A 144,179-nucleotide genomic window follows, 5' to 3' on the forward strand; every position below is an offset into this window, starting at 1 on the left:
TGCCCGGTGGCTTTGGCGAATAAGGCGGGCCCCACGGTTCGCAGCTGCTTCTCCCTCTGGCTGCCCAGTGAGCAGCTCATGGCAGACAATGGCCCCAATGACTTCACTCTCCAGCAATGTGAGGAGCCGCTGCCACTGCCTAAGCCCTCTCCGTACCTGGGAGCTCCTAAAGCAAAACGTCCCTCCTTTCCAGCACCACTGCCCATTGGCCCGATGCAATTCGCAGAGCCACGTTTCAGGTAGCGGCCAGTTTCCCTCCAATGTTCTTTGGTGAACCAGCAAGGAAAGCATTTTCAGGTGGCAGCGCCAGCCGCACTTTTTGGATTTGGGGAGGAAAGCGCTTTCCATAGCGTAGCAGGGTGGGGTGGTTGAAGGGGAGGGGAAGCTTTCCTTTGCAACCCTAACCCTGTCCCCATTCCCTGCTATGCTATGCAAAGGAAAGAGCTTCGGGGAACCAGGGAGGAAAGCATTTTCAGGTCCTTTGAAGAGGAGGGGGAAGATGCAAGCTCTTAACTGCACGCGTCATGGTCAGTGTTGGAGGAGGAGAGGTGGAGGAGCTGGAGATGCTGATGCTTTGGCCCTCTGCCCCCCACCCCCAAGCTGCTCCAGATAAGATCTCCACCATCAAGCTGTTTTGAGGAGGTTGCAGACGGCTTTGTAGTACTCGCTAAGCTGGCTCTTCACCCGGCACCTCTCCACCATGCAGTCCTTGTAGAGAGGTTTCTCTTGTAAAAGTAGTCAGCCACGTCCTCCGCGGCCCACTTGACAGTGGAGATTTTATCCGGGTGCAGCTTCCCCCTCCCCTTCAAACGACTGATCAACCCCCCCACCCTCATTCCCTGCTACACTATGGAAAGCTTTCCTTCCCGAATCCAAAAAGTGTGGCTGGCGCTGCCACCTGAAAATGTTTTCCTTGCTGGTTCACCAACTCATAAGTTACTAAGCATTTACTTCAGGAGATTTATTCAAGGCTATCTACTTGCTTCTTATTTTGTCCTTTATTAACCACACTTCCTTCACTGGAGGAAGCAATTGAGAACCATATTTTTCAGAATTACCTGTGCTATATAGTTTGGCATATTAGCTAACATTTCCACAGTAGAGCTAAACATAATTTTAAGCGCAAGTTGATAAATGACATTTTAGCATTCACGGTACAATTCTTAATACTATGATAGACAACTATGGTGTATGTGAAATAATAACATGTATGTGATGACATCATTGCACAAGTTCTGCAACTTACATACTTGTATCGAACAGGAATGAGCAGAGAATGATCTTTCCCTCAAAACACTAGCAGTGACCATTGTCTTAATAATAATAATAACAATAACAACAGTTATAACAATAATAATAATGCCACCCTTTCAAATACCACTTTTGCAAAGAAACTGAAGAAACAATGGACTACCTAGTTAGCTGCTGTAAGACAACTGCACAGACTGATTACAAATAACAGCATGGCAAAATTAGCAACAAAGCTGCATTGGAATAGCTGCAAGAAACATCATTTACCTGCAAGCAAAAACTGGTAGGACCACAAAATAGGCAAAGTAATAGAAAATGAAGAAGTCAAAGTGCTCTGGGAGTTTAGAATTCAAGCAGACAAGCATCTGCCACACAACAATTTAAGACTTAACAACTGTTGATAAGACCAAAAAAAAAAAGGATAATGGGCACTGCAGTACCTGGAGACAGCAGAGGACAGGAGAAAGAACTCGAGAAAATCACAAAATACAAAGAACTGTAGATAGAAGTCGAAGAAAACATAGTACCAATAATAATATATCAACAAAATCATCACCCGTTAATTGTAGAGGGCAACTTTATTTGGAACAGTTTACTTCTTGCAATGATACCTTTAGCAACTCCAAACAACATCTGTCTATTCAAGGTCCTTGGGAAGGACTTGATGGGTAAATAAAAATGCCAACTCCTATCTAAACATCTGGCTAGTTGTGTCATCAATCGCAATAATAATTTTATTAAACTTGTATTCTGCCACTATATACATACCTATATTGGATGAATCGTTTATAGGGTAATTATTCCGCTGGCAATTTCATCCAAATAAGTGGCCGCACTAGAAAAAAAATTGTAAGAGAAATGGAGCTGCATGCAAGAAATGTAGGTTGTTTCAAAGGTATCAAGATCGCTACTGCGGCAAATTAAGAATAAATAGAGCCAAGCAATTGAAAAGAATGTTCAAGGTTATATATGCATACTTACAGTTAATCAACAAGAATGGATGCTTTTAAAACAACAAAAACAGAAAGAGAACAGCCAAAGGGAAATGACTTCATGTCATAATACTTAAGAAGCGTGGGAAAGTTAATATTCAAAGACCACTATAACTCAGGATAGTGCCGACACACTGACATTTGATTATTATTTTTTCTATCCTTCTATTTTTTTTCCTCCAAACTTTGTAGACTATGTTGGGTTATACAGTCCTCAGCAGTTTGCTTAGTGATCATTTGAAGTTTCAATGGAACTGAAGAAAGTGATTTATGACCATTTTTCACACTTATGACCATTGCAGCATCCCCATGGTCATATGATTTATAGTACTATGCTGACCCACATTTATGATGGTTGCAATGTCCTGGGGTCATATGATCACCTTTTGCAACCTTCAGACAAGCAAAGTCAATGGGGAAATCAGATTCACTTAACAATCATATTACTATTTTAACAACTGCAGGGATTCATTTAACAAATGAAAAGAAAAGTTGTAACATGGGACAAATGTCTATGGAGATTCTCGGTCATCCAGTCATGGTTGTCCCAAAGATGCTTTTTCCAGAGGCAACTGGACTTTCTGGTTTTTCTTTGAAGACATTTAGCTTCTCATCCAAGAAGTTTGTTCTTGAGCTGAAATGTCTTCAAAGAAAAAAAAAACTCACAAAGTCCAGTTGCCTCTTGAAAAAGCACCTTTGGGACAAAAACAGGGCAAGATTCACTTAACAAATTTCTCACTTAACAACATAAATTTTGGTCTCAGTTGTGGTCATACGTTGAAGACTACATGTAGTGAAAATCTGTCCCAGATTTATCCAATGTGCTTCTATGACTAAAGTTTTCACAGTACTAAACAATCTGGAGTTTGAGGCCATTGTCTCAAAATATCTTTGAAGCTTTTCTGCATCCCAGAAGGATGACTCCTTTTTAGGTAAATGCCATGCTGAAAATTCTTTCAATGAAGCTTGAACTGTTGATGGTTCAGTTCTACCATTTCACAATGTTTTATTTATCTGAGATTTCATTCAGGTAAAGCTTTCACCCTAAGGCCCTAAAAGCCCACAGTTGTTTGGAATACTTGAAAGCTGAAGAGATACCTTCTACTTCAGATGATTGGAAGATCAATGAAATGATGGAACTGCCTTTATTAAAAAAAAAAAAAGCAAAAGGAGAAGGAGGAAAGAGGGATAAAAACAATAATACAAAGCAATTGTCTGCTGGGTTTGGATCCAGAAAAGTGTGAGTAAAAAGAATGAATTTAACTTACTATAGTATTGTAATAGTCAGAGGTTAATGTAGGTCAAAAAACCCTGAGAAACAAATATGTAGTAAGAAAGGACTGGGGAAAAAGATTTTAATTATGTCTGCAATGTACTTTAGGCATCTTACATTTGATGTTTCAATATCTTTATGTTATGGAAACATTTGATGTTTCAATATCTTTATGTTATGGAATCATGGCATATTCTTTTATGTGCAGCCCATTTAACATTCAGCAGTCATTGCAACTAATGCATAAAAGTGCCAGAAAACTTCTGCTCAAGATTTACATTCTATATACCATTTAACCTTGAAAATGTTTGGCTTTGCTGTCTCTGTGCTGAAAACAAATTTTCCTGTTTTTTCCCCCCAAGAGAACAGAAATGATTGATGATTTCCTAAAATACAGCTAGCTTATGAAAACTCACAAATGTTTCTGATAATGGGCTTTGATGCAATGAATCCACCTTTTTTAATTTGGCTCAACTTGATCCTAGCTCTCTTAAAATGGATTTATCTATCTATGCTGTTCATTTCCAAAATAAAGCTAAGAATTCTATGTATAAAGTATATATAGATTATGAACATTAACCATAAGCTTAAAACTGCAGTTTATTAATATATTGCTCTGGCCAAAACCTGGCTCTGTTAAAACAACAAAATGTGTTTGAAAATACAACATAAATTTATTAAGCATGCAAACAAGAATGAGCAAACTGTTCTGACCCAGCCTTCGCAAGTAGTGATAAGACATTTACTAGCAAGTAAAACAACTCCTTTTTTATAACCAGGCAGTTACAGTCTTTTATTCACATGGATAAACAAAAAATCAAACCTAATTAGTCCCAACAAGCCTGGGTTTAGCCAAGAAAGTTTAATTGCTTGGTGTATAGTAGAAACGAATGGTTGTCTGGGACAACCGGCCACTCCCAAACCCCTCCTATTTATTTTCCAGGCAGGGAGGGGCTCGCTATCCTCTGTGTCTGCCTCTCCATGAGATCCAGCTTATTGTTTTCTTTAGCTCTCCTCTCTTTTTCTCTCTGTGCACATGTGCAGCTGGGATGGGCCCCATCTGTTCCTCTCCCTCACTCAGCTCAGGCCCCAAAGACAGTTGCATCTCCACCTGTGGGAGGATGGAAGGCCCCGGTTCTGCCTCTGTCTCTGATGCTGTTTCCTTATCAGAGCTTTCCAAAGGCTCTGAAGCTGGCCCAAGCTCTCCCTCCATCTCCACCTCCTCCTCATCTTACTCTGCTGGCAGCTAACGGGCCAGAACACATACATTGAGCTCCCAGCAAAGCATTGGCAGCCCTGAGCAAAAGCAAAACTACCATTTATATAACTATTTGTCTGTTACATTTCAAGACAAGAAAATGAAAAAGTCAGTCATAGCAGAAATTACAGCATGGCATTAGAACATTTTTGATAAACCCATCTGGGTGACATTATTATTTAATCCTTTCTAGGAGATCAGCATGTTAACTATACCTATTGAAGAGCTGTGGTGGCGCAGTGGTTAGAATGCAGTATTGCAGGCTAATTCTGCCCACTGCCAGTTCAATCCTGACCAGCTCAAGGTTGATTCAGCCTTCCATCTTTCCAAGATCAGTAAAATGAGGAGCCAGATTGTTGGGAGCAATATGCTGACTCTGTAAACCACCTAGAGAGTCGAGTTAAGCACTATGAAGCAGTATATTTTATTATTTCATTTCTTCCTTCCTTCCTTCCTTTCCCTCCCTCCTTCCTTCAGTTAACCATGACTGTCCCTCACTATATTACATTATCATACTACTCTAACTAGCACTGATTAAAATTATAATGCAATAGCATCTAGAGAGCTCTCATCCCGATTATAGATTATAAGACTGTAGATTTAAATTCACAGCAATGAATTTAATTAGTTTATGCTATGTAATATTAATAATGATTGCATTAGTTAAAAAAGTAACCTATGTAGAAATTAAAGAAATTAGAAATTAAATTAAATTAGAACAGCAATATTAATAATGTAATGACTTATCTAGTACTAGGAAACAGAAACTGTCCTTGGAAAACTAATAAATGGAACTTTATGAAGGTATTTGCAAATATTGCCAAGAATTATGATGAATCTGCATTAAGTAGGGGTTTTTTTCTTCTTATTTTAAGGTAGCAAATATATTGGCATTCAGAAAAATATGAATCCATTTTGAGGAAAATCCAGAAATCACAATCTTTTCAGCTGAAGGATTCCTCAAAGATGTAATTTTGTTAAAATCCTTTTTTAAAAAATGAAAAGCCCTATGTAACCGCTACTGAAAAGTTAATCAGAATATGAAGTAGTAGCTGGATATCAGGATTTTGTCCAGTAGTTGCTAATCTAAAAAGAAGGCACTTTACAAACTAAGACCAGGACCCACAAAAAGCTCAAAAGAAAAAAAACCTAGTAATCAGCATTTAACCTAATGTAAGAACATGAAAGGATCTGCATATAGTAAAAGCAGCTTATACAGTAATTCTCACTAAGCACCCGTTCCTAATATCCTTAGTAAAGTAGTGCTTAAACAGATTGCAATAGTATCCTTGTCAGCAACTAAAATTACAGCAGGCATATACTTTATCATCATTCAATCTTCTTTGTACAGTTGATTTACACTAAATCAATGGATTTCTGAAAAATTGTGGTGGAGTGAATAGAGGTATATACTTTCTAATTGTCTAATTAATTGTCACAGTTGATTTACGAAACCAATTGCCAGATCTTAAGTTTATCTTGCCTCACTAACCTCTTCTTTTTCTTAATTAATGATGCAGTATTAATTGTCTCATTTGAAAGGTGCAAATTATTCACTTTTAAATAGATAGTAATTTATAATCCAAACATAACAGAAATATATATTAATTCAAGTACTACCAGTGAAATATAGAGATATTTTATTGGACAACTGTTTGGATGTGTAAGATAAGATGAGTTGGAATTAAAAGGGTGATATATGAATGTATAGATTGTTTTAATATGAATATTAGTAAATTGCTGAAAGAAAACATCAGACTATTATGTATATTCCAACTATCCATCATTTTCTGTGATTCCTATAACTATAGCTAATAATGAAATAAGTAGGTTTTATATTTCATTCAGAGTATTCAACATACTGTATCTACAGTAAAATAAAAAGAAAATTTATAGAAATATAAATTTATAGATTGCCTGTCTAGAACCCATACCTCATTTCGGACATTAATACAATTGAGCGTGCCCAGAAATATTTTACAAGAAGAGTTCTCCACTCCTCTGATTACAACAAAATACTTTATGCCACCAGACTTAAAATCCTGGGTTTAGAAAATTTAGAACTCCGTCGCCTTCGACATGACCTGAGTTTAACTCATAGAATCATCTGTTACAATACCCTCCTGTTGAAGACTACTTCAGCTTCAATCGCAACAATACACGAGCACACAATAGATTTAAGCTTAATGTAAACCGCTCCAATCTTGATTGCAGAAAATATGACTTCAGTAACAGAGTTGTTAATGCCTGGAATGCACTACCAGACTCTGTGGTCTCTTCCCAAAATCCCCAAAACTTTAACCAAAAACTGTCTACCATTGACCTCACCCCATTCCTAAGAGGTCTGTAAGGGGTGTGCATAAGAGCACCAATGTGCCTACCGTTCCTGTCCTAATGTTCCCTTTAATTGTATCCAATTCGTATAGTTATTACATACTTATGCTTATATATATGCTTATATATTGTATAGTTATTTTATGCTTATGCTTATATATACTGTTGTGACAAATAAATAAAATAAAATAAAATAAAATAAGTTTATCAAGATCTGCTAAGCTTGTTCTGATTTATTTAGGAGAAATCTTCCTTGTCTGTCTTCCTGAAGAATCTTGATGCTTTCCAATTCTTGTGATAGCTGTTATAAACTGTTAGCACATATGTTACCCAGGCAAATTAGCTGTCACAGACCACACATTGCATAACTCACTTGTCTTCAGCTTTATAAAGTTGCTTCAGAGAACTCTCTTTTCTCAAAGTTATTTATTAAACTTTCTGGGGGGGAAAGTACTTTTGTAAAATATATAAAACTAACAGTTCTGTTTCCAAGAATGTGTTTACAACAAAATACAAAATGCAGTGGAAACCTTCAGTCACTGTGAATTTTCTCTGGCTATGCTGCTAAAAAAGCATTATTTTTACAGGAAAGACAAGAGTTATCCTAACCAGAAGCCATTTCTCTTATGTTAAATTGCTTTAGTAGCTTGAGTTACTAAGTTTGCCAACCGTAAGGTAAAAACAGCTTCAGGAAAAGTTCTGCAAAGCTCTGCATATGTAGCCAAGTTTCATCTCCATCTCTCAGCAGGAGTCTCAGTGCTACCATATATACATAGAAATGGATGTTTGTTCCCCCCAAAAAAACAAGCAAGCGAAAAATAGTTCACTGTTTATCTTTTACATTATTATACAATAATACAATATATTAGCTATATTAATGTATGTGCTGTTTCCTCCCAGGACTCTTATGTAGCTGATAATTGATTCTCTTTGATTCTCAACCTGAACATTGTAATAAATATTTGGAAGCAAGTCCCCCAAAATAACTGTACCTGGAATATACTGTTGCAGGTTGGGGTTGGAGAAGAAAGCTGTGGGAGACAGCAGAAGGTAACAAAGAGGAACCTAGAGAAAAGGAACCTGAGTTACAGTGGCGCAGTGGTTAGAGTGTAGTACTACAGGCTACTTCTGCTGACGGCTGGTTGACTGCAGTCTTGCAATTCAAATCTCACCAGACTCAAAATTGACTCAGCATTCCCATCCTTCCAAGGTGGATAAAATGAGGACCCAGATTGTTCGAGGCAATATGCTGACTCTGTTAACCACTTAGAGATGGCTGTAAAGCTCTGTGAAGCAGTATATAAGTCTAAGCGCTATTGCTTTTGGTATTGCTAACTATGTTTCATGCAAACGTGCCCCTATACATATATGTTCTCCTACCATTAGGTTTTCAAATTGGGTTCCGTGCAGCCCTGTGAAAATTTCATAGGGTTGTATAAGAGACTTAAGGGACATAAAATACACAATCATTGAAATGCAGCCAATTTTCCATCTCCAGGTATTTGCCTCTTGATTAGGGGTTCTAGGAATTTATTATTACTATTTTTTAATGAGCCTGTTTGGTGGCCTGAAAATATTTGAAAGCCCTTGATCTACACAGTCTTTCTTTCTTTCTTTCTTTCTTTCTTTCTTTCTTTCTTCCTTCCTTCCTTCCTTCCTCCCTCCCTCCCTCCCTCCCTCCCTCCCTCCCTCCCTCCTTCCTTCCTTTCTTCCTTCCTTCCTTCCTTCCTTCCTTCCTTCCTTCCTTCCTTTCTGGGACACACTGTCACACAACAGTCATCTGTAATCTGAATGTTAGCCCAAAATGTGAGTTTGTAAAATAAAAAACTAATGAAAAGATGGGAACCTGGAACACGAGAGGAAAACTCATTGCAGCCAAAGATGAAACGAAATGACATGACAGTTCTTAATATAAAAGGAAAATGAACTGTAAGGTCAGGTGCTGTTCACCTTGCTAGTAGATAACTTTATCAGGCATCTATGACAATTCTCAACCATCCAGGTCATAGTTGTGCCAAAGATGCTTTTCCAACAGGCAACTGAACTTTCTTGGTTTTTTTTTTCCCTTGAAAATGTTTCACTTCTCATCCAAGAAGCTTCTTCAGTTCTAACTGAATGGTGGGGAATGGAAGAATTTGTATTGTTTGTAATCATCTGATTGTTAGCCTCTGAAAGTCCTTGAGGTTACTTAGGGGTTTATCTGTATTTTCAGTCATTTGAATTAGAGTCCAACAAGGTGTGGTACTTTCTTGGAACTTCAGTCCTTTCAACAATTCCAAGAAAGTTCCACACCCATTTGCACTCTTGAATGAAAAGCAAAATGTTTTCAAGGAAAAAAACACCAAGAAAGTTCAGTTGCCTTTTGAAAAAGCACCTTTGGGACAACTTTATCACCTATACAAACAAATCCACCCACTCTTCTTTGCTACCTGATCTTGATTCAACACAATATCCAGGCAGAGAGTAGAACTAACTCCTCAAGCTGGAAAGAAAAGAAACCAGAGACTGCACAAGCTACACAATGCAACAGCTGGGACTGAAAGCTTCCTGAGACTTTTGGTGATAAAGAAGACGACCAAGCTTCACATTGCTACTTTAAAACAATTAACTTCTTCGGTCAGATGTTTTCTTTTGAACATTAGTTTGATTTCTTAGTATGAACTGCTTAGCCTCCAAAAAATGTTTTTGTTTTTAAATCCCTGGATAATGTTGTTTTTAAATTCCTGGATACTCAAGGGGATGGGGGAAATAAACTTCAGCAGGTTCTTTTGGAGAGTACTAGTATTGGAGATTAGTATAAATTTAGTATTAGTATAAATTTATTAGATTAGTATAAATTTATTAGTCAGCTAATAATTTATTAGTCAGCTCCTCAGCTCTCAGTCTACAATGGTCATTGCACTCACCATGCCTTAACAACCTCACATATGAAATGCATTCTAAAAGGAAACCTTTGTGCTGTCTTTGGCAGTTCAATTTACACTTTAGATATTCTGCAGATATTCATTATTTATCCACCTACAGAACCTGGGTTCTGGGTAAGAAGGATGCAGTTGGATAAGTATACTTATTATTACTAATAATAATTACTATAACCAATTTGTAGATTATAGATTTTTCCCATCCTTTTTTCATTCTTTAAATGTGGGCAAAAAAAGCAGGGGGGGGGGAGCTTTATTCCTTGCTGCACTATTATACTTCCTCAGTTACTCTTTAGAACAGTAAAACTATTGCTTTGTCAATATTTAACGTTATTGAAGCCATTTCTCATTGAATCCCAGAGCAGAGATTGTACCTTCTTTAGTGATGTTAAAGCACAATAATATATACTGTATTGCCTTTTCTGGTACAATGTCCTTTTTATCAATATCACTTTTGCTACTTTTTAAATTTAAAAACATAGTAAAACAACTGGATTTTTTTCCAACTGATATAATTAAAACACATATTGACTTGAAATGTAAATGAAATCACACACATACACAATATTATTGTTGTTATTGTTAGCTGCGAAGTCATGTCTGACCCATCGTGACCCCATGGACAATGTTCCTCCAGGCCTTCCTACCCTCTACCATTCTCTGGAGTCCATTTAAGCTCACACCTACTGCTTCAGTGACTCCATCCAGCCACCTCATTCTCTGTCGTCTCCTTCTTCTTTTTCCCTCAATCTTTCCCAGCATTAGGAAAGTCCCTCCTTCTCATTAAGTGGCCAAAGTATTTCAGTTTCATCTTCAGGATCTGACCTTCTAAGGAGCAGTCAGGGTTGATTTCCTCTAGGACTGACTTGTTTGTTTGCCTTGCATTCCATGGGACTCTCAGGAATCTTCTCCAGCACCATAGTTCAAAGACCTCAATTCTTTGGTGCTCAGCTTTTTTTATGATTTCTTATTGACATTGGAACTCAAAGATAAGACTGAAACAGAATAGTTTGAAATCTGGAATAAATTATACTATTGCTTGGAGAGGAGGAAGATTGCCAGGATAAAGGATTATTGATGAGTGGAAAGTTTAAAAATCTATATGTTAGTTTCTTGAAGGAGATAGGAATGAAATTGTTATGGATGTAAGTTCTGTAGACGTAAGAAGTTTTGTGTTTGAATTGTGAAACAAGGTATGTATTATTTCAGAAATGTGATGGAAATGTCTAAACCGGAAATGACAAACCATGCCCAATGTTTTTAATTGTATTATTAATAAAAAAAACTTTTTTTAAAAAAAATAAAATCTGTCACTACCTCCATTTCTTCAACATCTGTCTGCCAGGAATTGAGAGGGCCGGATGCCATGATTTTAGTTTTCTTAATGTTGCGTTTCAAGCCAACTTTTGCACTCTCCTCCTTCATCCGCATCAAGAGGCTCTTTAGTTCCTCTTCTCTTTCTGCCATTAGAGTGGTATCATCTGCATATCTGAGGTAGTTGATATTTCTTCTGGTAATCTTAATTCCAATTTTTGATTCATCTAGCCCCGCCTTTCTCATGAAGTGTTCTGCATATAAGTTAAATAGGCAGGGTGATAGTATACAGCCTTGCCAGATTCCTTTCCCAATTTTGAACCAATCAGTGGTTCCATGTCCTGTTCTCACTGTTGCTTCTTGACCCGCATATAGGTTTCTCAAGAGACAAATAAAATGGTCCATCTCTTTAAGCACTTGCCACAATTTGTTGCGATCCACACAATCAAAGGCTTTAGCATAGTCAATGAAGCAGAAGTAGATGTTGTTCTGGAACTCCCTAGCTTTCTCCATGATCCAGCGTATGTTGGCAGTTTGATCTCTAATTCCTCTGCCTCTTCGAAATCCTGCCAGTACTTCCGGTAATTCTCGATCCACATACTGCTGGAGCCTAGCTTGTAGGATTTTAAGCATAACTTCACTAGCATGTGAAATGGGGCAATAGTTTGAACTTCATTTGGCATTGCCTTTCTTTGGAATTGGAATGTAAACTGACTTTTCCAATCCTGTGGCCACTGTTGAGTTTTCCAAATTTGCTGACAAATTGAGTGTAGCAGTTTTACTGCACCATCTTTTAAGATTTTGAACAGCTCAGCTGGAATACTGTCTCCTCCACTAACTTTGTTGTTACTCAGATTTCCAAAGGCCCATTTGACTTCACATTCTAGGATGTATGGTTCAAGGTCAATGACCATCCCATCGTAGTTATCAAAGATATTAAGCTTGTTCTTGTATCTATACCAGGGGTGGGTTCTACTTACCTTTACTAACAGTTTGCAATGGGGCTATGCGTGCTTGCTCAGAAGCTTCCTGATGATATCTGGGTCAATGGGCAGAGCCTCCCATCGGTTTTACTACCAGTTCTTGTGAACCACTCCGAACCGGGACAACCTACCACTGCTATTATGCATATATATACATACATCTCTCTCTCTCTCTCTCTTTCTCTCTGTAGAGAAATATGCAGATATATATGTAGAGATATGTAGAGATAAATATGTAAAGATATGTAGAGATAGATATGTAGAGATATATGTATACGCTTTTGAATATGCATTCTTAAATGTATTTCTCCTACAAAATGTCTATTTTGGAATGCATTTGGATATCTCAGTATGCCATCAAGGATATGTCTGACATAACCTTAATTATAAAATAAAACAAAGGTGCCAAACTGAACATCAATTGGGAAGTAAAAATTAGGTAACTGCATAATATGTTGCAAAAGTCAGATGCCTGCTTTGGAGCTTTCTCTAGATTTCTCTCTCTGTATAAAATTTCTGTCCCAGTAATGTTGAGCTTGTTCTTTCACACACACAACTAATAAATTGACTTCAATTGGAAGGATATGTGAGTAATCATCTTTGATATCTAATATAAGTAGGTTTCTCCACAATGCACAACAGTGGGCAACCTCCACGTGTCATTGAATGACAGGATTATCTTCGATCACCAGCCCTGTTGGGTTTGATTTCAGAACAATTGGAAAACCATAGGTTGCCAACTAGTGCTTACAACACTCCATATCAATTTCCCAGGATTATCTAGACTTAACTTACGTTCAGTTGACTTTTTTTTTTGTTTGCTTGAAAAATAAAACAGTCTATCCAGTGTTCATGAAATTGCACCTTGTTCTGTGGTAATGATTTGTGGCTGAATATCACAAGCTTTTTTGGTATTCTCAGAAAAAACTAAGTGTTCCTGTACCCTTAACCAAGATGTTTTGTAACTCATATATGATCTGACTCATCCAACATTAGATAGAGATAGTCACTTATTTTTCATTTTGAGCAATTTGCTATCACTCATTTTTTGGGGGGGGAAAATCTTGTTACAATTTATAATAGGAGTTATTGAATTGCTCTTTGTCATTCAATTTTTTTCCTTAGTCTTACAAACTTAAAAGTCACACTGTAAATTATCAAAATTTGATATGCTTCCTACTGTGAAGCTACCAAGGGCTCAATTACCACTATCAATAAAGGGGAATGTTTGTAGCTCAGGGTTGAAATGAGGGGTCCTTGATACTCTCTGACATCTCTAACATCATCAGTGATGCCATCAGTGATGATGGTATCCAGTTTGCATAATAAAATGTCTGCAAGAAAACAACCAAGCTCAGAGAGCACTAAGAACACCTCAAGCACCATTTGCTGGACTTATCCACTGAGGGTTTTAAAAAATGATGAACCCAATTTCCAACCACTGCATATGGACAGAAGAAGACCATGGTCAGTGGTACCAAATGCCATTAAAAAGTCTAAGTGGATCAAAATAAGTATTGCTTCCTCAGACAGATCCCAGGAAAGATCATCTAACAGAACAGTTAGTGTTGTTTCTCTCCCATGACCAGTCTCAATCTTGACTAGAAAGGATCCAAATCTGCTTCTTCTAGAATCCTTTAATTTGAAGTCTATGTTGTTTTCTTGGCCATAGTGCAGAAATATGCTACTACATCTTTCAGGATCTTTTAAAAAAATCCAGTTTAATGTAGGGCTCTGGGATTACTGGATAGTTTCCCATTCAAGTTCAAATCAAGTCGCTACTTAGTTTTGAGAGATTAAAACTGGCCAAACATTGCAACCTACTGTGATTATGTGATGTTAGCCAATTGATTTATATGGCATGCTGTATTTGATGCCTACTTCCAAAGACAGACAAATGGCATAGAACCATTAACAACCTTTCACAAATTTTTAATCCTGTAATTTTATGAATTTACAGAACTTTTTTGATTTTTATTGTTGTTGAAGCTAAGGATTCACTCTTTTTTCCTTGCACATGGACCAATAATTGTAGGGATTGTTTAAAGAAATATATACTTCTCCAAGAGAATTTTGGCTTTCTATATATTCAGTCTAACATTTATATTACATTTTGTAACTTTTTTCTTCTGTCTAAGGCATTGTAACATATTCTTATCACTGAGAAATATTAAAATGCTGTTGATCTCCTTGTTCAAAGCATTATTATAGTTGAAAAAAATGTGAATTCTGTTTTGCATTGGTAGTTTGTCAAAGGCTACTTTTTTCCTTTATAGCTATGGAACAATTGATATTCAAAAGTCAAACTATATATAATAAGACAGGCAGCTGCCTACTTTTTTAATAATTGAAGACCTTGCATTACAGTCATTCTCATGTTTATTGTTCTGCAATTTTTAATGGAGATTCTATTAAGAGTAGGACTTCACTATCCCACCAGATGTCCTTGGGCCAGAAAAGCTACTTTTGTGACAGGAAAGGATCATATTAATTTGCCAAGTTGATGTTACTCTAAAGAAATCAAGTTCCTGTAGCTTTTTGTGAATCTAGAGTTCAGGTTTTGCATTTTTGAATCACATTATTCTGGCACTGTGGCAAAGCTATCTATTGTTTCTACAGAAGCCAGTAATTGCAAGACACTTGAAATATGCTAAGAGTGGGAGAAAACCTTAAATGGAGCAAGAAATAATATTTTTGTCTATCTGTTTTGTCTATCTATCATTCTTGGTCGAATTAACAAAAACCCCAGGGGAAATGCAAATGTCCATCTAGTCATTAAGTCTACAAAAGTAATTTGTACATTGTCATGATGCTGTACCGCCACTGAATCTTAACCTATGAGGTATATGGTATTTCTAATTGGCTCCAGTTCAGTCAATAAACTAAGAAGAATTTTCCTCACATTTTTCTCACATTTCCAGAATCAGACTATTGTGATCCCCTTTAATTTGCTCTTATTGAAGTCCAATTAATTTCCATTGAAATCTTTTTGTGGTTACTTTTCATCTTGCAAATTGACAATATTATTTCAATCTGATATTGTAGGAGCCTATTTTAATAAAGGTTCTAGAACAAGATAGATAAAGTCATCAAGTGCTTGCTTAGCTACAAATCTGATCTTCACAATTCTTTCCTACAAATTTCTCTATTAATAACTTCTGTATGAAAAAAAATTATTTTTAATACTATATTTTTTAAAAAAAATAAAAGTTTAACAGAAACAGGATAGAAAACACCTATAAATATACAAGCATACAATATGTAACACAGACCAGAAAGAGAGTGGATGGGTGATCCGTATATGCAAAGGGCTTGTTGATTCCGCCTTCTGAGTATCTTAATACAAGTATTAAGCAATAGTGACGTTGATGATTGGAAACTTTTTGTCTAAGTACCAAAGGAGATTTTCAGAGAAGAGCAACTAGGATGATTAAAGGCCCGAAGACTAAAACATATGAAGAAAAGAAGGACTAAGGGTGATATAATAGCTGTATTTAAGTATTTGAGGAGCTGCCTCAAAGAAGAGGGGGTCAACTTATTTTCTTAAAGCACCAGAAGGAAAGACAAGAAACGATGGATGGAAACTCATCAAGGAGAGAAGCAACATGGAATTAAGGAGTAACTTCCTAACAGTGAGGACAACCAACCAGTGGATCAGCTTGCCTTCAGAAGTTGTAGGTGCTTCATCACTGGAGATTTTTAAGAAAAGACTGGACAGCCACTTGTCTGAAATGGTTTTTAGGGTCTACTATTTAAGCAAAGGGTTGGGCTAGAAAACCTCCAAGGTCCCTTCCAGCTCTATTCTATTACATTGAGATCCTTAAGTAGATACGTCCTTGTAAGGGGAAAGAAAAAATGATATCAAAGCTATGGTACAGGTAAGAGAAACCTAATTATTTTCCATTATGCCACAATCCAAATAGAAATTTTCTTTTGAGAGCTATTAAAAGCTATAGAGAGCTATATGGTTCTAGTAGAAGGACACCCTTTTATTTATCACAGAAGCTTTATAAGATAAATAATCGAAAAAAGTCAAAGTGCCCTGAGAAATGCTTTAGGGATTTGGACAAAAGTAATTGGTGGTTTCTAAATGTGTAATGTACAGGTGAACCCTGGACAGTAAATCATTAGATAAATATTGGATATAACAATATGGAGGTTTTCAATAAAACTGTGATTTCTCTTAGATATTGTTTTTGTGTAACAAATTCGTTTACTTTAGATTTTATGCTCTGCAGTCCAGAGACTTTGAGTGGCTCAGAAGAACCAAATACAGAACAAGAACTAAAACATCACAGATCAACAATAACAATGTTGCTATGCCTTGAAAAGAGTAATTCACGTAAAAAAGAAAAGGGAGGATTGAAGGAAATGAATAATAAGTTACTCTTTTATAAAGTATAATGTATTAAAAAGCTATGATGTTCTTACTGTCGTAAAATGACCACAAATTGTATTCAGTGAAATAGTACATGATGACTTGCTAAAAATCTTTCTTGGAAGATAGGAACATACGTCCAAGGCAAGGCCACAATTCAGTTATAAAGGAACATCCGCCCAGGACGAAGCTTCTAGCAAACAAGATAAGATATCTGTTCCTCCAGAGAAATTGTCATGATGACACTTTAGAAGATGAAATGACTTAAAGAAATGACTTAGTAGAATAAAGAGGCTGGGGGAGGGAGTTTCTTAGGCGTGGCATGCATTGTGTAGGAGTATGAAATGTGTAGCTTGAAAACTGCTTCTTATGCTCTTTGAACTCAATCCATTTGGGAAGGGTCTAAGAGGCTGTGCTTGCAACCATTTTTTTTTATTCAAAAAGTTTTACAGAAAATTTTTTCCCTCCTTTCCCCCACCTCCCCTCCCCCCTCCCTTCACAACCCCCCCCCCCGACTTCCCGGAACGAGCACAAGGTATAGTTAAAAATAAAACAAACATATGCTAAAAAATTTTCGTCCCAACTTAATTATACCCCTACAATCATCAATTCCTAACTTCCCCCATGCTTGCAACCATTTTTTATTTTTCTTCATTTTATCTCCAATAAACCTTTGATTTTGTGAACCAGACTTGTTTATGAATTGTGAGGTTTAAAATATTTGGGTCTTACATCTCACAGTAGTGAGATATAATAACCTCACCCCAAATAACCTCATAAAGAGCCATATTTTAACTTAAGAAGGGTGTGTGTGTGAGATCTGAATATCCTGAATACTCAGTTCCAGATGAGGGAAGCATTACTGAGAAGAATCAGTTCTAGGAACCCTGCAGATGGTCCTACAGTGGTGAAGCCCTATACCAGCGGTAGTCAACCTGGTCCCTACCACCCACTAGTGGGCATTCCAGCTTTCATGGTGGGCGGTAGGGGTTTTGTCCGATATTGAAGCACTTTTTTTTTTTTTAATTTAATTGACTTTTTTTAAAAAAATCATAGCATTATTTAAAAACATTTTCATTAGGTTTTCATAAAATTCCCCGTGACAATTTAAATTTCTGAAAATATACTATTTGTATAGCCTGTGCATAAGTTTAGTTCACGTTATGTAAATGAAACTAAATGGCGCTATAGTGCGACTGCAAACAAAAGAGCCTCGTCCCAGAATAGTTCACGCATCTCCCCCCCAAACTGGTGGGCAGTTAGAAAATTTTACTACTAACAGAGATACAAAAGTGGGCGGTAGGTATAAAAAGGTTGATTACCCCCGCCCTATACAGACCTTTTCTCCCTGATCTTGCTGGATGTGCAGATTCATGCCAAAAAAGGCAAATTCAGAGTTATCCGTTATTATTTTTTTAAAGATGATGGCCATTGTCTTGAATTCCACCAAGATGCTGACAACAACCATCCAACTTCCATTAAACGAACCAAGGGGTGCTATTGTACTTCAGCTGTTGCCTGCTGAACCAGCTTTCAAATTTGTTTATCAATTTTCTATAACATCACACTTACATGACTGACGTATGACTCATTTACCTAGACCCATGTAGATTAACATTCAATAATCCAGATATAAAATGACAAAGGAATGAATGATCATGAGTAAAGACTCTTGGTTACAAGTAACAGAGGGAACAAAGTGTAATTGTGAAAATAGTTTTTGCCTCATATTATCCGCTTGCTTTTAAACTAATTCTATGAGCTCTACAAAAACCTCAGATTGCAGGCTAGCTTCATTTGCAGAATATAACCCATTCAGAGCAAGATGATTTCTGGAATCAGGCGGCTTCCAAGTTTTCAGCAGCTCCAACTTTCTGGGGCTAAAGCCAAGTCTCTTTTTCCATATCCAATCCCTAACAGCTCTTGTGCTGAGCTAGGACCACATCATCTGTACAACCAGGCATGTAGATGTACAACATTAACAATATCTTATTGCAAGGTAATGGGTGATATTTTTTACTGGGTCTATGTAAGATGGAAAGGCCTGAGCCCTGCAATACCCCAAACAAAATGTCCAAGTGTTTAATCTTGCCCTTCCCCACCAACTGGAACTGACCACTTGGGAAAGAGAAGTATAATGCTTCTCAATCAATTCTCCTGCCAGTCCAGAAGAATTCCATGATTGAAGCCATTTGAGACATCCAAGAGGATCAGGAGAATTGCACATTTGCTTTTCCATTCTTGCATCACTTACCTTTTACTTGGAGAAAGGGGAAAAAAAGGTTGGTTGACTTTCCTTATTCCAATGCCAGTTTTAGATTTTGGTGTTATATGATGCTGTGGCTATGAAACATGCACTGAATAAAAACAAGGTAAATAAAGATGTACAAGCTTTTCTCACTGGATTTGTTTGAATGAACTGATGGTTTTTAAATTGTCTTAACTTAAAATTGGGTTGACACGTTCTGTGTTAATCATCCATTAAAAAATGGAAAAACCATTACAGATTTAGGAACTTTTTCAGTTTCCCAATCTAAATTATAGTATAATAACAGAGAATAATAGTTTGAAGCCAATTTTATTCTGTCTAGAGACTGTGCAAACAAACAATACTATAGGAACATTTAATTTAATTTTGGAGAGATGTAATGGATGGGATCCTTTTACTAAAGAGCTAGATTAACATTAATGCCTCGTATTAGCATTTTAACTAATTTTATACGTAAAATTTTATGTCAGCATTTTAGAAGGTTTTTTAATATTCTGATAATAAAAATGATTGCTGAAGCTAATTTTATATTCTATAGTAAAAATAAAATAACTGACTGGGAAGTCAATCATTTTTTAAGAAGGGAAGAGCTACAGTATATGTGAATAGCCCTTGTTTTTATATACTGTAACACAAGCTAGTTAGTGCAATTAAAGTGAATACTGCTTTATTCTTGAAATTGCTCAATTTTAACTTTTTCAGATTTCTACCAGTGAGAAATCAATACATTTCTAAATGAATTTTGAAAACTAACAATTGTGAATACAAGTTGACTATGAAGGTTTTGCAGAACTTTGAAAGGATCTTCAAGTTCATGAGTTTATATCAGATTTTGCCTTCAAATGAAATCTCTCTGAGACATTGAACTGAATCAGATGATTTCAATTGTTTCAGAGTTCAAAGAAGATTTGGGAATCAGCATGTGTTCCATGCTTAAACATTGTTGCAGAATGACCTCATGGGACCTGAATGATGTCATGGAATCCAATATTGATTTGAGCCATTGAGGTTTATCTCCTTTATCAACCCTGCTTATCAGAATACTTGGGGGAATATTATTTTGTTATTTGTTTCTTACTTTTCAGTTAGATTTTTTTTATGTAGGTCTGCCTGGAAGGACAAAAGACATCCTTGAGTTTATTTTGATTGGTTTGTGCTCTCTTTCTCTCTCTCTCTCTCTCTCATCACCTCTTCCTCAAATTCATATCAAATAACTGAATGGTAAGACAGTCTCTATTCTTTCAGTTTCCCTTATATCCTTTTGCATTCTCCCTACCATCCCTTCAAAATATTAAACAGGACAAAAAGGCTGTTTTTCTTTTTCTTTTTGCCTGAGAGTGAGTTTTCAGCAAATAAATGAATGCTTGGTTTTTAGTCTATTGCATATTGAGTATTTCTTTATATAGTATTGTATCGTATACAAAGAAGTCTTAATGCACTTGCTTCTCACACATGCTTTTAAATTGCTCCATAAACAAGTATGGCTAACCTTGACAATAAGGCAAGCCAATAAACTTGTAGATTCTAACTCCAGATGGTAAACTCTTTAATCTTTAACAAAAGCTTTCTTTCTCTTTCTTTCTTTCTTTCTTTCTTTCTTTCTTTCTTTCTTTCTTTCTTTCTTTCTTTCTTTCTTTCTTTCTTTCTCTTTCTTTCTCTCTTCCTTCCTTCCTTCTCTCTCTTTCTCTCTTTCTCTTTCTTTCTCTCTCTCTCTCTCTCTCCCCCATTTCTTCCTTCCTTCCTTCCTTCCTTCCTTCCTTCCTTCCTTCCTTCCTTCCTTCCTTCCTTCCTTTCTTTTATTTTCTTCAGTGGTTCAGTACAGTTCATTGTAGGCTATTCGCTAACAATCTAAAGACTGTTTTAGTCTCTTTTTGTCTAAACCTATTGCTGCCTTAAATACAGAGAATATTTTAAAATTTGATTGTGGTGGAATTCTTGAAGCTATGTAAATAACATTTTGGTTAATATCCTATATACATTTTTGCTATTTTCATCCCATTTTCCCAAGACTAGCAGTCACAAATATGTTAATATTTTCCCATAATATTCCATGGTCAATGTTTTAAAATTTAATCAAATATTGAAACTTGAATAACTTTTTAAAACTGATTCTTGAATCACAAATTCAAATAATATCTTGCAACTATTGAATCTCAAATTTCAGTACAGTGATTCCATAAAATTTATTAACAAACCATGCTTTTATTCTAGTGTGTTTTAGAAAAATAAAATAATTTATATACTAAAGAATATGTAGAGACATAAGCAATAATCAAATGCTAAGTTATGTATAATAGCAAACTGGTTAATTTATCTGGGGGAAAAAAGCTGTGAGACTTAAGACAACTGTAGGAAAATATAGGTTTGATCTGGGGATTTACCTATACCTGAAAATGGAAAACACATATTATTTTGATCTTCCGCCAGGTTTCCAGTTCACCCACATTATTTTTCATGTTTCTAAATTCATTCATATATAATTCCATATAATTGCATTTATCTTTTAAAACAAAGTGTGTGTGCATATATTAATTTACTATGATGATAATTCAACTGTAATCAATATATCTACAGTTTTGTAAATAGTTCAAAAATTAAAATTCTGCACTCTAGTGTCTTTCTTTTGCTGAAAACTTTCTTAGAAAATACAGTTTCTGCTCATGAATTTAATATGACTTTTGCAAAATAAAATATCCCTGTGCCTACTAAGACCCAAAAGTTAATCTGAGAGTAGCCCAATTTGTTATTTATTTCAGAATCTTTTTAAGAATGTGCATGGCTGATCTCTTATTCCCATGTGCTGATGTATTTTTTCCAGTTGTGATAGTGTATATTAGAAAAGGCTGTGTCAGCAATAAGATTTGTGCTGAGTAACAGTGCTTGGCAGAACCATCGATTTCTCTGTCTTCTGATTTTTTCAGATTATCCTAATCACCCTTCCAATTCTTTCCCACTCTTTTGATATTAGCACTTCTTAACACTTCACCATTCTGCTGAACTGTGGTCATTCATGCTTCCGGAACTTTTGACTTGAGATCTTAGTTCAACAAGGTAATCATAATGGTCATCCATAAGTGATCCCACTGAGTTTGATTCCAATGAACTAAGGGACCCAGCCAATGAACCTGTTCCTTCAAAAGCAAAAATCTGGAGGGAATCATAAGGAGGAACATCTGGATCACAATTGGCTTCTTCTAGCTTTTGATTAATGAATTCCCGGAATATTGCACTTTCAGGACCAACTTGGAGAGATTGCCTGTAAAGGCTCTGGATTTCTGTTGTAATATTTCTTCGTGGCTTGTGTTGTCGCAGAACAGTTTGTGGTCTCAGTGCAGAAATATCAAAAGCCTCGGTGTCTTGTTCTCCACCTCCTTCATCATCATACTTGAAAATATTCTCTCTGAATATTTCTCCTTTCTCATGAAATGCTGCTGGCTTTGTTTGGTGCTTCAAAGCCACAACTGCTAAAACAAATACTGGCAAGCAAGCAAACAAAACAGGGGGGAAAAAAAAGATTAACAAATATTTGAGAAGTCTGCAAAGAACAAACATGCAAATCCTAGCCAGCTATGTGGTTAGTTAAATTGTGTCTGTATGGAATGAGGTCATATTTTTAGGTGTCAACTGATAATCTAAGTAATGTGCAAACAGATGTTTAGATTAAATAGTGTGACTGATGAAAATGTCTAAACATAATTGATACATTATGTTGGAACTAGATATCCTTCTGTAGAACAGAGGTGGTTAAAATTGACTTTCCGTTTCTTTTTCCCTCCCTTCTGACCAGCCTCCAGTGTCCACTGAAATGAGCTTTAATGAACTGTGGACAGTGGTGAACATTATGAGTTAGCTTGGGAAAGAGATGAGCAAAGAGGTCACATTGGAAAATCAAACCAAGGTCATTGTGGAGTGTTTTGGACAAAAATTATTTTTCTCCACCAGTTTTCAACATTTTTTCCTTCTATCTTCATTCCAGTGCCTTAGCTACCAAGTTATTCTCCACATAAGGAGGGGTTGAAGTTGGGGTTGGGAGGGGATCACTGGAGGCTGGTAAGAAAAAGGGGCAGAAGAGCTCAGATGTTTCATTCATTTTATCATGTTCTGGATCCAAGCCATAATGTTGTCAGCTACCAAAATAAGCAGCATGATCTAATCCAGGAGTGTCAAACTGGATTACTTTGAGGGCTGGATCACCATTGTAGTTCTTCTCTGCGGGTTGGCCTGAGGGGCAGAGATGAGAAGGACGCCTCCTGTAGCACTTTGCTGGCCAAAAGAGGCACAGGGGGCTGCATGCAGCCCCAAGTGCCCCATTTTTGGCTTGGATGGCCTCCTGCAGCACCCCTGGTGTCCTGTTTTAGCTGGTAAAGTGCTGCAGAAGGCCATCCAGGCCAAAAATGGGGCAGCTGTACTTTAGAATTCTTGATGAACATTTCTTTTATGCACGCTGAAAGCAAATGCACCAAGACAAATTCCTTGTGTGTCCAGTCACACTTAGCCAATAAAAAAATTCTATTCTATTCTATGGGGAGGGGCTGCACATGTCCCCCCCACCCCATTTTGGTTTCCAGAGGCACTGCGGACTGGTCCTTTACTATTTCCAGGCCAGCCCCATGGGCCAGATTTAAGCATATTTAAGGCCTTGAGTTTGACACCCCTGGTCTAATCAATGAAAAGGTGGCAGAGATGTATTTTGCATAAAACAGAAGAAAAAAAATTACCTATTATTATGAGCAGGCAAGCCATAATAGCAACTAAAGCTTGTACACTAATCCCCATCGAAATCAGGAATGCTCCGTATCTACAGGACAAAAGGCTAATTTCTTCATTACAATCACACACAGTGACTGTTAAAGTGTTGGTGCCAGTGAGAGCAGGGATTCCATTGTCCACAATTAGTATGGGCAAGGGATAAAGAAATTGTTCAGAATGATGGAACCGACTTCTTGCAGTAAGGATCCTGGCAGTGTTATCTGTAAAATAATAATTAAAAAGAAACTATTTATGGACAAATCAGTTTCAATGCAAAATTCTCAAATTGAATTTTAAAAAATGCAAATTTGTATTCTTGTAAATTCTACCAATATTACAATAGCAAAAAATTAAAATGTACAGTAAAACAAAAACCTGACTTTCAGTTCTGCAGTATCTAGTAGTTCTTCACTTTCTCTGGAAAGAGGGAGTTGTTGTATAAAATATTTCTTTTTGCCACTATTGCATCATTTTTCACAATTCCTGACTCTGTCATTGGTGTCCCCATTGTTTTTAATGAATACATAGAATTTCACACAGACATTTTTAAACAGATGATATCTTTGCTTAGCCTGAACTCCTGAGCTTAAAATATATTTTATTGTTGTTGTTAGTTGTGAAGTCGTGTCCGACCCATCACGACCCCATGGACAACGTTCCTCAAGGCCTTCCTGTCGTCTACCATCCTCTGGAGTCCATTTAAACTTATGCCTACTGCTTCAGTGACTCCATCCAGCCACCTCGTTCTCTGTCGTCCCATTCTTCTTTTGCCCTCAATCTTTCCCAGCATTAGGCTCTTCTCCAGTAAGTCCTTCCTTCTCATTAAGTGGCCAAAGTATTTCAATTTCAGCTTCAGGATCTGGCCTTCTAAAGAGCAGTAAGGGTTGATCTCCTCTAGAACTGACTTGTTGTTCGCCTTGCAGTCCAAGGGACTCGCAGGAGTCTTCTCCAGCACCAGAGTTCAAAGGCCTCAATTCTTTGGCGCTCAGCCTTTCTTATAGTCCAACCTTCACAGCCATACATTGCAACTGGGAAAACCATAGCCTTGACTATACACACTTTTGTTGGCAAGGTAATGTCTCTGCTTTTTAGTACACTGTCTAGATTTGCCATAGCTTTCCTCCCCAGGAACAAGCATCTTTTAATTTCTTGGCTGCAGTCCCCATCTGCGGTGAACTTGGAGCCCAGGAAAATAAAATCTGTCACTACCTCCATTTCTTCTCCATCTATCTGCCAGGAATTGAGAGGGCCAGATGCCATGATTTTAGTTTTCTTAATGTTGAGTTTCAAGCCAACTTTTGCACTCTCCTACTTCACCCGCATCAAGAGGCTCTTTAATTCCTCTTCGCTTTCTGCCATTAGAGTGGTATCATCTGCATATCTGAGGTAGTTGATATTTCTTCTGGTAATCTTAATTCCAATTTTTGATTCATCTAGCCACGTCTTTCTCATGATGTGTTCTGCATATAAGTTAAATAGGCAGGGTGATAGTATACAGCCTTGTCGGACTCCTTTCCCAATTTTGAACCAATCAGTGGTTCCGTGTCTAGTTCTCACTGTTGCTTCTTGACCCACATACAGGTTTCTCAAGAGACAAATAAGATGGTCTGGTACTCCCATCTCTTTAAGAACTTGCCACAATTTGTTGTGATCCACACAATCAAAGGCTTTGGCTTTGGTCAATGAAAGAAGTAGATGTTTTTCTGGAACTCCCTAGCTTTCTCCATGATCCAGCGTATGTTGGCAATTTGATCTCTAGTTCCTCTGCCTCTACGAAATCCTGCCTGTATTTCTGGTAGTTCTCGATCCACATACTGCTGGAATCTAGCTTGTAGGATTTTAAGCATAACCTTACTAGCATGTGAAATGAGTGCAATGGTGCGATAGTTTGAACATTCTTTGGCATTGCCTTTCTTTGGAATTGTAATTCTCTATGACCTTTTCCAATCCTGTGGCCATTGTTGAGTTTTCCAAATTTGCTGACAAATTGGGTGTAGCACTTTTACTGCGTTGTCTTTTAAGATTTTGAATAGCTCAGCTGGAATACTGTCTCCTCCACTAGCTTTGTTGTTGCTCAGATTTCCTAAGGCTCATTTGACTTCACATTCTAGGATGTTTGGCTCAAAGTTAGTGATCACCCCATCGTGGTTATCAGGGATGTTAAGCTCATTCTTGTATAGTTCCTCTGTGTAATTTTGCCATGTCTTCTTAATCTCTTCTGCCTCTGTTAGGTCCCTGCCATTTTGGTCCTTTATCATGCCCATCTTTGCATGAAACGTTCCCTTCATATCTCCAATTTTTTTGAATAGATCTCTGGTCCTCCCTATTCTATTGTTTTCTTCTATTTCTTTGCACTGTTCATTTAAGAATGCATTCTTATCTCTTCTAGCTATTCTCTGGAATTCTGCATTCAACTGGGTGTATCTTTCTCTTTCTCCCTTTCCTCAGCTATTTGCAGAGCTTCCTCAGACATTTTGTTTTCTTGCATTTCTTTTTCTTTGGAATGGTTTTAGTTGCTACCTCTTGTACAATGTTGCGAACCTCCATCCATAGTTTATCAGGCACTCTGTCTATCAGATCTAATTCTTTAAATCTATTTGTCACCTCTACTGTATATTCATCAGGGATATGATTTAGTTCATACCTGAGTGGGCTAGTGCTTTTCCCTACTTTCTTTAGTTTAAGCCTAAATTTTGCAAGAAGAAACTCATGATGTGAGCCACAGTCAACTCCTTGTCTTGTTTTTACTGACTGTATAGAGCTTCTCCATCTTTGGCTGCAGAGCACATAGTCAATTTGATTTCTGTGTTGACCATCTGGTGATGTCCATGTGTAGAGTCGTCTCTTAGGTTGTTGGAAAAGAGTGTTTGCTATGACTGTTGTATTATCTTGACAGAATTCTATCAGCCTATGCCTTGCTTCATTTTGTACTCCAAGGCCATACTTGCCTGTTATTCCGGTTATCTTTTAGCTTCCTACTTTAGCATTCCAATCTCCCAGGATGATAAGGACATCATTTTTTGGTGTTAATTCTATCAGGTGCTGTAGGGCTTTGTAGAACTGGTCAATTTCATCTTCTTCAGCACCAGTGGTTGGGGCATAGACTTGAACTACTGTGATATTGAATGGTTTGCCTTGGATTCAGACTGACATCATTCTGTTATTTTGGGGATTCTATCCCAGTATTGCTTTTCCTACTTTTTTATTGATTATGAAGGCTGCTCCATTTCTTCTGAGGGATTCTACCACAGTAGTATACCTGATAGTCATCTGGATTAAATTCACCCATTCCTGGCCACTTTAGTTCGCTGATTCCTAAGATGTCGATGTTCAGTCTTGTCATCTTTCGTTTGACCACATCCAGCTTGCCTTGATTCATGGATCTTACATTCCAGGTTCCTATGGAGAAAAAATCTTTACAACATCGGACTTTCCTTTCATACCAGATACATCCACAGCTGAGCGTCCTTTCGGCTTTGGCCCAGTCGCTTCATTCTTTCTGGCGCTACTAGTACTAGCCCTCTGCTCTTCCCCAGTAGCACATTGGACACCTTCCGACCTGAGGGGCTCATCTTCCGGTGTCATATCTTTTTTCCTTTTTGTACTGTCCATGGGGTTTTCATGGCAAAGATACTGGAGTGGGTTGCCATTTCTTTCTCCAGTGGATCACGTTTTGTTAAAACTCTCTGTTATGACCTGTCCATCTTGGGTGTCCCTACCCGGCATAGCTCATAGCTTCATTGAGCTACGCAAGTCCCTTCACCATGACAAGGCAGTAATCTATGAAAGGGCTGTGTTTTATTACTATTTTAAAAATGTGCTTTTGAAAATGCTTTAAACTGGACTTGAATATTATATTTATTTATGAGTAGCTGGGGTAACTTATAAAATGGTATAACACTAATAAAGCTGTGCAGACTTTCAAAGACAGTACTTAGAGCAAAATACTCCTTCAAAGCTGCTTTGTTCAACAACACAATTGTGTCCCGCTTCTAAAGAACAAAGTGAATCATGCATTCCGTTTCCATAACTTTGTCTGCCTCATCTGGCTTCTAGACATGATGGAGGAGGCCCCAGAACAACATGAAGTGCCTTGATAAATCATAATATTGCTGCACCACTGTGAAGTGATATTTGAGCATGTACTATATATAGGTTACGAGTAATGAAATGCCTTGATGTAGGGTACTATCATTGACAGTTAATCATGGAATACTAACCTCTGAACTTAGAGGATTTACTGATGTGCTTATTCCTGAGGTGTATATTAACTTAAAGCCCAAATCAGGGCCACATATAAATTACAAAATACACATTTTACCCATATAATATCAATAGTCCTTTAGGAAATTATACTTAAATACGATGGGTGTGGGATTCAGGATACCATATTTTGCTATGGGACATTTTAATCAAGTCCAAAAATGAACAAGTCACTTCTTATTTATATCACCGTGAACTTTCCAGAAGTTAGCTTTATTGATTTATTCAGTTAGCCAGAACATTTATATAATTAGCAAAGTAAATATGAACAATGTATGCTTCAGCTGAATTAGAAGTAGTTCTTCTTCTAAGTCTCTGCAGCTACCTTTAGTGATCTTCTTTGCTGCAATTTTTATCAGCTGTTCAATTTAGATTTTCCCTTCAGATTTTTTTTTAATTGGTATCCCCTACATTATTCGTTCTCACTTTTCAGGATTCATGTGAATGCTGCATATCACCACAGCACAGAAAAGTCATCCCCACCATGACACCAGTAGAAAGAACTAAAAAAAGTTATATAATTATGAATCTCATTTCTTTCTCCTTCATTTCATTTTAGCAAATGTAGTTTAAGCATTTATTAATACTACACCTTTGCTTCATTTTAAATCCAGCCTCTTTGCTTTTCTATATGCTTTTCTAGTACCACTCAGCACTTGGCAGCTTTACCAGATAATAGAAAGGTCTTTACTGTGAAACTTTGCCATATTTAGAAAGCAACTATGAAACTATCTAACCGCTTGATCTAAAATTTGGCAACTACAAATCTCAACCAGCAAATGCTCAGTCTTACATATTGGAAAAAAGAACCCAAACACTAAGTACATGCTTGGTGGACATTACCTTACAGATGACCCCCACCCTGTCAAAGACCTTGGAGTTCTCATATCTAATGATCTAAGTGCCAAAGCCCACTGCAACTACATAACAAAAAAGGCTCTAAGAGTTGTTAACCTAATCTTACATAGCTTCTTTTCCAAAAACACCACACTACTGACCAGAGCATATAAAACATTTGCTAGGCCAATTCTTGATTACAGCTCGCCTGTCTGGAACCCATACCATATTTCTGACATCAGTACAGTTGAGCGTGTCCAGAGGTATTTTACGAGAAGAGTTCTCCACTCCTCCGTAACCAACAAAATACCTTATTCCACCAGACTTGAAATCCTGGGTTTAGAAAACTTGGAACTCCGTCGCCTTCGACAGGACCTGTGTTTAACTCACAGAATCATCTATTGTAATGTCCTTCCTGTTAATGGCTACTTCAGCTTCAACTGCAATAGTACAAGAGCTACCAATAGATTTAAACTTAATGTCAACCGCTTCAATTTGGATTGCAGAAAATATGAATTCTGTAACAGAGTTATCTGTGCTTGGAATGCATTACCTGACTCTGTGGTCTCTTCTCATAACCCCAAAAGCTTTAGCCAAAAAATATCTACTGTTGACCTCACCCCATTCCTAAGAGGACTTTAAGGGGCGTGCATAAGAGCACAAACATGCCTACCATTCCTGTCCTATTGTTTTTCTTTTCCTATATATATATATGCTTATACTTCCTTGTTTCTCCTCATATATATGTTTATATATTATATAATCTTTTTGTGTGATGCTTGTGTATATTGTTATGACAAAAATTAAATAAATAAAATAAAATAAACTATCAATTAGGTTTGTATCAGCAGTGAAATCCACTTACCTCGCTACTGGTTCAAGAACAGGAGCGCATGGGAGTGTGCACGTGCTTGTGTGTGCGCCTCTTCTGCGCATGCGCAGATGGTAAAAAACGGGACGTAATTATGTCCCGGCAGGTGGGTGGAGCCTCCTGCTGCTGGTGCTACAGTTTCGGCGAGCCAGATAGAACCAGATAGAAGGGGAAATTTCACCACTGGTTTGTATGCATTTTTTAAAAAGAAGAATCTGAATTATAGATTTATCAAATAGCTCTTAAAATTCTTAAAATAAGAGCCTAATCGATTATACTTCTCAATGATGCCAACTATATCTCAATAACTTATTGGAGGTTCTACCAAGCACCCCATTTTCAGACATTCTTGTGTAGATTTTTTTTTCTATAAAAAGAAAGTAAATGTAACAGACCACAACTCTTTTTCCTTTATATTTGATATAACAGGTAGTATTGAGTTGTCATAGGCAAATAAGTCAATAGGGTATTTTATAGAGGATAGATTTAATAATCAAAATTATAATAATGCTGAGAGTTATATTTTCTGTCAGCTGCTCATATACAACATATGAAAGATCATGAAAATAATATTCATATCTTGCAAATCAGTAGTCTGATTCACCAATACCCAAACTTCCTTTTCAGACAGCATTCCTTAAGCCCGGGGAAAAGTTATCTCTTGAGGAGAGCAAGCAAAAAAAAAAAGGCAATGCCAAAGAACAGAGAAATTAAAAAAGGAAGGATTATGAATAAAAGGATTATGTTTAGCAGACGAAAGTACAAAGGACCACAAAAATGATTTTTCGGGGACCTATAATTGGCTTCAGATCAAGTATTTATACTAGTGGTTATTACTTCAGCTCATGGATAATGTAAGCTTCTTTATGTAGGAAAACTATATGCTCTAAACCTACTATCACTGACTTATCTGCACCTTTGCCTACTAAAAAAATAGGCCTAATAATAAATGTTGTTTAGAAAGCTAGAGATCATGTACCCAGCTTGACCAGTATCTTAAGTCATCTATGACCCAGTCACAAAGACTTGGCCTCTGTTTAAAAAAAAATCCCAACAACACAAGTGAGAACAGATAATATTTCTTAGCTAGGAATTCCTCGAGGGATTACAATCTTATACTTTAAAGCAATGGATAACAAAACTGAACAGAGTTTATGACTTTATAGAAGCGATGACCTAGAGCTTAGAGAAAATAGTGGAAATAAATTTGGGGAATAAAAGATAGAATGCTGGTCATAACAAACCAGAGGAAAATTATTGGGAGATCTGGTACTTTCTCTTGTCACCTCTAATTCTTCCCTGGATAATTTCTCCTGTGGTTGTCTGTTTTTGCTATCAATCACACTTCACAACATTTTACAACCAAAGCTCTTCGAATAACTCAAGTCAGCTTGTAAATGGATAGCACCTCTGATGACCTTCCAGCCTCTGGATAATTATTTTAGGTAGTGAGAATTTACTATGATGTAAAAAATCTCTCAAACTAGATCACTGGACTCTCAAAAGCCATTTTTAAATGTCTCATTTAAACATTGAGGTTTATTAGCAAAAGGTCCACTATTATTACCATTATTAACAAAAGATGTCCAATAAGATATCCCACATCTCCTATAGACTACCACAACAGCCATAACCACTGTGGGACAAAACAGTGTTCAAGATAAGAATTGCTACAAAGATGTTCACAGCCATCAGCAATGTAACTGCCAAGGACACATGCATGGCAACAGTGACCCCCAAAGACAAAGATGAAGAAAGGCTGTCAGTTGTCAGGCCTCATAATCTGGAGATGGATCAGGCCCACATATTACATGCTCATTGCATGTAATATGTGGGCCTAATCCATCTCCAAAGGAAATGGAAGCCAGCCCCTTGGAAGCAGCTGAGTAGGGTACTTAGCTGACTGTTGCCATGCCACCCAGCAGGGCATACAGCTGAGGAACAAGAGCAGGACTATAACAGTGTTCAGGATTACCAAATAAATGGGAAAGAGAGGCTGCCAGGGACAGTAGACAAGAGAGACTACTCAATGACAATTCCTGCAATTGGCACACAGCAAAGAGAAGTTTTCAAAGGACCGTAAAGAGAAAGTATATCGAGAAGGGATCTTTAATTGCCCTCAGGAATCTATGGACATTCTCAATCTCCAGATGATGGTTGCCCCAAAGTTGTTTTCCAAAAAGGAATTGGACTTTTTTTCCCCTTTGAGGAGATGTATCTCAGGCTGTGATTTTGAGCCATGGCAGCTGCTGATGTCAACAGGGGTAAGAACCCAGAGTAGTGGTGCCCTTGGAGGCCATTTTTCAAAGCAAAACACTTCTTTGATATGAAAGTTTCTGTTTCTAATCTAATAATGAAAAAGAAGTGAATTCAAATATCTCAAAACCACATTTAATACCTACTTTCATTATCTTCAAGTTCAAAACTGGAACCGTTTTTGCTCTCTTCCATCAAATAGAATGAAAAAATATGGTTTTCCATAGCATCATCTTTATCTACTGCACTGATTGTTTGGATGAGCTGGAAACAAAAATCAATAAGCAACGTGTTTAGTGCCAAAGATTATTGCTTGGCTTTTAATGCAATAGGTCACAACTGCAGGCAATATATTCTATTCAATTAACAAAGTTACAATTGTGCTTGTCTCCAAAGGGCAGAGAATTTTTTTAACGCTGCTCTACAAACTGACATTATTTAATTCAATCTTTTTTAGGGGTGTTGATTTTTTTTTAAATGCCCTACAATTATGCCACTTGATTTTGTATTGATTGGAAAGAGATAAGAATTAAATTCTTGAAATAATGCAAATTACTTTTAGAATAGCAATGCAAAGGTTAACTAAAGTTTCCATAAGCAATAAAGAGGGAAAGGAAAAGGAAATGAATAAAGTAGTCTACCCTTTATTTTTCAAGATGAAAAGTATAGCTCTCTCTGTTTGAACACATCCTTCAATACCTATTTCCTTCCTGCGCACAAACCTCATTGGCATCACTTAAATGATTTATTACAGTATCTATGACCCAAAGATTGTGACAGGTTCATGTGCTGAATTGTTGATTCTTTGAGATTGTAACAGACTGAATATGGGAACACTCAGTTATGTTTTCAAAGAAGGAAAATAATCCCCACTGACAAACATATCAAACTAAATTGCCATTTGTAAGAAAAGTAAAAATTAGCATGTTTGCATTAAAAAAGGGATAAATTTCACATTTCGTAACAAGTCATGTTACAATTGCAATAATAAACCATCATTTCCATTGCAGAAAAAAAATACCTGCTACTATTGTCAGTAGAAGTTGTTTACCACCTCACATACTATTTTGAAAATAATCTTTAATTTCCTATTTCAATTCAATTTTATAAAGCACCCCTTAATAATTAACCAGCTGGCATTAGAAAATCTAATTGGACTAAAACCAGATGATGTATGCGTATTTCCATTAATGTTTTAAAATTGTTTCTCCACTTTTTTCCTTTAAAAGGAGCAATACTTTGATTTTGTCATCATGTCCTATAGCATTTAAGAAGGGCCTCTGGTGGCTCTACAGACTAATGCAGTCTGTTATTAACACAGCTGCTTGCAATTACTGCAAGTTCAAGTCCCACCAGGCCCAAGGTTGACTCAGCCTTCCATCCTTTATAAGGTAGGTAAAATGAGGACCCAGATTATTGGGGCAATAAAATTTGACTTTGTATATAATATATAAATAGATGAGACTATTGCTTAACACAATGTAAGCCGCCCTGAGTCTTCAGAGAAGGGCGGGATATAAATTCAAATAATTAAAAAAAAGTGCACATTTCTTGTTATGCCTGACATAAAAGAAATACTATGATTACATCATTGACATACATTTAGTTCATCCATCACCAATGGAAAAATGTGCTTTGGAATAGCATATTTTGGAAATCTAGGCATTTAAGTATTAGTATGTTATATTGTGCATTGGGGCTGAATCAGCAAATTTCAATTAGACCAGTGTATGAATGAAATTGTTGATTCAGCTTAACAGGATTGCAATAGGTGGCACTCCAACTTCCCCGTCTCAGCATTCCTCTTACGGATTTCTAAGGAGCATTTCCTGTTGCTATAGTTGCATGAATAACAGAGTTGCAAGGGACTTTGGAAGTCTTCTAGTCCAACCCTATACCACTTCAGATAAATGGTTGTCCAATGTCTTCTTAAAAACTTCCAGTGCTGGAGCACCACAACTTCTGGAGGCAAGTCATTCCAAATATTATTTGTCTGTCATTAATAACTGTCAAGAAAGTACTCCTTAGTTCCAAGTTGCTTCTCTCATTGATTAGTTTCCATCCATTACTTTACAGCACTTTAAAGACGTGACAAAAGAAACATTTTACACACAATATAGGTTTTATGGTTGGTGCATGTTTTCCATACTTTTTCTTCCTTTGATATATCTCTATACCAGCAGGTGCCCTACCTCATACATTGAGAAACAAACACCAATTTCTCAGGGATAAATAATGAGGATGTAGATGTGCTAATCTTTTCTACATGCTCATGTTTTGATAGTATTTTACCTATGAGCATATAGATAGCTATAGACAGTAAATGTCAGCCATTCAATTGTTTTTTCTCCTATATCTTAACTGTTCCTAGGAAAGCTTCATCTCATAAAGCAAGATACAGTTAAATTAAAACATGCATTGAGTATTTATCTGTCTATTTGGTATACATGTGTATTCATAAAACATTTGGGGCAGAATCCAGCAAAATCAGCGAGTTACTAAAAATATGAATTCTGATGTTGTGGCTGAATTAAAAGTGGAAAAATCATCTAGAAAAGTACATAGTAAGATATGTTTTCTTTCTTAGTTTCTTAAAGCAGAAGCTGAGCCATAGAGTACTGGCTGAATATGTGATTTCCAAGCAAAATACTCCAGATTCAATTTCTGGTATCTCCAAACCAAGCTGGGGAAAAAAAATCTCTTCCCGGCAACCTTGGAGAACAGCTGCCAGCCATTAACTATCTAGGATTAGATGGACCATTGGCAGCTTTCCATGCTCCTAATTTGGCATCTAACAGCCAAAGGAGAAAGGAATTGTTTAGTAAACAGCTGGATTTCCTTGCATTTTTCCCCAGATTTAAAGCTTCTACTGGCAATATAGGAAGAAAAAGAAAATTGTCTATTTTCTAATTCAAAGTAGCTAATGACACTGAATAAATAATGACACCATTGGGTTTGAGTCGGGAAATTGGTGATGAAAGAAGGTTAAGTCCCCACTTTGCAGACTGAATTGGTCTATAGTCTTGGATATTCCACATTGTGTTCAGTTTGGTCTTAGATTAATTACTTAAATGTAGCAAATGATTGGATCTTCCATAGACTGAATTCTAAGAACAACAGTAGTGCACTAATTATGTTTGGATCAAGGTTTAGAATACAAAAGTAATATAGTTAGACTATATTTTGGAAACCCAGCATCTGCAGTTGGCTTATTGATTGTAATCTAATTGCAAAGAACTGTGTTGTATCAAGCCTCATTAATCTGAAAACTGAAATTATCTACAAGGCAGTGAGAAAGACAACTGGGTACCTGCCTAACATTTGTTTAAATGGACTATGTGTTTGCAATAGTAATTTAACACTCTGGGAAGGCTATTCCTACTGATGCTGGCTAGAGACATTTTCCCCGCATTTATTTCTACATTTATTTCTACATGTTGTCATTCAATCTGATAAAAGGCAATTTGCATTCAACATTGTTTTGAGAGAGTAGAGAAATTTGGAAACACTTTATGGTTAGAGTAGGATTTTGCACTGATTTAGCAAGGAGATGGCTCTGTATCTATTGTCCTTTATTTTGTCCTTGTCCTTTCATAAGTTTACATCAGCCTCTATTCTTCTCACACTTCCAGTAAATCCTAAAGGAAGCTATCATGGTGGAAGAACTATGATTAGGCTTTTTCAGTAATGATATCCTCAGACAAATTTGGTGAAATTGTCCTCCCAATATCTTTTCCCACAGGTTTGGAAAAGAGTTTGGACAGGATGATTGGCCTATCTTTAATATCTACCATGGCAAAGAGCAAATAGATGTATCATGCAGGTACTTAGGAGAATTATGAAAGAGCCACATTTCAAAAATATGTGATCAGAATTGTTTTTAAATGCCAGAACAGAAAGGATGTTCTATTTCTACTTCCAAAATAAATAAATCTGTCTGGGCACTTGATTCGGCAAGGGAGGATGATGGAATCTGACCTAGATTTAGATATGGTGAACTTCTAAGATTTGGGAAGCTAACATGGTTCTGCATGCAAGTACAACAAACACCTGAACTCAACAAGGATGCTACCAAAACGCATAATAAATCCATTGCTAGGTGAGAAACAGCCCTCTTTGATTAGAAATATGAATGCATGCAGAAGCACAGCATATTGTAATTAATAAGGATCATGATGGATTAATATATGAGTAGTGTGTGGTGGCCTAGAGGTGGAGCTCTTGTCTCACAATCAGGAGGCTATGAGTTCAGTCCTAGGTAGAGGCAGATCTTTGTCTCTCTGGGCACGGTGAGAATATATCTGTTGAATATAGCTCCATGTTGGCAATAAAATAGGAAGTAAACATTCAGCTCCATTCAGTTGCCCAGACTCCACCCTGCAAGGGATTATGGAGTCATTAAAATATGATTATGATGATAGATTAATATATGGAAGATGTGCATATATGAAACTATAACAAAATTGTAATAAATGGACACTGGAATGTTCAAATAAATAATAAATGGAGTCTGGAATGTTCAAAGCTTCCTCAGATTGTAACTCCCTAAGCAGTACATTGTTTAGTTTATGCTAAAACTAGCTCTAATAACCTTGGAGTATAGGCTACTATCAGGAAACCTTGGAGTATAGGCTAACATCATATTCAGTGCTTAGCATTGTCCTTAGCAGAGACAATAATCAACCTATGTTTACAGAAAGCAAAGTATATAGAATCAGTTCTTCAGAAGATGATAGAGCTCACCATATTATAGATTATGGCTAGGTTTTAGGTGGCTGTTTAGACCACATCTTCCTTTTGTACTAGGGGTAGGTAACAGCTTAATTTAGACCATGTCCTTTGGATTGATGAGATTGATGATGTTCTTCAGTGAACCTGGAGTAAAGTTTATTGTACTAGATGAATGGGGTGCGTTCTATAATAATATTTGATTTTGGAAGTTTGATTTTTTTTTCCAGCTCTAGAGAATTCTAGACACATTCCAAAAATTGTTCTGATAGTTCTTTGATAGACTTTTATGCATTTTAATATTGTGTTTATTCAATTCATTTTCTTGCATAATAGCATTTTCCCTATATGTTCTTCTCCCCTCAGTAACTCAAGGGAGGAAAGCTATTTACATATACGGAGGAGAGAGAGAATAACAAAGTGAATCTTCAACATGGCTTTCATTTATTCAGAAAGCTCCTCCATTTTATATATTAAAACATTTGACTTAAATTGTTGTTGTTTATAATAGTTAGGACATTTTTTGAAAGGGAGCTTATGTCAAGTCAACAGGCCTCATTTTTATTATAATTGCTGATTTATGTTAAGTGCTAGGTAAATAAGTGTTGTTTTACCATTTCTAACTGAAAGTGCACACTTTCACCCACGTTACAATACATTAAATTGAGTAAATTGCCATATTAAATTCGATCCACAGATGATCCTCAAATTACAGGGATTTGTGTCAAAATAAATATGTACAAATGTGGAAAGGCACAGATAAATTCAATGTTTTGTGTTCAGCTGGATCTGATTCTTGCGTTTGAACAAACAAAAATCATATCTGCAAGGCATAACATTAGCCAACAGAATGTTTTCAAAGTGATTTGGGAAAACAGTTTTCCCATTTCTGTAGAAAATGCACAAATGATGGGTAAATATGATTCTTTTTGTAAAAAAATATGCACAAAATAATATATATATTGGGTAAACGTATGTCTATATAAAATACATTTTGTAACTTTTTTTCATTTTTTAAGCAATTTACTGGAAATAAATAATGTAAAACTAACATGAGCTAGTTTTATGGTTTGTATATCCTAATTCTGTTATGAGAAGGAACAAAATTGGAAGCCATATTAATACAAAAAGAAATAATTGCAATATGCCCTATCCCATTAAAAAAAGCAGTTATAGTAAAGTCAATGGCAAAGTATTTCTTCCTGTTACAATAGCTAAACAGGAAATATTTTCAAGCTTTTGCTTTTCACATTATTTTCCTACTGAGAGATTTGAAGCAGAACATTCCAATCCTTTTTTCTGTATAGTTCCAGGTCATCATAATTCTAACAGAGTCCAATTCTTTCCTTTGTAATACCTTAGATCAATTTGGTCCCCTTTTATGTTGTTTGATAAATTGCTGCCATTCTGGCATACTTGTTGGAAAGGAAGCATTTCTGAAGGCAATAGAATTTATCTGCAAACTGAAGCCCTTCTGTAGACGTGGTGACCTCACCTGCCCTACTATTTCAGGTGTGACATTAAGCAGCGGAATAAGAAGTGTGACTGCTTGGTGCTTCATGTTCCTCATGCTATGACATCCAAAGGGCATCTTTCCATCTCCTTTAACAGAAATATATTAACTTTTCTTCTTTTTGATACAAGGAACAAAAAATCAAGGGCAATTGTAAAGTTTAATTAGTGTAGCTAGTGCTTGGCCACCTACCACTGACAGCAAAAGATTTATGCCTTCAATGCAGAGCTATCATTAATCAATTTAGTGCATCTGCAAAATTCTTTTAATCCGAGGTGAGTTTTGATACTGAAGTTTATCTTCAGCTATGCCATATCAAGATTTTATACTCATATTGCGATATCTGGCTCAGTCCTTCAAACATCACGTGCAATATAATTGACAATCTGTTCTGTGACTCCCCCACCCATAGATTCTACTTTGCCACAAATTATGTATATGATTATTTTTTGATGCACTAGAACCATGTTTCTGAATCTTAGAAATATTGGGATGAGTGGCTGGGGAATTCTGGGAGTTGAAGTCCCCACATCTAAAACTTGCTAAAGTTGAGAAACACTTTACTAGAGTTCTGTAAGTTCCAGGACAGTGACCAGATTGTAGAAAATGAATTGGAATACTGATCTCCTATCTTCTCCTTTGACCTTTAACACGGGGCAAAAAAATTGCAGGAAGGAAATGTATCGTTGTTTACTCCCCTTGACCATTTCATGCAATAGAATCAGCAGTAGAAAGTAAAAGGTAATTTAGCAGTTTTGTCAAAACCACCAACAGTCTAGCACTTTGCACATTGATCAAGATTACACCAGTGGTGGGTTGCCCCTGGTTCGGACCGGTTCTATAGAACAGGTAGTAAAACCGGTGGGAGGCTCTGCCCACTGACCCGAACGTCATCAAAAGTGATATGTGCATGCGCGGACACAATGCAAACTGGTAGAAAAGGTAAGTAGAACCCACACCTGGATTACATGCATACACAAAAGAGATGTTGTTTTGATCATACTGCTATAGCAATCATCTTAGCCTTTTTGGTTCTGTTCTTGCTAATATCAGTCATACATGTATGTATAAGACACATATATTGTCCCATCCTATTTTGAAGATCAATACAGGAATCTGTAAAACTAAAATTATGAACTCATGGGGAGACTGATCTATTCAAACAAAACAAATGACATTCTTGCTCTGCTGTTAAACTATTCATAAAGTTACTGGCTTCTTAACTATTTTTTTGTTTTGAAGGAATCTAAAATAGCAAGCGAATCTTCTCTCACAGTTAGCATGCTCCAATTAGACAATGGCATTGCCTGCTTATAAGTAATGCACAGTGCAGAGATAAAAATGTGTTTATCATGTTTTCATGATGATGATGATGATGATGATGATTCATATTTCAGACATCATGGTGCAGTTGCATTATCATATAATTTATTGAATTGTTTTGATACTATCAGACCCTCCCAGGTAAACCCAGTTTTTTAAAAAATGCAATCATTTTTCTTAATCATATGATGCCATGATTGTGAGTGGTGCAATGGCCTATAGGTAGAGCTCTCGCCTCACAATCAGGAGGCTGTGAGTTCAATCCTAGGTAGTGGCAGATATTTTTCTCTCTGGCACAATGATTAATTATCTTGCTGCGAACTCTGTATTGGCGACAGGAGAGGCATCTGGCCAGTAAACACTCAGCTCCATTCAGTTGCCTTGACTCCACCCCGATGCAAGGGATTACAGGGTTATTAAAAGACAAAAATAAATAAATGATGCTATGATTGTATCAACTGAAGACACAGATACACAGAAATAAAGCTTTGCTGAAGGCAACAGTACATCAAAGAGTGAAGATTTCTATTGCCCAAGTAATATAATTTAATATTTCAAGTGGACTAGGGAATGATACATTGTTTTGATTCTTAAAATTATTAAGATTCTAAGAATACCTCTACTCTGCAGGTTTATTAGTCTTGCGTAGAACCAAGAACCAATCAAATTCTGTCCATAGATGCCTTAGCCAGTTGGTGCTCAGTTTTGGCCAGAAATGAAAACTAATACTAAATGAAATTGAGATTATTCTGCACATACATTTGGTCCGATTTGATTAGATTTGATATGACAAGTCGAATTCAGTTCCTTCATTAATATTAGTTTCTTTGGGCACTTCTAAGAGCCAAATTCTGCTTATGGCAAAAAAAAAGGTAGGATTGTTTTTTTCCATAAGCAGAACCTGGCTCTTAGAAGTGCCCAAAGAAACTAAAATTTACATCAACAACTAAGCCAGCATTGCAAGTGGTTCACATTAAAATGGCAGGAAAAGATTCAGTAACCCTAAATTGGAGGTAGAGGACAATGTAGATTGAGACATCTCTCGGAACTCCTCAATACTGTTTTATTTTATTTTCAGGTCTATGCCAACTTTATAACAGTGAAGGATAAAACATAGAGAGAGGTAAAGGAAAGCTAAGCAGAGGATAAAAATTCACTCTTTTTTTTGTAGGTAACACTTCATTTTTAATCCTAGCATACAACCATTCTGTAAAGACAAACAGAACAATATACGGCTATGAAGATACAAGTAACCTGAGGTCAGAACAAAGCTGTTCTTTGCATTTCTGATGTAGAAGAAAAAAGAATAATGTTATAACTAGACATGTCATCAGTGACAGCAGGAAGAGTTTACAAAAAAGTCTTAGAGATTTCCTACAAGTAGAAGAAAGAAACATTGGCAGATCTCAGGAGAATTTTAATACTTCTTTATGAAGTAATGTTAGTCTTACCTGTCCAGCTCTTGAATTCTCACACACATACGTCTCATAGTATTCTGCAAATTCTGGTGCATATTCATTTGCATCAAGAACTTTAATATAAACATTTACTTCTGACATTTGTTTTGGGTTCGCTAAATCACAAGAAAACAAAAATAAAAAAACACAACAGAATGGAAAGTCAACAGCTGTTTCTCTACTGTTAAAAGTTCTTTCTCTTTCTCTGCCTCTTCAAAAATCCTTCCTAAGGAACATTGTGATGTTCAGTTTAGATTTTAATAAATAGTATTATATACAAGACTATATTCCACATTAATATATGACACAATAAAATCACAATAAAAACAATAAAGTGTTTTGCATGTTAGATTTTGTACATCATGTTATAAAAAAATCTTCAATAATGATAATATAAGAAATGATTCATAAATGATCTAATACAACCTCGGCAACCACAAATATTAATTCAGGAACATTCTATGTTTGATTATTGCTATAATATAGCTTATAAAAATTAAACAGCAAATTTAAAAAGTTCATATTTTTTCATGAATTCAAAAATCGAGGGAGGGAGGGAGGGAGGGAGGAAGGAAGGAAGGAAGGAAGGAAGGAAGGAAGGAAGGAAGGAAGGAAGGAAGGAAGGAGGTTTTGTAAATAATTGAGTGAAAATATGTTAAATTCAAATCCTTTTGCACAGATGGGTCTTTGCTTAAGGCATTCAGAAAAGCACTATATAACAGTGAATTGCCCTATATTTAAATTAGCTTAATTATCAAGATGATTTGTGAGCTGTAAGCTAGACAAATGTGTAAAGCCACACTTTTTCCTTAATTACTTAAGTAAATTAAAGCACAATATGGTACAATTTGCTCTGATATATATTCATCTGAATTCAGTGGAGCTAGAAAGTAGGCCTTTCTTACTGCAAGAAAGTATTCAAAAATTGCAGCCGTTACCTTCTACCTTTCTACTAGTGAATGATTAAATAAATAGTAAAGTAAAAGATTTGATTATTCACTAAAAAGAAAGGTGAAAGAGTCTGGAAATAATTTCAACAGCTGTCTGTGAGAATGTTCCATTGTGCCAATGTGCTATAAATGCATACAATATTATCAGAAATTTGGATAAATAATTTCTTTTGACTATTTATGTAGCATAACATGGAAGCTAATGTGATATCATGCAGAAGGATTGTGTAGTAAATCTGATATTGTTTTAAACAAAATATTTTAGGGTATTTGTTACAGCATTTCTTGTTCCCCTGTTGAACTATTTTAAAACCATTAGTTCTGTCACTGCTGGGTAAGGCAACTAATATGCAATTAATCGGGCTTATTTTTAAGAACTGGAATATAGGATTACTAAAATTAATTCAATATTTATTGGTAAAGCTCTGCAATAAAGAGGTATGAAATGTAATTTCCAAATATAATACACATTTAATATTTGAATATATGTTTATTCCTCCCCCACCCATCCCACCAAAGTTATGTTTTACATTCACATATTTGTGTTTCTTTCTTTTCAGTTAAAGTTGATTTATAATCAATTATAAATAATACAGTTAATTTATAATATATAAAGACAAAGTGCCTTATAGCAATTATCTTTCTCATTCCAAAAAACTCACTTCCCAGATGATTAAGCAACTCAGTTAATACATGGATACTTATAAGCATCAGGGCATTTGTTTGGGGCAAATTATGCATTCGTGCAAAACTGAGGCGATCCAACAAAGTTGGACAACATAATTTGGTTTTCAGCATGTATACTTGGAATTTTGAATGGATAATTCAAATAATATGACTCAAATAGGCAATTCAGGTAATCTTACTTGAAAAGATAATTTAGGTAATAATTTAAGTATCTAACTTTTCAAAATTATTATATTCCTATAAACTCTAAGAGCAGGAGGAAGTGGATAACAAGGCAAATGTTTTTATCAATAAAAGTTGAAAATCTTAATTTATTTTTATTTTTTAAGTTCTTTTCTCTCTCTCTAATTTTGTGGTTTGCTTTATTTCCAGTTATTGGAAAAGATGTAGATATCAACTAAGTAGTTTTAATTACTGAGATTACATTCTCCTATTCCAAGTGCTTACCATTCTGAAATTTCATCAGGTTTAGATTTACATATCATTTCTGCCCTTAGTTCTGGACTTAGCTGCCATTTTTGAAATACATTAAAAAGCAACTCCCCTATTTTTTCTTGGATGTTTATTACACAACTATCCTTCCATTACTCCCCTTGCCTCTCCAATTTTTAATGTGATCCAAAAATACCATAATTCTAAACTAGAGCCTCTGAATTAATTTTAGGTCATTCTTTGATCAAACTGATTCTGATATTCGATTTTCACCTTTTCACAATATATAATTCAGGGGTGAAATGCTACCAATTTAGACTGGTTTGCCTGAACTGGTAGTAATAAATGCTATCAGTTCGGCCAAACTGGTATTTCTGACAATCAGCTGTGCCACATGATTTATATTCACTAGAAAGCAGAAAATCCTGCTTTTTAGCAAATCTAAATTGTGCGGCACAGCAGTTCCCCCCCCCCCGCTTTCTACTTATCTGTGAAGACTCAGAAAAGGCTTCTTAATCTTCCTTTTTCAGCGCTGTAGTGCGCATGCCCATGAAGTGTGCATTTGGTGCGCACTGCACATGTGTTTGAGAAGTGAACGAGCAGTGAAGCGAACCGGTATCAGACTTCAGACCTTTTCACCCCTGATGTAATGCCTTCAAAAGTACTCATATGAAGTAAGCATCACATATGTACTAATAAAAGGAAATGTGTATTTCTTCCCACTATACCGGCATCAGGTAAACTAACTACAACAGACTATGTCTTTATATTCATTCTACAGGAATATTTTATTTTAATTTTAGTTGCTGGATTTACTGGCTGTCTTTCAGTTCACTTACTGTTGTCTCGTCTATGGAGATTCTCGGTCATCCAGGTCATGATTGTCCCAAAGGTGCTTTTTTTCAAATGGCAACTGGACTTAATTTTTGGTTTGAAGATGTTTTGCTTCTTATCGAAGAAGCTTCTTCAGTTCAAAATTAAAGAAATGTCTTGGATGAGAAGTGAAATATCTTCAAAACAAAAACAAAGACCAGTTGCCATTTGAAAAAAGCACTTTTGGGATTATTTTTATCATATTTTCTATTTTTTTTTTAAAAAAATAGTTTTTTTTATTATCTTAATTGTTTACCTCTTTGCAACAGTGCACATTCATCAGTATAGCAAGATGTAAGTGCTTATTTAAATAAATAATTAGTAGAATTATGGTTAGATAGTATTTTATAATTATTAAGAATATTTTATAATTAAAGTTCTTTTGCTATGTTTTTGTGATTTAAAAAAAACCAAAAATCTAAGAATATGAATAAAAATAGTCACATAATGCCTTGACATTGTGCATATAAAATCCACTATTTTAGCACATTTAAAATGCTGTATTCACTCAAGTGGGATTCTGGAAAAAAATAATGGAAATGATTTCTCCTTTTATTTGGCTGAAGTGTTTGTCTGCGTTATCCTTTTAATGAAAAACCCTACATTTTGTTCTATTGAAGAACCAATTTTAAGACAGATAAAACTGTCCCTTTATGATTTGCATTTACCTTTTTATTATGAGGAACTAAGAATTTAACAGAAACTGTTTAGTTTCTGTTTAGACTGCTTAATTCTAAGTATTTTTTTAAAAAAATAAGCAAGAAATAACATCTGAAAGGCAAGGTGACTTACGAAGAAATGCATAGATTAGGCAACTGGCAACTTGCATTGGAATTTAAAATAACACCAACAGGAGAACTACATATAGCCAATGCTTTTCAATTCCAACTGTATTTATTTGTTAATCAAATTTACATAGCCACTCATCTCACCCAAGGAGACTCTGGTCAGTGCATAACAATAGATAAAAAGCAAGAAAATAAAAAGAGAAAATACAACTATAAAAATCTATAGATATCCTAACAAAAATGCAACCCATAATTGAAGGATACAAAAATACCTCCCTCAACAAGAAAGCTATCTAGACATATCTCCAGTTCATAGGAAGCCCAAGCCTGTTCACATAACCAGTTCTTAAGAACCTTTTAGAATATTAAAAGAGATGGGGCTATATAGAAATCTAATTGAATTTATAGAAGAAGAAGAAGAAGAAGAAGAAGAAGAAGAAGAAGAAGAAGAAGAAGAAGAAGAAGAAGAAGAAGAAGAAGAAGAAGAAGAAGAAGAAGAAGAAGAAGAAGAAGAAGAAGAAGAAGAAGAAGTGGTAGTGGTAGTAGTAGTAGTAGTAGTAGTAGTAGTAGTAGTAGTAGTAGTGGAGGAGGAGAAGAAGATGTGCCCTCAGTTTCAGAATTAATTTTCTGACGGGAGTTCAGCTGAAATGCAGGGTAATTTCATAACATTAATAAAGAATAAAGTGAAATTAACTTTATTAATTCATAAACTAATAAAGAAGTCTGTGAAATTAACCACAGTCTAATATAATATAATCTCTTGTATCAAGCGGACAATTTCATATGCTGCAGTGTGCCTTAAAATGTAAATTATCTCCATTATACAGGTAGTCCTTGACTTATAATAGTGTCGTGTCCCCCTCCCCCCCCCCGACGACCGGGTCTATAGTTTATTTAGTGACCATTTGAAGTTACAATGGCACTGAAAAAAATGACTTATGAACAGTGGTGGGATTCAAATTTATTAACAACCGGTTCTGTAGGTGTGGCTTATTTGGGGGCATGGCTTGGTGGGCATGTGACTGGGTGGGCATGTGACCAAGTGGCCATGGCTATGTGCATAGAGACTACTCAGAGGGCTGAAAAAAGTCATTTCTGACCGGTCCTTGCACTTTTGACTGGTCCTCACACTTATGGCCATCCTCACATTTATGCCCGTTGCAGCATTCTTAACAACTGTGTCACTCATTTCACAACTGCTTCTCTTCACCACGGTGACAAGATAGGGCACAATACGTAAAATGTGAGGACAGTTGTAAGTGCGAGGACCAGTCAAAAATAACTTTTTCAGCTCTCTGAGTAGTCCCTATGCACATAGGGACTATCCAGAGGGCTGAAAAAAGTGATTTATGACAGGTCCTCACACTTTTGAACAGTCCTCGCACTTATGCCCTGAGGTCATGTGATCATCTTTTGTGACCTTCTGACAAGCAAAGTCAATGGGGACTTGTGTTACTAACTTAACAACTGCAGCGATTCATTTAACAAATGTGGCAAGAAAAGTCATAAAAACGGGGCAAAACTCACTTAACAAATTCTCACTTAGCATCATAAATTCTGGGCTCAGTTGTGGTCGTACATCAAGGACTAACTGTATTACATTTTTTTTCCTTTTAAATGTGCTATTTTGATCAAAGAAAATAAAATTTTAGATTTAACCCTAACAAACACATCCCTTTTCTTAGTGCTTAGTAGTTTTGAAACAAGCAACAAAGAAACAAGAATTCTCAACGGCGAAAGACGAACCCTTTGGAAAATAATTACTATAAAAAGATATTGGTATCAGAGGCATCTGCAGGGGTAGTTAAATATGTCAAATTGATGATGGTAAATGCATGAGCCAAGTTCTAGTCCTTTTTTACAAGCATCATAGCAAGGTGGGCTTGGATATCACCATCAGAGCTGCCAACTTGACTTTTTGACATCCTTCCCTGCAGAAGGATGCACATTTGGGACAAGTACCTTAAATCTCCTACTCACTTGATTCTATGGCAGTAACAGTTAGGTTGTGCCAAATCTGTTTCTCTCGGTCCAGAGGTCCAGTTATACTAATGGTTCCATTGTGGGCATTAATACTGAAAAACGTCTTTAAATTCTTGCGATGGGCAATAGAATATCTGCACACAAAAGAGAAGGAAAAAAAAGAGAGAGAAGAAAGAGGAAGAGTGAGTTTCTGAGACCTGGAATACAAAAATTTCTTCATAAAGAAGGATGTATAAACTGTTGTCAGTAAGGAAACAGAACTGTGTAGCCATGAATATGGATATGTGTGCTTTGGCTATTCAGAAATTATGAAAAATGAACAGTGATAAACATTTAAAATTCACTGCTGCCAAGATCAAAGTCCCTCTTTTTATGCGCTGAAATACGTTCATACCTGTATTAGAGTGAAGCAAATCTAAAATGCATTATTCATTCTTCTTTTACAGACAGGCTCCCAGCAGGTGAAGGACTCGATTAAAAAGAGACAGTGAAGTGCCACTTGTGAAGTGACTCACACTGGCAACTAAGTTGGGCTACAGCAGTGCATTTTTATTGTGGCTGCTTTGAAACAATGTCAAAGGAAAAAAAAATACTAAGAGGAGAAAGGCAAAAGAACAACTACCACTTCCATTAAACATAAAGGATAGAAAATCCTTGGAACCAGGAGAACAAAACGGATAGATTTATTTTCACAGACTTAGTGACCCATTTATTTTGCTTAGTTTAGCTTTCCTTCCTTCCCTACCTTCTCAGAGCAGGAAACTTTATGAAAGTTTCCTTTTTCTGAATCCCAATGAAGCAAGGGATACCGTGCAAGGAGGAGATTTATCTATAATCTCTATTCCAATAAAATAACTACATGTCTCATGTTCAGATATACAGCACCCAAAGACCTACACCAACAATCTTGGGGAGTAATCTTCAACGGCATTAAAAACCATATGATAATATTATTCCCAGTCATAACTATATCCAGGCATATCTTAAGATTTGGGGTGTACCTGATTGGACTGTCAAATTCATCTGGATCTCTGGCACTCACAGTTCCCACAAATGAGCCATTCAAGTTATCTTCAGCAACCTCCATGAAGAATTCCTCTAATGCAAAAACTGGAGGTTCATCAGCATCCTTCACTATGATCCTGAGAATAGTTTCATCTTCAAACTTAGCGTCTTTTTCAAGGAAGCGCTTTTCAACATGCCGGTTAATGCCTTTCACGTTTATTTTGTATGCCCTTTGGCTTTCATAATCAACTGTCTATAAAAAAGAAGACGAAGAAGAAAATCTGATACTGACAAATTAACAACAATAAGCAGGTAATTGAGAAACATTGCTTCAGTTTCACAGGGAACGTTTTCAAAACAGGCATGTTATCTATTTCATTTTTCTCCCCTGAGGGGAAGAAAATGTTAGTATAATCCTCATGTGCATACTTTTTACAGTTACCTTATTTACTAATTGGTTTTTGGTAGTGTAAGTTATTGTGTGATATTTCATCCTGTCCAAAGATCCAGGTCTATAGAGCCTGCGTCCTGAGCTCACTCTTGTACTGCAGTGGGTCTTGGACCCTTTACGCACAGCAGGAGAGAAAGTTGAACACCTTTCATATGCGCTGTCTCCGATGTATTTTTGGCATCACCTGGCAGGACAAAGTTCCAAATAGCATAGTCCTGGAACGTGCTGGAATTTCTAGCACGTATATACTACTGAAACAGCAACATCTACGCTGGCTTGGGTATGTCATGAGAATGGCTGATGGTCAGATTCCAAAAGATCTCCTGTATGGAGAATTAGGGCAGGGAAAGCGCCTCAGAGGGAGATCACAGCTGCGATATAAGGATATCTGCAAGAGGGACCTAAGGGCCCTGGGAATGGACATTAACAACTGGGAAACCTTGACCTCTGATCGTTCAGCTTGGAGGCTAAAGATGCAGCATGGCCTTCTCCAATTCGAAGAGACTTTTGTTCGGCAGGCTGAGGCAAAGAGGCAGTCCAGGAACCAGCAAAATCTGGGGGCTGGGCAGGGGACAAAATGTATCTGCCCTCAGTGTGGAAGGGATTGCCACTCTCAAATTGGCCTTTTAGTCACACTAGATGTTGTTTTAGGATCTCTTTCCAGAGCAAGATACCATAGTCTTTTGAGACTGAAGGATGCCAGTGATCATCCTTTTCCAGTGATCTGATACCTTCCCTGGGTTTGCCATCCAAAGGAAAGAGAATCATCATGAACAAATCCCTCCAATGTTTCCCAGCCAGGAAGCATGGGAAGATAAGGAAGAACCACAATTGTGGAGAGATGGATCACTTATGGAATGGAATGGAATGAAATGAAATGGAATGGAACAGCCACAGCCATCTTGACATGACCAACTTTCAGATACCATCTTGCCATAGCCAACTCACTGCGGCCATCTCTTTGTGGCCAACTCAACATGGCTATCTCAGTGTGGCCATCTCGCCACAGCCAACTCATTGTAGATAACTTGCTGCAGGACAATTCCATGCAGTGCAATAAATATTGTCTGTCACTGTTTCTTCAACATTATCTACATTGACAAAAAATGGAAATAAGGTAGACAAAACAGTGGCAGATAACATTTGGCCTCTGGTGGCTCATACTGCTAAGACAGTCTGTTATTAACACAGCTGCTTGCAGTTACTGCAGGTTCAAGTCCCACCAGGCCCAAGGTTGACTCAGCTTTCCATCCTTTATAAGGTAGGTAAAATGAGGACCCAGATTGTTGGGGGCAATAAGTTGACTTTGTATATAAATATACAAATAGGATGAAGACTATTGCTTAACATAAGCAATAATGTAATGTATAATGTAATAATAATAATAATGTATAATGTAATAATGTAAGCCGCCCTGAGTCTTTGGAGAAGGGCGGGATATAAATGCAAATAAAAAAAGATATTGCATTGAGTTGTGCTGGATTGTCTGGTGGGAAGGTGTCCTATAGCAAGTTGGCCACAGTAAGTTGGCCGCAGCAAGATGGCCATGGTGAGATGATCTCAGCAAATTGAACTTCTGCAGGGAGACAGCAGAACACATAGTCTTTGCAATGAACAGGTATGATTATTCCATAAAAACAGAAGCAGCATTGGTTGCTTCCTTTTAATGTCATTTCATCCTGGGCTGCTGGATTGGGTCATAATGTTCTCTGCTGATTTCATTTACCTTTCTTCCAGTTGATCTAATGGTGGTCTGTAAAAATTACTATTGGTACTCTTGGTCATTGTTTCTTATTCTTTTTATCTAGCATATCTTTGCCCATCCTTGAACTTCCTACCTGACATCCATTTGATTTCTGCCCATTCTGTGTCCACTGTACGACACCCTTTTTAAGTACTTTGGTAGCAACACAGGCATGTCGGAAGGAAGTTGCGTAATTGCAATGAATGCTATTCCTTTACTTCTAAGAATCTGAACCATCAGTTCTCTGTTTCCCCAAAGTTTCTACGGGCCTACAGTGGAATGAAGGAATAATCTGTGTCTTTTGGATTGATACAATAAGGTGAGTAATGAATGGGAATGCTAGAGAATATATTAAAGGAGTGTAAAAGCATGCATGTGTGAAAACATTTTGGAAAGCAATGGAAAAGAATGGGGGCTATTGAGAAGAAAACAGTTCCTAAAAGATAGAGGCCGCCCGGTAAGACAGTGGTGGAATTCAGCCAGTTCTCACCACTTCGTGAGAACCAATTGTTAACTTTCTGAGCAGTTTGGCAAACTGGTTGTTGGAAGAAATCATTAGGGCAGAGAACCAGTTATTAAATTACTTGAATCCCACCACTGTGTTAAGGCTTGCCGTTCTTACACAGATTAGAAGGCTGAAATACAGGGACAGACTGATCATAGCTTGAAAAAGCTGTAGTCTGAGCACCAATCCAGCTTCATTGCCAAACCACTACAAACCAGACTGGAATTTTAAAAGCAACATGGGAAGTAAGTAGTTTACTATGCAGTGCAAAATTAGACTTAATAAGGACTGCTCAAAAGAGTTATCTCAAGTTAAGCCAAGAGAACACATTTCTTGAGACAATCTGAAACCAGCAGAGTTTAGCACAGAATATTTAACTTTCTCAGTCAAGAGTGATTAACACTGTTTATTCCTAGGTGTGCCACAAATTAACTGCCCATTTTATGAATACATTATATTGATTGTGCTAATGTAGGACAAAATCTTGGAAAAGAGGATGGAACAGCTTTTAGATTTATTACAACTTTTTCCCATCTGAACTTATAATGAGTAAAGCTGTTTGATTTTTGCCTGTTTCCCTGTTTGTAATGTAATGGATCACATCTCACCTTGTTCAATATGACAATTCCTTCCTGGGTGTCATTATTAGTAATGATACAAATGATATGGGGGTTATCTTCTTCTATTATATAATCCATAGCTGCATTGTCTCCTATGTCACTGTCATTTGCCATGATTTTGCCAAGGATGGTGCCCACAGGAGCTGCCTCGGATACATTCATTTCATATCGCTCTTAAAGAAAAGGCAATTATCAGTACAAGCCTGATTAAACGTTCATTGTTCATTTGACAGCAACAAAATGTAAATCGTGATCCTTTCTGAGAATCACATTGTTATGTAAAGAATAGTTGTAACAAATATTTCTTTGTTTGGGCTATTAGCTCATTGTCTTTAATAGCTTTTGACTGTTTAATTTAAGCATTCTTGAATTCCAAAAGAAGTAGCTGCACAGAGGTTTTTTTTTAAAGTATTACAATATAGAACTGCTAAATCTCATGCCTGAAGTTTTTCCTTTTAACTTGCCACATTTATATCATTGTTTATAGAATAGAATAGAATAGAATAGAATAGAATAGAATAGAATAGAATAGAATAGAATAGAATAGAATTTTTTTTATTGGCCAAGTGTGATTGGACACACAAGGAATTTGTCTTCGTGCATATGCTATTGGTCTCAGTGTACATAAAAGAAAAGATCATCAAGAATTCTAAGGTACACCACTTAATGATAGTCATAGGGTACAAATAAGCAACCAGGAATCAATCAATATCAATATAAATCATAAGGATACAAGCCACAAAGTTACAGTCATACAGTCATAAGTGGAAGGAGATGAGTGATGGGAACAATGAGAAGATTAATAGTAGCGCAGATTTAGTAATAGTTTGACAGTTTTGAGGGAATTATTTGTTTAGCAGAGGGATGGTGTTCAGGAAAAAAACTGTTCTTGTGTCTAGTAGTTCTGGTGTGCAGTGCTCTATCGTGTCGTTTTGAGGGTAGGAGTTGAAACAGCTTATGTCCAGGATGTGAGGGGTTTATAAATATTTTCACAATCCTCATTATTCTTTTATAATTAGAATAATACTAGCGAACAGTAGAACATCAAAATATATCAAAGTTCTTAAATTTAAATACTGATCAATTTGAAAACCCATTTCCCAAAGCAGATAAAATAAAGAAAATTCAACCAACTTTTCCCTGTTATCTCCATATTGTTGTCACCTTTTTTATTGACTCATATCAAGAGATTGTTGTCTCCTCTCCTCCCCCCTCCCCTGGAAGCTTTTTTCATATATCAGTCACATTAGTTATGCTTCTGCTACCAGAGCATGAGATGCCCTCAAAAGCCTTTTCTCCCCTTGCTTTTATCTGATTCTTTTTTCTCTTATTTTCTTTTCCTAATTGGGAAATGAAAATCCTGGTCTTCTGATGTGTCTCCTTCATTCAGAGCAACCAATAATAAATACATAAATAAGAACCGCAAAATCCAATATACATATTAAAATAAAAATAAAAACAAATACATTAAAGCAACTATAGTAAGGTTTCATCACATAAAAGTCTTCTGCTCTTACATATGCAAATCAAAATTCTTCTAAACTCTTTTATTTAAATTACCTTATAAATTTACTCATAACACATTAAGAACAGCGGCTCTCCCCTCTACCCTTTACTTAGTTACTTTGTTATGTAGCATTATTTGATTTTATTGCCTATTTTTAAAAATTTAATTTCAAAATGGAATTTTGTGGATAATTGGGAGCCAGCGTTTAAAGAAATTTATGTAACATGACTGTCTGGTTATTCGTGCTCATGTCTGGGGAAGTTTATGGGAATTCTCCTGAGATGGCTTGGAAAATAACACTACAAATTTGAGACCCTATCTCTGCTTTAACCCAAGGGGTGTTTTCATTTTCTTAAGTTAAAAATCTGTTGGATTGCTATGAACTGCTTTGCTTTCCATGTTATTCCATATTGGTTTATCACTTCACTACTTCATCTTCCTGGGATTTTTGTCCTTAGATAACTTCTATTTCAGCTCTTCAACAATATACACAACAATATTGTGTATATCATATAGCCAAACCTGTGTGGTAATTGTCCAGTAAAGGAAGACAGAAAAGGAGATAGCTTTAAAAATGAAGCAGAGAGGAAAATAATTCCTCTAGTATAACAATTCCTATTTTACAAAAATTCTGAGCTTCCAAGACTTTTTATACATGACAACTTGCTGCAACATTAGCATAAAATAACCAACATTTATTAAATTAAAGTTAGAAGCAGATTATTATGATTTATTTATTTAAATTTACTATATGTTCAACTTCAATGGAGTTGTCAGTTTTGGAAGGCAATTTTTTTTTTTTTGCTTCTTAACTGCCACATATTTTAGCTGGGGAAATTGGGAGTGGGTTGTTGTTGGAGCAGTAGAAAGTTAGTCATAACAATATAATAAATGCTAATAAATTGGAACTTTGAGGAACCTCAAGCCTCAGAGCTTTATTTCGTTGGGGGTGTTCCTTGAAACCCTGATAGGAGTTTTTAATGTTTTTAGAGATAGATGATGGCAAACAAATAGCAATAACAATACTTAGACTTATATCCCACTTCACAGTGCTTTACAGTCCTCTCTAAGTGGTTTACAGAGTCAGCATATTGCCCCCAACAATCTAGGTCCACTTACTACAATCTATTCTGTTTTATTGTTTTACTGTTTTTACAGTTTCATGATTGTTTTATTTGTTGGTTTTATTGCCAGCAATTGGCAGCTGGCTATTGCTCTGATTTGCTTAAGATGCATAGCCATATAAATATTTTTAAATAAATAATCAGTCAATCAATCTTGGGTCCCTTCTATGGAACCAGTGTGTTTTGTATTTATATAAATGCAGGTGATATATTTTTGTTTTTAACAAGGCTGGTACACCATGTGGATGCTACTTGGGAGAGACACATTGTATCTCCATTTTATTTATATTCTGGTAACTGTTAGGGTGGAATACCATGATCTACTTTATCTAAACTTTTTTCTAAAAATGATTAAGAAATTTCAGGTAGAATAATATACAGCTGCTTTCTCAATCCCAGTGCTAATTTAAACTTGAAATATTGGGTGAGGTACTTTCAGTTGTAGTAAGCTTAGTTGCCAGTAGAGGTCCTTCTCAGTTATTGCAAGATAGAGATTGGCAAGTACAAGCTTAGGAAATGTATGGAAGGATATTATCCAATATGTATTGATCTTAGAAGCATCTTCAGGTCATTTTTCTCATCAGAAAAGATCTCTAAATCTGCTTGTTTTTCCTTAAATTGTATTCTTAACTGATTTACTATTGGTTTTAATGGCAATGTTTAGCATTTATAGTTTGTATTGATTATATTGACTCATTTGAAATATGATTATAATTTAAAGATTTCATTTTTAAACATATTTCAGTGCATAAATAAAAAATGCAACACTGACAATGCCTATGGATACGATGACAGCTGTATTAAATTAATGACAGCTCTGTTTGTCCTAGGCAAGGATGAAAAAAAAAATCTTCCTAACTTCCTTATCCACTTATTATTATTATTATGGTTGGTTGCATAGTCAGCCAGATGTTTAGACTAGATTTGGCATTTCATCTACCTATCAAATTCTTCCCAGAGACCTGGAATAGGCAGATGCTGTTGTTTGATGGTGTTAAAGTATTGTTGCCGGATGTAAGTTGTTCCAAGAAAGCTGCCTTTTGCAATTCACTGATGGTGATATTGTCAATGGTAATGGTGTTCAGATGGGGCTCCAGATGTTTTGATTGTACCCAAGGCACTGTCACTATTGCTACTATCTTCGCTTTCTTTTGCTACAAATGCTTATATCTACCTGTATTTTCAGGTCTTTGTATTCTATTATTTTCTTGAGCTCATTCTCGCTATTCTGCTGTCTCCAAATACTGCCATGTCCAATAACCAGACTTTTTTGTCTTTCTTATTGACAATTGTTAAGTCTGGAGTTATGTGGCAGGTCCTTGTCTGTTTGAATTTAAAGTCCCAGAGCACTTTAATGTCTTCATTTCCTATTATTTGGTCTAACTACCCATCAGTTCTTGATTGAAGACAAATGATTATGGAAATAGAATATTTTAGAATATTTTGGAGTGGAGTGGAATAGAATAGAATAGAATAGAATAGAATAGAATAGAATAGAATAGAATAGAATAGAATAGAATAGAATAGAATAACAGAGTTGGAAGGGATCTTGGGGTCTTCTAGTCCAACCCCCTGCTTAGGCAGGAAACCCTACACCACTTCAGACAAATGGTTATCCAACATCTTCTTAAAAACTTCCAGTGTTGGAGCATTCCCAACTTCTGGAGGCAAGTTGTTCCATTAACCATTCTAATTGTCAGGAAATTTCTCCTTAGTTCTAAGTTGCTTCTCTCCTTCATTAGTTTCCAGCCATTGCTTCTTGTCCTACCCTCAGGTGCTTCGGAGAATAGCTTGACTCCCTCTTTTTTGTGGCAGCCACTGAGGTATTGGAACCCTGCTATCATGTGTCCCCTAGTCCTTCTTTTCATTAAACTAGACTTACCCAGTTCCTGGGCATGATATGATTATATTTATTATATTAAAAGTTATTCCAGAAATTATTGTTACATAGTATTTATATATCAGTACTAAGAATTCAGTGGCAAAACAAATTTGCTTAAGGTTCCTTGATGAGGGTAATCAATATAGACACAGTGTAATACTAGCTTTCAATTACTGTTAGCATACTAGGAATACAATATTTATGCATAGGTTTTCAAATGGTAAAAATGATGAAAATACATTCAACTTACTATGCTGAAAACGAGGAGGATTGTCATTAACATCAGAGAGATTAATAGTCACTGTTGTTGTACCTGAAGGTCCACCAATTTGTTCAACTGTAGCTTTGATAACAACAAAATACTTATCTTGGGTTTCTCTGTCCCCTGGATAAGCCGTTCTAACCACACCTATAAAATATAGAAGGAGCACAGAACAGCTATTTTGTGTCGAACAATAAACCAAGGACATGATCTGGATAATTCTTTTATACTGGAATTACAAAATAAATTTGTCAAAACTTGGATGAATCTTGTGAGAAGGAATAAAAAAGAAATAAAAATTATTATTATTATTATTATTATTATTATTATTATTATTATTATTATTATTATTATTATTATTATTATTATTATTATTATTTATTAAATTTTTATACCGCCCTTCTCCCGAAGGACTCAGGGCGGTTTACAGCCATAATAAGAAACAACAACAGTATACACATAAAACCATAATTTAAAAAACTTATTATACAAATGACCGAATTAAAACATTTAGAATAAAACCCCAATTTTAAAATGTTAAAACATTAAAACTAATTAAAATCCTATTAAAATTCTATGCCAGTCCTGCGCGAACAAACAAATAGGTCTTCAGTTCTCGGCGGAAAGTCCGAAGGTCCGGCAGTTACCGAAGTCCAGGGGGAAGTTCGTTCCAAAGGGTGGGAGCCCCCACAGAGAAGGCCCTCCCCCTGGGGGCCGCCAGCCGACATTGCTTGGTGGACGGCACCCTAAGGAGTCCCTCTCTGTGCGAGCGTACAGGGAGGCATTCGGTAACAGCAGGCAGTCCCGTAAGTACCCTGGCCCTAAGCCATGGAGCGCTTTAAAGGTAGTCACCAACACCTTGAAGTGCACCCAATAAATGTGGGTGCACAAAAGTGCACAAAATAAATCAAATTCTCTGACATTATTTTAATGGACTAAAGATTAAAACTGTTAGAAATAAAAATGAAGAATAGAAAGTTAGATTATTTGACCAAGGTTAAAATATATTGGGGGTTTTTTCCCTGATAACCTGTAATAGACTTTTGCTGAAATGACAATATTGTATGAATTTGTTTGTAAATAAGAGATGGGTCATGGGATGAAAATATTATTGTTTATACATTAAAAGGAAGTAAAATGTTACTAATATTGTTTATACCTTGTGGGAGTTACTTTTTTATGTATTTCTTTTTTTTTTTTTACTATAAACATTTCTTTCTTTCTTTCTTCTTTTTTCTTTGCACTTTTTATTTTCTCTCCACTCTTCTTTCTTTTGGTTTGCATCAGTTTTTACTATTGCTATTATAATCTTTAATAACATTATTATTATTTTTTTGTAAATAGAGAGACTAGCCATTGTGGATTAAATCAAAAATACAACTATTATAATTTGCTTCTTTCCAGTGGTCAACCAGATGAGATGTAAGAGCAAATAATAAATATAGTCAAATTTGGGTGGCTATGTTAATTTTATACATAAATTAAAAATTAATTAAATTAAATTAAAAATGATCAATCAATCATTCAATCAATATGATAATTATTAATAGCTTTATCCAACAGCTTTATCCAAACAATTGCCATATTTTTTGATTGTTAACTAAAATTGCCATATTTTAGTTAATTGTGTGCTGCCTGAATTTTCCCCCCATTTTTGTATGACCTGAATTTCTCCCATTGAGCTTCATTGAAGTTTATCTGAATTCTAATACCAAATAAAGAAGAAAAACCTGGCATATTCACTTTATTTTTTTACAGCTCTGTCCTCATTTAGCTTCTAAGATGCAGAGTTCCAAACATTATACTCTTTCCACAAATGTAAATTCCCCAGCACCTCAATATCTTGCTAGTTCTAATTTGCATTCTACACTATTATTTTGAAATGTCATGGTCACATAGCATTCCAAATACTCTTGCATTTTAAAAGGATCTGGATGATATTTATCAACCTCACTCTGTTAGAAACCAAATTTAAAACTTATAGTATAGGATATTTTGTTTTATAGTAAACTTACATCTCTGCCTGGAGAAAGAAATCAAATAATTTATTTTCAGTCTTATAATTTATTAAATAAGGGAGGAAAGTCAAAATGTTGTGATAGTGTACACGTGTTTACCCAAGGAAGATTGTTAGATTGAAACTAGTTCACAATAGCTCAAGCCCTTGATTCAGTAAATAATACTGTACATGTTGCTTTCCAATTTTCTAAATGAGATAGGTGGTACATAAATCAAATAAATAAATAATTAATAAATTATAATCTTACTTGAATTAAATCTCATTTATTTGCTTTTTGAAATAATCATAAAAATGAATCTAATAAAAATTATAGAGTACAATATACTTAAGTGGTTTATTGGTGATACTTAACTTACAAAAGAAACAATACCTGAAGTTGGTTCCACAGAAAAATAGGGCTGTTCTGGCAGAATACTGTAAATCAGACGAACACCTGTTGGGTATGTTGCCGTCACCTGAATGACTGAGGTACCTGAGAAAACATTGGATGAAAAATCCAGCTGTTATGAGAATATTGATTTTTGGACAGACTTGCTCCCCTCAGTTATGATATTTTGTTACATTTCTATTTATTCTATAACATTAGTCCTTTAAATGCTTTTTTTAGGCCAAACTGAGAAAAGACGAATATCCGCCCCCCCCTTTTTTTTCTTTTTTTTGGAAAAAATAATGTCACTAAGATCACGGTCTTAGTTCTAAAGATGTAAAATTCCTTTAGAATACAAAATATGGTCTGCAAAAGTGGCAGTCACTTGCTTAAATCCTTGGTGGAAGTCCTTATTTCATAAGTGATGAGGGAGTAGAATTTTTCTTTATTTGAAAGTAACCGCTGCCTTAATTTTATCCATTTTTTAGTGATGTACAAATGTTATAACTCCTGCCCTTTATTGAATTTCACATTGTGAATGGATAAAGAAGCTGATTTTGGTTGTCCATGACAGTAAGATGGAGTTTCTTTGTAACTATTTTATGTTCTGTATTTTTGCTTTTCTGTCAGGAATGAGGGCCATTATGGTCATAAAAACTGAACAATGTCGGGGATGCAATGATAGTTGGAATATAACAAGCTTTAAAGCTGCTTCACAAATCAATGTGCCACTCTTGGTTCTACAAATAAAGTAATGCGCCGCTTCATGACATTTGCTCTGTCTTTTCTGACAATTCTAGCAGTCAGAAAAAGCTTCCAATAAGATATGGAAAGAAGCTGGAATATACTTTGGTGCATTAGTCTCTTGGGAGCTTTGAGGAGACATAAAACACATTGAAGAGGTTGATAACATTTGGTGGACTGAGGCAAAGCTGTGCATCCGCACCTGGGCAGATAAATAAATCCATTTAGAAGCATCACCTATAGATACAGTGACCATATTTTCTTGGAAAACATAAAAGGATGAAGCTGAAAAGGGGGCAAATCCGAAAGACATTCACAACAGAGGTAGGTTTCAGCAGGTTCTGACCAGTTCTGGAGAACTGGTAGCAGAAATTTTGAGTAGTTCAGAGAACCGATAGTAACAATTCTGACTGGCCGCACCCCCATCTATTCTCTGCCTCCCAAGTCCCAGCTGATTGGGAGGAAATGGGGATTTTGCAGTAACCTTCCCCCTACCACGCCCACCAAGCCATGCCCACCAAGCCACACCACGCCCATCAAGACACACCCACAGAACCGGTAGTAAAAAAATTTGAAACCCACCACTGGTTCATGAGGATAAACATATTGCTTACTATTTATAATAATTGTTTTTTATATTTATAAATTTAATTTACAAAGACAATTTAATAGCAAAATTTAAAAAAAAACTTTAGAATTTTCTGATAAAAATACCTAAAATGAAACAGTAAATGTAACTTTATGTTAAAAAGATTTCCCCAATTTCCTCACCCACCCACCCACATTAATGTATAAGACTGGGTATTAAGTGTACCATTTTACAGTAAAAGTTAAATGACCAAAACATTTGCCAAGGTCGAAAGTGACTGTTTGAAAAATAAAGAAATCTAAAGGACAGTTTTCTGAAATAAAGATCTGCCCTTTTTATTATAAAGGATGAATTGTTACAGTACCTATAAGAGGGCAGAACAGCCTTTTCATGTAACTGAATATAAGACACCAGCTCCAGTTAAGCCTTTTTCAAGGCACGTGTTTGAGATGGGAATCCTGATGGATTCTGTTTCTCTATCTATGCTATATCCTACTTTCATGCCTTGGATGTCACTATCTTAAACAGTACAGTACAGTCTAAACTTGGCAAGTTTAAGACTTGAGAACTTCAACTTCCAGCATGGTTGTCTGAGGAATTCTGGGATTTGAAGTCTACAAGTTTTAAAGTTGCCAAGGCTGGATAGACCTGGTCTAGTCCTACTCACATTTGCCTAAATCATCTTATTTTATCTACATAGTGGGGAAATTATTTTTAATTTAATGAGAACATATCTCCTTATGAGCCAGGTTTTAATTTAAGACTAACAACAGAATATGACAATTAATCATAAATGGGAAAGCTGACTATATCTGTCATTGGAGACCCTTTGCAATAAATAAATTAGCAAAGATACTTGAATTTCATTCAGATTTACTATTATTCTCCACGGAAGTAGTAAACCTGACGGAATTCAGGTTAAACAACTTAAACTGATGTTGTCAGTAATTTTAATACTGATATTAACATTTATTGTCTATCCCTATCGTTCCTTAGTTTTGGCTTGTTTAAAATTATGTTTTATTCCACTCCAGCCTGAATGTCTATACATTTTATAAATCAGTAAAATGAAGAAAAAATGGATACAAAATGGTCAAGCTGCTAAGGCATACTTTTCCCCTTCCTCCCCTATATTATTTATGCATTAAAGGTATGTATGTATGTATGTATTTTATTTATTTATTTAATTATTTATTTATTTATTTATTTATTTTGTCATAACAATATATATAAGTATCATACAAAAAAAGATTATATAGTATATAAACATATATGTGAGTAAATATTAGGAGGTATAAGCATATATATATATATATATATAAGAAGAAGAAAAACAACAGGACAGGAACGGTAGGCACGTTTGTGCTCTTATGCACGCCCCTTATGGTCCTCTTAGGAATGGGGTAAGGTCAATATTAGAAAGTTTTTGGTCAAAGCTTTTGGGATTATGGGAAGAGACCACAGAGTCAGGTAAAGTATTCCAAGCACTGATGATTCTGTTACAGAAGTCATATTTTCTGCAATCTAGATTAAAGCGGTGTGTGTGTATGTGTGTGTGTGTGTGTGTGTGTGTATATACATACATCTGCTTTTGAAAGTATACATGCTCATGTGTATGCATGTTTGTTTACTTATTTACTTACTTATTACTTATTGTTTGTTTGTGATCTTATTCAGGGGGGTTCCGCGGACCTTATAGGCATTACGGAGACCTGGTTGGGCACGGAAGGGGGTGTGCCCCTCGTGGAGATGTGCCCGCTGGGTTTCCGTGCATTCCATCAACCGAGGGCCCAGGGTAGGGGTGGTGGGGTGGCGGTTGTGATTAGAGAGAGTCTAGAGCCGAGGGAGACCACTGTGCCTCAGATTGCCGGGTGCGAATCCCTCTTTGTGAGATGGGGTCATAGGTGTCAGATGGGTTTGCTGATCGCGTACCTGGCTCCTTGCTACGTGACAGCTGCCCTGCCCGAGCTCCTGGAGGTGCTGGCCGGGTGGCAGTTGAGACCCCAGCCTTTTAGTATTGGGGCACTTTACCTGCCCCTCTTCCGCCCCGTCATCGACAGCGGCTCGGGAGTTCACGGCTTCCATGACGGCCTTGGACCTGACCCAGGTAATTGATGGCCCTACTCACATTGGGGGTGGCACTCTGGACCTGATTTTTCTCTCTGGTCAGTGGTTGAGAGATCTGGACTTAAAGGAAATAGTCACTGAACCTTTGTCATGGTCAGATCACTCTCTTCTTCGCCTGGACTTTCTGACCGCCATTCACCACCGCAGGGAGACGGAGCCGATACGTTGGTTCCGTCCCAGGCGCCTGATGGACCCGGATGGGTTCCGGACGGAGCTTGGGCCATTTCCTGAGGGTCTGGCTCACGGCTCGGCCGAGGAACTTGTTGCGGCCTGGGAACGGGCCGCGGCGGGGGCCTTAGACCGTGTCGTGCCTTTGCGGCCTCTGACCCGGCGCAGGGCCCACCCGGCCCCTTGGTTCTCCGAGGAGCTGAGGGGGATGAAGCGCCGGAGAAGACGCCTAGAGAGTTCCTGGAGGTCTAGCCGTTCGGAAGCTGATCGGACACTAGTGAAGTCCTATACTAGGACTTACCTAGTGGCATTGAGGGAAGCGAGGCGAGCTACGCCTCCTCCCTCATTGCATCGGCAGATAACCGCCCGGCCGCCCTGTTTGGTGACTCGCTCCCTCCTTCATCAGGGGAGCGGGATGACCCGCTGCAGGACGGGCTGAGGAGTTTAACGGTTATCTATACGATAAAATCGTTCAGCTTCGGGATGGTCTGGACCAAGATTGCGGTGATGCGGGTGAGACGCTCGAGGGTGGTCTTGGCGACATTATTTGGGATGAGTTTGACCCTGTGGCTCCCGAGGACATGGACAGGTTGCTGGGTAGGTTGAATGCCACCACGTGTTTACTGGACCCGTGCCCCTCCTGGCTGGTGCTGGCCACTCGGGAGGTGACACGAGGCTGGCTCCAGGCGATTACGATCGCTTCTTTGGTGGAGGGTGTCTTCCCGGCCGCCTTGAAAGAGGCGGTGGTGAGGCCCCTCCTTAAGAAGCCTTCCCTGGATCCGGCTGTTTTAGGTAATTATCGTCCGGTCTCCAACCTTTGCTTTGCGGCGAAGGTTGTAGAGAGTATGGTGGCATCTCAGCTTCCCTTGCACCTGGATGAAACTGTCTATCCAGACCCGTTCCAGTCCGGTTTCCGACCCGGTTACAGCACGGAGACGGCTTTGGTCGCGTTGGTAGATGATCTCTGGAGGGCCAGGGATAGGGGTTGTTCCTCTGCCCTGGTCCTATTAGACCTCTCAGCGGCTTTCGATACCATCGACCATGGTATCCTGCTGCGCCGGTTGGGGGGATTGGGAGTGGGAGGCACCGTTTACCGGTGGTTCTCCTCCTATCTCTCCGACCGGTCGCAGTCGGTGTTGACAGGGGGGCAGAGGTCGTCCCCGAGGCGCCTCACTTGTGGGTGCCGCGGGGTCGATTCTCTCGCCTTCTGTTTAACATCTACATGAAACCGCTGGGTGAGATCATCAGTGGTTTCGGTGTGAAGTATCAGCTGTATGCGGATGATACTCAGCTGTACTTTTCTACACCGAACCACCCCGGTGTCTGGAGGCCGTACGGGTCTGGATGGGGAGAAACAGGCTCAAGCTCAATCCCGCCAAGACAGAGTGGCTGTGGATGCCGGCATCCCGGTACAGTCAGCTAAATCCGCGGCTGAACATCGGTGGCGAGTCATTGGCCCCGATGGAGAGGGTCCGCAACTTAGGCGTCCTCCTGGATGAACGGCTGTCTCTAGAAGAGCATTTGACGGCCGTCCCCAGGAGAGCGTTCTACCAGGTTCGCCTGGTACGCCAGTTGCGCCCCTTTCTGGACCGGGATGCCCTATCCACGGTTACTCACGCACTCGTGACGTCTCGCCTGGATTACTGCAATGCTCTCTACATGGGGCTCCCCTTGAGGGGCATCCGGAGGCTACAGTTAGTCAGAATGCAGCTGCGCTGGTGATAGATGGAGCCCTCGTGGCTCCCATATGACACCTATCCTCGCAGACTGCACTGGCTTCCTGTGGCCTTCCGGGTGCGCTTCAAGGTTTTGGTGTCCACCTTTAAAGCGCTCCATGGCATTGGGCCGGGTTATTTACGGGACCGCCTACTGCGACCGAATACCTCCCACCGTCCCGTGTGCTCTCACAGAGAGGGTCTCCTCAGGGTGCCGTCAGCGAGGCAATGTCGTCTGGCGACACCCAGGGGAAGGGCCTTCTCTGTGGGGGCTCCCACCCTCTGGAACGATCTACCCCCCGGACTTCGTCAGCTTTCGGACCTTCGGACCTTCCGCCGCGGGCTTAAAACATACTTATTTAATTGTGCAGGACTGAGCTAGATTTTAAATTTTGGGTTTTAAATTGGGTTTTATTTCTATTTTTAATTGGACGGGCTTTAGAATAAGTTTTTTAAATGTTTTATATTGTATTTATATTCTATTTATCTGTTTTTAGTGCCTGTAAACCGCCCTGAGTCCCTTGGGAGATAGGGCGGTATATAAATACGATTAAATAAATAAATAAATAAATAATAAATAAATGTGAGCTGCTCTATTCTTTTAATTTTCCAGTTGCAGTAGAGTGAAAAGATAATAATAAAAGATTCTGGTCAGGAAGAAAAAAAAAGCAATTGCAATGTATCAATTCCTAATTTAATGCCTATGGTATGGCTTGAAAGAAAGAAACTCCAAACAAGTAATGCAGCTTTGATCCTCAACAGGATTCTGATAGCTTTTCATATCCTTGAGGTCTGGAATGAACATTTTCTACTGAAGGACAGATACTACAATCCATCTACTGAAGACAATTTCATCTCTACTTGGGAATTGTCTGTCTTCTGGATCTAAATCTGATACTATCCCAAGGGCCTTTGGGGAGATTACACCCATGAGAAAATATTCCCAAGCATTCTCTCTCATTCTTTCTCAGATTGTTATGAGAAAAACTCATATCCAACTCATTTCTCACCCAGGTTTTAAATTTAAATACAAATCAACCTCCCTGTCAGGCGAAAGAAAACCTAAAACATTTGCTAAGGCTTGGAGTATCACATTATTCCATCTGTTACTGGATGTTTTTCCTATAAATTCGTCCGGAGACCCCCAAAGGATTTTTATTTTCTGGTTAGAAAACTAAGATATTATCTGTAAAAAAAGGTTGATAGGGAAAGTGATTGCTGTTAAACCATTAGAAAATCCCAAAGCATTCTTTAAAATAACAACTTCCATAACGTGCTAGAGACAATCCATGCTACAGAGCCCACATTGCTTACATTCTGGGCTTAATTTAAAATGTTTAACCCATAAAGCCCTTTATGATTTGATTAGAATAAAATAGACTAACAGAGTTGAAAGGGACCTTGGAGGTCTTCTAGTCCAACCCCCTGCTTAGGCAGGAAACCCTACACCATTTCTGACAAATGGTTATCCAACTTCTTAAAAACATTCAGTGTTGGAGCATTCACAACTTCTGGAAGTAAGTTGTTCCACTGATTAATTGTTCTGTCAGGAAATTTCTCCTTAATTCTAAGTTGTTTATTTTTATTATTTTATTATTATTATTTATTTGATTTTTATACCGCCCTTCTCCCGAAGGACTCAGGGCGGTGTACAGGCAAAAATAAAACAGATAATACAATATACAATTTAAAAAACATTTTCTTTCCTTGATTAGTTTCCACCCATTAGTTCTTGTCCTACCCTCAGGTGCTTTGGAGAATAGCTTAACTCCCTCTTCTTTGTGGCAGCCCCTGAGATATTGGAACACTGCTATCACATCTCCCCTAGTCCTTCTTTTCATTAAACTAGTTCCTGCAACCGTTCTTCATGTTTTAGCCTCCAGTCCCCTAATCATCTTTGTTGCTTTTCTCTACACTCTTTCTAGTGTCTCAATCTCTTTTTTACATCTTGACAACCAAAACTGAATGCAGTATTCCAAGTGTGGCCTTACCAAGGCATTATAAAGTGGTATTAACACTTCACGTGATGTTGATTCTATCCCTCTGTTGATGCAGCCTAGAACTGTGTTGGCTTTTTTGGCAGCTGCTGCACACTGCTGGCTCATATTTAAATGGTTGTCTACTAGGACTCCAAAATTTTGGCAATAGATTATCTTCAGGATCATTTTAGTAATAATAATAGCACTCATTCTTCTGTGCCACTCCATAATGCTTTACAGCGCTCTCTGAGCGGTTTACAATGTGATCATTTCAAAAGTATCTTAAGACCCGCCTATATCAGCAGGCCTGCCATTCCCGGGGATGGGTGAACTCTTGAGGGGGGCCCCCATCCCTCCACGTATTTTTTTTTCATATTTTAGTTAACTTTTAGTTTTTAATGCTTTTAAAATAATCATTATTATATAATAGTTTTAGGTAATTATTGTTTGATGTGTTTAATGTTTTATTGGACTGTTGCGTACTGCCCAGAGTCATTTTCATGAGATGGGTGCCATATAAATTTGATTAGAAATAAATAAAATGAACAACTGAAAAATGGACACGAGTTTCTGGACTGTAAACTGTCCAGAGTTACCTTGAGGCAAGATGGGCAGCCAATAAATTTTACAAATACATACATACATACATAGTTGACTACTGGGGTTGCTTATGTTTTATATATGCATATGTTTCTAATTTTAACGTAACTATTAATGTTTTAATGGATTGATTGGGTACCATCAAGTCACCGTTGACTCTTAAAAACCACATATGTAGATTTTCTCCATAACAACCTTTCTTTAACCTGATCTTCTTCCAATTGTGTACTCATAGCTACTGTAACTGAATCCATCCACTTTGCTGTCCTTTTTCACTTTCCTTCTGCCTTTCCCAATATTAAAGCCTTCTTCAGAGGACTAGGTCTTCCCATAACATTTAGTTCATAGGATAATTTGAGCCTGATCATTTGTATTTTGAGTGAGAACTCTGGGTTGATTAATTCAGTGATTTATTTGTTTGTTTTGTTGGCTGTCCATAGTATTCTCAGGAGTCATCACCAACATCAAAATCCAAAAGTATCAATACTCTTCTTATCTTGCTTCTTCAAAGTCCAACTTTCGTTTCCACAGAATATCATACGGAACACCATGGCTTGCATGACTCTTACCTTTGCAGATATACACATATCACAGCATTTTCTGAGTTCTTTATGGCTGCTCTACTAAGTGCTGGTCTGCACTACATTTATTGTATGCCTTTTCCTTTACTGTTGAATGTTTTGTTACTATGTATCTCATGAGTTGCACTTTTTTATTTTTATTTATTTATTTTTGTCACACAGCATATATAAGCATAAGCATGAAATGATTATACAATATATAAGCATATATCTGAGTATGAGTATGTAATAACTATATTAATTGGATATAATGAAAGGAAACAATAGGACAGGAATGGTAGGCACGATTGTGCTCTTATGCACGCCCCTTACAGACCTCTTAGGAATGGAGTGAGGTCAATAGTAGATAGTTTTTGGTTGAAGCTTTGGGGATTTTGGGAAGAGACCACAGAGTCAGGTAGTGTATTCCAAGCATTAACAACTCTGTTACTGAACTCATATTTTCTGCAATCAAGATTGGAGCCGTTAACATTAAGCTTAAATCTATTGTGTGCTTGTGTATTGTTGCAATTGAAGCTGAAGTAGTCTTTGACAGGAAGGACATTGTAATAGATGATTCTATGAGTTAAATTCAGGTCATGTCGAAGGCAGTGTAGTTCTAAATTTTCTAAACCCAGGATTTCAAGTCTGGTGGAATAAGGTATTTTGTTGTATTCGGAGGAGTGGAGTACTCTTCTTGTAAAATATTTCTGGACACATTCAATTGTATTGATGTCAGGAATGTGGTATGGGTTCCAAACAGTCGAGCTGTGTTTAAGAATTGGTCTAGCAAATGTTTTATATGCTCTGGTTAGTAGTGTAGTGTTTTTGGAGAAGAAGCTACGCAAGATTAGGTTTACAACTTTTAAGGCCTTTTTTGTGATGTAGTTACAGTGGGCTTTGGCACTTAGGTCATTTGATATGAAAACTGCAAGATCTTTAACAGGGTGGGGGTCATCAGTAAGGTAATGTCCATCAAACTTGTACTTAGTGTTTAGGTTCTTTTTTCCAATATGTAAGACTGAGCATTTGCTGGTTGAGATTCGGAGTTCCCAAGTTTTAGACCATTCAGATAAGAAGTCCAGGTCTTTTTGGAGGATAGCTGTGTTGTTGGTGGTGTTAAATAGTTTGACATCGAGAATCTTGGGATTCTTTCAGGATTGCAGCAGGATATAAATGTAATAATAAAAATAAACAAATGTCATGCTAGATGTGTGGCATTTTATTAGAAGTACAATGTAAACTCTTGATTCAGCTTCAATCACTGGGATACCTAGTTAATTAGTGATGTTAATTGGAGGATGCACTCCAATTTGATGAAGCTTTAATTGAAATGTGCCAGTGAATGGCACTCTAGATTGAAATATTTTTCTCCCTCTTCAAAGCATTAGATCAGTAGAGGCACACTGCCTCATGCTAGATGCAAGGAGCTTCTATCTGTCCTTTACATATGCAGGCCCCTGCTGAAGGAAAGCAGCCAGCTGAATTGTGGTCATGTCAGCTTTATGAGACCCAGTGACTTGATTTTGCAAGTCAGTGTACCATCATGAATTAAATCATTTTAACAGTTGAGATAGTTGCTGAAAATAGAATGGAGGTGCCTCTGAAGAGATCATTAAAAATAAGTGTTTTTTCAAGCTTCCCTGTAATTCTGAGGGTGGGGTGGGGCAGAGTGGAATCTTCTGCAGCTTTAACAGCTGCATGTTTTTTAAATGAGTGGACTTCTTAAAGCAGCCACATATTTTTTTTCAATTTGAGAACTTGTGACTGTTTTGTGACAGAGAGGTGTCACATTCATGCCGTGTTTTTCCTAATCAATGTCTAAACATTTGAAAGCATTATTAAAAACACTAAATATGAATATCATGGAAGCTAAAAGAGAGTTATTGGGAAAAAATTAAAAATACTTTTTAAATAATATTTCTACTCCACCAAAATGCCTAATACATATGGTGCATTCTAAACATGCTCATATATGTGTTTGTTGACATTTCAGCTACATGAACTATGTTTTGGGAAAATGCCTAAGGGAATACTATACCATTCCATTTGCAAAAGACATCATTTACTGTTATGGTTTCCTTGAGTTGAATGAAATTTATATGGAGGAGGAGGAAACTGCCAGATAGTGTGCTGAATCTTGAAACAAATGTCCATTCATAATTTCATATTAGCATATTGAATCCTGAACAATTTTGCCCACCTTTGACTGATATGCCAGTTGTAGCCCTTTTTGTAACCAGAGATCCTTCTGATGATGATCTATGGTTTGATCACCTCTAGGTTAGACTACTACAACACAATCTTTTGGGCTACCATTGAAGACCACTCAGAAACTACAGTGCCAAAACAATAGCAGCGTAACACCTTTGCTATTTGTGGTTGCCAATTGGTACTTAGTTAAAAATGCTGGAGATCCCATGCCTTGTTCCTGAACTACCTTTGAGACTGTTTCTTCCAAGAAAAATCTCCCTGTCCTTTTGTTATTTTTGAGAAGAGATGCTTCTGGTTCCATTCCTGGATGAGGTTACTTTTTCCCCAATTAATTAAATTAATTTCAAAAAAAAGTCTATTGTAATTTTTTCTTGGCATAGAAATCTGAGCAATAAATAAATTAACATCTCCTGGAACTAAATTAACACAAGAGCTACCAACAGATTTAAACTCAATGTCAACCGCTCCAGTTTAGATTGCAGAAAACACGATTTCTGTAACAGAATTATATATGCTTGGAATGCATTACCTGACTCTGTGGTTTCTTCTCATAACCCCAAAAGCTTTACTAAAAATCTATCCACGGTTGACCTCACCACTTTCCTAAGAGGACTCTAAGGGGCATGCATAAGAGCACAAACGTGCCTACCGTTCCTGTGCTATTGTTTCTTCCCCTATATATATATATATATGTTTATAGTACCTTGTTTCTCCTCATATATATGTTTATATATTATATAATCCTTTATGCAATGCTTGTATATATTGTTACGACAAATAAATAAATAAAATAAAATAAAATAAAACTAAATAGATTATATGTGCTGTAGGTGTAACAGCATCTGAAAAAGAACTGAAATGAATTGGAATGCACTTTAGGTATAAGATGCGGCTTTTCATTCTTCTTCCTCTTCATTACAGCATCAATTATCTTGACAATTGTCAGAAACTGAGTGATTTATACTGGATCAAGACCTCATAAAACTGCCCAGATATATCTGCAGTACCCAAATACCATGCCAATTCTAGGAAGCAAAAATTAAACAGAGAGAAGACACAGTCAGAAAGATGGAGCTGTAAGTTGAATCCAGTGCAAATTGGAAAGGCAGCAACAACAACTGCAACTCTCATCCAAATTACTACTATGTGTCTTATGCCATTTTCAGCAAGACTCCTCAAGCTAGATGAAATAGACTAGATTTTTAAACTCTATATTCTTATCAGTAGTGGGTTGCTCCCGGTTCAGTCCAGTTCTTGAGAACTGGTAGTAAAACTGGGGGTAGGATCCATCCACCACCTGGATGTCGTCATAGATGATCTGTGCATGCACAGAAGCTCAGCGCATGCGCAAGCAAAGCAATCGCGTGCATGTGATCCTGTTGCAAACTGGCAGTAAAGGTAAATAGAAGCCACCCCTGATTCTTATCAATACTAGTACAACTAAATAAACCAGATTACAAGTCTCTAAAGAGTACAAGCCTCTAAAACTGTAACTTTTTCAGGCCCAGGGTATCAGAAAATATAGGGTTTTCTGGATTCAAGCCCTGGGAATTTAAGTTAAAGGGTTTTCTTTGGGGAGGGAGGTTGTTGGGGGAGGAGATCCTAGAAGGCCACTCACTCACTCGTTCTTATTGGACCAAATCAGCAAAGGGTACTCTTGATTGCTTATTTTAAAGAGGCAGAAATCTCCAGAAAGTAGAAGTCCAAAAACGATGTGTCCAGAAAATCCAACCTCAGGGTATAATGGGATGTACAGGACCTTTATGTACACTGAGAGCATATGCACCAAGACAAATTCCTTGTGTGTCCAATCAGACTTGGCCAATAAAAAATTCTATTCTATTCTATTTAAAATAATGAATCCTTGTAAAGTCTGGATACTTGGGGAGGGGGGAACACATTCCTGTAGCAACTGCAATAGTTATTTTATCAGTACCCAAACAGCATCAACAAAAGAGCTAAGTACAAAATGCCATACCTTCTGGAGACATTTCAGGAACTGTAGCTTCATAAGGCCCATCCAAGAATTGTGGACCATTCAGAGAATTATCTTGCTTGTCTAAGTCAGACTTCAGCTGGGGAACAAAAGAGTAATAAGCTGATCTGCAAATATCATTCAAGTAAAGCTCGTTGTTTTCAAAATGAAGTAAAAGAAGAGAGAAAGACAGACATAATCAGCAATGCTTTTTAGGTTGAGATTCATATTAACAGCAATATTGACACACAAAATCTGGCATTTCAGTTGCAGGTGAACTGATGCATTGCTTGTCTTGCTTGCTTGTTTGTTTGTTTCCGATTCAGGAAGAAAATTCTTAAAAACAAACAGTTATAGAATATGACATTTAGGCTGACAAATATTAAAAAAATGCTAAGTCCAAGAGATGATAGGTCAGACAACAACAAACAAGAGGATCCAGGGTTTTACTGTCTCTCCCTTCTTTTTCAATATTTCCCTGAAGCCAATGGGTTAGCTTATATATCATTGATGATATCCAGTTATACATCTATGTTACTGTCTGGACAAGTGAAGCTGTTTTACTTCTGTCCCAATGCCTGGACATTGCAAACTGATACATGTTCTACTCTCACATTGCTTCTGATCTATTTCCAACAAATCTCAGAAATTCTGGACTGAAAGAACTAAATATCTCCAAACATGACCCTATAATTTAATTTTAATTTTCCATACATGGCCTCTATACATATGTCTAGCTTTGACCTTGATCCTACTTCTGGATTTTTGAAGCAGAAGAGCAAAGAACCTTCATGGATCAAACCAAAGATCTGTTTTATAGGTCTCCTCTACCTTGGGTGTTTAAAATTTATTACCAATGATTCAAGGAGGTATTGTACAGTCAACCAGACCTGGATGAATTTATTTAGCTCCCTTTTAAACATCCCAAATTGGTGGCTAATACCACATGTGATGGCAAAATACCCAACAGTTTAACCTAGTTTTGTGTAATATTGTATTTTAGAATAGAATAACAGAGTTGGAAGGGATCTGGAGGTCTTCTAGTCCAACCCCCTGCTTAAGCAGGAAACCACTTCAGACAAATGGTTATCTAATCTCTTCTTAAGAAATTCCAGTGTTGGAGCATTTACAACTTCTGGGGGCAAGTTGTTCTACTGATTCATTGTTCTAACTGTCAGAAAATTTATCTTTAATTCTAAGTTGCTTCTCTCCTTGATTAGTTTTCACCCATTGCTTCTTGTCCTACCCTCAGATGCCTTGGAGAATAGCTTGACTCCTTCTTTGTGGCAGCCCGTGAGATATTGGAACACTGCTATCATGTCACCCCTAGTCCTTCTTTCATCAGCTAGACATACCCAGTTCCAGCAACCATTCTTTATGTTTTATCCTCCAGTCCCCTAATCATCTTTGTTGCTGTTCTCTGCACTCTTTCTAGAGTCTCAACCTCTTTTTTACATTGTGGCAACCAAAACTGAATGCAATATTCCAAGTGTGGCCTTACCAAGGCATTATAAAGTGGTATTAACACTTCACATGATCTTTTCTTACATTTTGTTTCATCATGTGAAAGTTGTAACACTGTAGAAAAAGCTCTAGATTTGCATATTCTGTACAATGATTGATTTTATATATCTTCACCTTGTTTCCATTATTTTGCTTGACTCTAAGTTAAGAAGCACCCAAAGCTGTAATTTTTTCTATATCGGAGTTGTTCTATTTCCTAATAATTTTGTTGCTTTAAAAAAAAATCCTCTCTTCCCAGTCTATCATATGCTTTCTGAAGTGTAAGACCTGAAATCTATACAGCATTTGAAATGCAGTCTTATTAGAGTTGTATATTTAGAATACTTTTATTTTAGAGTTCATTTCTAATCATTCCAAGTATGGAGCTTGTCTTTTCTTGGTAGGCATACAAGTGCCATAGTGAATAATAATCACATTGCATACTGAGCTAAGTCTCCCCTCCCCTCCCAACCAGGTTGTCAGAATAAATAGAACATTGGCTTGATATGTTAGGATTAGTCTATTATTCATATTCAAAGGGAAACCATCAAGAATTGTTATAAATGAAATTCACTGAAAAAACCACTCTTCGTTTTCTACGTACACTATCCTTTATGTGGGTCAAAATAATCTGCAGTCACTTTTTTTTTTTTGGCATTCAGATTAAAAATCCACATTTGAATTTCCTTACTCTTTTGTTGATTTTTTAAAAGGCAAACCATTGGATAGTACGAGTACATTCTAAAAGGATACCACGTTTATGGATACACACATTTTAATGTATGTCTCTCTTTGCCCTTTCTGAAATAAGTCATCATTCTTCCACCATGGTTGCTTTGAAAAGCTGTGAAAAGTAATTAATGGATTTTGAGTACTTCACCCTTTGGGCCCAATTAAATTTTAGCGCCAGTTAATTAGTGGTTAAACTTTTTGCCATTCATTCAACTTGAAAGTTGCCTTATAGAAAAGGTTGCAAGATCTAAAGATCAAAAAGTAGATTTAGGTGTGTTTTTGTTTACATGCTTGGTCTTGCTTTTTCCAGCAGCAGTGGAGAAGGACACAAAAGACGAGAGGAGGAGCAAAAGAGGAGAAGAGGAGGAAGAATTTGGAGTAAAAATTAGTAAATGTGCAACCAGAGTCTATATTTTAAGAAGGATAAAAAATAATTGCTCCTTGTGGCAAAGCCACATTAAAGTAATGAACCATGCAGGGCCCTAGAGCTGTCTTACTGGTAAAAGGATTTAGTATTAATCTGCTTCATTAAAAATTAATGATGAGTAAATTAGCCACTACTTAACATAATAAAATATCCAGCTAAAATACTGGTAATTCACTCCTTGTGCTATGTGTCTACTCCAATGAAGAACCAAAACTGAACAACAATGGTAACAAGGATCAAAATCAATGGCCAGATGTTGATAATGAATTAGCTTTTTTATTTTTGGAAGACAAATAGGGTTGGTCAGTTCCATAAATTTGTCTTTCTGGCCAGGAATACTAACACTTGAAGTAGATTTTCCAAGACATCTACTAGTGGTATTGGAGCTCACGTTCCCAAAATTGCTGATGGTCTATAATTCAAGAGAAGCCCAAAAACCACAAGGGACTGGCAGCAATGAGAAAATGCCAGTAACCGGTTGGTGAATCTCTACAGAAGGATAGCACCTTTTAATTTTTTTAAAAAAAAAATCAAAATATAAATAGTAAAACTATTACTACCTCATGGATATTCAGTCATGCAGGAATTGTGCTCTTGCTAGTCAGGTGATATCACTGACAGTATCACTCAACGTGATATTGTCAGTGTTACATAATCTAATTAGTTTTGCTGCCTGATGTCCCACTCTACCAGATTCCTGGCCAAATCTAGGTTCTATACAGAGAAGCTCTATGCCCAAATGAAAGCAGATACAGAACTTCTCCTGATTCATTTAAATGAGAACCTTTAGGAAAGTAGTAGCGAATGCTTCTGTGCTTCTATGTTTTTTACAGATCATTGTATATTGCTTCATATACAGTATAACACAAGAAAGTTTCAAGAAAAATTCTTTCTCACCAGACCGGATTAAAGGAAAGCTTAGTCAAGCAGCCAGATACCAATCAACACTTCAGTCTCTTGCTAATCTTCTTTCAGAAGAGTTACCATACCTGGCCTGCTTTCAAAGGAAGTGTTGACATCATTTCTTCCTGTGCAACCGGCAAGCTCCGAACATGGCTATGTTTCACACTCTGAGATCTCATCAAATCTTGTTCCATGTCCTTAGTATTACAATTGTGCATGCAGGGAAGACATGGCCCCACGTGAACGAAGGTCAAAGCAAAATAAATCCATTTCTGGCAATACATGCTGATAATTCCTTTTCAATCAATATGCATCTGTGGAAGGAAAGAAAGAAAGAAAAAGTAACTCTTGGAGCAGAAACCTTGTTTCTGTGTCAAAGGGATGAAAACCACCTTTTTAAAAAAAGTATCTTTGATTGCATGTTTGTTTTTCAGAAACATGTAAACCCACAAACAGGATAGAGACAGGAAAATCATCTTTATCACCACTGACCAACTAAGCGTCAAGATTGTTATGGAACCTAACAACAATTCTAAAAAAAATATTACCCATACGGTATAAGCACCTAAAGGAGAAAACAACAAGTTTTTTTTTCTTTTTCTTTTCTTTCTTTTCTTTCTTTTCAATTTTAATCAGCCCTACAATAGAGTATATGAACTTGTAGCTCTTGTTTGTTTTCTCTTAGCAAAAGATTTTCTAGCCTCCGTAACTTTAAAATGCATGGATTCCCAACTCCAAACGTTCTGTCTTGGTAATTCTCAAACTTGAAATCTATACTTCTTAAAATTGCAAAAGTTGAGAAACAGTATCCTAGCAGGACTTCCAGGGAAACAATGGCAGACTGAAGATAGCTCTGTAGTGAATGGAGCTGACAGTGTCAGCGAAGAGATGAGTCGGAAAATGGCTTGGCTCCTTGAACTCTCTGGATAGAGAAATGGACCAGACTTCTCACAGGTGTTCCTTACAAAAATCCCCACAAAAAGATCATTAAAAGAATGGCTTCCAGTGAGTTTCAGAGTTCTGGGATCTATGAGAAAATCACCTTCTTTAAGCTGTAGTTTAGCTCCATCAAATGGACGCTGGGTTTGCACACTTGCTCACCTAATCAATTGTGGAAATGGCTTGTTAACTACTTTTTAGATATTAAGAACCTTCAGAAAGACAGGTTTCATTACACCATGTTATTCTCCTTCAATCCTCAGTGAACGAAGTTTCATGTAATTTTAAGAACGTAACAAAAAATATTTTATTTTGATATAAAAAAACAAAAGGAGGAGAAAAAAGTTGGGTTTGGAAAGTTGCAAATAGAAATAAGACTTTGAAACTAATTATGAAACTCCTTCCTGTAGGTTATTTAACATCTCGTTAAAATATATGAGGATTTTGAATTTAATTGCAAGAAATCTTTCCATGGGAAAATGTTGTGGATTAGGAAGGAAAAAAAATGATAAGAGGAGACCTGAAGGCTGATTACCAGAGGTAACCAGAAAGAATTAAAAATTACAATTAATTAAAGAAGTAGTATATTGATACAGAATGGGGAAAAGTATTTTAACTTTGGAAGAATTCAAGACTATTTGGCAACAATGTACTTAGAACTTTCTTTAAAGACCGTCTGCTACTATAAAAGTGTCTTTAGAAGAAAAGATGGATGACAATATATCTGAGAATCAGGCTGTTTTGGATAAGGATTTAAAAACAACAGACTACAGGAATGATATGGACAAAGATGCTACACAGGACTTACAAATGAAACCAGGTGATGTTTTAATAGCTACAAGGGACAAAAAGATATTAAAGTAGAGCAGGGGTGTCAAACTTGTGGCCCACAGGCCGGATGCATCACATGCTGGCCACGCCCACACCGGTTTAGCGAAGGGGAAAAAGACACAATACATCATATGACCACAACGTGATGCCATGAATTTACACCCCTGAAGTAGAGGAATGCCTTGGATATGTGGATTTCAACTCAGAAGAGTGACTCGGACATTTTTTCTTTTTTTACGTTCGACTTACAGAAGAAATAGAATAGAATAGAATAGAATAGAATAGAATTTTTTATTGGCCAAGTGTGATTGAACACACAAGGAATTTGTCTTGGTGCATATGCTCTCAGTGTACATAAAAGAAAAGATACGTTCATCAAGGTACAACATTTACAACACAATTGATGGTCAATATATCAATATAAATCATAAGGATTGCCAGCAACAAGTTACAGTCATACAGTCATAAGTGGAAAGAGATTGGTGATGGGAACTATGAAACGATTAATAGTAGTGCAGATTCAGTAAATAGTCTGACAGTGTTGAGGGAATTATTTGTTTAGCAGAGTGATGGCCTTCGGGAAAAAACTGTTCTTGTGTCTAGTTGTTCTGGTGTGCAGTGCTCTATAGCGTCGTTTTGAGGGTAGGAGTTGAAACAGTTTATGTCCAGGATGTGAGGGATCTGCAAATATTTTCACGGCCCTCTTCTTGATTCGTGCTGTATACAGGTCGTCAATGGAAGGCAAGTTGGTAGCAATTGTTTTTTCTGCAGTTCTAATTATCCTCTGAAGTCTGTGTTTTTCTTGTTGGGTTGCAGAACCGAACCAGACAGTTATAGAGGTGCAAATGACAGACTCAATAATTCCTCTGTAGAATTGGATCAGCAGCTCCTTGGGCAGTTTGAGCTTACTGAGTTGGCGCAGAAAGAACATTCTTTGTTGTCCTTTTTTAATGATGTTTTTGATGTTAGCTGTCCAATTGAGATCTTGCGATATGACAGAACCCAGAAATTTGAAGATTTCTACTGTTGATACTGTGTTGTCAAGTATTGTGAGAATAGAATAGAATAGAATAGAATAGAATAGAATAGAATAGAATAGAATAGAATAGAATAGAATAGAATTTTTTATTGGCCAAGTGTGATTGGACACACAAGGAATTTGTTACAATTGTAAAAGAATTCCAGAAAAAATAAAAACCAACCAACCAGCTTTTGGGACATTAATTGAAACGAATAACCATCAAGACTTTTAAAAGCAAAAAAGAAAGATTATTGGCTCATTCAATCAGAAGAAATATATATTTCTAATATATAATAGATTTTAATAGATTTTAATGGGTTTTACTTCATGAAGATGAATCATAAGGCTTTAAACGTTTATTTATATGTGTTATCATTAATGTATGAAATTAGGCATTTTATAAAATGCCTAGGCAATCTATAGAATGCCAAAATGGGTCATCAAAATATGAAACACTTAATATTTCACATATTTCCTAGACATTGTATGTGATATTGAAAGGCAGCCTAGCAAAGTATAAAGTACTTCCACAGAAATGATATTCTAATCTTTCTTGTTGCAACAGGTAGGTCAATATTAGTCTTTTTCTCTTGTTTTTTTTGTAAGAAAATCCTGTACTTTATTTTGCATTTCTTCTTTCATTTTCATATACAACTTTTCAGTAAAGGGTTAGGTTAAGCTTTAATGTTTGAGTGCATACAAAACTATCACATTCACTTTATTAAAACTATGTTCTAGATTAGCTAACACATTTACATGTTAAAAATAAAGAATCATGGTTAAGGAGCTTACAACCCTTCCCTTAAGAGAATTTTCTCTAGTAGCAATAGAATGTTGCTATAGTTTGGGAAAGGACTTCTAAATGCTTAAATCATAATTTAAAAAGTAACTTTCTCCATCTATCCCACTGCTTGGATCCTAGGCCTAAGCTAAAACCAAGAAATTTTTTACAAAAATGCATATTCTAATAAAAATATCTAGATTTTTTTTTAAAAAAAATGTATTTTTTTATTTTTAAAAAGACCACTCTATAACAATATTTCTTTACCAATGTGAACGACTGTGCATTCAGCTTACACAATAAAAGTTAAATCACCAAAATAATGGACAAAAGTGAGTTTTTGAAAAATAAATACATCTAAAGGACAATTTTCTGAATAAAGGGCTGTCTATCAAAAGATGCATGGAGGCCCAGACCCTTATAAAAAATTCTAGCCTCTAAACTCTGCAACTAACACATCCAGAGTTTTATATACAACAATAGAAACCAGTTTCATAATTCAATTTCCCTTGCACCTGGATGAAACTGTCTATCTAGACCCGTTCCAGTCCGGTTTTCGGCCCGGTTACAGCACGGAGACGGCTTTGGTCGCGTTGGTGGATGATCTCTGGAGGGCCAGGGATAGGGGTTGCTCCTCTGCCCTGGTCCTATTAGACCTCTCAGCGGCTTCCGATCCCATCGACCATGGTACCCTGCTGCGCCGGTTGGAGGGATTGGGAGTGGGAGGCACCGTTTATCGGTGGTCCTCCTCCTATCTCTCCGACCGGCCGCAGTCGGTGTTGACGGGGGGGCAGAGGTCGGCCCCGAGGCGCCTCACTTGTGGGGTGCCGCAGGGGTCGATCCTCTCGCCCCTCCTGTTCAACATCTACATGAAGCCGCTGGGTGAGATCATCAGTGGTTTCGTGTGAAGTACCAGCTGTATGCGGATGACACCCAGCTGTATTTTTCACACCGACCACCCCAACGAAGCTTTCAAGTGCTGTCCCGGTGCCTGGAGGCCGACGGGTCTGGATGGGGAGAAATAGGCTCAAGCTCAATCCCTCCAAGACAGAGTGGCTGTGGATGCGGCATCCCGGTACAGTCAGCTAAATCCGCGGCTGACCATCGGTGGCGAGTCATTGGCCCCGATGGAAAGGGTCCGCAGCTTAGGCGCCCTCCTGGATGAACGGCTGTCTCTAGAAGATCATTTGACGGCCGTCTCCAGGGAGCGTTCTACCAGGTTCGCCTGGTACGCCAGTTGCGCCTTTCTGGACCGGGATGCCCTATGCACGGTCACTCACGCACTCGTGACGTCGCGCCTGGATTACTGCAATGCTCTCTACATGGGGCTCCCTTGAAGGGCATCCGGAGGCTGCAGTTAGTCCAGAATGCGGCTGCTGGTGATAGATGGAGCCCCGCGGCTCCCGTATAACACCCATCCTGCGCAGGCTGCACTGGCTACCTGTGGCTTTCCGGGTGCGCTTCAAGGTGCTGGTGACCACCTTTAAAGCGCTCCATGGCATTGGGCCGGGCTACCTACGGGACCGCCTACTGCTACCGAATATCTCTCACCGACCCGTGCGCTCTCACAGAGAGGGTCTCCTCAGGGTGCCGTCAGCGCGGCAATGTCGTCTGGCGACGCCCAGGGGAAGGGCCTTCTCTGTGGGGGCCCCCACCCTCTGGAATGAACTACCCCCCGGTCTTCGTCAGCTTTCGGACCTCCGGACCTTCCGCCGCGGGCTTAAAACATATTTATTTAATTGTGCAGGGCTGAGCTAAATTTTAAATTTTAAATTACTGGTTTTTAAATTGGCTTTTATTTTATATTTTTAATTTTAAATTAACAGGCGTTTAGAATAAGTTTTTTAACTGTTTTTATATTTCTTACATTGTATTTACCGTATATACTCGAGTATAAGCCGATCCGAATATAAGCCGAGGCACCTAATTTTACCACAAAAACTGGGAAAAACTATTGACTCGAGTATAAGCCGAGGGTGGGAAATGAGGCAGCTACTGGTCAATGTAAAAAATAAAGATAGAGCCAAGTAAAATAACATGAATATTTATTTGAACGAAAAACAATAAAAGTGCAAAAGGGGGAAGGAGGATTCCCAGCTTTAGAAAATTTAGAACTACGCCGCCTTTGGTATGACCTGAGCATAGCTCATAAAATTATCTGCTACAATGTACTTCCTATCAATGACTACTTCAGCTTCAACCACAACAATACACGAGAACACAATAGATTCAAACTTAAAAGTGAACCTCTCCAATCTAGATTGCAGAAAATGTGACTTCAGTAACAGAGTTGTTAATGCCTGGAATGTGCTACCTGACTCTGTGGTCTCTTCCCAAAATCCCCAAAGCCTTAACCAAAGACTATCTAGTATTGACCTCACCCCATTCCTAAGAGGTCTGTAAGGCGTGCATAAGAGCACCAGCGTGCCTACCGTCCCTGTCCTAATGTTCCCTTTAGTTGTATTCCTTTTATGTATTCAATTCATGCTTATATTTATATAATTATTTAATATGTATTTGACAAAATAAAATGAATGAATGAATGAATGAATAGAATAGAATAGAATAGAATTTTTATTGGCTAAGTGTGATTGGACACACAAGGAATGAATGAATGAATGAATGAGTGAGTGAGTTACTTCAACAACATTGTCTCACAGAAATTGACAATACAACTGCAAGCATGAAAATGAGTCCTCCTTTAGCTTCCAAGGGACCAGGGTGCCTCTGAAGGTCAGTGCTCTAAGCACTAAGAACCCAGCACAAATCTAAGCCTGTATGCACACCAATAGTGAAAATACCCTGCACAGTGTCTCTTGGCAGAGAAGGTTAATTTTCATAGACGTTGGGGTGGCTTTTTTTTTTTGGCAGGGCAATAAGGGTCTCTAATATCATTAAACCCAAGTGTGAGGAAAAGACAGCAGCTAAAATGTTAAGGCCAGTTGTGTGACCTTCTCCAATACAGTTGGCCTGGCTGTTTGCCAAAACTTAAAACACCCTCCATCCCCCTCCTGCTAAAGCTTCTTTCTTAAAACAATTGTGGTCTTTGCCTTTCATTGTGCCAATCGACTTTAGAAGTCTGTGTGTGTGTGTGTGTGTGTGTGTGTGTGAGAGAGAGAGAGAGAGAGAGAGAGAGAGGAGGAGGAGGAGTGCAAAGGGAAGGAGGATTCCCAGCTCTAAACAAAGGAAATCCCGGAATGCCAGCGAAAGGCGGTGCTCACGTTCCTCCTCCCTTGCTCAAAAGCCCCAACATGATATTGGAATTGGATGCCATTATATACCTGCTGAGGATAATTTGAATAACTTGAAAGATATAAAAGCTCTAAACATATTTGTTTAAAAATCTAAAATCTATACTTAAAATAAATGAATATAAAGTAATAAAGTTCTTTAAAGTTGTAATTCACTTTGCTGCTGAAAAGAAAAGAAGCTTAACACCTTAAATGGTATTTATTAACTGAAATATCATCAAATCAAATATATAATGAGGTATATTATAATGACCTTTGTTTTCAGAAAGAAGCATGATGGAAGTTTTTCAATAAAGGGAAATATAGAAAAACTTAGTGTCATGCTCATATATCATCTTTACAGATGTTGTTAACACTATACTATGGCAGCATATGATGGTACAATGTTTCAATCAATTTCAGGATGAAAAACTCATCAATGAGGAGGAGGTATAATTTATTAACCTTGTATGATATCAGTTTCTCAAGGACTCTAGAAGGACCCGAGGAAGAAATCTCTGCCCCTCCCACTTTCCTTTCCAACCCAGCCTTCCAAGGGGACCTTTGAGGGAGAAATCTCTGCCCCCTCCCCACTTTCCCTTTCCAAGGCAGCCTTCCAAGAGGACCTCTCGAAAAGAGCGAAAGCTTTCTCCTGGCCGTTTTACCACCACCACACCCTCCACGCCGGCCATGGCACGAGCTCAGATTGCCGGCTGGGGATGATGGGCGCTGCAGTGCGATCTCGGGAGAGACTAGGGGGGAAGAAAGAATGACTGTTTCCCCACACCCTAGGATTGGGGAAAACATTGACCCCCTTAGTTGCGGAGAAGGGTTGCGCTTCAAAGCGGTCGCCTCCATCCATCAATCCATCCTTCCTTCCTTACTTCCATCCATCCATCCATCCTTTTTTTCCCAGCGAGCGTGCGTGTGTGTGACATGCAAGCAAGGCGTCTCACAGGCGTGTGTGTGTGTGTTTGTGGTGGGGTCTCGTCCCAGCCACCCACCCACTCGCTCCTTTCCCTCTTCGGGCGTGGGCTGTTCCCGTTCGCCTGGCCTCCGTCCTCCGATCTCCTGCGCTGGGAGCGGCGAGCCAGCGAACGGCTTCGGGCACCGCGGACTTTGGCAAGGAGGAAGGTGGGAGGAAGCGGAGCTGCCGGCTGTGGGGGTTGAGGCGTGCAAGAGGAGTGGCGTGGAAAGGCCTTTTGTGTGTGTGTGCGTGTGTGCGCCTGTGTGCCCTAGGGAGGAAGCGGAGCTGCCGGCTGTGTGGGGGTTGAGGCGTGCAAGAGGAGCAGCGTGGAAAGGCCTTTTTTGTGTGTGTGCGTGTGTGTGCGCCTGTGTGCCCTAGGGAGGAAGCGGAGCTGCCGGCTGTGGGGGTTGAGGCGTGCAAGAGGAGTGAGCGTGGAAAGGCCTTTTGTGTGTGTGCGTGTGTGCGCGCCTGTGTGCCCTAGGGAGGAAGCGGAGCTGCCGGCTGTGTGGGGGTTGAGGCGTGCAAGAGGCGCCTCCTCCTCTTCCTCCACGCCGCTCCTCTTGCACGCCCCTCAACCCCACCATCCCCACCCTCTCCAGCGTGAAGGTCACCTCCTCTTCCAGGCGGCGGCGGCGGCGGCGGCTCGGCGGCTCCGGCTCAGCGGGCGCCACAGCCGCAGCTCCGCTTCTCCCACTGGTCCCAGTCCAGCCGAGCGGTGAAAGCGACATGCGGCGCCGCTCGCTTTCACCGTTCGGCTGGATTGGGACCGGCTTAACAGGTCGCGCGGGCGGGCGGGGAGCCGCCAGCCTTCTCGGCTGAGGGAGGAGGTTTCCCGAACGGTGGCGTCGGCCGAGAAGGCTGGCGGCTCCCCGCCCGCCGCTGACCCATGCCAAGCCGGTCCCAATCAGCCGAACGGTGAAAGCGAGCGGCGCCGGCATGTCGCCACCGTTCGCTGGACTGGGACCAGTGGGAGGAAGCGGAGCTGCCGGCTGTGGCGCCCGCTGAGCCGAGCTGCCGCCGCCGCCGCCTGGAAGAGGAGGAGGTGACCTTCACGCTGGAGAGGGTGGGGATGGTGGGGTTGAGGCGTGCAAGAGGAGCGAGCGTGGAGGAAGAGGAGGAGGCGCGCCTCTTGCACGCCTCAACCCCCACACAGCCGGCAGCTCCGCTTCCTCCCTAAGGCACACAGGCGCGCACACACACGCACACACACACACACAAAAGGCCTTTCCACGCCGCCTCTTGCACGCCTCAACCCCACCACACAGCCGCAGCTCCGCTTCCTCCCTAGCACACAGGCGCGCACACACACACACACACAAAAGGCCTTTCCACGCTCACTCTTGCACGCCCTCAACCCCCACAGCCGGCAGCTCCGCTTCCCTCCCACCTTCCTTCTTGCCAAAGTCCGCGGTGCCCGAAGCCGTTCGCTGGCTCGCTCGCTCGCTCCCAGCGCAGGAGATCGGAGGACGGAGGCCAGGGCTAACGGGAACACTGCACCACCAGGGCTTCCCCGCGCCAATGCACAGCCCGCCAAGTTTGCGCCGTCCGCCCACCAGACACGGGAATGGGGGCCGGCCTGGGGGCGACAAATCCCGCGAGACCTCGGCGGGCCCGCTCCCCGTCCCTCCCATGGGAGTCCGTTCGGTACCCCCTCCTGTGCGGGGTTCCCGAAGACGTAGACTCGAGTATAAGCCGAGGGGACGTTTTTCAGCACAAAAAACGTGCTGAAAAACTCGGCTTATACTCGAGTATATACGGTATGTGTTTTAAATGCCTGTACACCGCCCTGAGTCCTTCGGGAGATAGGGCGGTATATAAATTTGATAAATAAATAAATAAAATAAATAAGACATACTGGATGATAATGGAATTTTCCATTGGAGCCTCTATTAACATGCACGTTATTCATCAGAAAAATAGTCAGGACCCCTTTTTTAGTTGAAATTTTAGGATGGCTAGAATTATAGACTCCCCCCCCCCAAAAATTTTATACATCACTTTACATAGGATGATGAATTATTTGTCCTAGACACTTTCTACATTCCCTATTATTCAAATGCTGTATAGTTCAACTTTCACTGAACTTAGTAATAAAAGAAACATTATCAGACCTGACTAACAAGCACCATTCAATATATCATCATTTTTACCTACTTCATAAATGAAATAACTTCATTTCCTCCACCACCACCCCCAGCAAATTAGACAGGCTTAAAAAATCAGTTCCAGTTTGAGGAAAATATATATATTACTTTTCAGCTATAAATTAACTGATATATTAATCTTCTATTTCTGACAACAGTTCTTTTGCCTAATGAATTTCAATTGTTATCTTACTATGTATAGAACAGAATGTTATAAAGAGAAGCTTGTTAATACATTGATGACACATTCTACTGTTTTACCTATCAGTTTAATAAGTCTATAGAAATGATGTCCCCTTTCTACAATAAGCATCTCACTTTATTGTCAAATTGATAAGGTCTTGACCCATAATGACCTAGATATAACCATGGTTGAAAAACAAGAAATGGTGACAAATTGATATGGCAATACCAGGAGACATTAGAATAAAAGGCAAAGAATTGGAGAAGATCATAAATATCAACACCTGAAAATCAAAATAGAAAGATTCTGGCATAAACTGGTCATGGTGGTCCCAGCAGTTATCAGCACACTTAAACTCCTTTGTTATTAGACCCGGAAGTAGTTTGCTTTATGAAAGTGTATTTCAAAAAGTTAGATTGCTGTATCCAACAGATTTTCATGAATTTTAATTGCTATCAGATACAGATGCATTCAGTCCATGGCCTGTCAAGAAATTAATTCAGGCAAATTTAGGAAAGAGCCTAAACAAAAGAAATCCTAATTTTTCTGGATATATCTTCTTTCCTACCAAGGGAGATAAATTGCTATTTTAATGGTGTAGGATTGATGATAGAGGATTACCTGTGTTCTATTTCTACATACCATATTTTTCAGAATATAAGACGCAGCAGAGTATAGGATGCACCTTAGTTTTGGGGGAGGAAAATAAGAAAAAAGCTGATTGGCAGGTGGATGGCCTCCTGGAATACCCCCAATCAGCTGTTCCCAAGGGTGAATTTTAGCAACAGATTCATTGGTTGTGAGCTCTGTGCCTTGCTTATTTTTGCTTTTTTTTTTTTTGCTTTTTTTTCTGCCTCTGAAACTTCTGAAACTCTGTTTGAGAAAAAACTTTTTTTCTGCCTCTGAAAGCCTCCAAAACAGAGCTTCAGAAAAAAAAAACCTCTGAAGCTCTATTTGGGGGCTTTTTTTCTGAAGCTTCATTTCTGATGCTTTTTTCAGCCTCTGAAACCTCCTTTTGAGAAGCTGGGCGGGGCTATATTCAGAGTATAAGACGCACCCAGATTTTCACCCTCTTTTTTTGGAGAAAAAGGTGCGTCTTATACTCCCAACAATATGGTATGTTTTGCCACCATTACATACTCTACAAAAAAAACCAAAAACTTAAAACTGGATCAACTGAAGTAAGACAAGTAACACAAGAACAGTTTCTTCCCGAATGCAATTACTCTGCTAAACAACTAATTCCCTCAACGCTGTCAAACTAATTATTAAATCTGCACTACTATTAATCTTCTCCTCGTTCCCATCACCCATCTCCTTCCACTTATGACTGTATGACTGTAACTTTGTTGCTTGTATTCTTATGATTTATATTGATATTGATTGGTTCCTGGTTGCTTATTTGTACCCTATGACTATCATTAAGCATTGTACCTTAGAATTCTTGCTGATCTTTTCTTTTATGTACACTGAGAGCATATGCACCAAGACAAATTCCTTGTGTGTCCAATCACACTTGGCCAATAAAAAATTCTATTCTATTCTATAACCGTCCTTGCTAATTATCCATAGTATTAGTTCTGTGGTCCTTTATATAGAGATAATATAATTTGTTGCCTGTTCATTGTTCTCCCTGCCTTTGCCTGTATTTTGCCAATTTCACCTGATTGTGAAGTTTCCTTACGTTCATAAACATACAGCTATAAACAAATAAACGACGTTATACTTCTTACTGTGGATGGGTCCACTTATTTTGACCTGTGACTATGAACATGTACTGTGCAAACTAATTTTGGAAATTAAATCACCCCCTATAAGATTCCAGGCTGTGACATATGGAAATTATTTTGTTTACCTCCCAAAAAAGTATTTTCAAAAATTCAGTTACCTATATTTGTTTTTCTGACAGATTTCCATGAATTTTATTTGTTGCCGAATATGAATATGCATGGCCTACTTCATGTTAAGAATTCAAACAGATTCTTTCATTGCACACTGAGGAATTTGAGAACTAAACAAACATATCTCAACCTGTCACCAACATACACCCCGAGCATGCTTCATGCTAATCAGTAATTATTAAAGGATCATTTTTCACACATAAAAGAGCTAGGTTTTTTATTACAGTTAAGTGAGATTCATCCTTGTGATGCTCTCTATTTACTTTTTCTATTTGTTTAATGTTCTTCTTTTATTGTCTTTATGCTGATATGTTAACTCTAGTATGTAAGCTGCCTAAAGTGAGTTTGATGACTGAGGCAAATAAATAAACAAATGAATAAATGCATGCTGAATATTCACAGAACAGTTGTTTGATCATCTTATAGAGATGTTTTATGTGACAATAGCTTCATTGGCTTTCATCCCATCTTTGAGCATAATTAAACCTTTGGTTATGACCTGAAAAAAAATCAGACTCTTGATCGAACTGATTTTCTCCCATATGCAGCTGCCTTGGGATATCTGGGAAAAGTCATTTTTAAATATTCCATCACTATCAGAAGGACAATTCTAAAGCAAATACAGGAAAAAAATCTAACTATTCCTGCTCCATCACAGCAGCTGGCCAAGTCTCATTTGTCTTGCCCCAGTGCCCCATGAGATATTGAATTTTAAACTAATTTGTCTGTTAGACAAAGTACATTTTTTAACTGATGAGTTCCGCACTTAGTTTTATTTTATCTGCATTGCTAACTATCTTATGTACCATTTTTAAATGCAAGTATCAGATAAATACTTGATGGATAAATATTTGTGTAACATCTCCAAAAATAACACATTTTAAAACCTATTATAAATATTACCTTTTCAATGCAATTAAAATCAAAATGCTGCCAAAACTTCTTAAAGTGTGATGTACTGGATTTATTTATTTATTTATTTATTTATTTGATCATATTTATATACCGCCCTATCTCCCGAAGGACTCAGGGCGGTTTACAGGCACTTAAAAAACACATAAATACAATATAAAAACAATTAAAAAACTTATTCTAAAAGCCCAATAATTAAAAATATAGAAATAAAACCCAATTTAAAACCCATAAATTTAAAATCTAACTCAGTCCTGCGCAATTAAATAAGTATGTTTTAAGCTCGCAGCGGAAGGTCCGAAGGTCCGGAAGCTGACGAAGTCCGGGGGGTAGTTCGTTCCAGAGGGTGGGAGCCCCCACAGGGAAGGCCCTTCCCCTGGGCGTCGCCAGACGACATTGCCTCGCTGACGGCACCCTGAGGAGTCCCTCTCTATGAGAGCGCACGGGTTGGTGAGAGGTATTCGGTAGCAGTAGGCGGTCCCGTAAATAACCCGGCCCTATGCCATGGAGCGCTTTAAAGGTGGTCACCAAAACCTTGAAGCGCACCCGGAAGGCCACAGGTAGCCAGTGCAGTCTGCGCAGGATGGGTGTTATGCGGGAGCCACGGGGGGCTCCATCTATCACCCGCGCAGCCGCATTCTGGACTAACTGCAGCCTCCGGATGCCCTTCAAGGGGAGCCCCATGTAGAGAGCATTGCAGTAATCCAGGCGAGACGTCACGAGTGCGTGAGTGACCGTGCATAGGGCATCCCGGTCCAGAAAGGGGCGCAACTGGCGTACCAGGTGAACCTGGTAGAACGCTCTCCTGGAGACGGCCGTCAAATGATCTTCTAGAGACAGCCGTTCATCCAGGAGGATGCCATAGATATAGTAGAAAAAGCTTATTGTGCATTAAATAACTCAAATCATCTGAAAAGTTCACAAAAATAGCTAATTCTCTAAATACCTCTGAGATTTGAGATTATCTCAATCAATCAGAATAGAGCTGGAAAGGACCCTAGAAGTCTTCTAGGCCAATCCCCTGCTGAAGCGGGAGACCCTATGCCATTTCAGACAAGTGACTATCCAGCCTTTTCTAAAAAAAAACCTCCAGTGATGAACAACATCTAATGGCAAGCTGTTCCACTGGTTAATTGTCCTGATGGCAACCTAAATATAGAATTTCCTGTTCATCTTTGCACAGAGACACAAACCAATTGTTGTTAACAAGAATTCCTCAGTAAAATAATTTGATTTATTATTCAATGACAGCTTTAAAGGGCTGAAATTCTTATAGGTATTTGCTGGTGAAATCATTGCCATGATTGGTATTCCTCAAGCAAGAAGAGTGAAAAAATAGGAGGAGCTTGTTTATAGATCCTATGTCTGGAAAAATGGCCAGAACCCAACAATTCTAAATTTATGCTAGTTTTGGGCAGCAAAGATCCCTGTCTCAGAAGGGAGCTTGTTTCTGATTGGGGAGTGTTTATTCTTCTACACCAGGGTCTCCAACCTTGGTAACTTTAAGACTTGTGGACTTCAACTCCCAGAATTCTGGGAGTCCAAAGTTATAAAGTTGCCAAGATTGGAGACCCCTGCTCTAAACTGATTTATAAATAATTGCACTGGTAGCCAAATAACACTTGAACATATTAAAATCTTACTTCAGCATTACATCTGGATAGAAGTGTATATTTGCAGTTTTCATACAAAATAGGATATAGTGAAAATGTATTTATATTTTAATTATTTAATAAACCTTAATCTGTTTCATTCAATATTTGAACACAAAGAAACTGGACATCATGAGTTCTAGCTCTTCCTTTAGGCATGAAAGCCAGTTGGGTAACTTTGGGAGAGTCATTCTCTCTCAGCCCAATCCACTTCAGATTTGTTGTGGAGAAAATAAGGAAGAAGAATGAGTACTAGCTATGTTTGCCACCTTGAGCTATGTATAAAAATAATAACGGGAAGATAAATATATAAATATATAAATACATACATAAATACATGAACTTTTAATACTATTCCAGGTAAGGAATGGTGAGATAGTACATTTCTGAATGAGAGAAGATGATGCTGTGACCATGTTCAAAGGACTGGTAAGTCTCATAGAATGATAATTCTATGATAATGTTTATGGTAATCTCATAGAACCTCACTGGATAAGCAGAGGATGGGCTATGGCAACTTGTGCTCCAGATGGCTGCTCCTCATGAAGAAACAGCAGCACAATGGTTTCCTATGGGTTTGAGCACTGGGAGATGAAGGGAAACCATCACAGTCTTAATCATGGTGGAACATTTCAAAGAACACTTTCACTAACCTCACTTTCCAATTGGTTTAATAAATCATTTGTTTAACTATTTCAAGATTAATAGAGATCCTCAAAATACCAGGTTTGCAAACCATCTGGTGAGTTTACCTTAATTCTGGTATAAAAGAAAAAATAACTATAAGCTTGAGAAATTGAAATAAATAGCAAAAAAACAAAACAAAACTGAATAAGACTTTAATTTAAAACATGAATTAAGGGACCAGTTGAATTTGGAATATTAGGACTTTTGCTGTATGTTTTGGGAAATAATTGTGTAAAACAGCAACTTTATGGGATGTTTTGTCTACCTTAGTCTACCTTAAGTTATAATCAGTTCAAGCTTTATTTTTTCAGAAATTGGATTAAAGACTAGACATAAAAGGAAAAGGAGATTGATGGTCAGAATCTGAATCAGAGTGAGAGAGGTAGGCTTGCCTTTTGTCTTTGGCCAGCACTGAAACAAAATTACACAAAATGATATGTATTTTGTCAAATATTAGAACTGTGATTAGCTGCCCAGAAATTGGTTCTTTCAGATCCAGAGACAATGAACATTCCAGAAAATAAGGGACTTTTAACTTTATTATTAGTTCAAGCAAACAGAGCTAAAAGCATAACATGAAAAGCATACATATCAAGCAAGATGACCCTCAAATCTCTTTAAAGCTGCCGAGAGTTCCTTAATAATGACGGCAGAGCTATCCCATGGTTTTTCTAGTTGTCACAATACCTAATGCAAGATTCCATGTAGAAGTTCCCTCCAAACAGTAACACTAGTTTCTATCAAAACCTGGTACAGTGACTTCATGATGCCTGTCACTGCACTGTCACTGCAAAACATGACCTTGACTGGCTAGCATATGACTTTGGGGAAGGGAATTGAAAGTCTAAGAATTTCATGGCAGGAAAAGTTTTGAAATTATGTGAAGTCTCTCTCTCTCCCCTCCCCCTTCTCCCTTGTTCCAAAAGCAAGAATGAAAAAGAAGGATGAAGTGTAAATTTCTAGACATTTCTTAATGCAAAGGAGAAATAAAAATGTGTCACTAACTCCTCACAATATCTGTCATGGCCTCATTGGATCTGGGTTCAGAGAAGGAAGAGTAAGTACTGGGACCTTCTGACGGGGATGGCATGTCTCCCCTGGAATGTCTAGAGAATCCAGCCGCTGAGGATGATGCTGTCCAAGGTCCCTCTGTCAATGGGGGAAATGTTTGACCAGATGGGGAGCCATCCATCTTCACAAATGCAGGGGAGGGAGAGGTGATGAGAGACAGCCTCCCTCACCTGATCTGCAAGCACAAGAGTGGAGCAAAGGGGAGCTCAAAGGAAGTTTGCAAGGATGCTTGTGAGGAGGCTCCCCCGTCCTCCTTCATAAACCTGGTTGATCAGGTCAATTTAACCAGAGGCCAGGAAAGGGTGCATTCATCAGGAACAACCATTTGTTTTCATATGCTCTCCCCTGACTTTTGGAAACCTTGACTTATGGACTTCAACTTGTATTACAAACTTTGGATTTGCATACCTTGCTCTGTGGACCCAGATTCTGAATTGTGGCTTACAGATCTTGTTTTAAAAACTCTGCACCTAGTTTGAGACTTAGACTTTCTTCCTGTTGGAGGGCTTGGTTCTGGTAATTAATGGACCTAGCTGGTGGGACTGAGTTACATTGACTGGGTGGTTGTTGTTGTTGTTGTTGTTGTTGTGTGTGTGTGTGTGTGTGTGTGTGTGTGTGTGTGTGTGAAATAAAGTAGAGATTTACCAACACCCCTGGAGGGCAGTCTGTCATGCTTTAGCAGTGCAATACAAGTCTTCATTGGTGCCTACATCTGGTTATGTAACCTGGGTCAGAACAATAACAATTATTTTTCTCATTGTAAAAGGTACCCTCTCCCCATGCACATGGAAATGGCATTCACTACTAGAGAGGGGAAATGCTCCTCTCTAGTACATACATACTTAAAATTCCCTTATTAAAAAAACATCCACAGCAAATTGACTTGACCTCGCAGCAGGGAGAAGTTTCGGTCAGCAACTGTGGCCCAGTACACCAAACATTTTCATTCATTGACTATATCTCAAAAATAGTACAGCTAGCATATTGACCTAATTAGAATAAATAATAATGTCGCATAGATGGATTTAAAACATCCCACTATCTTGTTTTAATTTCCTGCCTTTTTCTGTGCCTTGGCTTTGCAATGTCATGGGCCAAAGACCAGTGGTGGGATTCAAATAATTTAACAACCGGTTCTCTGCCCTAATAATTTCTTCCAACAACCAGTTCACCAAACTGCTCAGAAAGTTAACAACTGGTTCTCCTGAAATGGTGAGAACTGGCTGAATCCCACCACTGCCAAAGACGTATAAATTCAGCTTCTGCTTTTACTCATGGCTGCTCAGCAATGTATCAAAGCTTTGCCAAGGGTCCAGCATATCGTGTATTATTGCTTGTATCCATGCAAATAAAATTAGGTTATATCTTCAATGTGAGTTGATTGCTTCAGATGAGCCATGTTTGGGCCACAACAGTTGATTTGCATTCCATCTAAACAACCAGATACAAAATCTTGGAAATTCTTAAAGGCTTCAGAATTGGTGGTCCCATACATGTGACAGAGCAAAGGAATGTTGGAATAAAATTTACATCTTAATGCAAAGATTCTCAAAGGGAATATAAAGATAAACCCAGAACCTATTTTTGGGGGGGCATTAATGGATAAAGACTTGGGGGGAAAAATAGAACTTCAATGTTATGTATATCGATGGCAGCAAGATTAGTATATGCAACAAAATGGAAGGACACTTTGAGTCCTACAATGGATGAGTGGCTGCAAAAGTTGATGGATTAATAAAAGTAAACTGATTACTTTGATTAAATAAAAAAACACAATTATTTTAGTTTCTACTTGGAAACCACTTTTGAAAACTTTGTGCTTGAGGTGGGAAAAAAATGAAACGTTGATTTTGAGTTTTACTGATTATATAAGTTTGTTGTTAGAGAAAAGGCTAGTTTATATTACCATGTAAAAGTAAAAAAAAAAAAGAGGTTTGATTCTATTATTCCATTTTACTGCACCAAAGGAAATAAGATGTCAATTCCCTTTCTTTCTTTTTTTCCCTTTGTCCTATACTTTTCCCTTCCCTTTTCCCTCCCTTACTTTCCCACTATTTTCTTTTGTATTTTTGTATTTTATATTATAAACTAATAAAAAAAACAGAATTGGAGGACTCATGAATGGTAATTTTTTTTCCAGCTGATTCACCCATTTCTGAATAGGAATAGTGGCAAAAAAAGGCCACATTCAGTTTAAGATTCAAATATCTGATACCTCTTTTCCCACTTATATCTGCCAGCCAAGTAAGATCTGTTGGGAATATCCTTTAGTTTGTAAACACTGGTTTACCATCTAGCATTCTATGTGCACCCAGACAGTTATTGACTTATTTATCAAGTTATATATTATTTATCTCCTTATTTTACAATACCTACTATTTCCCAGTTCATACAATTTTTGAGGTGTAGTTTGCAGTAATATCATTAAAAATACAGGAATCACTTATCCCCAAATTTAGTAATATAAATAATAAATAAATAAATAATAAGGTATTCCATACCAAAGTCAATAGAAATCACAAAAAAAGCCCGCCAAATGGCTGGTTAAATAAAATGATCTTTACTACCAAGCACAATACCAGTAAAGCTCAAGCTTCCACAAAATGGGTGCCACTATGATTTAATGCAGGGAAAAGCTATTCTCTATACATCCACACATGGGCTGGGTACTTGGGGGATGGAATCTGAAATACCTTGGAGCTAGGTAATGTAAGGGAAATCTGGCATTTTAAACTAGACTTGGAATCTTATTAGAAATCAATGCAAGAATCAGATAATATATATTCCTGTGGTATAGGTTTGCACCTGCTAGTAACCAGGCCCATGCATTTTTTACCAACTGAAGTTTCTGGGTCATTCTACTCCATGTAGAATATTGTTGAATAATTTAATTGCGTAGTGATGAAGGTAAGAGTTATATTGGGTTTTGTGTTCAGATAAGGCTGCAATGGGTGCACCAGTGACAACAGGGTAAAGACCACCTGCATACAGGTTGATCTTGGAGGAACTTAAGCTGTGGATTTGCCATTTCAAGAGAAAGGTCCTTATCCTTTAAAATTCATCATAGAACTATCCCTAAGCCAATAAATTGCTGTACAAATAGCAATTCCACATATCTAGGATTATACTTGAGTTTGTTTTTACCTATTCAGAGTCGCATATACTCAGATATCAGGTTAGGATTTTCAGAGCATCTTTGGCTTGGCATAGGATAACATACTAGTGATAAGGTAAAGGTAAAGGTTCCCCTTGCACATACATACTAGTTGTTGTTGATTCTAGGGGGCGGTGCTCATCTCTGTTTCAAAGCCGAAGAGCCAGCGCTTCCGAAGATGTCTCCGTGGTCATGTGGCCGGCATGACTCAACACCAAAGGGGAGCTCACCCCTTTACACAGCAGCACTAGGGATTCGAACCGCTGAGTTGTCGACCTTTTGATCAACAAACTCAACGTCCTAGCCTCTGCGCCACCACGTCCCCAATATACTAGTGATATCTACTGCAAAAACCAAAGAACAGTCATGAGCTACCCAGAGTCACATATGTGTGATGGGTAGCTATGTAAACAAACAAACACTGAAATAAAATAAAATAAACAAACTCTCCTATCAACTATCTTAATGCTAAATAGCAGAGAGAAAAGGCTAAATCCTGTGGATTTGACTACATCTCTTATCCTAACTACTTATTATAAATATCCACCAAAATAGGGGTGGAACTATCAGAAATCCTGCAGATTGTCCAGTGAGATACCATGGTTGATTAACTCAAAAGTTTCTGAGGTATCCAAGAGTCCCCACCACAAAGAAAAAAAATGTACTCCTATACCAGAAATGCCAACAAAGGTCTTCTTCCAGAATAATCTGTTGTTTTCATGTCACACCCATTATCTGTACAGTGGTAAATCTTAAATTATCTATATATGTGGCTTTCTGTTTTTAAATCAATGTTTGCCTTAATTTCAAATCTGTCCTTGGGAAAAAACACTATATATAACTGTATCCCATAAAGCTCATCTTATCAAATGTATATTATTTATACATTTAGAGTTGTTCTTTCCCTACTCAAAATATATAGGAACCTACTTGCAATTGTTCTTAGATTCAAACCGCCACTTTCCAAACATAGCAGATGTGAATATTTCCCTTTGTTGCAGGGAGATGATACAGATATTATGCAGTTGACTCCAGTTGACCTTAAACAAACCCTCAAAAACTTAGTACAATAATCCAGGGAAACTAGCTGGTAATTAATCCTCAGAATGATGGCTTTGACCACTAAACCAAAGAAGTTGAACTGGATAAGAGAAGGGCAAGAGACTGGTGAAGATGAAGTATTTTAAATGCCTTGGGATAATATATCAGGATACACTGTCATCAAAAGGACACATTAAATTTCTGGTTGGAGTGCTCAAAGAAGTTTTTCTTTTTTTTTCTGTTCAAAAAGTTTTTATTGGTCAAAAAAGGTTTATACAAATACATATCAGGTATGGTAAATTTTCATTTTTCTTATCCATGATAAGAATTTTGCTCAATTTTTTTAACACATACAACAGCCATATGGCAAGCAGGTGACACGAAGTAGCTAAGTTTACAAATCTTACATACGCAATAAAGAAGGGTCAAGAATAAACAGAATATCATACAAAAGAGAATAAGGAAAACCAACACAATACCAAATATCTTTATCACTTCCTAGTTTTGGATCTCAGAACTCTGGGTTCAGCCTGACCCAACTCCAGGGCCGCAACAGCGGCAGCCGCCACCGCCCCATGGTCTATAACCTCCCCTTCTTCAATTCCTGGGTCATCTGATTCCAGGAGGGCTTTGTGTTCCTCCACGTAGGCCGTAGCCTCCGCAATTGTACTAATTTTTTCCGTAATGCCCTCCCGGAAAATCATCAATCCCTCTGGCATCAGCCATCTGAAGCCTACTCCTTCTGGTACAATTTGCTTGACAAAAAGTAATATTTCTTTCTCATTTCACGTACCTGTCTGGGAATCTGCCTCAGAATGGCTATCTCCCTGCCCCTGTAAGTCAGTGCCCCACTCCTATGTTTTCTAAGAATTTCATCTCTCGTCTCTCTTCTCACAAATTTGACATGAACCTCTCTGGGAACTGCATGCGTGCGTGCATATTGTGAATTAACTCTATAAACTCGATCCACATCCCAATTCATGAAATCAACACCTCTCCCAAGAAATTCTCCCAACAATTTAGTCACAACATCTCTCAAATCTTCTTGGTCCACTTCTTCCAAATTTTGAAACCTAAGGAAATAAGACATTTTATCCATCTGTAGTCCAAGCACAGCATTGCCTGTCGTCTCCTCTCTTTTCTGCACTGCCCGCATCTCACCCTGCAGACCTTCCACTTTCTGCTTGTTTTCTGCTGAGACTTGTTGAGTATCCTTTAAATCCTTTTGGATAGTCACAATTTCTGCTCTTATTTCCGTTTGGCCTCTTTGCAAATCATCCAGTTTCTTGTCCATATTGGATAACTTTTCCAAAATTCTCTCCATCTCTCCAGCAGTTGGTCTCTGACCTTTTGCCATTTGAAAAAAAAAAAATTTAAAATCCTCAGGCAAGCACAGTATCCTTGTAATTTCCTCCGGATCCACCAGGGGGCACTCACAGGAGCAACGAGTCCAGAGTACAGTTAGTCAACCAGGAAGCCGAAGGGAAGTGATGTCATCAAGATTCTCATAGTGAAGGCGGAAGCTGGACGCCACCACTGTTCCCCAGAGGGAGGGGGGGCCTCAAACCCTCCCTCCTAAATTTCTCCATCACCTCTTCTCTCCAGAGCTCCACAAAACCAGTAATCTTCTTATTTTAAGTTCTCCTCTCTCCAGAATGACTCGTGCTCCTTCCAGCCGCCGGGAGAAAACCCCCGCACTCCGGGCACTCCACTCGCGTTACCGATATCCCTTCCCTTCTCCATTCCTCAATTCTTCTCCGTTCCCTGTTCACCACCAGGCTGCTGCAGTTATAAATCCAAAGCCCCGGTGTCACCGGGCACAGCGGCCCAGGCGACGACCAAAGTAATGGCCGTGGCCCGTGGCCTCCAAACCCCGCCGAGCCTAGGACGCGCCAGCATCGGTCCCCCCAGTCCTGTATGTCGGCTGGGAGACCCCTGGCGAGCCGTCCGTGCGGCAGGTGTCCTTTTCGGAACACCTGGCCCCTGGGGGCCTCGGCGGCGGCCGGATTCGGGCACTGGGGGCAGGAGAAGCCTCCAGACGACCGTTGCCCCTGGACACCGGAAGTCGTCTCCTCAAAGAAGTTTTTCAATAGTTGTAAAATTATTCGGTTGGAAAGACAGAAAACACATCCCTACATCTCTGAAATAATTTGCGACCATAGCTCAGCTGCTCTAGGGTTCTTCCCCGGCCCTAATTACAAGTAAATGGGGGAAAAATGCACACCAAGTTCCTAAAAGCAGTTTCTCACATTTAAAGATATAGTATGGATCGGACAAGCAAAGACTTCGGAAAAATGTGTGTTTTAATATTTAATTATTCGCTTAAATGTGTTATTTCCCCATAGGGCTAAATCTTCTTGCCCTATTCAGTCAATTTTACTGTGGTCTTAAGCAATTTTGGTAAACTCTCCTAATATGGTCTATTATAAAATGTATCTATTGATTTTATGCATGTTTTAGAATTTATCTGGATTAAGAAAATGTCAGAGAAATGTTTTTAGATATCTGAACTCCAAGCACATCAGAGAATAACTAAGGTATCATAGATAGCAACTGGCTAGCTGTGTAATTTTACTTCATTTACTTTACCATTCTAACTTTTGCTCTTTAGAGTTAGGTTTAACATCTTATTCTCAGTAATTTAGTGGGGGGAATTTAGTAAAGACCATGATTTGACAAACTTGTCTCTGTGATTCTGATCCTGTTGAGCCCATTCTTTATGTGATACTTCACATGATTTATAATGACAGGCAGAATTTCATCTTTCTTTCATTATTACATGACCCAGCTCAGCCTGATGAATTTTATGGTAATATTCTTTTATCCACACAAAAAGGTTTATTAGACATAATTTGATAAAATTTTGCGTAGCAGCTGTCATTACCCATAAACAAATGACCTTGAATTCTACTGAAGGATATGTACATATGGGTTTCTTTACATTTTTTTAAATGTAATTTTATTTTTGATTGCTTATGATTGATTGATGACAGAATGGATGGATGGATTGGGTGGATGGGAGGGGATCCAGATAATTTACTTCCTTTAGGAATCTTTGTGATCAATGCCATCGTTACCACTTTATCAACAACTTTTCCCAGAAAGTGACAGTTAGAGATAGGGCAGAAGATGGCTGGAAAGAGAGATTTATTTATTTATTTATTTATTTATTTATTTATTTAATCACATTTTTATACCGTCCTATCTCCCGAGGGACTCAGGGCGGTTTACAGCCTGATAAAAACACAAATATAAATACAAGATAAAACACCAATTAAAAAATTTATTGAATAAGGCTGAATTTAAAATTATGATTAAAATAATAAAATCCCATTAAAAACTAAATTTAAAATTAAAATTCTAGTCCAGTCCTGCGCAGATAAATAGATGTGTCTTAAGCTCACGGCGAAAGGTTCGAAGGTCAGGAAGTTGACAGAGTCCTGGGGGAAGTTCGTTCCAGAGGGTGGGAGCCCCCACAGAAAAGGCCCTTCCCCTGGGTGTCGCCAGTCGGCACTGCCTGGTGGATGGCACCCTAAGGAGTCCCTCCCTGTGAGAGCGCACGGGTCGGTGGGAGGCAATCGGTGGCAGCAGAAGGTCCCGTAAGTAACCCGGCCCTAAGCCATGGAGTACTTTGAAGATAGTTACCAAAACCTTGAAGCGCACCTGAAAGGCCACAGGTAGCCAGTGCAGTCTGCGCAGGAGTGGTGACACATGGGAGCCATGAGGGGCTCCCTCTATCACCCGCGCAGCCGCATTCTGGACTAACTGGAGCCTCCGGGTGCTCTTCAAGGGAAGTCCCATGTAGAGAGCATTGCAGTAATCCAAACGAGATGTCACGAGAGCATGAGTGACCGTGTATAGGGCATCCCGGTCTAGGAAGGGGTGCAACTGGTGGACAAGGCAAACCTGGTAAAAAGGTCTCCTGGAGATGGCCGTCAAATGGTCTTCAAAAGACAGCCGTCCATCCAGGAGAACGCCCAAGTTGCACACCCTTTCCATTGGGGCCAATGACTCGCCCCCAACAGTCAGCCGCGGCTGCAGCTGACTGTACCGGGGTGCCGGCATCCACAGCCACTCTGTCTTGGAGGGATTGAGCTTGAGCCTGTTTCTCCCCATCCAGACCCATACGGCCTCCAGACACTGGGACAGCACTTCGATAGCTTCGTTGGGGTGGCCCGGTGTGGAGAAGTATAGCTGAGTATCATCAGTGTACAGTTGGTACTCATTGTCTTTTTCAAAAAAGAAATGTCTTTTTCAAAAAAGAGTTGACCTCAATCTCCCTCAAAAATGCTCTCAGATCCATCCATTCACACTCTTTCTAGTTGCCTGGAGGAATAGGAGGGCCCACCAATGATTGAGTTTATGGAACTGAGTGTCTTATTCACTTCATCAAGGTCAGATAATATTACCAGAGGCAACTGCATTATCACATTAAATTTGTCCAACTGGTATCTAAATGAACAGGGAACTTTGTATATGCAAACAATTTCACAAACATGCCATAACAGCCAGTGGTGGGATTCAAATAATTTAACAATCGGTTCTCTGCCCTAATGATTTCTTCCAACAACCAGTTCACCAAACTGCTCAGAAAGTTAACAACCAGTTCTCCCAACGTGGTGCGAACTGGCTGAATCCCACCACTGATAACAGCTCATCCAAGCATTATTCCTGGTATGGCTACTGAAAAGGAAATGAATTATTCTTAAAAAGGCTATATCACCATTGTTAAGTGAATCTGGTTTCCCCATTCACTTTGCTTGTCAGAACATGGCAAACAGGGATCACCTGACCATGGAGATGCTACAATAGTTGTAAGTGTGAAAAAATCATAAGTCACTTTTTTCAGTGCTGTTGTAACTTTGAACCTTGACTGTTGTAAGTCAAGGACTATTTCTATTTTAGGATAAGCAACTGGAAAAAAAAGCACTCAGGAGCAATTTTGTTCAATTCCCTGACTGCCTCTGAATTTCATAAGATGGCAGCTATGTGCTAGTACTGCCTTCCAGATCACTAGAAAAGTCTCCAAGCCAGCCAGGAAATCACCTTCACCCAGTGGTGGGATTCAAATAATTTAACAACTGGTTCTTTGCCCTAATGATTTCTTCCAACAACCAGTTCGCCAAACTGCTCAGAAAGTTAACAACCGGTTCTCCTGAAGTGGTGCAAACTGGCTGAATCCTACCTCTGCCTGCACCCATCATTTGCTTCTAATGAATCATTCAAGTTGCACTGGATGTTGAGTCATGGCAACCGGATTTTATTTTCTTTTTGGTTTGAAATGTTTTGCTGCTTATCCAAATAGTTTCTTTAGTTTGACCAAGTTGATTAGAGGGATCTCATATATGTAATTTAATTTCCTTGCTTATATAGGCTTGTTAGGCTCCTTAGGGTCATTAAGTGTAACCTCCCTGGTGGACTTTCTGGGGATTGATGCAAGGGCAGCATAAAAAAAATGGGGGACAAGTTGTGTCTGAGGCCTCCACCTCTATTGATGAAAGGATTTTCCTCTTTCATTATCATCTTTTAACAATCCCATAATCCCTTGTGGGTGGAGTCTGGGCAACTGAATGGGGCTGAGTGTTTACTGGCCGGATGTCCTTCTGTAGCCAATGCGGAGTTATGTTCAGCAGATATAATCTCATCATACCCAGAGAGAGAGAGAAATCTGCCTCTACCTAAGATTGAACTCACAGCCTCCTGATGGTGAGGCGAGCACTCCATTTCTAGGCCACCACACCACTCTAAGGATTTTCCTCTTTAACATAAATAAATTTCTTTCTCATACCATCTATCTTTGCCTTCCAAAATGTGAACATTATGATCCAAAGAATAGTATCCTTTTTCTTCTTGGTGAAAGTGGACTGCTGTTTCTGATACTATGGTGTTGCTGATTCTGGTCTTGTGATGTTGGGACAGTATACCGTGTGTAAAGGCTGCTTGATTTTAGGATTTAGAACAACAACAGCACACAGACACACACACACATTATCAACAGCCTCCAAAGTAGATTTAGAACTTCCCAGCCCAAAGCCTTCAAGAAAAGCTATGTTTTTAATCCCTAATGGAAGGCTTGACTATAATGTATTAAAAGTAACATAAGCATAGTAAAAGCATTGATGGTAATTAACTTAGCAAATATGTGAATCTAGGCAATAATACACTATGTTCATATAATAGTACCCTCAGTACATTTCCTAACCAAATAATTCCTGTGATACAGCTGAAGTTCTTAAACTGGACAAATTTTTATACCAAGTTGGTGATTAGGAATTTTTTTTAATGTCAATTATAATTGTGTTAGTTCCAAATCAAGGCATTTTGACTTCAGGAAGTTTTAGCAATACAGACCTCTCCTGAGTACTAATTCAGTTATTAAATGCTGGAAGAAAGCCAAAATTCAATTGTATCTTGGTACTACTTAATCATTATTCATGATTTAATCAGGATACTGAATATGGTTTACATCCTTATTCAGATTTACTTATACATGCATTATATGCTTGCTATTAAAATTGTTTCCCACCATGAACATTTTCAACTAAGATTATTCAGAAGTGCAGAGTGTTGCTGTCTGAATGTTTTTCTGTTATTTCACATTATGAATAAGGAATTACCCATTTATATTTCCTCTATTTATAGCAAAAAATATGAAAAGATTGAAAGAAATTGGGATCAGACCAGATTTAATGAAACTATTTTTGCATTCAAGAAAAAAAAATCTAATCTTTTCCTGAATTCGGTTTATTTCCTGAATTCAATTTATTGACAAGAAACAAATGCAAGGAGAGGTAGGTTGGCAGGAACTGGAAGATTTATGTAGCATGATGTCATTATGGTTATTCATAAAATATTGTAAGGTGAAGACTGAAAATGGACACTTGGTGAAAGCTCAGTGAATTTGGATATGGTTTGCACCTGGAGAAGAAGCCATCTGAAACTGCTACTGACAGGCCAAACCACTTCTACTACTTACTTCAAAAATACTTTATGTATTTTCATATTGTCAGAAATGGGAGTAAATTTGAGTAAATCTTTTTAAAATTGAAGTTGTTTTAGGGTGATTTAACTAATCTTGCTGTTAGTCGCGAAGTCATATCCAACCCATCACGACCCCATGGACAATGTTCCTCCAGGCTTTCTTGTCCTCTACCATCCCCCAGCGTCCATTTAAGCTCACACCCACTGCTTCAGTGACTCCATCCAGTCATCTCATTCTTTGTCATCTCCTTCTTCTTTTGCCCTCAGTCATTCCCAGCATTAGGCTCTTCCTTCCTTCTCATTAGGTGGCCAAAGTATTTTCAGGATCTGGCCTTCTAAAGAGCAGTCAGGGTTGATCTCCTCTAGGACTGACCAGTTTGATTGCCTTGCAGTCCAAGGGACTAGCAGGCCAGCACCATAGTTTAAAGGCCTTAATTCTTTGGCTCACAGCCTTCCTTATGGTCCAACTTTCATAGCCATACTTTGCAACTGGGAAAACCATAGCCTTGACTACACGCACTTTTGTTGACAGGGTGATGTCTCTACTTTTTAGTATGCTGTCTAGATTTGCCATAGCTTTCCTCCCAGAAGCAAGCTTCTTTTAATTTCTTGGCTGTAGTCCCCATCTGTGGTGATCTTGGAGCCTAGGAAAATAAAAAATGTTACTACCTCCATTTCTTCCCCATCTATTTGCCAGGAATTGAGAGGGCTGGATGCCATGATCTTAGTTTTCTTAATGTTGAGTTTCAAGCCAACTTTTGCACTCTCCTCCCAACTAATCTAGTATTTCATAATACAAACCAAGATTGATGGAGGGATCATTTGGGATACGTGACATCATAACACATGGAGAGAATCATCATATCACTCATACCAGATGCATCCAATTGTGTGAAAATAAAGATCATTTGCCAGATATTATGGCACTAGATAAAAATGCAGTGAACAAATTATGAATTAAGATGAGATCACTCATGACCATTCCCTATTCTGAGACCCAGTCTATGTTCAGAATAGAAAGTCCTTTGGGAACAGTTATTATTATTCTAATAAAGCTGAGTCAGAAACTAACAATAAACTGAATGAATAAAAATTCTGTTCATGAATCATCTGTAAACATGCTAGTTCAATTGAATTCAGTGGATTTACTTCCAGATAGGAGTGTTTATATAGGATTAGTGTTTTGAGATACTTTGTCTAAACAGCAATTAAACTACAGCTAGAGGAAGCTTGATTTTATCCATGTGATTATGAATATGGATATAATATCTTTATCTTTTTTTACATATCTTCCTTTTAAAAACAGCTTTAACATATTTCACTCTAGTCAGCACATTCATTAATTTCTAGCCAAGCATTAATCAGTTACTTATCTTAATAGTCAAAAGGATTACAGTTTATTGTATAGTTTTGTTTCCAACATTGTTCTTAATTTCCCTTCCCCAATGCAGTGATTTTTAAAAGGATTGGATTCTAATAGATCCATGTGTACAGCATATAATATTATGGAATTATTATATCCTAAAGACATTTCAGACTTCAAAAAGGTTAACATTCTGATTTGTTTTTATTTTTGTTTGGCTCACGTACTAGTTCATATTTGACAAATTATCAAGAAAAATGTCAAAATGGACAATTATAAGATTGTTTATGGCAGGGGTGAAATCCAGCAGATTCTGACAGGTTCTGGAGAACCAGTAGCAGAAATTTTGAGTAGTTTGGAGAACCAGCAAATAACACCTCTGGCTGGCCCCAGAATGGGGTGGAATAGAGTTTTTGCAATATTCTTCCCCTGCCATGCCCACCAAGCCACGTCCACCAAGCCACACCACACCTACCAAGCCACGCCCACAGAACTAGTAGTAAAAAAAATTGGATTTCACCACTGGTTTATGGCTATTATTATTTTCTTCTGACAGGTTGGAAAATGCTAGTGTGCTTTTTCATTTGTTATTGCTTTGTGCTTAGTAATTAACCAATTCTTCCCCCAAGAATATTCAACCAGAAGATATGCTCACTTTTGGGAATTGTGAGAAGAGCTGAAAAGCAAGGATATAACAAGGATACAATGAGATAGCTTCCATTCAATTTTAAAACTAAAGAGATGTGTCACTTCACTCAGCTTCAGTTTGCAAATATCAGTTTGGGAGACCAAATAAACAAATAAGAGTATGACAGAGTGGAAAATCTGTGGAAAACCACATCAGTGCACCATGAAATCTGCTATTTTTAAAAGCATGTTATGCTCCTATGTTGAAAGGAGCATGATGCTGTGTAGTCTGTATTATGCTGGTTGAAAGGAAAGGCATCAAAATGAATAGAAATGATGCCTTGTCTCTCCATTCACTCCACTCTCCTTGGCCATAACTTGTGGAAACAGATTTAGAAGAGCAAATAACCTCTTTGATGAAGAATAAATGGAAATAGGCATTATTGTCTGGAAAGAGAAGGAAGAAAGGGAAAGCTCTCTAAAGCAGAGTTCAGGCTGTTGACTAAGAAAGGGAGGTTTATTCCCCTTCAGAATAAACAAACAAAGAAAAATAATGAATTGTCATTGGCAAAGAGATTAAAAGGAAGAGGGAAGTTCCTCTTCAGTGAACATTAATAGATCTGAATAAAAGAGCCTCAAAGAACTAAGTACATGGAAATGGTAGTAGAACTGACCTAGTTCTATTTACTCTTTTCAAATGACTGGTAAGCTTCATTGGTGAAGTTGTAGTGGGCGCAGAGTGCATGGAGCCAGATTATAAACAGGCTTCTGGATCATAAACTAGCTATTTCACATCAGCTACAGTGGCGGCCTGCTTTCATTTGAAGCTGTTGATCTTAATATATTTTACAGCCTTTCATCATTTGGGATCAAAGTCCATTTAAGTTCATTTCAGGATCCTCAAGCATTATGATCAAGCTCTGATCAGAGATTTATTAAATGTAATTGTTAAATTGACAGGCATAAGGAAAGTGCTATTTCAGTGCTCGCTTCATATTTATGGGAAGGCAGGATAGCGATGAGCGGTGATTTTTAAAAAAAATTAAAATGCACCTTCAGCTTAAAGAATAATGTTAGATATAAACAGAAGAGTTTATATTTATGTCCTTTCTACATGCTGTCTAGAAACTTTGTTTTATCTAATAACATTTTAAAACGAACCCTTTTCTCTGGTGATCACACCCACATCAACATTATGCAGAGTGCAGAATTCATGCTGGTTAGCCTTTCTAATCTTTATAAATAAAATCTGTGTTTTTTTGATTATTGTCAATTAAATAAAGTCTTTCACTTTGACATTCTGGATAAGTCAGTGAACCATTTTACTGTTTTCTAGGACATGTTGCTCTTGGGGTTCTGGCCAAAACACTATGATGGATCTCTTCCTCTACATTTGGTATAAGTAAGCAACTTGTTATTATGATATACACAACTTTGCCTGTTTTTTTTTCCTCCTTTCCAGAAGCACATTTCCCCCCTCGCAAATAAATATATAATATTTTAACTCCCTCTGCTATACATACATAGAGACATACCCACCTGCGGATACATGGTATTTTGAATTTTGATTTATCTATGTTTTATGTTTTATGATTAGACATTGATTAGATATTGGCTTTATGTGTACCAGAGCAGATAAAAACAGATTGGCAAAATGTGAGTACATCTGAGGGTAGAGGAAGATAAAGAGTAAATCCTAACAAATTCATACTATCTGGTACAATCTCTATAAAAATCCCCAATCTCTATAACAAAACACATCATAGCAAAGAGGGAAAAAGTTCCTGCAACAAATCATTCTTTATTAATTTTGATTTTAGAAAACTGTAGAAGATGTAGTTTTAAAACACCTCATTATATTTTTTTTGTTTTTTAACTATGGTTGAAGCTTAAATAATATTTCAAGTGATTTATGATAGTTTATGCTGGAGGTTACAAAGCATGACTGAACAAATTGAGGTATGATCAAAGGACTCCAATTAAAATAGCATTAGATTTTGAAAGAACAAGCTTAAATTGAGTTGAATGCTGATATAGTTTTAGTACAATATACATTTCACTCTGAACTTATGAAAGGAGACGTCTGTCTGTCTGTCTGTCTATATCTGTCTATCTACCTATCTACCTACCTACCTATCTATCATCTATCTATTTCTCTCTGTCAGGATTCCAAGTAACACCCCCACACAGGGGTGGGTTCTAAATTTTTTTACTACTGGTTCTGTGGGCGTGGGCGATTTTATGGGTGTGGCTTGGCTGTCATGTGACACTGGGCATGGTTTAGTGGTCATGTGACTGGGTGAGAGTAGCTTGGCCATCATGTGACTGGGTGGGCGTGGCCAATAACAATAAATAATAAAAATAATAAACAAAGTATACAAAACAATAAGAGGTACCAAAAACCAAGTTTCACACTTTACACACACCACAACACACACAACTGACTCACACACAATGTAAAAGCAACTGCACTTCACCCAAAAGGGCCCCTGCAATAAGCAGGAACCTCACAAAGCCACAAAAAGCTCAAAAACCAAGTTTCACACTTTACACACACACAACACAACAGACACACACACAATGTAAAAGCAGCTTCACTTCACCCAAAAGGGCCCCTGCAACAAGCAGGAACCTCACAAAGCCACAAAAAGCTCAAAAACCAAGTTTCACACTTTACAAACACACACAACACAACACAACAGACTCACACACACAAAATGCCACATACAGCTTTGTGAGATTTTCTGTGTTTGTGTAGTTAGATTGAAACACTACAGAAACACTCCAAATCTCAGAAAGCTGCACAAATATTTTGTTATTTTATTTAAATGTTTTAGATCTGGGTCTCCAACCTTATAACTTTAAAGTTTGTGGACTTCAACTCCCAGAGTTCCTCAGCCAGCAAAGCATTTGGCTGAGCAATGGATTCCAGGCAGATTTGTGGACTTCAACTCCCAGAGTTCCTGGGGAACTCCAATCAATTACATTAGCTGCAACTGATTCTGCCTTCCAGACAATGTAACTGATTGGAGACCCCGAAGGAAAGCGAGCCCAAAAGGAGCTTGTTTAATTAAGTAAGTGAGGAGGGGAGATTGGGTGGGCCAGAGAAAAAAAGTTTTTAAAATGCTCCTCTGAGGATCCTTGCTCAGCCACACGATCATCAGAGAGTTTTTTTTTCCTTTTAAAAGCCCCTTTTTGGCTGAAGAAAAGAGGCTTTTAAAAGTAAAACAAAAAAACAAAACAAAAAAATCCTCTGATGATCAGAGAACTGGTTTGGGGGCATGGCCAGCCAGCCATTACTACCGGTTCTCCAAATGCCAGCAGAGTTTTACTACCGGCTCTACAGAACCGGAGCGAACCAGGGGCAACCCACCAGTGCCCCAAAAGTATCAAAACTCCAAGGTGGCATTTTCCTCATCTATCACCTATCATCTATCTAAGGTATCTATTATGACCTTTTCTATGAATAATTCATTAATCAAGTAGCTAGGAACAGCCAATCTTAGTAAATAATATGCACACCATGCAGATAGTATTTAAAATATTTTAAAATGATGCACAATCATTTTATTTGGAAAAATGGATTTGGAAAAGGAATCCAGAACTGAAAGCAAAATAAAAAGGGAAAATAAAGCACCTAGGACTGATGGACAATTATGCATTTCTTATGCAATAGGACTTCAAAGAAGCCACCAAAAGAACCAAAACTTCACGAGGATACTTTTAAATAAATACAATCCAATAATTCAGCTATCTTAAATTTGAGACCCATCTCAGTTAAAATACCTGTCCCTTTCTGTTTGTCCCTGTCTATTTCTTCTGTAAAATATAACCATCTGCCTTCAAACAGCTGTCAAAGTATTTACATCTCTAGGAGTTCCTCACAATGGCAGGCCCAACATAGCATCTCTTTCCATGATGTCCAATAAGGGAAGAAATAAAAATTCATTCCCTCCCTATATATTTGTGAGCTTTCTGTTGCTTTAATCAACTGGGATATAGAAAAAAGTCTTAAATGACTGATGTTCTATAGAGAGAAAGAGAAAGAGAAAGAAAGAAAGAAAGAAAGAAAGAAAGAAAGAAAGAAAGAAAGAAAGAAAGAAAGAAAGAAAGAAAGAAAGAAAGAAAGAAAGAAAGACAGGCAGGCAGGCACATCCAGGCAAATTTAGATCCAGGTAATAGTATAGCAAGCTATTCCACCTTCTCCAATCACATTTAATATAACAATAGATTTGCATTCAAATGCCAGATTATCATTAACAGCTGGCATACCTGATCATTTTGTAAAATGTCATGCAGAAATAAACTGTGCTGATTGCTCCATTTCCTATTTGTAAAGAAAATAGATGCCTTTGGAGTGGGGAAAGTGATAGTGCACATAAAAACACATCCCATGTAAAGATTAAAGTCAGATTAGACAAAGATTGTGAAATAAAACTCTTTAAAGATTAGCCAAATTAAAAATGCCACAATGTTTTGCTGGTGATGGCCAAAACTGCAATCCTAGCATATTTATTAGGAATCATGAATAAATTATAATTCAATAATATTTGTAAGCCACCCAGAGTCATCTTGTAAAGGAGATGGGTGGCATAAAAACTTAATAAATTAAATAAATTAAACTTGCTACATAGAGTGGAATTTCCTTCATTGTAAGCATACACTGGATGCATTTGGGGTAATATAACAAAAATACCACAAGGTTCAAGTGATTCTTGCTTATTGTGATGTAAGTTCATACTGTAATAAACTGTGAAAATAACCTTGGGAGACAGGAAGAAGAGCCACATCCTAGACAACAGTCACATACATGAAATCTGAGTCCAAAGGAAAAGGGAGGGGAGAAAGCATTTCAGTAGAACCTCCCTACTTTTCTGGAAATCAAAGGCAGAGGAAGGGTGAAGAGCTTTCGGACTTGCAAAATTGTGTTATTGTAACCTTACAGCAAAAGTACTATTTGCATTCATGGTTTTGGTTTCATGGTCTCAGCTACCTTAAAGGTTGACATATACCTACACTACACATTACCTTGGCACTTCTTCCTATTGTAGCCCAAATTACTGCCCTCAATTTTCTGGGATCTACATAAGAAAGAAAGACTGCTGCTGGATCAAATTAGTGTCTAACTAATCCAGGGTTTTGTTTCATGAAATATCAAAGCAGATGCATCCTAGAAATTTGTAGTAAAGCAAAAGATCAAAGCAACAAGCAGCTATAGGATGTTGTCATTGATTCTGGTGTTATTTAAACCAGGAAGATTTACAGCCAAACAACCTCATCCTTCATGAATATATTTTCTGTCTAATTTGGTGACCGTTTTATTCCTCATATGGGTAATTGGGTAAATCATCACTTAATGCGTAATAACCAAATGGTAAATAAGCTTTTGGGAAGTTGGATATGTGTCATCAAATGAGGAGAAAGCAAACTGTTCATTCATGTGTGAAATATCTTTAAACAAAGAGCACAACAGATTCATTATGAGGGGAGATCTTTCCTTGCTCAGTTTTGGAATTTATAAATCCATTTATCAAGTATTGTACATGCTACTTCAAGTAAATGCATATAATACTTTTTTTTTACAATAAATAAGACATAATAAATGATAATAAATAATAGCAGGCTATCTCTCTGTGTGCATCTGTGTATGTGTGTTGTGTGATAGGAAAAACAATTTATTTTTAACTGCTCAAGGTCTGGTTCTAACACTTTATACTACTTCAGAAACAAATTTCTATTTCCCATCTATTCCCTCTGCCTCAAAAACAAACAACAACAACAAAAACAACAACAGACAAATATCTGTAAGAAGGAAATCACAAAACATACTGTTGCTCTCCCCCCTTGTTTTTTTTTTTTATTGAAAGAGTTTTAAAAAACAAAAACATTTTTCCCCCTTTTTTCCCCCCTCGCAAAAACCCTTCCCCTCCTCCCCGCTTCCCGGGTCAATCACAAGGTATTGTTATCTCTCCCCCCTTGTTTAGTCTTATACTCATATAAACTGGATAAAGACAAAAATGATAGACTCCAGACATCTTCTCTTAAAACAATAACATATTTTCCAGCTAAATTATTTAGGATTAGGCATTGGATGAATTTTGGAAAATATGAAACACTGAAGTTTTGCCATTGCAGTTAAACAAAAAACCACCAAACAAAAGAACAATGAGATTGTTCCACATGTGTTATAACACTGTTTTATCATTAAAGTATTTGCTTGAAATGTACAGTGTATTAGATTAGGAGGAAAAAATATTTAAAGAAAACAGATTGACTCTTATGTAGATTTCCTGTTCTGTTTGTCACATATACAGTGAAACATACTTCTGTTTGTTTGTTTATTGCACACAGTGATCAGAATTTTCATACCTGCTATGAAAACAATGAATCTGTGTAACCGTTTTTTTCCAGTTATAGCTTTGTTGTCAATGAATGGTTTAGAACTTTCAGAGGCAGTTGAGCTGAGAATATATTACAGTTTATTTGTAAAGCAAAATTCTATGGACATCTACTTTGAAGATATTTCCACTCAAAAGTGTTTACTGCATAATATTACAAGCTAGGTAACTTACAGAATTGTGTTTTGAATGTAACCGAAACTGGATTTTTATTCAAAATGTATATTTTGAATAGTATATAATAATAATATATAATAATAATATAATAAAAAATGCCTTTGGAAACAAAGGTGACTGGTTGAGTTTATATTTATGCCTGTTATACATTTTCATCCATATTGCATCAATATTGAGAATTATTGTTGTTGTTCAACCTCCTCTAAGTCAAAATATGATTTTATGAATAATTTCATAATTGCTACTTTAATTCTGATACTCTTAATTAATGTTTGTTCTGTTATACTTAAAAAAAAAGTCTATGATAGAAATAAAGGTAACCTCTTTCTAGCAGAATTACGTATTCATCATCCCATCATCAACCATGGAGTTATATACACAAATACATAACATAGTACTTGTGGAAAACAGACTTATTTTCTGAGTTTCTTACAAGGAAGGTAAAATACAATATTTTATACCTTGAAAATAGCATTGGAAAACACAACATATTTATATTCTAAGCTTAAGTACGTTTCTTGGATTTTAAAGTCACATTCTAAATAATTACATATTACTTGTAAGCAAGCATGTTTTTAGAAAAAAGGAGTTGGTCTTTCTTGAATTTTCATTTAAAGCTGGCTGAATTTTGATTTTCTTTTTAATTAAAGGCATGAACATTATTTTTTCCTTGTGGAAAAATAAATAAATAAAACTTACCTGTGGCACCAAACCCTCTAGCTTTGGGAAAAAATGAAAACAAAAATTGTTAATAAATATCTGATAAAGGGAAATAGAAATCCTTTTGAGTTCAGAGCTTTTGAGAGCTTTGAGAAGTGACTATTTCCTGCCAGTAAAAGGCACTTATGTTTTTGGGTTTGAAAACTCACAGTATGTCACTGGTTACTGCTTTCTATTTTGGGTGTTCCTCATAAAACACTGGCTCTTTTGTGTAAAGCATCATAATGCTTCTCTGATGTTGAGGTTGAACCCATAGTTAAAATACAGCAAGATAGTGTTTGTGAACAAAACACACAAATTTCTCTCTCTCTCTCCCCCCCCCCACCCTCTCTCTTTCTTTCTTTCTCTTAATGGGGAAAGGACTTGTTTCAAGTACATGAGTGTTAAAAATGTAATACATTTTTCATATGACTTTATATATGAATGGGACACAGACGTCATTTATAGATTAGTGATGAAAACAAATTATCAAGTTGGATCAATGAAATGGAATACGGGAATGACTCTTCTTACATTAATCAAATCAAATCAAACCTTTATTGCAGCCAAAGACCAGCACATTCTCAAGCTAAATATATCTACTTGAACATAAGAACATATGAAATTAATTCATTTAGCTGTCAACACAATAAATGTTATCCTTCACTGTTTCTTTGATATTATTTCCATTTTTGTCAATGGAAATAATGTAGAAGAAACAGTGGCAGATAAGATTTATTACACTAAGATCCTGCATGGAGTTGCCCCATGGCTAGTTGTCCCATGGCAAGTTGGCTGTGGCCAGCTATCTCATGGCAAGTTAGCCATGGGAAAATGGCCACAGTAAGATGGCTGTAGTGCTTGGCCTTAAGATGGCATGGCAAGATGGCTGAGACAAATTGTTACATTCTGTTTTTGGAAGGCCTTAAAGATCTACTTATGTGCCTAGGTTTGGGTCCTTAGAATGCAAAGGGTCTCATTTCCTGGCATTGTTCATATCTAAAGGTTATAATGTATCATGGCTTCTATTTATATTCTGTTTTAATTGGTTTAATTGATTTTATGATTGTTCATCACCCATGAATTGTTCATCACCCATGAACATTTGTTTGAAATGGGTCACTATAAGAAAGAAAGAAAGAAAGAAAGAAAGAAAGAAAGAAAGAAAGAAAGAAAGAAAGAAAGAAAGAAAGAAAGAACATGAATCTGTCTTTCAGAGCTATCTTTTCCATGAATGCTGTAATAGCATAGTGGCTATAACTCTGACCTTTTAAATAGACGGTTGGTAATTCAAACTGAATTCAAACCCAACAGAAACATTTTCATTACTCTTCTTTTTTCTTTCCCGTGTCCTTCTTTACATTGTGGTTGGTTTTTTTTTTACATAACTCCAGCAGTGCATTAGTTCATTATTTTTATATTATTCTTTATTTCACTGTAAAAACCTCAGCCCCCAAATTTAATTTTATCCTTAGCTCCCAAATAAACTGAGTTATTCTGCAGCTAGAAGTAAAGAATCTAGATCAAATATTGTCTGTAGAATAAACAAAATTAGAGAGAAGAGAGAGATATTGATATATACATCTTTAAAATCTGATTTTCTTTTAAGTTCACAACCGTTTTACTTTTAACCAGCATGAGGTGAAGTTCACAGGAAAAGTGGATTGCTGATAAAAGATCTAAACACTGAGAAATAATTATGGTAAAATTTCAAGGAGTTGGATTTCTTTGGGGATTTTACTATTTTATTGTATTCTACTCCAAATCCTAGGAGGCTCACAATGACTATCTTCCTGTAAAATAAAACATTGATAAATAAGAAGAAAAAGGTGCAAAATACATAAAATATAACTAAAATAAAATAGAATAAATAAAATAAAGCCAGCAAAATTCAACAATCTTTCACTTAGATCACAACCATATCTTCTTCTTCTGCACTGGATAGAACAAGCGTATTCACATAGCTGGCTTGTTATCCACTCAAATGAATTTCCAAAATGTGAGAATTTCTATTGAAAAATACTACTTCTAAGGCTCCGTCAGATGTCTACCTTTAAGGAGTTGAGCCTTTTTAATAGGACAGGGAGTTAAACACGGAAAAAGTTAATCCCTCTCAAAACCAAGGTCTTAAGCTGTATTTTATAGATGACAACCAACACCATTAATTTCACCCAGAAACTGATGGCAATCTGTGTGGTTCTTGAAGCAGTGGGTAGTATACTAGGATTCATTGCACTTATCACCACCTGGCAGCACATACTATTTCATCTGTACCTTCTGAATGTTCTTCAAAACATTCAGAAGGTCTCTGTGGCTCAGACTGGTAAGACAGTCTGTTATTAACACAGCTGCCTGCAATTACTGCAGGTTCTAGTCCCACCAGGCCCAAGGTTGACTCAGCCTTCCATCCTTTATAAGGTAGGTAAAATGAGGACCCAGATTGTTGGGGGCAATAAGTTGACTTTGTATATAAATATACAAATAGGATAAAGACTATTGCTAACATAGTCTTCATCCTATTGCTCATATTGCCCTGAGTCTTCGGAGAAGGGCGGGATATAAATGCAAAAAAAAAAAAAAAAGCCCATGAAGAGTACATTACAATAATCCAAGTGAAAGTTGAGCACCAATGTGAATAATACAGAAGGAGCTCATGTTTCAGGAATGCTTGCAGCTGTTATACAAGATGTATAACTTCCCTAAACCCCCATAACTTTAACCTTAGAGTGTCTACTGTTGACCCCACCCCATTCCTAAGAGGTCTGTAAGGAGCATGCATAAGCACAACAACGTGCCTACTGTCCCTGTCCTACTGTACCCATTTATTCATATCCTTATCCTATATTCATAATCATATTTATACTTATAGAATAGATTTTTTTATTGTCCAAATGTGATTGGCCACACAAGGAATTTGTCTTGGTGCATATGCTCTCATTGTACATAAAAGATACCTTCATCAAGGTACAACACTTACAGTACTTAATGATAATCATAGGGTATAACAGTTAATGATACAACAATTAATGATAGTTGGGTTGCAGAATCAAATCAGACAGTTATAGAGGTGCAGATGACAGACTCAGTAATTCCTCTATAGAACTGGATCAGCAGTTCCTTGGGCAGTTTGAGCTTTCTAAGTTGGCACAGAAAGAACATTCTTTGTTGTCCTTTTTTGATGACATTTTTGATGTTAGCTGTCCATTTTAGATCTTGCGATATGGTAGAACCTAGAAATTTGAAGGTTTCTACTGTCGACACTGTGTTGTCTAGTATTGTGAGAGGTAGAAGTAGGGAAGGGTTTCTCCTAAAGTCTACCACCATTTCTAGGGTTTTGAGTGTGTTCAGTTCCAGATTGTTCCGGTCGCATCACAAGGCTAGTTGTTCAACCTCCTGTCTGTATGCGGATTCATCATTGTCTCGAATGAGACTGATCACTGTTGTGTCATCTGCAAACTTCAGTAGTTTAACGGATGGATCATTAGAGATGCAGTCATTGGTATACAGATAGAAGAGAAGTGGGGAGAGCACACAGCCTTGAGGGGGCCCCTGTGTTAATTGTTAATTGTTATATCTGTTATCTTATATGTGTTTGACAAATAAAATAAATAAATAAAATAAATAAAACATAACTATGAAAAAGTTCTCCAAAGAAGTAAACCAATCCCCTAAGTCCCCCAAAAGACCATTTCCCAGTCCTTCAAACATTATTGAAATGAATAATCCAGGTAAACCAACCCTCAAGATGGATCCTGCTGAATTGAAGCTAAGCCTGTCATTCATTGATTTGCAAAGGTATCCCTCCCCCTTATTACGTCATTGCAACCAAGAAATAGTATTCATAAAACATATTGACCTTTTTCTTGCAGTTCTACCCTGCTAATGTAGGACAACCAACAAAGAACAATAAAAAGTGTTTCTTGGAAATATAATAATTTTCACTTTATTTGAGAGTCTGTTCTACCACATATAGAAAATTGGACACAGCAGGTGTATCATACTTGATAGACTTTGATTAGTGTTGTCTATCAGTTAGTAAAGCTGTAACACTTCATTTCTTTGGGGATGAGTTGAAGAGTTTTCCAATACATTTGGAGAGAAGAACTATTAAATGTATCACAGCATAATGTAATTACTTACAAACTGAGTGTTTTAAAAGACAAAGTGTAAACATTTGTGAAATTACCTTATATCACTTATAATGAATTAAATATAAATACTGTGATTCATTCATATCTCACCTAAGGTGAAAACTTTTTTCACCCTTAAATTTCCTAGTTTTTATTGCTTTCTTAGAAAACAATGTGTCAGAAAATAATGTGGGGTTTTTTTGGTGTTTTTTTTTTATTTACATTTATACCCCGCCCTTCTCCGAAGACTCAGGGCGGCTTACAATGTATAAGGCAATAGTCTCATTCTATTTGTATATTTTTTACAAAGTCAACTTATTGCCCCCCCAACAATCTGGGTCCTCATTTTACCTACCTTATAAAGGGTGGAAGGCTGAGTCAACCTTGGGCCGGGCTCGAACCTGCAGTAATTGCAGGCTTTGTGTTCTAATAACAGGCTTCTCTATTGCCTGAGCTATCCCAGCCCATGTTATCTCCTCTATATCTCTGCTAACTTAATCTTAACTCAGATGTGTATCTGGAGCAGCACAAATCTCCCTTCACCAACCTCTTGTGATGTACCACAAATGGTTTGAAGGTATGCTACATCAGGCAAAACCTTACTTCCATGACTTCACCTGATTTGAACGGCCTCCATTTCTCCTCCCTGGTCCCAGCAATCTGTGATGTCACATGACTTCTGGTTTCAGAACGTGAAAGACCCACATAGGAAATGTTTGCCATGAAAAAAGTTGAAAACCTCTGCCCTAGGATGTGTACAAAATAAGGAGAAAAAAAATATCATGGTAAGAAGCATCAAATCTGGAAGATCTCAACAAGTCTGTTTGGACTATTGAGCCAATAATTAAATCTGTCTTTTCTGCCACTAACTTGGCACTCATTTGCAGAATCCCTCCATTCCAGCATCTTGAGCCTGCTCCAAGATACAGTTCTTGCTATGTAACTGTGCACAGTACAAGTTTTACTTTGTTCATCCCTTTTTGAGCTCTGTAATTCTGAACCAAAGACATTCCTCCCATTTGTACTTCATAACTAATGAAAAGACTTCCTGGTGAAGCTTTGAAAATCAATGGCAGTAATCCTCAATTCAGCACATAAGATTACCAGGAGAAAAAATGGTTCAGCTTGTGCCAGATGGAGCTTTTAATGTAAGGATAACTCCTTGTTATTGTTTTTCTGTGTTCCTACCTTTATTTTAATAGTTTTCAATGTGCAATTTTTAAAAAAATTGTGAAATTGTTGTATCTTTTACTATCATCACTATTATAAATGTTTCTTCGCTATTACTCTCGGTCATTAGATGCATAAGATTATGATTATATTGTATTTGCCCTAGGTATTTTGAAAGTGGGGGGGACTAAAAATACGTAGGTCAGCATACACAATATGAAATATATTGGTAAAATTAATATAGATGTAGCAACAGCAATAATAATAATGTCTGCCAGGTTGGAAAGGTTTTCTAAGCATCTTATAATATAGATGCACTTCCTCTGTACGGAAAGTAGGTCTTTAATGGAAATAAAAGAATACAAACTGAGTGAATCAGGAAGGAATGGCAGTAAAGATTAAAACAACACTGAAAAGTACTGGTGCTGAACACAGAAAGCTATATCAGAAGTTAGGAAAAAGTATGGAAATGCACAGTTGATGGAAGTTATAGGGAATCAGAGGTGAGAGGGATAGAGTTGTAATGAACCATCAACAGAAGTCAATACTTCTAAAAGTAAACCAGATGGAAAAGCTCCAAAGGGTTACACATTAGCAGGCAGCCAAATTAGGATAATTAGAACTGCAGAAAAAACAATTGCTACCAACCTGCCTTCTATTGAGGATCTGTATACTGCACGAGTCAAAAAGTGGGCTGTGAAAATATTTACAGACCCCTCACATCCTGGACATAAACTGTTTTTAACTCCTACCCTCAAAATGACGCTATAGAACACTGTACACCAGAACAACTAGACACAAGAACAGTTTTCCCCCGAACACCATCACTCTGCTAAACAAATAATTCCCTCAACACTGTCAAACTGTTGACTAAATCTGCACTACTATTAATCTTCTCATCGTTCCCATCACTCACCTCCTTCCAGTTATGACTGTATGACTGTAACTTTGTTGCTTGTATCCTTATGCTTTATATTGATATTGTTTCCTGATTGCTTATTTGTAGCCTATGACTATCACTAAGTGTTGTTAGTGTTGTACTTTGATGAAGGTATCTTTTCTTTTAGGTAACTGAAAGCACATGCACCAAGACAAATTCCTTGTGTCACACTTGGCCAATAAAAAATTCTATTCTATTCTATTCTATTCTATTCTATTCTATTCTATTCTATTCTATTCTATTCTATTCTATTCTATTCTATTCTATTCTAGTATCAAACTTGCTTATCAACCAAATAAAGAAAACAAGAAACAAGGTGCAAAGCATCCCAGTTAGTTCAAGGGCTGGCAAGATAAATGGTAAAGTCCAGTTTTTCTGGAGACAGCTCTCTACTAGCCAGATGGAAAATAGCATTCATTTATGAGCCTAGCTGGCCAGTCTCTAGATCAGCTTGACAATTGAGCAAAAGGATGGGGGGAACTGTTTTTAAAGCAAAGGAAAGCTTTAAAATGGTAAGGTAAGGAAGATTATCATTATAATTTAATCAGCCTAAGGTTTGGAAGATGATCATTGTAATTAGGAACACATAGCACAGAGGGAAAGCAGATTCCTTGAAGCAGTTCTGTCTACAAAGCACATGCCAACTTGTCTATTATTTGGGAAGAATTTTTCAGCAGAAAAGGAACAAAATCTTTCAGTTTGGTATGCTCAATTCTTTTTTCTCTGAAGCTAAGACATTCCAATCTGCCTTGGTCTCCCATTTATTCCTTCTCCAAAGCAATCATTGGGATACCCTGAATCTTTATCTTCATACCCTCTCTCTTTCCCTCTCCCTCCCTCCCTCCCTCTCTCTCCCCTTCTCTTTCCCATAGGGAATAAGAATACATTATAGAATGGAAAATACCTGACTTGAAAAAAATATCTTGGAATCCTAGTAGATTACAAACCAAATATAAATTGACAGTACAATGTGGACACAATAGTTCAATAGCCTTTATTGTCATTGTACATCATGTATACAACGAAATTGGTTTAGCCTCTACCGGTTCAATCCATAACAAAAAAATACAAGACAACATGAATAGTATAGAGAATAATTCTTATACAAGTAATTGGGAGGGAAAGAAACTAGTCATACGTTTCCATATGTACGGGGAGCGATTGTGATTGTGTTTAAGAGTCTGACAGTCCATGGGTAGAAGCTGTTTTTAAACCTGTTTGTCCGGCTGGCTATACTTCCGTGTCTTCTGCCAGATGGTAAAAGTGAAAAGAGACACTGGCCAGGATGTGAATCATCCCTAAGTATTTTCTTGACAAGAAAGTCAAGGGTGGTTTTAGACTGTGTTAAAAAAAGTCATCTTTTGTAATGATAGGAAATAACTAGACAACTGTGATATGTTGATCATTGTTTCAGAGATATTCCCTTATTTAACACTCACACTCCTATGCATCCTCACCAACACTTGCTATGCTTTGGTCACATCTTTGAGATCCCTCCCATCCCCAGACACCCTTCCCAACCTGTGTCATACCCCCATGCAATATCTGTGAGTCACAAGGCATATTTTGTGCATCCTTGTGCACTGTCCCAACACATCTTATTTATTTCCCCCCACCTTCTGCATCCCTTCCCAAGCAACCTGATATCTTTTGCACCCATCCATGCACCCTTGTATACCTTCCCTAATGGTGGTGGTGGGGGTACAGCATGGGTTGGGAAGGGTGCATATGGCAGTGCATGGAGTTGCATGAGAGGTATGGTACGGTATGGATTGGGGAGAGAGGGCATGTTTCACGGGTTGGGAGGCGCGCATAGGTTTGCATGAGAGGTGTCATGTAGATCAGGGAGGGTGTGTGTGTGGGTGCAGCATGGGTCAGTAAGGGCCCATGGGGATTAATGAGAAAAATGATGAGGTTGGAGTGGACACATAGTGGTCAGGAAGGGTGCATGAGAGGTGTCACTTTGCTTGCGGGAAGATTGCAGGAAACTTTAAAAATTAAGATCACATGATTGTAGCAGCACGGCAGTGCTGACCCAGCAGCAGTATCTGAACTGGTCACATCTTTCCCAGATTTCATTTCCATAATGGAAATAGATCTCACCATTATGTAAATTACCTTGGTTCAAAAATTATTGCCTGATGATGGATCATTTCATCCAACTGAAGTTACAGACAGACACAAGAGCAGTAATATATAGATTGTTCCATGTGATTCAATTCTATCCTCTCTCTCGAAGCTTACAAAAGGAGATTTAATTCAAATTAATAAATAAATGCAATCTGTTTCCTCTGTGACAAAAGCATTTCTTCCTTTATGAAGGCTGATATTATGAAATAAAGGCATAATGAATGAATAATATTATGAATTATTCATAATAATATGAATAAATGAATAATGATATATTAGTTCATTGATATTAGCAGACAGGAAAAATATATTAGAAAAGTTAGAATTTACTTAAAAAGTAAATTCACTTAGTATGTATTTAAAAATGTTGATATTCTTAAATTTATTTATTGTATTGTTGTTGTTGTTAATCGTGAAGTCATGTCCGATCCATCATGACCCCATGAACAATGTTCCTTCACGCCTTCCTGTCCTCTACCATCCCCAGAGTCCATTTAATCTCACACCTACTGCTTCAGTGATTCCATCCAGCCACCTCATTCTTTGTCGTCTCCTTCGTCTTTTGCCCTCAGTTGTTTCCAGCATTATTGAGTCCTTCCTTCTTATTAGGTGGCCAGAGTATTTAAGTTTCATCTTCAGGATCTGGCTTTCTAAAGATCAATCAGGGTTGATCTCCTTGAGGACTGACCAGTTGGATTGCCTTGCAGTCCAAGGGACTCACACCAGTCTTCTCCAGCACCATAGTTCAAAGGCCTCAATTCTTTGTCTCACAGCCTTCCTTATGGTCCAACTTTCACACCCATACATTGAAACTGAGAAAACCATAGCCTTGACTATACACACTTTTGTTGGCAGGGTGATGTCTCTTCTTTTTAGTATGCTGTTTAGATTTGCCATAGCTTTGCTCCCTAGGAGCAAGTGTCTTTTAATTTCTTGGCTGTAGTCCCCATCTGTGGTGATCTTGGAGCCCAGGAAAATAAAATCTGTCACTACTTCCATTTCTTCCCCATCTATTTGCCAGGAATTGAGAGGGCCGGATGCCATGATCTTAGTTTTCTTAATGCTGAGTTTCAAGCCAACTTTTGCACTCTCCTCCTTTACCCGCATCAAGAGGCTCCTTAATTCTTCTTCATTTTCTGCCATTAGAGTGGTATCATCTGCATAGCTGAGGTTGTTGATATTTCTCCTGGAAACCTTAATTCCAACTTGTGATTCATCTAGCCCCACCTTTCTCATGATGTGCTCTGCATATAAGTTAAATAGGCAGGGCGACAGTATACAGTCTTGCCGAACTCCTTTCCCAATTTTGAACCAATCTGTTGTGTCTGCACCCCCCGAGCTGGGCCCCCTGCCAGAAAGTGATTTGGAAAGTGAGAGGGAAGGGCCATCAGGACTTACCTCTGGAGCACCAGCTTCCCAGGCTCAGCTCCAGGAGCCAGAGACAGGCCAGGTGGAGGAGATAACGAGGCCTCCGTCCCCTGACTCTTCTCCCCCCCAGGCCACGCCTCCAGACCCGGCTGATGGCAATCAGGCCTGGCTGGACCCTAGGTTTCGTAGGCAGGAGAGGCGGGAATAACAGAAGCAGGGGTGGGACAGGCCTAGGAAGTGCTGAGTCACGGAGCCACACCCCACAGAGTATAAAAGCAGCCCTGGCTGCTCTTCTGCTCCGTGACGAGCAAAAATTGAGCTGACTATTTGACTTGGGGAGAAGTGAGCTGAACTCTTTGGCTCTTGGAGAATTGAGCTGAACATTCGGCCTGGACTGCTGAGTTCCTGGTTGCCTGGCAACCCCAAGATAAAAGGGAGACTTTGGCAGGCAGCTGCAGATTCCCTGCTAGGACTGATAGCAGCCATGAACCCAATTACTGGCTCGTTTAGCCAGCTCGGGTGGCTGAGGCCGGGAGGGGACAGAACACAATCAGTGATTCTGTGTCCAGTTCTCACTGTTGCTTCTTGAACCCACCTATAGGTTTGTCAAGAGACAAATAAGATGGTCTGGTACTCCCATCTCTTTAAGAACTTGTCACAATTTGTTACAATCCACACAATCAAAGGCTTTAGCATAGTCAGTGAAGCAGATGTTTTTCTGGAACTCCCTAGCTTTCTCCATGATCCAGCATATGTTGGCAATTTGATCCTCTACCTCTTCGGAAACCTGCCTGTACTTCTGATAGTTCCTGGTCCACAAGCTGCTGGAGCCTAGTTTGTAGGATTTGAGCATAACTTTGCTAACATGTGAAATGAGTGCAATGGTGCGGTAGTTTGAACATTTTTTGGCATTGCCCTTCTTTGGAATTGGAATGTAAACTGTCTGTTGAGTTTTCCAAATTTGCTGGCAAATTGAGCACTTTTACTGCCAGTGAAACCAGTGGAACATAATTACATGAAACTGTGGATCAGAATTTCAATTAAGTTAAAGTTGTGTACCGTAATTTAAAGTGTTAAATTTAACAATGAATAGTTGCACAAAATAGCACCAAAGTGTTGAACAATAGACAGGAATGAAGGAAAACAAAAAGATGGATTCTAGTTCAATTTTAAAGCCTATATGAGAAGAAATGATTATGATTTTATCACTCTGCACAATGAAAGAAAAGATAAATATTGCAACCTGAATTAAATAAGAGAGGAAGTACTTTGGTTTCATTATAATTTCATTAGTTTAAAAAATGCATGGAGGAGTAACAGCCTTCCCTGTAATATTATCACCTTTAATGAGAGTTAAGTGGAAAATATGAAATACCGAGAGGACATGGAGTTCAGAGTGAAAGATTATGAGAATGGCAGAATAAATTATTGGGATTATTTTATCAATATGACTGGAGTGAACAATAAAGCCAATTTTTTCCCCCAGTGCAATTATTCAGGTGAACGTAATTTTGTGATCCAGTATCTACAGTGGCATTATTTTCCTGTAGCACGAAAGAACCCCTTTTAAAATACCCACACATTATTATGATATACAGATAATTAAGACTGATTAGCTGTGAACATTTTAAAATGTCTGTGCTGCTAATGAGCTATTTCACAAACTTCATTATAGGAAATAAAATATATTTATAAATAAGAGGTACAATGCGGCCTAATTTAAGTAAGAGAAAACTCAGCTACCACAATCATAGCAACAGGAAAAGAAGGGGGGAGAGAGAGAGAGAGAGAGAGAGAGAGAGTTTTAAATACAGGCCAGAGGTGAAATCCAGCAGGTTCTGGCAGATTCTGGAGAACCAGTAGTGAAAATTTTGAGCAGTTTGGAGAACCGGTAGCAGAATTTTGAGTAGTTTGGATACCACCTCTGGCTGGCCCCAGAGTGAGGTGGGAATGGAGATTTTGCAATATTCTTTCCCCAGGAGTGGGGAGGGAATGGGGATTTTGCAGTATGTTTCCCCTGGAGTGGGATGAGAATGGAGATTTTGCAGTATCCTTCCCCTGCCAGGGCCACCAAGCCACACCACACCCACCAAGCCATGCCCACAGAACTGGTAGTAAAAAAATTTGGATTTCACCACTGTCACAGGCTACATTTTACTAACCATTTGGGATTCATTGAAGAGGTGATTTTGTCCTGAAACGGATTGTAGAGGAATGTGGAGTTACGTACACAGAGCCATTGTCAGATATCTTATCTTTCATGGGTACAAAATTAGCTTTAGAAGATGCTTTATTTTTATTTATTAGTAAGAATGGGAAAAATATAGGCACAAATGTGCCCATGTGAAAAACGAAACAATGAATGGAACTTTGAAACTTTGCAACTACCATCTTAACATTTTTGTAATAATATCCCCAAAATGCACACAAATCTGACTTCCTACTTGTTTCTTGGGCCTTCTTAATTGGCAATGATCCAGGTGCCATTTTGGATGCAGCAGGTGAAGTGGAACCAGGCTGATCTGACTCATCATGTTCATAAGCTGGTTCAAATTTCAGAAATTTGCCTGGTTGATTCAAATGAATGGCAGTGAACTAGTGAGGTCTGTATTTATGATATAACTCCGAGCCCCTCAGCACCTTTCCCCACACTAAAACAGCAGGTTGACATTCAAAGGAATCAATACTGCTCAGAGAACAAGCTTCTGCCCCTTCCTGAGGCAAAGCTGGATCAACATAATGCTGAAGAAAGGCTCTTGCCAGAATCCAACAATTGCCAAAAGTACAGCTAAATTGTAGAAAGGTGAAAGAAATGATGATAAAGAAGAATCTTGGCTCCTTTCAAAGCTAAATAATGACAATTTGACAAATGTTGTTCTCCCCTTTCTTCCCATGAGTAGGAACAGTTCACAAGATAGTGTATTCCATAATTACCTCTTTAATTAGATTTTGTTTTAATGATCATAAGCTCTGTGCCCATCAGTTGCTGTAACTTCCTATCATTTAAAAGCGCTACATTCTCTCATGATTATCTTTGCATGCAAACATTAGTATAACAAGATATAATTGTTAACTTTTCCATAGTGAAATTTACCTTGTCAGTTTATATCATTTCCAATTGCGTATTTCCTATGATGGTGAAATGTTTTGTTTTTGCATGAATTGTATGACTTTCTCTCTGTGTTATTCTCAGAATAAAGAATTGCTTTGGTTCCTGCCCTATGTAGGTTCAAAATGAAATTTTTATTGGGTATTTATTGGCAGCCTCAAACAAGAATATATATACCTCAATGATTATAAACATAATACTTATTGGATTTCTTACACCTTTTGTATAGAAATTTAGGAACACTCCCTCCTCCTACTTTTCCTTGAAACAACAACCTCTATGACATAAACTGGAACTGAAGCTGGCCGCAAGAAATATATTTACTAAGGAATGATCAACAGAGAATTTGAAAAGTATGATTCCTTTTCCACTGGGAGGAAAATACTTTTTTCCCCAGTGGAAGAAGGATTGGAATAGTTGCTGTCTGGTAATTTTTTCCATTTGCAATGTAAATCACTTAAAAACAGAAGGAAGGAAGGAAGGAAGGAAGGAAGGAAGGAAGGAAGGAAGGAAGGAAGGAAGGAAGGAAGGAAGGAAGGCTGGCTCAGTAAGAATTGTAACTAGTGTCATTACCTAAAGTAAAGCTTTACTTTACCTAAAGTTGTAACAATACAGCTCCCCTTCAAAAGGACCTTGACTTTGTGTTGGAATAGTCAAAAATTTGGCAACTCCAAATCTCAACCAGCAAATGCTCTATCTTACACATTGGAAAAAAGAATCCAAACACTAAATACAAACTCGATGGACATGACCTTACAGATGACCCCCACCCTGTTAAAGACCTTGGAGTTTTCATATCCAATGATCTAAGTGCCAAAGCCCACTGCAACTACATCGCAAAAAAGGCTTTAAGAGTTGTAAACCTAATCTTATGTAGCTTCTTCTTCAGAAACACTACACTACTTACCAGAGCTTATAAAACATTTGCTAGACCAATTCTTGAATACAGCTCGCCTGTCTGGAACCCATACCACATTTCAGACATCAATACAATTGAACGTGTCCAGAAATATTTTACAAGAAGAGTTCTCCACTTGTTGTGCCTCATCTGCTTTCCCCGCAGCTGGGCCCGTCTTATCTGCTTCTGAACGCTGAGGAATGTCCTAGCATGCCTCCCGGCCCCAGCCCTGGCTCCATGCCCAGACAGGCCGAAGAAGAAGTGCATCCAGCCCCCAGCCCTGGCTCCATGCCCAGGCAAATGGAGCAACTAGACCCCTCCCCCTCCCCCACAGCATGTGAGCCTGAGGAAGGTCAATTACCAACAGCTACAGACTGGAGTGACCCTCGCTTCAGGAGAATTGATAGGCGGCATCAACAGAAGGAAGGGAGGGGCAGGCCTGGATAAGTGCTGAGTCATGGAGCCACACCCCATGGCCTATATAAAGGATCTGCTTTCTGGCATTCTCTGAGTCAGGCAAAGTCTACCTTATCTTGCTGAAGTCACTTTCTGGTCTCCTGCCTGCCTTGAGAACTTTGCTAGGACTTTGGCAGAGCTGCAGAGGCACACCTGATTTGGATTTCCCTGACCCGGCTGTCAGCGGAGGAGTGGGACATGACACCACTCCTCTGAATACAACAAAATACCTTATGCCACCAGACTTGAAATCTTGGGTTTAGAAAACTTAGAACTCTGCCGCCTCCGACAGGACCTGTGTTTAACCATAGAATCATCTATTGCAATGTCCTTCCTGTTAAAGACTACTTCAGCTTCAATCACAACAATACAAGAGCAAACAATAGATTTAAACTTAATGTTAACCGCTTCAGTCTTGATTGTAACAGAGTTGTTAATGCTTGGAACACACTACCTGACTCTGTGGTCTCTTCTCAAAATCCCCAAAGCTTTAACCAAAAACTGTCTACTATTGACCTCACCCCATTCCTAAGAGGTCCGTAAGAGGCGTGCATAAGAGCACAAACATGCCTACCGTTTCTGTCCTATTGTTTTCTTTCATTATATCCAATTAATATAGTCACTGCATGCTTATGCGTACATATATATGCTTATATATTATATAGTTACTTTCATGCTTATGCTTATATATACTGTTGTGACAAAATAAATAAATAAATAAATAAATAAATAATAAAATAAAGAACATCAGAAAAATCTCCAACCTTATGACAGTTTCAAATGTACAAATGAGTAATGACCTCATCTCAAAAATTATAAAATATAAAAACAAGCATATAAATAAACCACAAGATTAAAGAACAACTTTATAAACCAGATATTATTGTCCATGTTAGATGGAAGTATTTCTTCCAAAGACTTTCATATGAAGTTAGAACTCATTTTTCATCACTCAAATGTTTCCTTATATTCAAAGAGCAGCAGCAAAAATGTGCTGAAAAAGGAAACTTTCTTTATATATGTTTAGAAAGTTCTCCATTGCTATTTTCTTTTTTCTTTTTTAAAGAAAATAAGAGTTTTCTTCTTTTTTTTCTTTTACACAAAGAGACTTCTAGTTTTTTAAATAAATTTGAGAAAACTTTTTGATGGACAACCACTAGCAAGAAACAGCAAACCTATGATCAAAAGTGGGGCATCTCCTGTTGCCATTTATTATATCCATGATTGTGTCATTTTGCTATTAATGGCAATCATTGCCTGGGTATCTAGCTGATTGCTGCTAGAGGAAAGAGTGTCAGGAGTCTTTTGATCTGATTCAGCATGCCAATTCTTGCATTATTACACTTCTAGTTTGTTCTGCAACCAAACACTGACCCCTAATAACTTCATCAGACTCCAATTTCTTTCTGCCTACATGCAGATATATTCAGAATGTGTTGAAAATCTACATGATGTGTCAGATGGTAACAATACATCATTGCATCCACATAGATTTTACTGTAGATCATGATGATTGGGAGGAAAACAGCAAAATAAAAGATTTATTTACAATTAAGAATTCCCTTCAAGGTGTAAACATGAGACCACTTGCATAAGTGCTGGGTTTTTTTTAATTTCATTTTTAAAAAAATTCAGAACATAAATGAAATGTAAAGTGTGGATTCATTGGTTCTGAATGAGAAACCTTGCCAACTTCCCCCATCTTTTACATATTTGAGTTAGAAGATTAATATCTCAGTGCCATTTATTGACTTTATTCTAAAGTACTGCATCTAGGAAAAAAATTACCATCTGAGCAAATTTGTGCATCACATCTGATTATTTTTTATGTCAAATCCCAAGATATATGACTCTTCCTCCAACACATCTTCATGAAGATTTAATGGGTTATTTTTAATGAGTAAGCTTTTTTTACCTCTTTCTGCTGTATTTTTCTGTCAGGTTAATTGTTGTGAAGTAAAGTTGATAAATTTCTTTCTCTTCCTCTCCTTGAGAGTGGGATTTCTTTGCTTTTTTTAAAATACTGTACAGTACTCAATGACAAACCATTTTTGAAATCTTGCCAAAAAAACTGCAGGGAGCAATCCAGATGGTTGTCAGGAGTCAATATTAACTTGACAGCACATCCACCCTCACATCCACACAAATGAGGTTCTCAAACATGCATTTGATAAGATACCAGACTGTCTACACTGCCTTTTCTTGAACTCTTTTCACCAGTTATCTCTCCCTATCTACCTCTTCCTATCTCTATCTATCTATCTTTGCCCTTTTGGCCACCTGCTTACCTGCCTACCCAGGAGTGCAATTCTACCGGTTCAGACAGGTTCAGGTGAACCGGTAGCTCTGACAGTCAGCTGGAGTTGGCCCACCCACCCACTCCTGCAGCTTACTTATCTTTATCTTCTCAGCTGATTGGCGTGGCAGAGCGGATTGCTATGCCTCAGCTGTGTTACTCCCAAATGGTAACAAGGAAGGTGAGTATTTGTAAAACTGTGAAGTGCGTGATCACAGAACCAGTTGTTAAACTGGCAGCATCCCACCACTATGCCTACCCACTGCCACCAATTGTTCTGGATTCCCAGTTTTGCCTACCTCCACTCTGCTGACCAGGCTGCTGAGCAGTGTACCCACTAGTGCCTTCTTTCATGCCATTCACTTTGATGCTCCTCCCAGGGCCTGTGTTCATGCACTAGCCAATTCTTCCATTCACACGCCAGTCAGGGTCTCCATTCATGTCCTGGCCCAAGGTTTTCTTTCATGAAAAAATCCCAGCACAGAAAGAAACACCAACCTGAAATAAGGTCCCTTCTAGACTGACTATTCTTTCAGACTGGTGCTAGTGGAAGTCACTTTTTGCATACCAGCAGGGTATAAAGAGAGGCCCTGCCTGAGGGTGAAAGTCAGCACCCACCCACCATTCTAGAGAATGAAATATTTTGGGGAATATTAAAAAGGCAAGCTAGAATATTTCCCCTAAAGAAGAAATGGGGAAAAAATCTTAAGGGAGGCAGAAACCAGCAGCAGTCTCCCTGCCTGAAGCAGAAACTGAGGAGGCTGGCTTTTAGAAATGCAGATTTGGTAATCTATTCAGAAAGACTGGGTCAGACAGATAAGCAATTAGGTAAGAAAAGATTAGCTTGACAAATAGTTAGGTTAGGATTTGCATTTCCCCTTTTGCCTATAGAGTCAGCCATGACCCCTACATAAATAAAAAAGGTATAAAAACCCACCCTATTCTCAACTCCATTTTGTCAGCTGTCCAAGAACTACACGTTGTGAGTACGTTGGTTCTGTTCACCAATAAACAAATTTTCTTTCCAATCAGCCTCCATTTTATTCCCGGATTGGAACTGGACTTGGAGTTTTCTTCTAACAATGCCCAAATGGAAGGCCTTACTAATAGGGAGAAGCCCTGCGTGATGAAAACAAAGATGGCACAAAAGAAGGCCTCAGCTGGTACAACAGTCATGCATAGTGCAGTAGGTATAGCCATAAGAGGCTGGGCTGGGTGTCAGAGACAGCTGCAGGCACAGAAAAGTGGGTAGTCTCAAGAGTAGGTTGGCTGAGTCCTAATTTTCTTCACGTGCCCATGGTGACACTGCAATGACCAAACTGTTGAGGATCAGTCATAAGCGCCTTCCTTCAGCACTGTCATAACTGAATGATTGTTGAACAAATGGACATTAAGTGAGGACTACCTGCATTGAGTCTCATAATTCCTAAGTATGTTTCCTAACAATTTACTGGACAATTCAAATATTTTGAGGTCAATGCTTCTTTTTTAAATAAATAAATAAATAATAACCATTGCTGGTTTCTTAATGCAAGTGATTAAAAATGGTGGAATCACAAGATTGGAAGGGATTTTGGCAAGGCATGGATCTAAAAAGCATGTAGACCTTAAATAAAGCCTCTGGGTGTCTATCTGCAGATTCAATAAGAGTGGAGAAGTATTGAGAATTAGTTGACAGATAGCCAGTATGTGCACAGCAAGAAAAAAAAGGACAGATATAATTTAAAAGAATGAGACAGAACATAGTTTTAATAATAGCATTACATAAATTAGTTTGTAAAGCATGCAAGTACAAGACTATTAGAAGATTAACATTAAAAGGTGCATAAAATGACTGTCTATAACTATGCTCTCTCCTTGGATAAGACGTTGTCTTTCATCTTTCATCTATATTTATGATGGCATATCTCATATCATCCTATTCTTTGGCTAAATAGCAGCAATATTGATCCACCATTCTATTCTAAAGGCCTCTGAGATGCTAGAGATCCTTATCCAAATATCAACTTGGCCTATTTTGAGTATGAACTGCTGAACTGCTGAAGAAGGCTATTGGCTAGGGATAAAATTAGTCTGGTATAAGGTTGCACAGCTTTTTTTCCCTCTCTCTCTCTTTCTCTTTTGCTTGATAGTGAGCAGAGAGAGACACACACAGAAACACAGACAGACACATACACACACACACACACATATATGAAGAGAGAGACAGACAGACAGAGATAGACAGAGACAGACAGAGACAGAGACAGACAAACACATATTTAGCTATGTACATACAGAGAGAGAGAGAGTGGGAAGGAGGGAGGGAGAGAAAGCTCTTCATAACTTGAAACCATCGCTATCTATTGGACCCGATGGACTATGTGCATACTTCTTAAAAAAACTTTCCACTAATATAGCAGAACCCCTAAGCATAATCTTTGATAAAGCTTTCACGACCAGTTTCCTTCCCAAACTTTGGTCACTAGCCACAGTCATCCCAATCTTCAAAAAAGGTGTCCCCAGCTTAGTTGAAAATTACAGACCAATCTCTCTGTGCTGCGTCACCTGCAAAGTTATGGAATCAATCATCAACCAATCCATTACCTTCCACTTAGAAACAAACAACCTACTCTCTAATAAACAATTTGGTTTCAGGAAAAAATTATCATGTAACTTACAACTTCTCCACTGTAAAAACATATGGACTACAAATCTTGATCAAGGCAAAACAATAGATGCAATCTACATAGACTTCTGCAAAGCTTTTGACTCAGTAGTACATGATAAACTTCTCCTAAAACTAAAATCCTATGGCATTTCAGGACCCCTTCACAAATGGATATCTGCTTTTCTGTCTAACAGACAACAAGTGGTCAAAATTGGCAATGCTCTATCAAATCCTGTTCCTGTCAAGAGTGGCATTCCTCAAGGCACCGTTCTTGGTGCTTCTTCATACTATACATTAATGATCTTTGTGACCATATCTCAAGTAATTGTGTTCTCTTTGCTGACAATGTCAAACTATTTAACACCACAGACAATACATCTACCATTCAAAAAGACCTTGATCATCTAACCACTTGGTCTAAAACTTGGCAACTCCAAATCTCAACCAGCAAATTTTCAGTCTTACATATTGGAAAAAAGAACCCAAACACTAAGTACATACTTGATGGACATTACCTTACAGATGACCCCCACCCTGTTAAAGACCTTGGAGTTTTCATATCAAATGATCTAAGTGCCAAAGCCCACTGCAGCTACATAGCAAAAAAGGCTCTAAGAGTTGTAAACCTAATCTTGCGTAGCTTCTTTTCCAAAAACACTACACTACTAACTAGAGCATATAAAACATTTGCTAGACCAATTCTAGAATACAGCTTGCCTGTCTCCTCACCACATTTCTGACATCAATACAATTGAACGTGTCCAGAAATATTTTACAAGAAGAGTTCTTCACTCCTTTGAAAACAACAAAATACCTTATCCCACCAGACTTGAAATCCTAGGCTTAGAAAACTTAGAACTCCGTTGCCTTCGACAAGACCTAAGTTTAACTCATAGAATCATCTATTGTAATGTCCTTCCTGTTAAAGACTACTTCAGCTTTAATTGCAATAATACAAGAGGAACCAATAGATTTAAACTTAATGTTAACCGCTTTAATCTAGATTGCAGAAAATATGACTTCTGTAACAGAATCATCAGTGCTTGGAACACTACCTGATTCTATGGTCTCTTCCCATAGCTTCGTGCTTCTGAATTGCAGAATTGCTGAATTGAACTGCAGCCAATTGCTCCCAGAAGCACGAAGCTGAAGCCAAAAGCTTTAACCAAAAACTTTCTACTATTGAACTCACCCCATTCCTAAGAGGTCCGTAAGAGGCGTGCATAAGAGCACAAACGTTCCTACCGTTCCTGTCCTATTGTTTTCTTTCATTATATCCAATTAATATTTATTTATTTATTTATTTATTTGATTTCTATACCGCCCTTCTCCCGAAGGACTCAGTCATTGCATGCTTATGCTTACATATATATGCTTATATATTATATAGTTACTTTCATGCTTATGCTTAGATATACTGTTGTGACAAAATAAATAAATAAATAAATCATTTTTTCTTTTTTTTCTTCATATATATATATATATATATATATATATATATATATATATATATATATATATATATATATATATATATTTATTTATTTGTTTTCTGAGGTTTTCGCGGGTGTTTGTATGTAGGTCTTTGGTTATTCGGGTTTTCTCCCACGTAAAATTGGAAGTGTCTTGGCGACGTTTTGACGAAGTCTCATTCGTCATCTTCAGGCTTCAGCTTCGTGCTTCTGAATTGCAGAATTGCTGAATTGAACTGCAGCCAATTGCTCCCAGAAGCACGAAGCTGAAGCCTGAAGATGACGAATGAGACTTCGTCGAAACGTCGCCAAGACACTTCCAATTTTACATGGGAGAAAACCCGAATAACCAAAGACCTATATATATATATATATATATATATATGCTTATACCTCCTTATATTTACTCATATATATGTTTATATACTATATAATCTTTTTGTGTGATACTTATGTATATTGTTGTGACAAAATAAATAAATAAAATAAATAAATAAAGTAGGGGGAGAGAGAGACTGGTTTGTGCTCAAGTGTAATAAAACAATAGTAAAAAGCAATGCATAATAATTCATTTAGCTCTTATCCTTATCTCATTCTTCCCTCAGGAGAGATCCGTTATCCAAAAGATAGGTGTAAAGTCTAGAAGATGTAAATTGTGTACAAGATGATTGACGTTATCATAAAACAAAATTGTTATCAAGGCTACCAGGTATCTACCAGTATTCTCTTTTATTTCCTCTGTTGAACATTTTTACAGATGTAAACATGCTTTGGCAAGACAAATGGAGTGGAAAATATAATAAACTAAGGGCTCATTGTGTCAAAAAGGAATTAGGTTAAGGCCCCAGCAGAAGGAAACTGGGAGGAACAGAAAAAAAAAAACCTTCTGCACATATACACTCCCTCCCTCATTCCTGCAGGATAAACTGAGGCCAAAATGAAAGCCTTTCGGAATAGAAAGAAATAATTATAAAGAGAAAAACATGCCTGCTGCGGGGAAATCTTTTTATTTATTTTCATCCTCCCCTACCAAAGGCATCTCAGACAACAATGGCAGATGTCACCCTGGATAGGAAAAGTGGCAAATGGCCATCTACTTCTGTTTGTGGGTTCTTTTTCCAGAGACAAGCTGTTCTCTCTCCCCCCCCTTTCCATGCTATTCAATGTGCAATGTGCTTGTGAATGCTTGATTTCGTTGGAAAGAATGAAAAACAAAACAAAACAAAAAAAAGGGCAAAGCTCTGGAATTCAATAGAAGGTCAAAATGGCAATCTTTTCACCAGGCCCCATTTCCTTTTGTGCTCTGACATCTGGCGCCCATTACTGGGACAAATTGGAGCAATTCAAATCATTAGCAGGGATGAAGGGTGAAGGAGAAGAATTTCTCTCCTTCTCTAAACCCAACCAGTTACAGCACAAGCTCAACCTAAGAAACATATAACGTATTGTCTTTGTCGATCAGCAGTCCGACAGTTTTGATGTATATTGCTCATGAAAATGCATTTTGTACTGTGATCCAAGGCATCACAAAGGCTCACTGTCGTTACAAGGAAAAAATATATCCTCTCCCTGGAAAAATATACCAACGTGCAGCCGTTCAACAGCTTTGTAGAGTTTCATTTTGTATTGATGTTTGGCATTCTTTTTCTTTGCTGGCATCAATTCACTAAACTAAGAAGCCTTTCATTTGAAGGATCACATGTGCACAGCTAACAAACCTACCTAGCTGCTACCTGCTACAGGCAACAATGAGTATATAATCTATACGTCAGAGTCAGATTTCCTTTAGAGAAATGGCAATATTAGGTTCAGAAAGATTGCTTTCCACAAGGGAAGCAATGATTTTTATATTTAGACTTTTTCTGCTGAAAAACTTATGCCATAACTTGAATGGAGTTTCACTTTTCAAGCCAGGCAGCTCATTCAGTTGAATAACCTCTACTAGTAACTCTTTATTCCAGTAACAAAGTTTAGTTTTAAAAAGGGAAGGGAAGAAAGAAGGGTAGAAAAAGAATTAGACACTTTTTAAAGAGTCCTTTGTTATAAATTGAATCAGGTACGTTTTACCCAAGGGAATGAAGTAAACCGAACCAATCTATTGCCACTGACTATTACATGACTGATATACTGCCTACATAGACATCAAACTATCATCTTTTTAAAAAAAATATACAGGAACAAAATTAGCTCCCTTGCATTTTTGGCTGACAGATATTTTTATGTTCTGGAGCCTTCACCACTACTTGCTGATATTTATAGTTTATAATACTTTGAACATTCTGTTATAAACACCAATTATTTGAACATGCAAGGAATATTTTTGCATATATTCCCCTTACCTTCAGAAGTTCTAGCATTCCAGCTTCCCTCCACCCCACCCCATTCATTTCAAAGCAACTGCAGCCAGTTGCTAATTTAATTGAAAATACAGTGGTAGTACAGGAAGTTTTTAACTCTTCAGCACAGTTCTTTGATCTAATCTTCCTTCTTTGAAAGTTGCTATTAATTTAATGAAGACAAAAATATCCCTGTATGAAAGCACTTTGATTTTTTTTTTAAAGAAAGTATTCCTGATTATGGATTGCCTGTGTGACACCTGATTTATCCTAAAGTGTTAGTTTAATAGAGGAGTCAAAATAACTGTGTCTTTTGGGGGAACCTTTATCTTGAAAAAAGGGAGAAAATTATTTTTGCTTTTAATGAAGCCAGATTATATGGGAATCGGTTTATATCTACATTTATATACCGTATTTTTCACACTATAAGACATACCTGACCATAAAACGCACCTAGGTTTAGAGGAAGAAAACATGAAAAAAAAATCAGGCGGAGTCTGAGAGGACCACAGATAGATGTCCTCTCATGTGCCGGTTCTGCCGATTGACTCCTGCATTGCGGAAAAGAGACAGACGATGCGGGCAATGACAAAAACAGAAGAGGTGGGGTTCAACACTGTAAAAGGACCCCACTGTCACGGCCCGGCTACTATTCACCAAAGGACCTTTACCGAAGGACTGACAAAAAAAGGATGTCTTATGGAGCAAAAAATATGATAATTTAACAAAGTTATTCTTCTTTCTTCCATTTCTCTTGCCCAAGCCCATTCATTCACTATTTTTCTTATATATCCTTCCTCCCTCCCACTCCAGCCCTGTGCCTCCTTTAGAGCATTTTTCTTATGTACATTTGCTGGAAAAGTCAAATGAAAGAGGCAAAGAACTTCCAATATTGGTATAAATGACAGCAATGTTTTGTAACTATAAAAACACACAGGGCAAAGTTCTAGCTATCTCATTCCAATTATGTTAATCTCCCTATAACATTAAAGCATTTTTCAAAACTCTAGCTGCTACCCAATTTAAGACCTGTTCTGTTTTCATTATCACCCTCTGCAAAATCCCAACATCATTCTGGAAAGTGATAGGCCTTGTAATCTTTGCCTTGGAGCTGTGAGGTTTCATTTCAAAATCACTTATCATCTCTTTAGAAAAGCAAATGACATAATCAAGCTGGATTCAAAATGGAGATGCCTGCGTTACCTTTATTGACTACCTTCACTGGTGTAGCTTTTCAGAGATTTTCAGAGGAAGTAGAAAACAGCACTCAACATAATGCAGTGTTGAAGAAAGTATGTGTATTGTAAGTATTTATCGGTGATTCTCCATCTTCTGGTTGATCAATATTTTCCCAGAGAAGCCTTATAATCAGAGGTGGGATTCACTTACCTTCCCTACTGGTTTGCAAATGTGAGCACGCATGGGGGCACGCTTCGCTCACACCTGCCACCTTACATGCATGCTCAGCCTTCCACACATTCTCTTTGCTTGTGCGCGTGCCTTCCACACATGCACACAGCCTCCAAAACATGGCTAAATAGGACATCATTACGTCTGGGCAGGTGGGCAGGGCCTACCTCAATTGGCGCTACCGGTTTGCCTGAACCGGACAGGATCGGCTGAATCCCACCATTCAGGGGTGAAATACAAAATTTCACTACTGATTCTGTGGGCGTGGCTTGGTGGTGGGGGGAGTAATGTGACTGGATTGGTGTGGCCATCTTTTTTTTTAACTTTTAAAAGCATCAGAAGATCATCAGAACCCTTTAAAAGCATGCTTCGGCTCTTCGGCCGAAGAGGCTGTTAAAAACTGCTTTTAAAAGGTTCTGGCGATCAGGCAACTCAGCTGGGATCGCCAGAGGAGCCTTTTAAAAGGTTTTTTTAAACAACCTCTTTAGCCAAAGAGGTTGTAGAAAAAAATACTTTTAAAGGGTTCTGACAATCCCAGCTGAGCCGTGAGATCATCAGAGGCTTTTTTTTACTTTTAAAAGCATTTTTTCGGCCGAAGAAAAAATGCTTTTAAAAGTAAAAAAAAAAAAAACCTCTGATGATGGCGTGGCTCAGCTGGGATGGGGGGACAAGGATTTTTGCTACTGGTTCTCCGAACCACCCGCCATCATCGCTACTGGATCGGGTGATCCAGTCCGAACCGGGAGCATTTCACCCCTGCCACCATTGCTCATAATGATACAGATAGTCCTGACCTATGACCAGTTTCGGAACTAGAATTTCTGTTGTTAAGCAAGGGGTTTGCTAAGTGAGTCATGCCCACTTTTACAACCTTCTTTCGCTATGGTTATTAAGTGAATCATAGCAGTTGTTAAGTAAAGCATATGGTCATTAAGTGAATCCGGCTTCCCCCATTGAGTTTGCTTGTTGGAAGTCAGCTGGGGAGGTGGTGAATTGTGATCATGTGATCACAGGATGTTGCATGCCTTGTAACTATATGTGGGTTGTCAAGTGCCCAAATTCTGAGCATGGGACCATGGGGAAGCTGTAATGATCATGAGTCCAATTATAAATTACTTTTTTTTGTGCCATTGTAACTTCAAATGGTCAAGTAATGAATTCTTGCAAATTGAGGACTAAACTTGTATGGCAAACTTTCAATGGAAGACTCTCAATGGAAGAAGTACCTGCAGAGGAGATAGTCTTGAAAGTTAACCATGATGGAACAACAATTCTGACACTCCTTTCCTAATAGTAAACAATCATTAACAATGTAGATAGGGATGGGATATACACAGAGGCGAAAACTTATCTTAATAAAGTTTTCCTTCATTATTAGGAAAAAAGAATCTGGCTGCTGAAATACATTGCCTAATTAAAAAAAAGAAACAGGGTTTTTTTTTTAAAAGCATTTTTTCGGCCGAAGAAAAAATGCTTTTAAAAGTAAAAAAAAAAAAAAACCTCTGATGATGGCGTGGCTCAGCTGGGATGGGGGGACAAGGATTTTTGCTACTGGTTCTCCGAACCACCCGCCATCATCGCTACTGGATCGGGTGATCCAGTCCGAACCGAGCATTTCACCCTGCCACCATTGCTCATAATGATACAGATAGTCCTGACCTATGACCAGTTTCGGAACTAGAATTTCTGTTGTTAAGCAAGGGGTTTGCTAAGTGAGTCATGCCCACTTTTACAACCTTCTTTCGCTATGGTTATTAAGTGAATCATAGCAGTTGTTAAGTAAAGCATATGGTCATTAAGTGAATCCGGCTTCCCCCATTGAGTTTGCTTGTTGGAAGTCAGCTGGGGAGGTGGTGAATTGTGATCATGTGATCACAGGATGTTGCATGCCTTGTAACTATATGTGGGTTGTCAAGTGCCCAAATTCTGAGCATGGGACCATGGGGAAGCTGTAATGATCATGAGTCCAATTATAAATTACTTTTTTTTGTGCCATTGTAACTTCAAATGGTCAAGGAATGAATTCTTGCAAATTGAGGACTAAACTTGTATGGCAAACTTTCAATGGAAGACTCTCAATGGAAGAAGTACCTGCAGAGGAGATAGTCTTGAAAGTTAACCATGATGGAACAACAATTCTGACACTCCTTTCCTAATAGTAAACAATCATTAACAATGTAGATAGGGATGGGATATACACAGAGGCGAAAACTTATCTTAATAAAGTTTTCCTTCATTATTAGGAAAAAAGAATCTGGCTGCTGAAATACATTGCCTAATTAAAAAAAAGAAACAGGGTTTTTTTTGCCTTACATATCTCTTCTTAGTTCCACATCCTTACTCGCAAGTTGATTAGATAGAGAAATTAGTATTAATGTGTTTCATTAATATCCTTATTGCATTCCTATAATATAATAATATTTAATATTCAATTTCCCTAAAATAAATCAGAATATAAAATCCCTTTTTTGGCTCGTGCCATCTGCTCAAAAGACCCAAAACAAAACAGAACCCAACATTGAATGTTAATGAAGTATATTAACTAAGCTAACAGCAATGAATAATTTCCTGAGCTGAACCTCCCCTTGAATTCTTCCAGAACCTTTGACTCATTTACCCCATCATTTCCCATTACCAGTTTCTTTCCTTTCCCCCCCTCCTCCACTGAGTTCACACAGAACAATCATTCTTTACTGAATTCTATTTTTGTTGAAGCCAATTATATTCCACATAATATAGTCCCACACATTTTCCAAGCAACAACTCAAGTGCCAAATGCTAGACTCCATTAACTCTCTAGATTTTTTCCAGCAGCTTTAAAACTACTGTTATGATTGAAAAAAAACAAAGTGACTAAAAACGCTTGCATCCGCACACTCTTGTACAGGTATTAAGTCCTACCTATCAGTCGTCTTCTCTGCTTAATGCAATAATCAAAGCATCTTTTTTTAAATCAGAGTAATAGCTAAATGTAACAACTTGCATCAGAACAGAATACCATAGACAGCCATGAAAACAAATATATAGGGGCAGAGCAAATCAATCCAGAGTTGTGACTGGAGATACAGATGACTAGTCTCAAATTATCATATTGTGAAGACTCAGCTGCATTAATAAATCTATAATGCTGGGAAAGATGAAAGAAGATGAGAACGACTAGCAACAAAGTAGATTGACTCAATTTCAACAATGATGTGCTGCAAAACTGGAAACTACAGACTAGCTTAACATCAATACTTGAGAAAATTCTTGAAAAGATAATCAAGCAGCGGATTTGTGAGTGCCTACAAATGAACAAGGTGATTACTAGAAGTCAGCATAGGTTTGTTAAAAACAGATCATGCCAAACAAACCTTATCACCTTCTTTGATAAAGTAACTAAATTAGTGAACCAAGGAAATGATGTTGATATAGTATACTTAAAATTCAGTAAGGCATTTGATAAAGTAGACCACACTCTACTTCTTAGTAAGGTAAAACAATGAGGGGATGATAGTATGACCACCAATTGGATTTGTAGTTGGCTGAACAGATGCACTCAGTGTATGTCTCAATGGAATTATATCTACATGGAGGGAAGCATGCTGCGGAGACCCCAACATTCTGTTTTAGGTCTAGTGCTCTTCAACATTCTCATAAATGACTTAAATGAGGAGACTGAAGGGGCACCTATCAGATTTGTAGATGACATCAAGTTGGGGGGAATTGCTAAGACTTTGGAAGACAGGCTCAAGGTTCAGAAGAATCTTGACATACTTGAGCATTGGGCCTTATCCAGAAAGATGCAATTCAGTAGTATGAAAAGTAAGGTTCTGCACTTAAGCGGAAAAAACCAAATGCACAGGAACAGGATAGGCAGTATCTGACTAAACAGTAGTGCCTGTGAGATGGATCTAGGTGTCCTGGTGAATCATTACTTAAGTATGAGTTAGCACTACACTGCAGCTGCCAAAAGGCCAACACAGTTTTAGGTTGCATCAACAGAAGGATATTATCAAGATTGCAGGAAATGACAGTACTGCTCTATGCTTCACTAGTAAGGTCACACTTGGAATACGGCATCCAATTCTGATCACTACAAAACTCAAAATATGCTGAGGCTGTAAGAAAGAGTGCAGAGAAGCACAACATGATAAAGGGTCTGGAGGTTAAATTGCACAATGAATTGCAAAGGGAACTAGGTAAGTTTAGCCTAATGCATATAAGACTTAGGGGAGACATATTAAGTAGTCTTCCAATATTTGAAGGGCTCTCAGAGGGAAGGGGGTTTCCATTTATTCTCCATAGCAACTGAGGGCAGGATAACTTGTGAGAGGGAGATCCAACCTGGAAATAAAGAGGGATTTCCTCACATTGAAAAGAATGAATCAGTGGAACATCATTTTCCATTTCACTATGCATTTATCTAAGAATGCTATTGTATCACCATCCTGAATCTTTGTTAGATGGCAATATAAAAAGCTTATTAAATAAACTTTTACTTATTTATTTTATTTATTTATTTTTAAAAGAAACATATCTTCCTTCCTATAATCTGTTCAAATGTTTCTTGGTGACCAGTAGTGAGAAAACTGCTCATTTAGATTAAAAACAAGAGTTTATGATGGTGATCTAAACTGATTTCCATCAAGGGATGTGTTAAATTCTAGTTTGTTGGAGACAGAGATAGAGAGAGATGTCAAAATAGGGAAAAAGGAAAATGACTTCAGGATATAGAAGGAGCAGGAGAAAATGATGTGATATGACCTCATGTAACATCTAACTAGTATTTCCCAAGTTGCAGCCATGGCAACTTGAAGACTACAACATCCAGAATTCCTTTCTATATGGCCATAGACAAGGTAGCTCGAAATTCTGGAAACTGTAGATTGAAAACATTTAAAGGCAATCAAGAAAAAAAATTGATTTGAGGAACTATTCATATACATTTCCAAGATGATCGTTCATTTCTCCATACTCAGATGAAAGCTTTATCTATTTTTGTGTCCCACTGCAACTATTTCAAATTAATTTCTTATCAATCAGACTCACTGATTTTGTTCAGTGAGAAATATCAACATATTCTAATGAATCAGTTCATCCACTTCATGGAACATGTATTGGAATCCTAGAGGAATGTATTAAGGAAGATAATGTTTACATATTAGTTTAAATGGGGACTATTTTGATATTCCTTAGAAATGAAATAGGGTGTCATAGTTGTGCAGAGTTACAATCCAGCAAATTGTGGTTTTATAAGATACTGGAATTAAGGAGCAACTTCTCATTTCATGTAGCACCAATCAGAAGTTTGGTATTGGATCTGTATCAACCGAACAGGAAATTGAAAAAGAGAAGAAAACATTCTGCTGAATATGTACTTCTCTAAGAAATTCATAATAATGATTTCAACAAGTAAAAAGTGATCAAGATAGAAAAGCCGCTAGCAGCTATAAATAATATGTCAAAATTTTATCTCAAAACTAGTCTAAGAGTTGAAATATTTAATTTTGTGATACAAACTAGCAGATAAAATAGTACAGTAGACAGAATGGATTGTGTTATGTAGAAAGCTTGATATAGGTTTTTCTGCTATGCAAATTAAAACCCACACAGTAACTAGTTGCTCAAGGCAAACAGCATGTAATTTTACAGGAGCACTATGTAGCTAGAGTACTTTTCTATTGCTAAATTGAATGTTACGGTTGCTGTGTTGGGCAGTCAACTTCATGACTGTCAATAGCAACAATTAGTATATTGGGAAGAGCACAAACAATGAGATTAGTATTAGGATCACACAGGGGTGGGCTGCTGGGAGTTCGCAGGGGTTCAGAAGAACCTTTAGCTAAGATTCTGTGCAGTTTGGAGAACCCCCAAATCCCACTTCTGGCTGGCCCCACCCATTCCACCCCACCCGCCCAGGAGTCCCCATGCAGCCTGTTTTGGATGCACGTAAGTGCAGGATGCATGCAGCGGCTTGGGGAGGGCGAAAAATGGGCCTGCTGGAAGTTCAGGAAGGCCAGAAATGGGCCCATTTCCATCTCCAGAGGGCCTCTGGAGCCTGGGGAGGCCATTTTTGCCCTCCTGGAGGCTCAAGGAAAGCCTCTGGAGCCCGTGGAGGGCAAAAACATCCCTCCCGCTGTAGTGCAGGAGGCTGACTAGGCCATGCCCACCATGGCCATGCCCACACAGCAATTGGGCAGAGAACTCCTTGATAAAATATTTGAAGCCCACTTCGGGATCACATACTATATATATTAGGTTTTCTGGAGGGAAGAATTCCTTTGGATTTCAGGAAAAAAGGAAGATACATTTGTAAAGTGAAAAGGGAGGGAGAGATGTAAGATAAGAGGAGAATATATAACCATGTAAGAGTAGTAGGGAAACATGCTCTTTATACTCGGGTAGTGACTTTTCTAGAGAAGGCACAGATGGAAACCCCTTCCTTCACTAGCTTTTCCTGGTGGGAAGGTATAAACTAAAGGTTAACTACTGGTTAGTCTTTTCAATCTTTATTATACAAAAGAATTTCAAAAACAGAAGTTTAGAAGATAAAGTATAGGAAGACTGAACAAGTCCTTTTTTAAGAAATTGAATTCAGATATCACTAATCCTTGGGCTAGAAATGCTCTCATATATCTAACAAATGCACACAGTAAAACAAATTTACAGAACTCAGAACTTGGTCAATTAAATAAAACAAACTCTGAAACTGACTTTACGGATCCAAGTCTGCTTACCAAAAGCACTAGATCCAGCCTGTTGCTTCCTGCTTCAAGACAGCCTCGTTTCCCCTATATTTCACATGACACAGAACCGAGGTGGTGCAGTGGTTAGAGTGCAGTACTGTAGACTACTTCTTCTGACCGCTAGCTGCTGTTTGGCAGTTCAAATTTCACCGGTTCAAGGTTGACTCAGCCTTCCATCCTTCCAAGGTAGGTAAAATGAGGACCCAGATTGCTGGGAGCAGTATGCTGACTTTGTAACCGCTTAAAGAGGGCTGTAAAAGCACTATGAAGCGGTACATAAGTCTAAGTGCAATTGCTATTGTTATCTCCCCCTCAAGGCAAAACGAAGGTGAGGAAAAAGTGAAGTGGCTTGGAATCAAATTTAGTGGTACATACCTCAGAATTTTGGGTATTTGACTGCAAATGGAATACGAATAATGCAAAGCCAAATATGTAGGGAACAAGTCATACATTTGTGAAAGAGGACATTTCTTTAAGGTAGATTTTTCATTCCTGTATCTCAAAGGGTCCCATTTGCAATCATTCCCTTCTGAATTTATTCCTGTCTTTCTCCATTGTAGAGATGGAAATGAAACTAAAAGGATGCGTAATGTGAAACTTGCCTGCAATTTTTCTGCCATGTTTTTACTACTTCTAGTGCCAACAATCTGCCATCTTAAAGCTGAGTAAGGTTGATTCAGATTTAATTGAGTGACATTGTCCCTCTCAGGATCATCCTTCTTCCTCTTCTCCCATAGCTTTCAAATTTTCTGTGAAATTAAGTTTTCAATAGATAAGGGAAAGACAACATATTGTCCAGGGTTTTCCATTTTATTTTCCTTGACAGCATTGATTTCTTTAAAAATAGAAGAACATCTATTTCCTTTTTAAAAAAAACAAGATTAACCCCCAAAGTATCCTCACGTTTGCTTTAAAAGTGCAGATTAACATGGCTAGATCAGACAACTAATACAACGGTGTTATTAAGAGATTAGAAATTCAAAAGGCAATGTTTTATAGTATTTCGCAAGAACAGCTTGATTGTGGATTTATCACAAATAAGCTTAGTTCTGATAGCCTGTTTATAGGGAACTTATTTTAAATAGTTCAAATGTATTTCTGCTAGTTAGCATCTATAGAAAATTCTATTGTATGTACTTGTCATCTGCCATTTTTCATTATTATGACCACTAAAAATTAAAAGATTAATGCTACTGAAGGAAATTCTATTTTTAGACACACCCACTCACCATATCTAATGACTTCTTTATTATTTATTGACTACATTTTGGACTGGAAGACTGATTAAAAGTACAGGGAAGAATTGAAATACGAGAATTTTTTTTTAACGTGCTCAGCCCTTTGATATAAGAAAGTAAGTAAAAATTGGGTAACTTGAGATTCTATAGATCAAGAATAATTGAGTCCCTTGGTACAATAGCAAGGCTCAAGCTTTATGAAAAAGATAAGTTTATGTCTTTTAATAAATACACAACATTATATTTGTACTGTAATCTACCTAAAATTTCCCTGAAATTTGTTTTTGTTTGGTATACACAGACTCATGGACATGCAAAGACACACAAACATACATGGAAAGAGGATTGTATAGTGAAAGATAGGACAATCACCCACATTTTTGAATATTTTACAACAAAGTTACAACAAAGTGATGGTTTAGTAGTTAAAGATGCTGAGCATATCATCTGGAAAGCTGACAGCCAAGATTCCAGTCCCAAGTGCATTGTGATGAGGTGAATCCCTGTTACTGGCCTCAGCTCCTGCCAACCTAGCAGTTTAAAAGCATATAGAATCCAAGTAGATAAATAGGTACCATTTCAGTGGGAAGGTAACAGCATTCCATGCACCTCAGCATATAGTTATGCTGGCCACACAACTATAGAAGTGTCTTTTGACAACACTAAGAAATGAAGATGAGCA

At 37.9% G+C, this 144,179-nt stretch overlaps 1 protein-coding gene across 2 annotated transcripts; it reads right to left on the bottom strand.

Moving 5' to 3' along the window:
• Positions 1–17,729: 17,729 nt before the first annotated feature.
• On the bottom strand, positions 17,730–111,323 carry LOC131194873 (cadherin-19-like). 2 transcript variants are annotated; one of them, XM_058176425.1, is made up of 12 exons: positions 111,167–111,323; positions 74,493–74,720; positions 70,845–70,941; positions 58,174–58,275; positions 55,772–55,930; positions 50,997–51,181; positions 47,685–47,941; positions 46,681–46,817; positions 40,965–41,086; positions 32,096–32,213; positions 23,692–23,943; positions 17,737–22,449 (listed from the first exon to the last, which is right to left on the bottom strand). In XM_058176425.1, exons 2-12 carry the CDS (start codon positions 74,688–74,690, stop codon positions 21,956–21,958), a joined length of 2,121 nt encoding a protein of 706 aa, XP_058032408.1. In that variant the 5' UTR covers positions 74,691–74,720; positions 111,167–111,323; the 3' UTR covers positions 17,737–21,955. The 2 variants fall into 2 exon arrangements, with proteins under 2 accessions (XP_058032409.1, XP_058032408.1); XM_058176426.1 differs by lacking the exon at positions 111,167–111,323 and having other exon boundaries at positions 17,730–22,449; positions 74,401–74,516.
• Between the last annotated feature and the right edge of the window lie 32,856 nt (positions 111,324–144,179).

This window comes from Ahaetulla prasina, chromosome 3, assembly GCF_028640845.1.
Source record: "Ahaetulla prasina isolate Xishuangbanna chromosome 3, ASM2864084v1, whole genome shotgun sequence".
In the NCBI taxonomy this organism is placed as follows: Eukaryota; Metazoa; Chordata; class Lepidosauria; order Squamata; family Colubridae; genus Ahaetulla; species Ahaetulla prasina.

Excerpts from the sequence above, each read along its gene's own strand:
- LOC131194873 (XM_058176425.1), bottom strand. The coding sequence starts at position 74,690 with ATGTATTGCCAGAAATGGATTTATTTTGCTTTGACCTTCGTTCACGTG. Across the intron at positions 55,931-58,173 it reads TTCTGTGGAACCAACTTCAG|GTGTGGTTAGAACGGCTTAT; the intron begins GTATTGTTTCTT and ends TATATTTTATAG. Across the intron at positions 46,818-47,684 it reads GAATTTGACAGTCCAATCAG|ATATTCTATTGCCCATCGCA; the intron begins GTACACCCCAAA and ends TTTTGTGTGCAG.